The sequence below is a fragment of the Monodelphis domestica genome, chromosome 7 (assembly GCF_027887165.1).
Source record: "Monodelphis domestica isolate mMonDom1 chromosome 7, mMonDom1.pri, whole genome shotgun sequence".
Classification (NCBI taxonomy): Eukaryota; Metazoa; Chordata; class Mammalia; order Didelphimorphia; family Didelphidae; genus Monodelphis; species Monodelphis domestica.
This window is the reverse complement of record NC_077233.1, coordinates 46,469,262-46,613,440: the sequence shown is the minus strand read 5'-3', so window position 1 is coordinate 46,613,440 and position 144,179 is coordinate 46,469,262. Positions and strand designations below refer to the sequence as shown.

General features: G+C 39.2%; 2 protein-coding genes across 2 annotated transcripts; both read right to left on the bottom strand.

Moving 5' to 3' along the window:
- Positions 1-15,370: 15,370 nt before the first annotated feature.
- Positions 15,371-55,090, bottom strand: EDEM1 (ER degradation enhancing alpha-mannosidase like protein 1). Its single transcript, XM_001364758.4, has 12 exons — positions 54,287-55,090; positions 46,617-46,689; positions 41,558-41,661; positions 37,546-37,717; positions 35,789-35,972; positions 33,152-33,326; positions 31,790-31,910; positions 29,470-29,640; positions 26,470-26,543; positions 25,702-25,798; positions 21,584-21,787; positions 15,371-19,492 (listed from the first exon to the last, which is right to left on the bottom strand). The coding sequence occupies exons 1-12, from the start codon at positions 54,811-54,813 to the stop codon at positions 19,403-19,405; spliced, it is 1,992 nt and encodes a 663-aa protein (XP_001364795.1). The 5' UTR covers positions 54,814-55,090; the 3' UTR covers positions 15,371-19,402.
- A 6,146-nt stretch (positions 55,091-61,236) lies between these two features.
- On the bottom strand, positions 61,237-122,793 carry ARL8B (ADP ribosylation factor like GTPase 8B). Its single transcript, XM_056804567.1, has 7 exons — positions 122,407-122,793; positions 86,301-86,381; positions 80,324-80,397; positions 79,167-79,260; positions 74,653-74,720; positions 73,902-73,972; positions 61,237-63,505 (listed from the first exon to the last, which is right to left on the bottom strand). The coding sequence occupies exons 1-7, from the start codon at positions 122,527-122,529 to the stop codon at positions 63,456-63,458; spliced, it is 561 nt and encodes a 186-aa protein (XP_056660545.1). The 5' UTR covers positions 122,530-122,793; the 3' UTR covers positions 61,237-63,455.
- Between the last annotated feature and the right edge of the window lie 21,386 nt (positions 122,794-144,179).

The following is a 144,179-nucleotide window of genomic DNA, read 5'->3' as shown; positions in this document are numbered from 1 at the left end:
ACAATTGTTTTGATATATATTTCTGTAATCAATAATGATCTAGAGCACTTTCCATATAGTTATATAGTTTTTATTTCTTCATTCAAAAACTGTTCATATCTTTTGACCATATATCAGTTGGAGAATGGTTTATTATTTCTCTATATATTTTATAGATAAGACCTCTATCCAACAAATTGTCCATAAAACTTTTCCCAACTTATTGCTTTCCTTCTGATCTTGGCTTTATTAGTTTTATTTGTACAAAAACTCTTCAATTAGTATATTCAAAATTACATTTCACAATACTTTGGTTCTCTTGTTTATTCATAAATTTTTCTGCTATCAATAAATCTAGTAGGTAATGTGTTCATAATATCTCCCTTTATACCTGGGTCACGTTCTTATTTTGATCTTATCTTGGTAAATGGTGTAAAATATTTGTCTATATCTGGTTTCTGCCAAACTCTCTTCCAGTTTTCCCCACTTATTCTTCAAAGATGTTCCAATAGATAGGTCAGGGCTGAGGCAGAATGTGCATACAATCTGAAAAAGGAAAGGATCTAAGAGTTTTCTAAGGGATTAGTTATTTCTCATCTTTCTAAACTTCAGAAAGACCAGGAGCAAAATCACAGCAGGGGAGGCATACATAGAGAGCTAGAATTGGAACTGGAAAGGCATGAGTCCAAATCCTGCCTCAAAAACTTACTAGTTCCATGACCCTGAGCAAATCATTTAAGCCTTTGTACCTCAGCTCCAAAATGAAGAATTTGGACCTGATCATCTCTAAGATGCCTTTCATCTCTAAATCTCTGGGTCTATAAACTCTGGGTACTTAATTAACTTTGCAAAAATTCCTGAAGGCTCTTTCAAAAGTAGACAAAGGAAAAGAGTTGTATGTGATATGTGTGTGTGTGTATATATAAATAACATATATAGAGGTGCATATATGTATGTGCACGCGCGTGTGTGTGTGTGTGAAATTGAGTCACTTGGTTACATTTGAATAGTGAAAGAACCCCACATGAGAGCAAGTCACTTGACCCACTCTAGAATGGGAACGCTAGACTATACTAAGTTCATTTCCAGCTCTACAACTGTGATCCGATACATTCATGGACAAATAATCCATCCGTTTGGGCCAAACTACTAACAATTGCTTCTCTCCATAAAAATTATTTTGGCCAGATGTATGATTTCAATGTTTTGGGGAATTCCTTATACAAACGTCAATCGGCAACAATTCTACACCTCATAATCTGAAAAAGCAGCTTGGAACACAGACAGGTAAAGTAACTCAGCTACTTCAGAGCAGAGGTAAAACCTAAACTCAGGTCTTACTGACTCCAAAGCTAACTCTCTCCTCTGTAATATATACACTTTGTCATTGGGGTACACCAATAAGAAGGTGGAGATAGAAAAAAATGTTGGGAAAATATGGTCACAAATAAGAAATGAATGAATGAATCACAAAGTCTGAAGGTTACTCAGGAATGTCATAGCTTTTCTTCATGAATTTTTTTCTAGAAGAATCAGAAGGGATCAAAGAAGTAGCAGTGCCAAATGCCAAGAAAAAATGAAAATGACTCCTTCTTAACATATGGGAAATGTCTTGGTACCAGCAGGGAAGTCATTTAGAATCATCTCTCTGTGTTTAGTCAGAGCATAGACTTGTACCTAAAAGTCAGTAATACAGATCATCAAATTCAATCACTTTCTTTTACTCAGGCCCAGGGAGAAGAAGCGACTTGCTAATGGTGATGGGTAGTGAATGGCAAAACTAAGATTCGAATCCAGGCCTTTTGAATCCAGAGCCTGTATGCTATTCATTGTACCATATTCTCTCCTCATCTGGTGAATGTAAATGAACAGTTCTGGATAATTCTATTCCTGAGCCTACAATAGCAGGTTTGGTTCTGGTCCTATTTTTTTTTTCTTTTTCTGTTGATCTAAATAATACTTTTCACACTTTTTTTCTCCAACAAAGGACTAGGAAAATAGGAGCTGCTTCTGCCAAAGAGGTATCACTATCACTAATTCTACTTCTGTGGTTTGGTTCAACCCAAGACACACTGTGATTGTGGCCCAGACATTAAATCTCTCTGAATCACTTTCCCTCTGTCCAGTCCATGGAGAGAGACAATATGATGTAGTGGGCATTTTCTCTGTCTGCCCTACCTAAAATACTCTCCCATTTCATCTCTAACTCCTAGATTTCCTAGCTTCCTTTATTGTTATTGTTGTTCATCCTTCATTTTCAAACAGAACAAATGATGGGGTGATGTCTTTGCTTGCAAGTGAATTGGATTGAGATGAGACAGAGTTGCACAGTCCTCAGTCTCACACTCTCTTCCAGAGTCATCAAAGTCCAATGACAAGACAAAAGTCAGAATAAGTGGTGATGGCCTGGAATGCAGTGGATGCCCTTGCCTCTCTAGGAGAAGAGTAAAATGGTCAGCCTCTGCCCTCCACTTCCTGCTTTACTTCTTTATAGAAATTGATGTCTGTTTTAGAGAAAGTTTAGGAGAGAAGCTACCTCCCTCCAAACCACACAATGGCACTCCCATGTTATATGTCAGGGGCAGCCTTCCTACAGATATACAATATAGTCATCACAATGAGAAGGCAAAAAAGAGCCCAGAAGCTCTTTCAGTCAAGAAATAAGTTTGGCAAGAGGCCCAATGGGTAAAATGGAAGAGATATTGTGGAGGTACAACTGAAAGGGCTTGGCAACTAATTAAATAAGGGGAGGATAGTAAGAGGGAGCAGAAAGAGTAGATGGTGACCCCAAGGTTATAAACCAGGCTTGCCTGGGATGATGTTTCCAAGAGAAATAGAGGAAGGATAAGTTTAAGGTAAAGATGATGAATTAAATTGGGGACATGTCAAATCTGAGATATTATGGAACTTCAAGGAGGAAAATCCAAGGCTTTTATCAGTGCATTCTTTTCACTTTCTTCAGTCTTGACACTGTTGATCACCTTCTCCTCTCTGATTCAATCTTCTCTCTGGGTCTTCAGGACACCTATTTCTTCTCCTACATATCAGATCAGTCCTTCTCAGTCTCTTTTGCTGTATCCCTCAGGCTTCTGCCTTCTTCTCCCTCTAAACTACTTCCCTTGGTGATTTCATCAACTCCCTTGGAGAGAATTACCATCTCTATACTGATAATTCTCAAATCTACCTATTCTTCCCTAACTTCCCTGCTGACCTCCAATCTCACATCTCCAACTGCCTTTCAGACATCTTGAACTGGATTCTACTTTCTTTACCAAGTATAAGTATGTGCAATTATAATCAAGAAAAAAGAATAGAAGGGAGGAAATTGAAGAACTTTATTTTAGGGCTTCCATGGATCTGAGATCTCTTTTATTGATCTGGGTTTCAACTGATCCATGCCCTCTGTCCTATGTCCTTTTTGCCTGTATTCTTCCACAAATCCTCCACAGAAAACCATGGTTCAACAAGGGATGAGGCATTTTACATTTGCAGAGCACCAGTAGAGCACTTGAACTATTCCTCCCCTGTCATGTTGATCTTAAATTCAATTATGTCCCCCAAAAATCTCATTATCTTTCCCCCTAAAACCTCTTCCCCTCATAATTTTCCTATTACTGTCAAAGGCAATCACCTTCTGTCCCCATCCTGCTAGTTTCTCAGGCTGGCAACCTGGGTACCGTCCTTGATTCTTCACGATCTCTATCCCATCCCTCATATCCAAGCTGGGGCCAAGGCCTGCTAATTTCACCTTTGCAGTATTTCTCAAATTCATCCTTTTCTCTCCTCTAACACTGCCACCAATCTGTTTCAAACCCTCATCCCCTCTTGCTTGGATTATTATAATAGCCAGCTGGTAAGTCTGCCTGCTTCAAGTCTCTCTCCACTTCAATCCATCCTCAATTCAGCCACCAAAGTGATTTTTCTAAAGGGGAGGTCTGAACATGTCACCTCCCTATTCAATAAACTCCAGTGGCTCCTTATCATCTCTAGGATCAAATACAAAATCCTCTGTTTGGCAATCAAAGCTCTTCATTACCTAGTGCCCTCCTACCTTTTCAGTCTTCTTATGCCTTACTCCCTACCATGTCCTCTTTGATCAGTGACACAGGCCTCCTTGCTGATCCACAAACAAGACAGTCCCATCTCTAGGTTCTGGATATTTTCTCTGGCCATCCCCTATATAGGAAATGTTCTCTTTCCCCATCCTTGCCTAATTGCTTTCCTTGCTTCCTTAAAAATCTCATCTTCTACAAGAAGTCTTTCTCAATTACTCTTAATTCTATAAATTGTTTCCTATGTGTTCTGTGTATAGCTTATTTGCATGTATTTGTTTGCTTATTACCTCCAATAAATTGGGAGCTTCGTGAGAGACAGGACTATATTTTGACCCTTTTGGTATCCCCTTTGATTAGCATAGTGCCTGGCACACAAAAATTATTTAATAAACATTGATCATGTATTGACTTTGTATATGTTAAATCATTTGATCTTCACAACAACCCTTTGAGATAGGTGCTATTATTTTCCCCTTTGTGTAGATGGGAAATTGAGGCAAGCAGAGGTTAAGCGGCTTGCCTAAAGACACATAGTAATTATTTGAGGTAAGTTTTGAACTCAGGTCTTCATGATTGCAAGTCCCACATTCTGACTATTGTACCACTTAGTTGCCTATAGATGTAGAATGTAAGGGAGGCTAATGTGAAATCAATTTGGAAAGAGAGATGAGAATCAGAATATAAACGGATTTTAAAGAGAGAGTTAGTTTATCTTATCCTCAAGACAATATGGATCCACTGAAGCTTCTTGAGTAGGGAAGGATAAAAGTAATCTAATGCTTTAAGATTATAATTTGGTGAGGGGAGGAGGTGATCCATTGGCAAGGGTAGAGACTGGATAGAAAAAGCCCTAACAAGAGGCAATTGTAATATTTGTTATCCTAATTGTGACTGTATTGTTAGAGGTGATGAGGGCTTAGACTAAGGTAGTGAGCCTTTGGATCAACTGAAGGGAATTGGGGTAAAAGGAATGGGAAAGATAGTGGAGTGATAAGACTTTCAAACTAATTGGAAGAATTTTTTCTACATGTAATTAGAAAATAAAATAAAATAATTTTAATCATTCCATAAAACAAAATCCGCTATTTGCTGTAAAAAAATGATTGGATGGAGATGAGGTGCTTAAGAGAGAGTGAAGAGTCAAGGCTGACTTCAAGGTTATAAGTTTGGGTCAATAGGAAAATGGCGGTAGCCTTGAGGGAAATGGGAAAGTTAAGAGAGGAAATTTTGAGGAGAAAGATTATGAGTTCTGTTTGGGATATTTGAGTTTGAGATTCCTATGGCATGTTCAAGTGGGAATGTGGAGCTCAAGCTCAAAAGGAAGATAAGTACTGGATAGATAGATAGATTTGGGAGTTATCTGTACAGAGATGATAATTGAGCCTATGAGAGCTGATGAGATCACTGCAAGAGAATATATTGAGAGAAGGTCCAAAACAGAGCCCTAGGGTATACCCAACAGCTGGGGGACATGACATGGCAACCAGCAAAAGAGACTGAGAAGGAATGGTCCACCAGGTAAGACGAGAACCAGGCCTGGGAGCAATGTCTTGAAAACTTGGGAAGGAGAGAACATCTAGGAGGAGCAGGCAATCAATAGTGTTGCCTTTTATGGAGAAGACAAAACGCTAAGGACTGAGGAAAGGCCATCCTATAAGCAATCAAGGAATTCTTTGTAACTTTGGCAGGAATAATGAAGTCAAAAGTCAGACTGTAAGCTATTTATACAAGTAATTCCCATTTTTTAGTACAATTCTCTTTTTCTATATGGTGGATATATGGAAATACTCATTTTACATATGGTGTTTGCTAAATTCAAAATCTTTTAAATTAAGTCAGATTTTAAAAGGTTAAGAAGAATAGGTGAGGAAGGGAAGGTAATGAATGGAAATACTTTTTTTCCTATTGTTTTTCCTATTATAGTTTTCTCTCAGGAAGGTAGCCCAGCTTTTAAGTGATCCACCACACATTCTAGTCATGGCAAAAGGAGAAAGCCCTGGCTTCTAATTTCCCCACCACATATCACACACTGGCTTGGCAGAGGTAGGCATCAGTCTACCCAAATCACCCAGATAAATGACTTTGCACTACTTTGCTTAGGCAAGGGTAGATGTGCCTAGAGAGGGAGTGTGCCCAATGCAATCTCTATACATAACATACATCATCTCTCTTGTACATTCCAGATAGCACCCTTTATATTGGCTCCTTCCAAGAGCAAGGGTTTGGGGATTAATGGGGAAGTCAGAATAGTATGAACTGTGTCTCACCTGTCTGGCTCAGGGTGAGAGTACTTGGAATCAAGTGTCCCACTAAGCAGTTAGCACAGTCCCTTGAACCTACTAGGTCCGCCATATTTAATATCTCAATTTCCCACTTTCCAATTCATCACAGGTTCTACTTATGTGTGTTTTCTTTGCACAGCATCTTAAAAGAGTTTGTTCATCTATCCTCTCCTAAACAAGCAATGATAACAACCATTAAAACCAAGAACATGCTATCTACCTCCAGGGAAAGAACTGTTGGAGTCGAATGCCAATGAAAGCATACAATTTTTCAATTGTTTATTTGGGTTTATGTTTTGGGGTTTGGGTTTTATAAGATGACTCACAAAAATGAACAATATGGAAATATGTTTCACATGATAATACATGTATAACCCAGATCAAATCACCTGCCAGCACCGGGAGGGGGAAGGGAAGAAAGATAAGCTTGATCATATAACTTAGGAAATTTGTTATTACATGTACTTGGCCAAAAACATATAAATAAGTAAATAGCAAGAACACAAAGTAAGAAATGTTTGTTCTTCCTTCCTTTCCCCTTCCCTCTCTTCTTGCCCATTGATCAAGTAGATGAACCAAAATGCCCATCACTGCCCTATGGCTTTAGGGGTGAGAGAGGATCCCCATTAGGTGCCACAGAACCAAGATTTTTAATGGTGGTTACAATCCCTCTTGAGCTACTGTTGGGAAGTGCATGAGTTGTTTTAGAAAAAGGTCTATATGTAAGTGAGGGTCCAATCTATTTGAGAACTTTGAAAATTCCAACATGGAGAGGTAAGGTTGTCCCGATACACCCTCAGAAGAAATGTTGGACCTGATTGGACAATCACGTCCAAGACAACCACACACTCTAGGAAGAAAGAACCTATTTCCCCTTTCCAGTTTGGCACAGGCTCCCCCTTATGTGTATTTTCTCTGTACACCATTTTAAAAGAGTTTGTTCATCTACATTCTCTGAAACAAACAACCACCACCACCATTAAAACCAAGAACAACACAAGTATTCCAGTAGGCTAAGGGCCCTTCACCTTTTTTTCTGTCATGAATCTCTGGCAGTCTGGTAAAGCCTATGGACCCCTTCTCAGAGAAATGTTGGTTGCCCGCATTCAAAATCAAAGGAAACCCTACATTTCAGTAAGAGGTTAGTGAAAATAAAGCCACAATTTTTCACATTTGGCCCCCTGAAATCTATACATGGACCCTGCAAGGGTCAAGAATTCTTACACTGGATTTTCTCCTCCTCCCTGGTCTTCAAAAGCATCCCATTCTGAGTCTTCCTCCTGCCTTCCCATGTACCTTTGCCAATTGCCTATCCTCTACCCCCTTATATAGGTGTCAGCTCCCCACACTCCTACTACTGCTCCTTGGAAGATAATATGGAGATCTATAGGTACAGAATATTATAGACAATGTCATATTCTTTCAGTGTAATGATCATTTGCAGAATAAATTTCTCTTCTTCCTCTTTCTCCTTAAAAATGTTCTTTATTATAAAATATGGCTCTCTGGAAGGAGGAGGGGAAGAAGGGGCCAGGAATTTAGGTTATTTAAAACCAAAAGACAGCAATAAAACAAATCCTTCACAAAAGATCAGGCTAGCCACAAACCACTTAGCTTTCTTCTCATAAGGAATTTCTTAAAATTCAAATCACATCAGGCATATTTCTTCAGCTCATGTAGAAAAAGTGTGGCAATACTGGATTAAATCTTCGATTTGGCCTACCACCTCTGAAACGTACTAGTAGGGGAGAACACGTCACTTAACCTCTCTAAGCCTCAGGTTCCTCATCCATAGAATGGGTATGATAGTTGTATCCACCTCAGAGGGTTGAGGTGAGTCACAAACAAGCTAATGCAGATGAAGCACTTTACAATGTGCTATATGTGTCCACTCTTATTATTCATCCATGCAAAGAACATTTTCACCAGATTAAAACCAAATTAGCTGCTTGAACATCAAAATCTATAAAAAGATCCTGTTTTCTCATTTCTAACTAACTGTCTGACAAGCTTGCAACCTAGGAAGGTGGTGAGCATCTTTTATCAAATAATGTATGGAAAAGAAATATGATCCTGTCGGAAAGGCCTAGAAGAATGCGGTGTCATTATCATTGTTACTATTATTCATTTTTCAATTAGCATAATGTGTCATCCTTAGCCAAAGTGGTAAAAGACAAAATTCCAGAGGACCATGAAATTGCATTTTTGCACGCTGTGTTTTAAACATTGCCAACACAATTTATTATCACCATACCATTAGGTGGCTAAACCTTTAAAGGATGACAGCATTACCAAGAATGAAGCAATAGTGGTCTCTTGTGGGAGAAAACTGTATTTGCCACTGAAATGCCCCCCAAAAATCATTCTGAGCTATCCAAATCACAAGAATGGGGAACCATAGGACGATCACTAATTTAGACTTGTAAGGGGCTTTGGAGGCCGAGGCCAAGTCCTACATTACCCAGAAAATTAAAATTAGGTCCAGCAAGGTTCACACAAGTGATAAAGATGCAAGGAAAGAACCCATTCTGCCTCCATCGCTAGTCAGGGCTCTCTTTCCATTGTCCAGTGCCTTCTCTTTCCCATTCCCATTACTGATTAGCCTGGGAGCTTTGACCTGCTCTGTTTTCCAACCTAGCATTCACCCTTCTTTATTCGCCATATTAATTCCAGATTTTAGTATGGATTTGAGATTGGTTTCAGCCATAATTGAGCCTGAGCTAACTTGGAACTCCTGAGTTTAAATGATCTACCCGCCTCGGCACCCCAACAGGAGGAATTTCAGAGGTGGACCTTATTCCAGCCAGTCCTATTTCCACATTCTACCCATATGATAAAAGTGGTCAATTTGATCACTAGACCTTTTACTGACTGGCATATTTATCACTCAAGCCAAAATTAAGGGCCATTCAAAGCCATTAGTAGTAGTGAATCTGTCTTCAGGTAAGCAGGATAGATAAACCCGCTAAGGAGTGGTTATTTCAATTCAACAATGGAAAGCCATTAAACAAGATGTGTGTGTGTGTGTGTGTGTGTGTGTGTGTGTGTGTGTGTGTGTGTGTGTGTACAGGGAGTGGAGTGCTGAACCTGGAGACAGGAAGCCCTGAGACTGAATTTGGCCTCAGACACTTTCCTCTGGCCTCACAGTTTGTTTTTCTGTAAAATGGAAATTATGATACTATGCCTACTGCGCAGCATTATTAAGATAAAATGAGATGAGTTGTGTGGCACATTACAAACCTTGAGATTCTGTGTAATTTCTGGCTATTACTGTTAGCTATTATTATCCCCAAGAGTATGTTGAACTAGAAGTCTCTCCTTCTGCCCCCTCATATGCTGGAAGTTTAGGGAGACAACTCTGCCCAGAACAAACGCTGCCTCCCTGGATGCCAGTCCTTAGTTCGCTTCACCAGCATAATTCTGTCTCACTTAACAAATGGCAAATAAAGAATAAACTCATTTATCCGAGAAAAATAGCAAACAGAGAAGGTCATCAGTATTGTATATCAGCTCCGGGATGGCATGCTTGCACAGACACTGGATAATGGATGGTGGTCTCAAGCTTTCCCAGCCACCAATGGAATGATGCAAGGTTGTGTGCTTGTTCCCATGCCTTTTTTTGGCATGATGTTCTCAGCAATGCCACCTTCAATGAGAGACCACAGCAAGGTCAGCTACTGCACCAATGGCAAACTATTTAACTTGAAAAGGCTCCAAGCCAAGACCAAAGTGCAGGGAGAGTCGGTGCATGACTTGCTATTTACAGATGATCATGAGAGACTGAGATGCAGCAGAGAATAGATTGATTCTCCACCACCTATGCTCATTTGGCCTTAGCAATTAACACCAGGAAAATGGAAAATGGAGGTTCTCCACCAGCCAGCACCACACCATTCATACATGGAACCATCAGTTACAGTAAATAGAGATATTTTGAATGCTGTGGATCAGTTTGACTTACCTTGGCAATCCAAGGATGTGCATGTAGATGATGAAATCGATGCAGGAATTGCCAGAACTAGCTCAGTGTTTAGGAGGTTCCAAAGGAAAGTATAGGAGAGAAGAGTTATATTAGGCTGCCTACCAAACTGAAGGTCTACAGAGCCCACCTCATTGTTGTACTCATGTGAAATTTGGAAAATATTGCAGCACCATGCTGGGAAATTGAACCTCTTCTCTTTGAATTGGCTTAAGAAGATCCTGAAGATCACCTGGAAATGTAAGGTACTGGATGCTGAGGTCTTTTCTAGAGCTAAACTGTCAAGCACTCAAACTCTAATGCAGAGAGTACAATTCCAAGAGGCTGGCCACATTGTTGTTCAAATGCCAAGTACACATTTCTAACAGATTCTTTTGCAGAGAACTCACACAAGTCAAGCACTCACATGGAGGTCAGAAATGATACAAGGACACTCTCAAGGTCTCTCTGAAGATCTTTGTTATCAATTGTGAGACATGGGAGACACTGGCACAGGGCTGTCCTACATGGAATGCCCAAATCAAAGAAGGTGCTGTGCTCCATTAGCAAAGCAGAACTGCAGTAGCTTAAAGAAATGGGGGATGCCCAAATTTAGAGACATCTCAATCCCAAATGTTCATTCCAGGTACTTTTGCCTGATCTGTGGTAGAGCCTTCTGAGCTGGTATTGGTCTGATTACCCACGTACAGACACACTATACATTGACCCCCAACATAGTGATGCCATTTTGGTCCTCTTCAAGTCCAAAGCATAATAAGCAAGCAAGCAACCGCACTGCCCCTCCCCAGGAATTCAATAGACAGAAAGGAAACAGAGAGGGAGAGATTTGAAGTCTCTGCCATCACAATCCCAACAAGAGTATTGGGCCAAGCCAAGGTCATGGAACTAGCAGTAGTGAATGTGACATCTTCTGGGCAGGAATGGATCCCATTTTCCTAGACAAGGAAAGCTAAAGGATCTTACTTAGAAAAACAGAAAAAAGAAAAACCTCACTGGAAAGGGACTGAAGAGAATCCCAGCTATTGTAGGTTTAGAAATGCAATTGTACATGTCTGCCCTTTGATCCAGCTATAGCACTGCTGGGTTTGTACCCCAAAGAGATAATAAGAAAAATGACATGTACAAGAATATTCATAGCTGTGGTCTTTGTGGTGGCAAAAAACTGGAAAATGAGGGGATGCCCTTCAATTGGGGAATGGCTGAACAAATTGTGGTATATGTTGGTGATGGAATACTATTGTGCTCAAAGGAATAATGAACTGGAGGAATTCCATGTGAACTGGAACATCCTCCAGGAAGTGATGCCGAGCGAGAGGAGCAGAACCAGGAAAACATTGTACACAGAGACTGATACATTGTGGTGCAATCAAAGGTGATGGACTTCTCCATTAGGGTCAATGCAATGTCCCTGAACAATCTGCAGGGATCTAAAAAACACTATCCACAAGCAGAGGATAAACTGTGGGAGTAAAAACACCGATGAAAAGCAACTGCTTGACTACAGGGGTTGAGGGGATATGACTGAGGAGAGACTCTAAATGAACACTCTGATGCAAATACTAACAACAGGGAAATGGGTTCAAGTCAAGAACACATGTGATAACCAGTGGAATCGTGCGTTGGCTATGGGAGAGGGAAAGGTGGTGGGAGGGGGGGCAGGGAGGAAAAGAAAATGATCTTTGTTTCCAGTGAATAATGTTTGGAAATGGCCAAATAAAATAATGTTTAAAATAATAAAAAAAAAAGAAATGCAATTGTACAGAGTAATCATTTATCTACACTAGATCAAAGAGAAAGTCTGGTACTATTAATAGTGAGGGGAAAGTTAGGTGGCTCAGTGGATTGAGAGTCAGGCCTGGAGATGGGAAATCTTGGGTTCAACTCTAGTCTTAGACACTTCCTAGCTACGTGATCCTGGGCAAGTCGCTTAACCCCCATTGCCTATCCCTTATCATTTTTCTGCCTTGGAACCAATTCACAATATTGATTCTGAGAAGGAAAATAAGAGTTTTTAAAAGAGTACAGGCTCTGGAATCAGAAGGCCTGGGTTCAAATCCCAGTTTTGCCACTCACAATCTGTCACCTTGGGGAAGTCCCTTTTACTCTCCTATAAAATGAAGTGGTTAAATTTGATAATCTATATAATGTTGAATTTTCACTCCAAGTCCATGAGCATTGCTTATGTATTCACTTGGTTTTGTTTCTATAAGCATAAGAAGTTAGTGATGTTCAGCCAATGGAAGTAGGCGGGTTGTTAAGATCCCTTCCAGGTTTAAGCTTCTGAGACCATCCGATCCAAGCCGCAACTGAGAACATCTATCAAGCATTCATCCAGTTTCTGCTTAAAGACCTCCAGGGATAAGGATATTAGCCACCTCCTACTTCAGTAGTTTACTTTTGGACAGCTCTTGCTGATTGCACTTACATGAGGTCTTTTTCAGCTGGAAGGCCTCCTGGTTTCATCTTTGTGAATTTAAATGATTGCCTAGGATTTGGATCTCCCCAAGAGTCAGACAGTTTACTTAAATGAGTCAAAGAGAGTGGAAAAGGAGGAAAACATGACACTTTCAGCCATGATAAAGACAGCACAACCAAATTCTTGACCAAGACAGCCTTCCGAGGACTCTGAACAACTAACTCAAGACTGTTTTTTCTCCTTTTATGATAGATTTTTCTCACAGTCACTTAGCTGGAAGTCATTTCTAGTATCTCGGGGGCTCTTCTCTGCTACTCATTTTTCCCCTCATAGAGCCTTATTAGAATCAGTTAATTTATCAGTTTGACTGAATTCATAAATCTCTGCCACTCTCTTTGAAGACTCGACTTGCTTGATGACTGTTTGGAAAACGTGAAGTTATATCATGCAACCAGATTCATGAGGGAAAAAAATTCTCACTTAAATAAATGCACAAAGAACATTCAACTAAATAGCTCTATTGTTTATTAACTCTTCAGGAAAATTATACAGAGTGTCCCAAAAGTCTTAGGGCCATTTAAGATTGTGAAGGCTATTATCCTATTCCATTAAAAGCTATTAAAGGTACAGCTAGGTAGCATCATGGATAGAGCACCAGGTCTGGAGTCCAGAGGACCTGAGTTCAAAATTTACCTTGGACATTTCCTACCTGTATGACCTTGGACAAGTCACTTAACTAATTACTTAGCCCATGCTGCTCTTCTGCCTTAGAATTGATATAACAGAAGGCGAAATTTTGTTTGTTGTTGAACAGCCATTAAAGCTTTTATAGCTAGAGAAAGCCCTAAAACTTTTGGGATACCCTATATTTGAGTCTCATGTCATGTCACACAATACATCTTTTGAGTCCCAAGCACTTGGAACAGCCCATCCTAGAAGCCACAGGGAGACTGGGACGTGGTAGAGTACAGGTTCTGGAATCGGGGGGCCAGGCTCCAAATCCCTACTTTGTCAGCTCTTTCCTAGATGTTGATTTGGGTTTGGGTAGGATCTGAGGGAAAAGCTATGACCTCATAAACAGTGAAGGAGCAGGCTCATGGGGTCAGCAGAAGGCAAGGGGCAAAGGGTAAAATCTGTCCCTTTCTCCAATGTAACAGTACTGTGCCATCAGCACTCCCATCTTCCTCTGGATGCCCTGATGTCATACAGTAAGAAAAGTCTCCAGCAATATCTCTTGGTGGCTCAGTTAAACTGCCCCGTGAAGAGCTCATAAAAGGAAAACTATCCTTGGAAATGTTTTCGATGGAACCACATGAGGGCAAGTTCATTTCCAGTTTTGTTTCAGTAACATGACTATATTTTACATCCACATGATGGGAATCATCTAATAGCCCAAAGAGCTAGAGTTGGATGATGGGGAAAGAATGATGCATTGATTCAGTGGGAGGCGGGTCTGAATGCTGCCTTTGCCTGCTTCTCAACTAGAAGCACTTTAATGATCCAGGACAATTCTGAGGAACTTATGAGACAGATTACTATCCACATCCAGAGAAAGAGCTGTGGAAGTAAAATCACAGAAGAAAAACAACTGTTTGATCACATGGGTCAATGGGAATATGATTGGGAACGTAGACTATAAATGATCACCCTAATGCAAATATTAATAAGGAAATAGGTCTTGATCAATAATACATGTAAAACCCAATGGAATTGCTCGTTGGCTATGGGAGGGAGGGTGAGAGGAGGGGAAGGAAAGAATATGATTCATGTAAACATGGGAAAATATTCTTGGAAAATTAAATAAACTTAAAAAAAAAAAAACTAGGGCCATTGATGCCAAGAAAAATTATTTCATCATTCGCAGTAAATAGAAACCAGTAGGATTCTTGGTGAGAATCTGAAAGGCAAAATGCTTAATTAGGAAGTTGTTCTATTTCACCCAATTCAGTATTTTTGACCTAAGTTTTCCTGGATAGGGGAAAGATCTTTCATTCTGAGAAGTGGGAGCACAGGATGATTTTGCAAGAAACTAGGTCACAACTATCAAACAGCTGAAAGGAACTGAACTCATCCCAAGTAGGTACTAACCTCACAGAAATGTTTCTTCTCACACAATGAAGGGACCCATCTCCCAGGAGGAAGAAACAGCATCGAAGAGACTTTAGGGATCCAGTGAAAACCCCTTGACAAAGCAGCATTGTGCCAGATTACACACCGCATTTAGAAGCCAGAAGACTCCATTTCAAATCCTGCTTCTGATACTTACTACTCCAAGACAGCTGTTTAACCTCTCAAGTCCTACTTTCACCAGTTAAAATGAGGGGATTAGACTTGGGGAATCTCAGGCCCCTTTCAGCTCTCAGATCCTTTATTTTACAAATTAAGAAGTCAGGGTGCAAAGGTATTAGGTAACTTACCCAGAACCAACAGTGACAGAAACAGGTCTTTTAAGTTCAGTATGTGAATGTAGGTTCCTTGGAGTCAGGAACCACCTCACTTCTATATTTGCCTGGCCCAAAATGAGGCACTAAAGAAATGTGTAATTGTATAGAAGAGTAAGCACTATAATACATGTATACTGATTCTGTCCCTGCTTTAAACACTAATTCTCCCCTTGCTTCAATATCATATATACACACACACACACACACACAAAAGGTGACAAGTAAAAAAAAATCTTTTAATGAAAATTGTAAAAATTCTAATAAATTTCAAAGAGCAAGAAGATATTCTTCATGACATTTATAAAAGAACATTTGGTCCTTTTACAAAACAAAAAAAGCACTCCCCTTTAATTTAAAACCATTTCTTATTTACATAGATTAAACATATCATTTATAGTTGCAAATTATATTGCACATTACAGAGTGAGAAGCACAACAGACCTGTATATTCCAACAAGTCACCCCAGCCGTTTCCAATTCTCAGTTTTGCAAAAACAGATTTGCTTTTCTAGTGCAAAATAAATAAAAATATGCCCTATGTTTTGCTATTTAAAAAACAAAAACCACCTTCCAAAATCCTTCCACCCCACCTCCCTCATCTCTTGGAATCAAGAGCTGAGAAACGGGGCTGAACTGGGAAGTGCCATGGCTACCAGACATTTGCCCAAATTCACATTCATTTCAATGTGGTCCCTCTTCAGGGCCTGCTCAGTGGCCCCAGTGGTGACCAGTGTCTAACCAATTTGTTCTTATCTCAGTTGGCTTATCACTTATGGAATAGATCACAGGGACTGACTAGGGAGGGCCCCCAATTGCAGAGGCACAATGGTGGGAGTCAAGAGGACTGGGGGCAGAGGAGAGATGGTCATAGTAACCATGATGGGAGAGCTCCTTGCACCTAGCAGCGGTCTTTCAAACCTTCAAATTAGAAAAAATACTACGATACCCTGGAACCCTGAAGTGGCAAAGGGACAAGGTTTCAGGGTATGTGTATTCACAGCACAACACAAAGAAAGACTTTTTACAATTACCCAGTAACTGCAGATGGGGTGATAGGCAAGGCTACCCCATACCCTGTCCCATGCCCAGCTCTGATGAAGTAAAAAAAAAAAATCACTGATCAGAACTGATAAAACTATTTGTATTAAGGCATCCAAACCAGACTAAGACTTTCCTTCATTTGGAACTGCATAGATTTTTCTTTAATCATTAGATACTCAAGGAGGTTATCATTTTAAGCTGTTTGGAGGCTACAGGTAGTAGCATCAGGCTCCTGGGCAATATGTACTATTAGGAAAGTTTGATGGCACTGAAGGAAAGTCTGAAAGTGCAGCGGGCTCCATCGTGAGCCTGCAAAGCAGGACGACACAAATCAAAAACTAAACTAAACAAAATAATATCCACCCAAAATTTGGAGGCCTGACTTTGGTGGTGTTTTTGATGTGCAAGAACTGTACCCTACAATGCTTTGGGACTCTGGGTGGAGGCACGTACAAAACACTTAGGAAGGCTGAGACAATACAATGCCAATGTAGAGACCAAGACTGTCACACATTAGTCATCAGTCATACATGCTTTGTAGGGGCCCATAAACATTGTTTGCCAGCACAGTCATTAATAATCCCACATGCAGATGGCGCACAGGTGAGATCAGAGCTCCCAAAAGCCAAATCAGCAAAAATTGTCCTCTCTTTGGCAATTACCTTTCTTCTGCCTTCTGAGGGAGCCACATGGATGACACAGTGAAATAAAAAGGTGTCACAATTACTGGGGGCAGCATCATCTCGAATGGCTAGTGCTGGCACTGGTGTGTTGCTTCCCAAGTAGAAAATGAAAGTGTTTGCTCACGCTCAAATCTCATTAATATAGCCTCCTTTTAAAAAAGCCATCAGACTTGGTTCAGTTCTTCCTAATGATGAATCAATGATCAGAGGCACAACTGATGCCTTCCAGGATCAATACTGGGACCTAAATACCTAGCTAGGATGTTTTGGCTTGGGTAGGAATAGAACATTCGGGGTTTCCATGAAGCCACTCACCAATCCTCAATAACATTCTGCACAAAGGTGCAGTCCCGGGAGCTGATTCTGGATTGGAGCATTAAGTCCCTGAGTTTCATAAATAGCTCAGCAAAGGAGAGGATCATGATTCCAGGCACAGATTCTAACACCAGAAGAAGAAAGGTGGTATTAGACATGCTAGAGGAGTGGGAAAGGAAGACATGCAGAACGGAGGACTAGAAGAGGATGTTAAAGTGGCTCTCTCCCACTTGGTCATGGAAATATGGGATGCAGCAGGGGCAAACCCAGAAGAGAAAGTTGGCAAACCCAGATCCCACCTAGATCACTCACACTGCCTGTTCCTCCTCAGTTCCACCAAGGCTTTTTTCTCAAGTAGGCTGAAGAAAGAAATCGGAAGAGGGCAGGGAGGAAAAAGGAAGGAAGAGTGGATTTACAGGGAGTTATGGAAGACTTTTTTTAAAGTAAAGTATACTGAATGAATGCTGGATCTACACAGCAAGTGCAGGTGGTGACTCAGAATAAGGCTTTTGAAGATTAAACAGTGAAGAGAGCAAAATATTTTATGTTCTTGCTTTTAAAAAATTATCTTACATAGTAGCAAAGGGTTTTTAAATGAGTTTGAGGATTTCTTAACCTTGTTATTAAAAATAATCAAGAGCTGAATTTTCTATCTAACTAAAGAAAACACAAAACCTCTAAAACTTATAAAACTTACCAAAGAAATAAAAAGAATGAAAAATTCCCCAGTAGGTTGATAAATGTGAGGATTTAGGTAGCTATCTGCTTCCCTTTGGAAAAGGGGGAAGAAATTTTAAAGTGGGCAGCATTGACTGACTAGGAAATACCAAGTGAAGCTAGAGCTTCCCATGTTGAATAGTCTAGTCCATAACCCCTGATAGTATCACGGTATTCAGATCAATTCTAGCTGGAGTTCACTAATACTAGTTTAAATCCATTCATGAAGGAAATACACTACCCCTGGAAAGAGTTTTCTGTTTCTTTCTAACAGGAGGAGGCTTTCACTCCAAAATTTGTCTAATTTCCTGGTTACTTACTTCCCTGAAATGAAATATTGAAAGGTCCAAGTCTGGCCAATCCCCTTCTCTCTCTCTCTCTCTCTCTCTCTCTCTCTCTCTCTCTCTCTCTCTCTCACACACACACACACACACACACACACCATTCCTAAGGAATAAGAATCTAGTATTTCACTGTTTTATTCGGGTCCTGGTTCTATGCTAACACCATGAGATCCTAACACAAACTGAGCCTGCTAAGAAGGAGAAGCAGCTTCAATTTTCAGTGACCCACAATGGAGTCATTCTAAGGCACTAACTGCAAACCTGGGCAGGCCAACTGCCCAAGCCATGTAAAGAGTATCATCCTGGTCCTTTCTCTCCCCATCCCCATTCAATGAGCTCTAGCGATGTATGAACCAAAAGAAGGGAGAGGGAAGATTTTTTTTTTAAACCCAAACACAGTTAGAATCAAAAAAGCCTGGTCAATAAGTGTGAAATCAGGACAGACCTACGAGGGCTCTGGGCAGGCTGGCTCCCCCTCAGAGTTCTGCAGAGTCCACGTGACATTAGATTTTAAGACAAGGTCGTTTCTCAGTTCCATGATGTGATCCTTCAGAAGCTACTGGTTAGAATTCAGACCTGGCCATAATGATTAGTTAGGGTTACGTGGTGCACTGGTGGCAAAAGACAGATTTTTCTTTTCTTTAAGAAAAAGGTAATCCAAAATCAGGGCAGATAATGGCTCACCGATGAGCTAGCGGGCAGCCTAACCATCCCACAAGAGAAAGTATCTCAAGAAAAGAAGTGATTCCCATAAACCCTTGTGCAAAGAGATCTTATCCACAATCCTACTGTGAAGAGGTAGCAAGAGCCTCTGACGAGGGCTGGCCGCTCCTCAACGCTTCCCTGCACAGGCAGTCTATTGTAAAAATCAGAGGGGCCCTTTCAGCTCTGCTCAGTAACTACAGTAAAGGGATAGCCAGTCAGCCACTGATGATTTCAAATCTTAATAAAGAAATAAGGGAGACCAGTTTGGGTTGTTTGTGTTTTGAACCAGAGAGAAAATAATGAAGATATCAAAGAACAGAGAGCAAGTATGTTGCGGGCCAGATCTGCCGCCATTATATTCACAGTCAGACTGTTGTAGTCCTTCCACTTCACTTAGAATTCTGCATTTGTTCCTTTGAAGATCCCCGTGCAAAGTGATGACTCAAATCAGGCCGACCATCTGATCAATCTGTCTCATGTAGATGCTCTTGAGGGGCAGAGAGTACCTTCTCTCATCAGGAATACGATTGCACTAGGAGGGAAAGAAAACGTGGGAAAATTAATTCTGAATTTAAATTCCTAGCCTACCAGTCCCTCAGGTAAGTGTCATGACTATATTCCTGCTCTTCAATCTAAAGAAGCTACAGAAAAGAGAGCTAATGTATTGGGCACCATAAGATGACGTCACAAAATGTGAACTGGAAAGGATCTTTGAGAACACGAAAGTCCAATTCCTTCATTTCACAGATAAGGGAAACTGAGGCTCAGAGAGGTCAGCATATCTAGATCATATAATCAGTGAAAGTCGGGAAGAGAAACTGGTTTTTTTTTTGCTGTACTATAAATTAGTCATCCCAGAATCTGGGCTGACAATTTAATTACCTAAAAAACATCCTCACCTTTATAATGGAACTGGATTTCAAGTCTCTCTTCCTTTCACTCCTGACATTCACATAGCTATCCAAATGCTAGAAATTGTATGTTGAGAGCACTTTAAAAAAGCTTTTTTGTGTTCTAAATCCCTCCTGATTAGAGAAATGTAGATCAAAACAGCTCTGAGGCATGACCTTACATCTAGCAGAGTGGCCAATATGACAGGAAAGGGGAATAATAAATGTTGGAGAGAATGTGGCAAAATTGAACACTAAAGCATTACTGGTGGAGCTGTGAATTGATCCAACCATTCTGGAGAGCAATTTGGATCATCCCCAAAGGTCCTTAAAAGAATGCCTGCCCTTTGATTTAGCAATACCACTACTGGGTTTCTGTCTCAGAGATTAAAAAAAAAAACAGACCAAAAAATGGGCAAGGACCTGTTTATACAAAAATTTTCATAGCCCTTTCTTTATGGTAGCAAAAAATTAGAAAATGAGGAGGTGTCCCTCGATTGGGGAATGGCTGAACAAATTGTGGGATCTGTTGGTGATGGAATATTAGTGCGCTCAAAGGAATAACAAACTGGAGGAATTCCCTGGGAACTGGAACGAGTGAGAGGAGCAGAACCAGGAGAACATTGTACACAGAGACTGATGCACTGTGGTACAATCGAACGTAATGGACTTCTCTATTAGTGGCAATGCAGTGATCCAGGACAATTCTGAGGGACTTATGAGAAAGATGCTATCCACATTCTGAGAAAGAACTGTGGGAGCAGAACTGAAGAAGAAAACATGGGACTTATCACTTGTTTATAGGGGTATAGGATTTGGGGTTTTGGTTTTAAAGGATTGCTCTTTTACAAAAATGAATAATATGGAAATATATATGTATGTATATATGTATGTATGTATATTTGTATAACCCATGGAATTGTGTGTCAACTCTCTGAGGAGGGGAGGGATGAGGGAAAAAAAGAAAACATGAATCATGGAGCCATGGAAAAAAATGTAAAATTACAAAAGGGAAAAAACAATATAAAATAAAAAGCTATTTTGGAGAAAGGGAGAAAGCAAAACTCAGGGCACAGCTATATGATTGGGCTAGGACTGCCTCCTCCAAAGCTTTCAATACATGATGTGATACAGATATATTATGGTCCCCTAAATCCAACCTTGCCACTATCCAATTAAATAAGTCTTTTCTTTTAGGAGAAGCAAACACAATATGGCAGGGACACTCAGAACAGAAGGCAATTAAAAGGTTCTATAAAGGATGGCTATGGTGCACAGTGGATAGAGTACCAGGCCTAAAGTCAGGAGGACCTGGGTTCAAATCTGGCCTTAGGCACTTCCTTGTTGTGTGACTCTTGAGCAAGGCACTAGACTTCCTAATTTGTCAAGCCTGTTATTCCTGTATCTTAGAATTGATTCTAAGGCAGAAAGTGAGGGTTTTAAAAAATGGTTTTGTGAAACACTGGTTTGGGTTAATTTTAGGGGCTGTCCTACCAAAATTACTCATTTCACTTTGGTCAAAGATTAATGACAACCATATTAGGTATTAAAAGATCTTAATTTTCTGCCTTGTTCATATCAGAACATCCTGTTATATTTGGTAAAACATAGTTTTAAACTGGTGTTTCTATATCAAACAGTTGAACCTAAAAACAACCACCTTCAACTTAAAATTTCGGTCAACAGGTATGTTTTCCACCTTCCAACCTCACTCTTTTAAAAATGCTTCTTACATTTAGGCCTGAGGTGTTGACTTTTAGCTCCAAAGGTTTCGACCTGGACATTTTTTCTTCTTGGTGTTCTCCCACCTCTTCTTCTGAAAGGGATTTCTTCCAAGGAGAGTTCCGAAGATATTTGTCCACAGATATGATATGTCCTTCAGTAGTAAACATGTATCCATTTCCAGACTGATGCACTGGATTCTCTTCATCAAACAACTAGGAAGGGAGGAAAGGAGAGGAATATGCTAGAATTCCCAAGCAGAAAGCCAAATCTCTAAAACCGACCTAGTTATAGACTTCCTCAACAATTACCATCAAGGATAATAGCAATGAAAATAGACCACTGAATGTGCCTGCTTTTAGTCTATAGTACTGTCGTTTTATACTAGAAAGAGAGGACAATCTGGAGGTGATCACTTATAGGGAGGAGAAGGCTTAGATCATCATGAGAATTTAACTGAAAGTGATCCCAGGGAGAGAGTTCAGGGATGGAAGTGATCTCAAGTTTAACTGAACAGCACATTTTCTAGGTTCCTGTAACAAAGCACTGTAATAATTCCTAGGAGATCTTATGATTCACTTAGTGGAGAAGACCCCCCTCCCCACACGCACACACATTTCTAAACACAAGCTGGAACGTCTAGCCACATACAGAAGTAGCAAGTCAAATGCCATGTAGAAGGAAAAGATGATTACTGCTTAATTTGGAAAGGAGAGGGAAGATGATGGTGACAGCGGAATTAATATTTGTATACAGGATATGCAACAAGGGCCTAGAGAACATTGTAAGCAAAGACACAAAGGTGAAACAATGCCAGAAGTTTATATCAGGACATACAGTCTGGTTAATGTAGAGAGGGAGGAAAGCAGTAAGAAATAAAGCAGGAAAGGTGAAATAGACTGTGGAGAGCCTTGAATGTCAGACCAAAGAAGGTTTTTCGATTGGAAATTAGGAGCCAAGGGAGAGCTTTGTGCAAGAGTAGTGTGACCACATTCATGCATAAGGAAGGTAAATCTTGACAGCCAAGGGGATAAGGGTTTCCCCAGGAGAGACAATAGAGTTAGGACAACTTATTGGGTTGTTATTGCAACAGTCAAAGCAGGTGGTAATGAGAGCCTAAGTTCTGGCGGTAGCAGTGAGAACACAGGAAGGAATGGATGCAAGTGATTTCAAAAATGGAATCTGCATGACCCAGTAACTGATTATAGAAGAAAAGTAAAGGGAAAGAGAAAAGTAAGAAAAATAAAACCAAGGTTTTAAATCTAGGAAACTGGGCACTACACTGATAGAAATGATCACAAAGTAAGGATTAACAGGCTTAGAGGGAAAGATAAGCAAGAGTGTGGCTATGTTGGAGTTGAGGTGCCCACAAGACAACCAGGTGGAGATCTATGTAGCTCGGGAGACAGTTCCAATTTGGAAGTCAGGTATTAAGATTAAGAAGCCACAGGAATGCCAAGATTGCTAAGCGAGAGAAGGGGGGAGGGGGGGGAGGAGAGGACATAAGACACAGAATTTAGAGCTGGGAGGAACCTTAGAGATCATATGGTTCAAGTCCCTCAATTTCACACCGAAGGAGATAGAGGCCCAAAGAGTAAAGAGGTCTCTGCCTGTAAACCTCAAAATTTCTTAGACTTATAAATGTTGGAAATTTCACCATTGGGAAATTTCATACTTGAAAAATTTCCTATTGATAGTGGGTCTTGACTATTGGAATGTGAACCCCATTGGCATGGGAGGTTCCTTCTCTTTCCTTCTTAAGATTACTTTAGGACAGAAACCTTTTGCTGAACAATGGAAAGGACTTTGACCTATGCTTAAGCATAGACAAGGAATTTCTTTGAGTCATGATTGATTTTAGAATTGATACAATGGAGATACTTGGAATCAATCTCCACCCTATTCAGTCCTAACAGGATTGAGTAAGGGCTGCAGCCTAGATCAAAATTTAATTATTCCAATCTCTACCCTACTCAGGTTAACAGGATTTAGAAAGGGCTGTAGCAAAGGAGCAAAGATTTAATTATTTGAAAATATGACCTTCAACAGACATGTGCAAAGCCAGAGACCTCTGGGCAGTCCTGGGTTAAGCTAGAGCCTCCATTGGCACAGGGAAATTGATGGACAGTGATTGGTAGATGTGAGAACTGAGGGGAGGGAACTTGGATGTTTTTCTTAAAGAGAGGGGGGGCTGAAGACTGGAGGTGGTTGAGGAGTTGGCCGGAGTGGTTGCGGTGTGCTCTGAGAAGCTTGCTCTGAAGGAAGCTGAAGGTGGGGGCCTCTGAGACTGTTTCTCCATTTTGGTCACGTGAGTAATAGGGACTGATCTCTTTTCTTTGCCCCAGCTATCTAAGGGCTTGGGCCCTTTGGCCCAGCCTAAACAGAAGGGGTATTTAAGCCCTATTCCCTTCTCTCCCTTTTTTTCTCTCTCTATCTCTAATTCCTTTCTTACTCCTATTGTAATTAAACTCTATAAAAGATTTACTGCTGACTTGAGTTTTCATTTAGGAATTACATAGCTGAATTCCTTGGCGACCTCAAATTAATATATATCAGTCTTTTAAAGTGATTTCCTTGTCACACATGTGAACTGGAAGAACCTCCAGGAATTGATGCAAAGTGAAAGGAGCAGAACCAGGAAAACATTGTACACAGAGACTGATACACTGTGGTACAATCAAATGTAATGGACTTCTCTACTAGCAGCAATGCAATGACCCAGGACAATTCTGAGGGACTTATGAGAAAGAACATTATCCACATCCAGAGAAAGAACTGTGGGAGTAGAAACACAGAAGAAAAAAACATTTCCTTGATCACATGCCTCAAATGCAGTGTTCTCAATACACCACCAAACTGAGCCTTCAAGACTTATTAAAACACATTGGAATGGGAAAACAGCTGCATTATCAATGGCAAAAATTTGGAGAGTGCACACACAGACATAAGAGGGCAAACCACCAGAGAAGGAAGCAAATAAGTATCACTTGAATCTAGTTTCACTGAAGATGAGAGAAAGGAGCATCCAACAGGAGAGAGCAACCAGTGTCAAATGCTGCCAAGAGAATAAAGATGAAGACTCAGGGAGAAAAAAAATCATTTGGGACTAAATAATAACTGGCAACCTTTGCAAGAGGAATAGGAATATAAAGCAAATTTTAAGATTTAGAGGATGACAAAGTATCAGAGAGAACTTTTTCCAAGTTTAGCAGTGAAGAGAAAAGAGATATGCAAGGATTGCTAGAACAAGATTCTATAGAAGAATATCTTCCAACATGAAGACTCTGTCATTATAGCCCATTTACCTCTTGAAATGATAAAAAACTGGAGGCTCAGAGAGGATAAGTCTTTTGTCCATGATAAGTTCATTTGAAGCAGCGCCAGAATTGGCACCCAGTTTTGCAAATTCTTGGTCCAATGAACTTAATTTCACAAGCACATGCATGAGCATGACTGTCAGCATGAGTGTGTACATATGTTTACACACTTTTTTAAGCTAGCATGCCTACATGGTAGCATATCTTCATGCAGCTCTGAGATCCTGCTATCTCTCATTTTATTTCCAAATGCAATATAAAACAACATTTCACAGACCAACTCAAAACAGGGCCAAAAAGCAGCCAACCAGGGGTGTAGGGGAGAGGGAGGGGCTGGAGAAAGAGACCAGGGGAGGAAAGAGAGAGAGGAGAGAGAGGAAGAGAGAGGAGAGAGAGAATGTGTGCATTCAAATCCTCCCTCTAACAATTGCGTGATCCTAGGCAAGTTTCTTAAATTCCATGTTATAGTTTTCCCTTCTGTAAAAGGGGGATAATAATAATACCTTTTCCCACAAGGTTATTATGAGGATAAAATTAGATAGAAATTTAAAAGCATTTTGAAAACCTCAAAATACCAAATAATTGTTAACTGTTATTATGTTGAATATGTTGGGGGAAGGGTGGCAGGGAGATGGGAGGAAGGAAGATTACAGGATAGAAAATATGTCTGGATAAATGGATGGCTGGGGTGTTTGTCCCCAGCAAGTTTACAGATGGGCCAGGAACCAAATACATGTTCACAGTCAGCACTGCTCTAAGCTTTATTGAAAATGTTATCATTGAATGAAATCACTTTTGAATGCAATACATACCAGATACAAGTATTTACAGGTCTCACTCAGGAAGAAACTTTCCATCCGGTCCTCTTTTGATTTCTCTATGACATGATGTAATGTAGCATAACCACATCTGTAAAAGAATTGTGCTTTTAATCATTCTCTACCCAACAGTAAAATAAACGTCCTAAGCATAGTCTTCTGAAACTAATCAAATGCCACATAGACAACCATATGAGTTTAAACGTTCTCTATTCTTATTTTGAAAGGGCCGTAAACAAACTAATGGACCAAACTGATGCCAATGGAATATTCTACAATCGAGACAAGACCTGGTTTCATTTTTTTTAACTGCAGTAACCAAAGACTTTTATGAATTTTTAAAAGCCATCTAGAATTTGATTGAGGAAATGTAATTTGGCTATAATTGATGGCAGGTTACAACTTGAAGGTAACTACCAAGAGCAAGATGATAGTACCAATTACAGCTGAAAGTTTTCAAAATGAAACTGAACTTTATATCATAGGATTTCAGTGTTGCCAAGTACCTTCAAGGTCAACAAGCTCATGTTATGGGGGGGGGAAGGGGGGGGAAGCCCAGACTTACCCAAGGTCACAAAACTAGTCGACTGTGAAACTAATATCAGAACTCAGACCTCTTAACATCTCATGCTGTGATCTTTATAAGATCCTGCCTACCTCTCATTTTATTTCCAAATGCAATATAAAACAACATTTCACATACCAACTCAAAACAGAGCCCAAAAGCGGCCAACAAAGAGAAAAGGAACTTTTAAAACTGACTTGACTTTTGTATGCTTTTCCAGGCTCTGAAGAATATCCATTCCTACATGGAGATAAAAGGGATTCTTGGTTGCCTAAAAAGAACAAAAAAAGGAACATAATCTAGCAAAAGAAATTTTTAAATACCTTAAAAATACATATCAGAAAGCCAAGAGCACTAAGTTAGGAGATACTAATGCTAATCAAAAGAAAGTAGGCACAGAGCAAAATTAATATTTTGGGGGTACTTCAAGAATATGAAAGGAGTGGGGAAAATGCATTTTTTAAAAAATCACCATAACCCACATCGAGTCTGTTTTGTTTAAGCTTTCAATGATCTTAGAACATCTTGCTTCAGGAATATTGACTTCAGCTCTCTGGAGAACACAAGGTCAGGGTTAAAAATAAAAACACAATACTACTCAAACACTTAATAAGGGCTACATCAGGAGCTGGCCCTGCATTACCTTAAAGGTCAAGCCCAGGTTCTACTTGTCGTTAAATAAATGGAAAAATTAAGAAGCAAATAGAAGAACAGTTTTGGCCTTTACCACTGACCCAGGTATCACTCCAAGGCAGTACATAATCAAGTTCTGCTAACAGTAGAAGTGAGGCTTTTCAAGAAAGCTTAAAACCAGGTTCTGCTAGAACTTGGAATCACTGAATTTTACAAGTAGGAGATCTTATATATCATCTGATTCTCAACATTTCCTCTTAATAATTTCCAGAAAAAAAGCTTTCTGGATACACATAACCATATCCCTCCCCCCAATAAATTATCATATTTATCCCCAATAAATTATCATATTTATACACAGGAACAAGCAGTAGTTTTTCTAGTGCTTTAAGCTGTGAATCAAAGGTCCTATTGAATTCAGATACACACATCATTTAGTGTCAAATATGGCACCTCTCCTGTCATTGAATCAAAAGATGGGCAAGTTGTAGGTAAAGAGAATTTGAAAAATGCTAATTTTTGGATGTCATGGAAGCACTAGACAACTTAAAGTTTGAAGAAGTTAAGAACAGAAGTGAGGAATTGAATAACAAGGAAAAAGAATATGGAAAAAAGGGAAAAGATCCAAAAGCTGAAAGGCAATAAATGAAGCAAAAGAGGGGAGAAAAAACAACCAAAATCAAGACTTCAATTTAAAATTTTATACCTTTACTTTTTATTGATTAGAGATATTATTTTTTTCATTACTTCAAAAAATGTTAAGGGAATGATATTGTCATTTTAAAATTAAGGTGACTTTTCTTTCTGCTTATAAGTTGATACCCCAAACCATTAAACCAATCACTACCTTCTCCTCTTCCTTGAAACTGCCAGGATTCCAGGGATGCTACTGGCTGTACTTAAACCAACCCTAAGCTTCCTTTCTCTACTTCTAGAATATATGTATCCTCATGAAGATACATACCAATGTAATACACTGGATTAACATTGTAGCAGGGCATGACATTTCACAATTAAGACTTCATTCTTGGTGACAATGAAATAACTTCAAAATAAACACTTATCTGTCTGTATACAAGGTTCCCTAGTATGCTGCTGAAGTATAAGAGAGGGATTGATTGTACAAAGAGAGGCACACTAATGTGCTGTCAATGGAGCTCTGAATTAGAACAGTCATTCTGGAAAGTAATTTGAAATTATGCATGTGATTAAGATGTCCATGACCTTTGACCCAAAGATTCTGTTAATAGGCATATTTCCCAAGGAGGTCATTGGAAAGAAACAAAGTATTCGCATACACCAAAATATTTACAGCAACACGTTTTGTGGTAGCAAAGAATTGGCGACAAAGTAGATGCTCACCAACAGTATATAATTGAATATCACTGTGCTATAAAAAATGCTAAATGTGATAAACACAGACTCACAAAAAGATTTACCTGAATTGATGAAGGGTGAAATAAACGACACAATGAACATAGTGGCTACAACAATGTAAACTGGAAAGCATAAGAATCATAAAACAATGGGACATGATATATAAAGAATAGGCATAGCACCCAAAAAGAAATAAAAAGCTATCTCCCCTCATTACTTTGCAAATATGGGAGAACCTCAGAGGTGGAGCATAGGTTTCTATATTTTTTTAATGTATTAATTTTTTTCTGTTTCTTTTCTCTCTCTTTTCCCTCAAAAAAATTGTTATGTAAAATGGTTCTCTAGGAGAGAAAGTTTACAAGGGAAATTTTGGTGATGTAAAATATTTCAATCATTTTTAATAAAGAAAAAAAGATTTGAATGAAAACAGTAAACAGGAATCCCATTGGATTTCTTTATAATCAAAGACAAGAAAGTAAAGATTAGTGTTCTCTCTCTGAATACCTATCGCATGCTATACCTAACATGATAATGTGGCCATTTTATTCTGCTTACTATAAGTCAACAAATATTTACTGAGTGCCAAATATCCACCCTAAGTACCTAGTCCTCTGTAAAGATTTATGAGTATTTATATTGTGGTGAAAATGTATAAACACCCAGACACTGACACGCAGACGCACACATGTGTAAATACATGACAAGAATGTAGTTTTGTGAGAATAACTCCTTCCAGCTACCCAGTTAAGTTCCAGTTACCTAGGACACATAACGGTTAATTTGTTCAAGATCAAAAAGTCTGTGTGTGTCAGGAGCTAAATTCAAGCCTAGGTTTTCTGATTCCAAACCCTGCATTTTATCAACGACAATACACTGCTCTCATCTACCTATATATTATATTTATACATTTATATCTCAATCACACCACAAATACTTACAACATGTTCACTCTTCACACACACACACACACACACACACACACACACACACACACGCACGCATTATGAGACCTTGGGTGAGTCACTTTACCTCCAAGACAATAAAGCAGCTGGGGATCTGCATTTGTAGAGGAAATTTCCTCAACCAACGAAAGCCCCATGCTAGATATTTACATGTTTAGTGGATACACATGTAGAAGTGAACAGATATGCACATTTATTTTTTTGTTCTCAAATGAACTTCCATACCTGGTAAAGGAGATAGGTGGATTCCACCAGCTCTGGCCTCAGAGGGTAAAAGGGAGTTTCGGGGACCTGGAGCTGCCAGTTGTATCGTTCTGGAAGGGCACCAAATCGCTTCCAAATGGCATAATAAAAGGCATGAAGGCAGATGGCATTTTCCACATCCCCTATTAATATCTAGAGAAAAGACCAACAGCTCACTGACAGTCACTCCTCCAAGGAGAAAGCTCTTCACCCAAATTCCATGGGAATGATTCACTACACTGTGAACTGTGGCTGGAGACAGGCTGCCAGTGAGGAAGCTAGGCTGCACAATCTGAGCAAACAGAATTATTTGGCCTATGCAGCCTCATTTCATTAAAGCGTTCCAAACAGAGAGTCCAGGACATTTTCAGGTTCTAGTAATAAATGGAGAAGCTTCAATTGCCTGTTAACAGAATTCAAAAATTACTTCAGCCAGTGGAGTGCATTTTTGTGCTCACTTGAATGTGAGAGCGCATTGGCCACGCTTACACATCTGGACTTAGGAGGAACAGAGAAGGACCTGGCTTCTCTGCTCAGTCCCTCCCTGATGACAGACAGCTTTGCTGCAGCTGATTTGCCTGTCTACAAAGCTGCCTCCCCTCGAGCCTCCCTGGAAGCTCAGTAGCTCAGTTCAGGGCACTTTAGCTGCAAAAAGCTTCCAAAAAGAGAGTGCAAGACAGGGCATCCCTGTGTGCTTTACTGACAAACACCAGCAGCCCATCATCAATAAAGACTTGCTTTCCAAGACTAGCAATGGAAGACCTCATCGAGGCTAGCCTTGATCCCAATACTGAACTGGACTGCAGGAAAGAAGCCTGAGAAAGGCTTGTAGCAAGCTAAAGGGATCCTCTGTGTAGGATCCACTTAGGATGATAACCCAGGGGGGCTGGGGTCAGGGTGGGTCCTGGCCAAGGGCATGTCCAACCAGCCCTGTGATCTCACCTACGTACACAGCTTCCGGTGAGAAACTCCTCACCAGCAGACCTCACCAGCTCTGAAACTTGGCGCTTCGAGAGTTCTGAGGTGGGTCTCCAGCCCACGGCTTCCTCACTCTAAGGGCAGCTCTCAATCCACTCCTCCAGGATATTTCAGATCCAGTGCAGACTGGCCAGGACAACAACATACTATCCACCAGTTCTGCCTCACATATGCTGAACATCGAAACTACAGAACTGACTAGAATAAAACTGACTTGAAATAGGAATTCCTCTTTTCAAGAAGAACAGGAACAAATACATGCCTGGCACAGAGTAAGTGCTTAACAAATGCTGGTTTAATTAATTAACACGTAGTGTCAGTCACAGAACCCCAAGAGCTGAAGAAAATCATGGAGGCCAGACTGTCCAACATTCTGTCCAGTACAGGCTTCCATGGCCTCTCCTCATCTCAGCCAGTCACTCCCCAATGACAGGAAACTTAGAGCATCCTTACAGAGCAACTACAGTACTTCAACATATCTGTGCTGGAACTTCCTACCATTGCTAAAGATCCTGCCTAAGTTCTCCAGGGGTCTGAAGAGGGCCAGAAGGAAGCACTACAAACTCCGTCTTCTAAGAGATGCTATTCAAGCTGGTACAATCTCACAGCGGTTACACACCTTTGACCATCTAGCCAACATCTGGTAAGCCTGATCATCCAGATCTCATTACTTCGTTTATTCAAGAAGTTTTCCTGTGTCCTCTCAGCCTCCAAATCCACTGAGGGAGCGCTGGCAAATTAGACCAGCTGTAAATGACGTCCAATTTGTCTCCTCCAAAACAGAACAGCCAGGCAGGCCCAACTCTCATTCTTTAATTCTTTAAACCTTATAAACTCCCAGAAGTAATACAGCTTCTCCCAAAGCCCTGTCTGGCTGCCAGCACTAGAGAGCTAAGGTGGGAAGGAGCCAGGAGAATAGCATGGAAGGGACCAAACCTACCTCAGAGACAAACAGAAATTAATGACTTTGGGACTCCTTTTCTGCTGGTACAACTAAAGACTTGGCTACATCTGAAAGAAAGCAATTCATAAAACCATTTCTGAGTTCTAGCCCTACCTGCTCCAGATGACATCTGCACACTGATAGCTTCCAAACCAATGTGGGTTGGTTCCTCCAGTCCTGACTCAGGCTCAGTCACAGGCTATTGGCTAAAAAGAGTTGCAAAAACCCCTAAACATGACCTAAACAATTTTCCAAGGTCATTTTCCTGCTAGGGTGTCAAAGCAGACAAGAAGGAAGTGCCCAATCAAAACAAGAGGCACTCACTAAAAGGCAGCATTTTACCTTCTTTTCTTGGAGAATATAAATATAATATAAACCCACCTGCAATCCCGGGAAAAAAGCTTGCAGAGAATCAATCCAGGTATTCATCATTTGCCCACTGAACATGTTCACATTCACATATAACGGAGGGTCTCCTTCACCTTCATTACAAGCTCTCCGGCTATAAAAATCAAACACAGCAGAAAGTGCATTGATGGGTCACACAAGTTCTAAAAGGGAGAAAATGTTTCACAGTTAACTTGCCTACTAGCTTCCTTTTCTGAAGGGAACTTTCACCTAATCAGTATAATGCAAATCCAAACTGGGCTTTCCCCAAAGACTCAAAGGTCTTCCCCAAAGGTCACTGAAGTTCATGTAAAGCTGGTTCTCTTCTGCCATTAAGTAGTTCTAGGACCACTGTGGGCCAGTCATGGCTCCTCTGAATCTCAGTCTCTTCATATCTAAAAATTCTAGCACTGAAAGAGGACCTAACATAGATACATAATAAATGTTTCCAATGGAATCATCCAGGGACCTGAGGCATGGCCCCAAAGAACCCACCCTGGGAGCAGTGTGGTGAACTAGACCCGAACTCAGAAAAACCTGGGGTGAGGTTCAAGTTCTTGAACAAATGAACTCTGTGACCTTGAAAAGCTCATTTCACCTCTTTGGGCCTCTTCATTTTTTTCATCTATTGAAAGGAGAAGGTGGACTATATCACCACTAAGCCACCTTCCAACTCTGAAATGCTTTGACTATGCTTACGTAAGTAAAGCTCGAGTTTATTCCCACCTTTTTTCTCCCACAAACAAAAATGACCAATCTTAGTCCACTATGCTATCTACAAATAAGAGTACTTTAACTGGGAGCTCCTCCAATGCTAAAGATAAATACTGTTAGCCCAAGAAGAGCTGGAGTACCACAAAAAAGACTTGTGGAGTCAGAGTCCAGGCAAAATGATGCATGTGGGACAAGGAGAAGCAGGCAAGGAAGAAAGCATTGAGCATTGAGAAGGGAATAAGCATTTATATATCACCTACTCTGTGCAAGGCACTGTGCTAAAGCACTTTATAAATATTACAAGTCTGTTAAGTCCTCCTGGACCTCTATAATAGGTGATAAGTAGATTAAAAAGGAAGAAAATGTAACAGATGGATGACCCATCATTTAGATAAGTAATAAGAATTTGCTGCACCAATCTTCAGCAGCACAAAAACAAGAAGACCAAAAGGACAGTCTGGTATAGAAAAGGAAGGAGGTGATGATGGAAAGGGGGAAGGAAAAAAAGGAAGAAAAGGGGAAGTAGGTAGGCAAGGGAAAGAGAAGGAAGAGGCAAACAGCCTGAGATTAGCAAGGCAATTTCAGAACACTTCTCATTTGTTTTAACAAGGGACAAAAGAACTGGGCATTAGCTACACCTACCCTCTTCTTAAAAAGGTCTGAATACTCCGATAGGCAGCATTGAACATCTCCAGGTCATCATCTTCTCCAAAGAGAATGTAAGATTTCAAGAGGTATTCATAGAAGGAATCTAATCCGGCTCCAAGACCACTCTGCCTTCCAACCCAGGTGCCTGTTTGGATGTTTATGACATTCCCTGAGAAAATACACAAGACAGCATTTCAAGATTCCATTATCAAGGGGTAAGCACAGCTCTTCTACCTCTCAACCACCTAGTATAATCTGACCTAATAGAAGTAATCCCAATTTGTAGGCAGTAAGAAAAAAAAAGGAAAAGGTTTGGTTGTTAAAATTTGTCACAAAGCATGCTACAGGGCTATGCACACTAAATCTGAAGTAAACATTTCTGGGCTTAAAATCTAGCTCTGCTACTTGGGTGACTGGGCAAGCCACAACTTCTTAGGAAATAAATTTCTTCATCTATAAATGAAAGTCAAATTAGATGATATCTGAAGTCCATTCCAATTTTTAATTTAGAACCTAAGACTCCTAGGAGTTACAGCTATAATTCTCAACTTTTTGCAACAACAGAAATGTTCCCAGATCCTCTGTTATGCTATTATTTACCTGTGGAATAACTAAAGCTAGAGGAAAGGGACAGTTATCAAACAAAAGAAGTCAACTAAATTTTTTTTTAATTTTTCAGTGACTAGCTGTGGTTCACAAGAATTCAGATCAAGGATGACAAAGACTATGTACTTGAGAAATATTTTACAATACAAAGCATATTTAGAAACTAAATCCATTTCAAAACTCTGTCTTCAAATAAATTCAAAGCTAAATAATTGGAGAAATTTTAATTGCTCATAGATGGGTAGAGCCAATATAATTAAAATGACAATCATACTTAATCTACTTATTCAATTGCATCCCAATTAAATTACCAAAAAAGTATTTTATTGAGCTAGAAAAAATAGTATCAAAATTCATTTGGAAGAACAAAAGACTATCAAAAGAATTTTTAAAAGATTATAGAAAGGAGGTCTCGCATACCAGATTTTAAACTGTTATTACTTAAATAAATAAAATGAAACTGCAATTACCAAAACTATCTGGCCAAGAAATAGAAAAGCAGATCAATGGAACAGAACAGATATCAGAAAATAGTAGTAAAAGATTATAATAACTTTGTGTTTTTGTCAAAAGCATAAATACAGGTTTGGGGGATCATAAATTACTATTTGGTAAAGATCTTTGGGACAACTAGAAGGTAGTTTGGCAGAAACTAGGTATAGACCAATTTCTTACACTATTCACTAATACATGATCTGGACATAAAAGTAGGTATCTTAAGTAAATTAGAAGAGGAATTTATGGGTCAATGAGAGATGAAGAATATTGTGAGAGGTAAAATAGATAATTCTGAGTATATTAAACTGAAGTTTTTGTATAAATAAAGCAAATGTTGCCAAGATATAAAGGGAAAAAAGTTTGTAGGTAGCCTCTTGGACAGAAGTCTCTTTCCTAAATATATAGAAAATTGTCAAATTTTTAATAAGAAGAGCCATTTCCCCAAATGATAAATGGGCAAAAGATATGAACAATTTACAGATGAAGGAAATCAAACACATATAAAAGTATAAGAAAAAATGCTCTAAATCATTACAGATTAGGGAAATGCAAACCAAAACAATTCTGAGAGTTCATTTCACATTCATCAGACTGGCTAAAATGACAAAAGGGCAAAAATAACATACGTTAGAGAGGATGTGGGGAAGTGGACACTAATATACTACTGATCCAATTATTTTGGAGAACAATTTGGAATTACATCTAGTTATAAAAATAATAATTATTATTATTGTTATTGTTAACAACTAGCAATCCTACAGGGTCTCTGATTGATACTAGCCAGTTAATACTGGACAAGTCCTTAATTTGACTGAAATTCAGTTTCCTCATTTGTAAAGTGGGGACAATAATAGCAACTACCTCAAAGGCTTATGAATAGTGAAATGAGTAGAACCAGGAGAACATTATAAATGGCTACAGATTTAATACTTGAAGAATAATTTGTGAATGTCACTTCCAATGAATGAACTGAAAAATGGAAACATGAAAGACATAATTTACATATACATACCTCCCAGATGATATCTTCTATGATATACAGAGGGAGGAAAGGGCTGAGATACTTGTATATTAAGTCTATTAATTTAAAAAAACTCTCTTGACTTATTAGACTACAGAATACACCCACACACACATATATACACCATTTCAGATTTAATTCAGTTTGGTACTTAAAGAGTTTGGGTTTTTTCTCAGATGGAGACACCCCTGCCACCACCCATATATGTTTAAAACCTCATTTTGGACATGCAAAAAGTTCTATCAGAACTTTTTATAGTGTCTTTTTATAGTGTCCTTATTCATGAATCATTTATTTTTTTAAAAGGAATGTGCTCAGAGATGCCAGTTCAGAAGAGTCCTGCCAGATCTCTCAGCAATGATAAAGGTAAAAGTTCAAGAGGAAAAGAAGCAAAGGGGAATCTGAAAGGATGAGAGTCCATGGTCCAAGGAGAAGGGGCATAAAGAAAAGTAAAAGGCATGGAGAATGGGGAAATCAACAGCAAAAGAGAGAAACGGTCACCACACCTAAGAGCCCAGTGTAATTGCTGCGAAGATTCCAAAGGGCCTTCACAGCTCTCCTCGCCACCCACTCAAATGTTGAATCCCCCAGCAGTCGACTAAGAATCCCAAACTCCACCAGCAAGGAGCCAGCTCCAGCGGTACAAGTCTCATTATTGCTGTCAGGGGGTACACCGCTCTTGAGATTCACCTGGAAATGGAAAAGCACAGGGCCTGTGTGAGCAAGTCCACCGAATAAAAGTGTGAAGAGTTAAGCTTCACTGCAACAGAAAATTACAAGTGCGTGTTCTTAGTGAGCAGGTGCAGATACTTCCGAAAAAGAAAATTCTGCGTACTAAGTTCTTCTCAGCAAGATCAGTACACATGTTGTGAAATTAAGATCTGGACAGATCTTGAACCTTTTGTCTTCTGTGGGATTACGTGTACCTGGCACCCACCTGCATCTTCTCCCCAGTTCTGATAAATCCATCTTATTTTGCATAAAGCTGTGTTTGTATCTACTCCTGAGAGGGGCTAAGCTATTTTTGGCCCTACTGGAAAGCACCCTCTTTGCAGGTGGCTCAGCCACCTCTAGCCAGAATGGGTACAAGACATCCCCAGAGATGGTGACGGTTTGGTACCACATATGACTGCACCCTGTCCCTGTGAGTATGATGTTGTAACTCTGGCTATTTCAGTCTTTGCTATTTATTTCCTTGAGGCTGCCAGCTGTGCCCAGACTACAGCCCTAGGTCCTCTGACCTAACTCTACTAATAAACTGCTAGCACAGCAAGTTTTCATTTCACAGTAATCCTGAAGTCTCCAGTCTTTTCTCAGAACACTTCCCTACAGCCTTGGGTCAAATATGACTACGAGTGTGTACAAAGAACAACCAAAACTGATGTGACCCCAAAAAGAAGTTAATGAGGAATCTAGAACACGTCATTGACAAGAGGCTTTAGAGGAAACATTACAGTGCCACTTGCTAAACTACATCACTGCAGACCTGTTGGATTTCCATAGTTATAGTGACTCTGAGCACATGGATCCAGAACAAAAAGGAGCTATAAGATCACAAAGAATGTGTATGTTGTTACTGTTATGCTGTCAACTCACTCCTGTTTGCATCCAACAACACCTCATTTCTTCATGATCCAGGATCCTGGCTCTCTGACAGTTCTCATTACTGTCTAAGAGACTGGCTCACACCCCCCACACACCCCCACACACCCATTCCTCCACCCCCACTCCTGAGGAAGCAGCTTAGAGCTATAGTGTAGCCAGGACAGTTCCCATATTTAAAACATAAGTGGGATAGTGGTTCTAATGTACCATGTAAACATCATTTCAAAGACACTACCCATAAGGCCTTACTTCCACATCTGTAAAAGGAAGAAATTCATTCAGACAGCCTCTAACTTCCCTTCTAACTCACCGACATTTACCTAGAACCCACTGGGCACAGGAAAATGCTGGGAGGTTGAGGTACAAGAAAGAGATTGAAATTTAGATCCCTGCCCCGGGAGAGCTATTAGTTAGTGAAAGATATAGAACATAATAACATGAAAAGACTAAAAGACATCCATAAGACACCCCAGGAAAACTTAAAACTATAGTATTTGGAAGGAAAATCACCAGATATATTATTCTCTAACTACCCCCTTCCCTTATGCCCTCACCCCACCCCTGCCAAAGTTTTTTTTTTTTTTTTAATTTCAAAGAATAGAAAGAAGGCTTCATTATATGGAAAGTCAGAAGACCCAATGCAAAGGGGTTCACCTACCCGAGGATAGGGAATTCCAGTTTTTGTATTTTCAAAGGCAGGGAGCAATCTCAACGCCAGATCCCGGGCCATATGCAACAGTTCATTATCATAATCCTTAATTGTCATGTCACCAAAGGGCTGTTCAGAGTCAGTTATTATTCTATGGGCAGAAAGGAGACTTCCAAGGACCCTGTTATGAATAAGAATAAAAAGCAAAAATACTCTCATGTTATCTATGTAAATATACTTAGACAACACAAAGGAACTCAGTTTCTCATCTATAAAATAAAGTGGTTAGACTGGATGATGTTTACACTCCCAGGGTGAAATCTCTGATTAGATTCAGAATGGCAGAAAATGGTATATTTTTTTAGTACACTATTCTAGTGTATGACCTGGAGCCAGAGGAATGCACCTGACCATTCCTCTGGACATCCATTCAAGACCTAATGAGACATCCTTGTTGATGTGTCACTCAAATGGAGAAGTGCTGTTTCATGGATAGATCACTTCAAAGGATAAAAGGTGCCTTGATAATCCTAATCATTTAGAAGAGTAACACTGACTCATCTTAAGGGTTCCAGTTATTCCCAGGATTAATCAACAAGCATTTAAGTGCCCACTATGTTCCAGACACTGTGCTAGTTACTCAAATTACAAATAAAAAGAATAAAACAATTTCTGCTCTCAAGGAGCTTACAATCTAATGGAGTCAACAAATACTTACCTACGTATATGTAGACAAAACAGAAAAGAATACAAATAACTACAAAGTATTTAGAGATGAGACATTTATAACAAGAAGGGCTTCACTCAGAAAGCTGCACACAGGCTAGATCTTAGAGGAAGAGAGAAATTCCATGAGGCAGAAGAGAGAAGGGAGGGCATTCCAGGCATGGAAGACAGTTAAGAGCAGAGAAGGGAGGTGCAGTGCTGTGTATAAAGAGCAGAGGGCTGGAGTAGAGAAAAGGAAATAATGTCTAACTGAAGCTGGAAATTCAGGCAAGGATCAGGTTGTAAAGGGTACAACAGCCAAAAAAGGAACCACTAGAGTAGAGAGAACAGGGGAATGCCAAGGCTAGGTCTATGCATAAGGAAAATCACATTGGCAGCCCTGTGAAAGCCAGGAAAAGGTCAAGGAGGAAGTGAGGCAGGAGGCTGCTGTGAGAATCTAGACAAGCCAGGATGGGGGCCTGAGCTAAATTTGCCATTGTGTGAGTAGAGAGAAGGGATCCAATGTGAGAGGCTTATAAAGGCAGGAATAGCAAGCTCTAATTGCTGAGAAATGTAGAAATGTTGGAAGTCAAGGACAACGAGGAGGTTACAAATCTGGAAGATGGGGAGTACGGTTATTGCTTTGACAGAAATAAGGAAGTTTGAAAAAAGAAGATGTTCAGGAAGAAAGTTAATGAGTTTGGTTTTGCACATGTTCAGTTTAAGATGTCTTTGGCATATCCAGTTTGAAATGTCCTCTGGGCAATTACTGATGAAGGCCTGAAGCTCAGGGGACAGACTGAAGCTGGATCCATTTATCTGTGAGTCAGCTATGAAGAGAAGAGAGTCAAATTCATGGAGCTGATGATGTTACCATAAAATAAAGTATGGAGGGAGAAGAGAACATTTAGGATAGATCTTAGGGTATACACAGAAGGGTCAAGATAGAGAAGAACCAGCAAAGGCCATATGGGTAGGACAAGAATCAGGAGCAAGTCATGTGATGAAATCCTGAAGAAGAGATGTCTGTCAGCACAGTCAATGATAACCCAGAGGTCAAAGAAAATGAGGACTTGGGAGAAAAAATCATCAGATTTGGCAATCAACAGATCACAGAAACATAAAGTTATTTGGATGGAAGCCAGGTTGCAAAGAGGTGTTGAGGAGTAGAGACCATAGATGTAGACAGGTTTCTTCCTATGAATTTGGTCAAGAAAAGGAGAAGAGATATGGAACTTAAGGCAGTGATAGGGACCTGTGAAGGTTTTTCAAGGAGGGTGAGAATTTAGGCAGATTTGAAGGCTGCAGGATAGAAAGACAGAAGTTGAGGATTAGAGAAAAGGGATGATCAACTCAAGTGAGGAAGGAGGAGTGGAAGAAAGGAAGAAATGGAGGTAAGGACAGAGAATACACCATGAGAAGAGAAGCTTGGAACAGCTTGAAGGACATGATAGAAAATCAACTATGGAAGAATAAAAGTATTGCCTTACTGCAGTGAGGGCCCAGATGAAGCCCGGTAACAAATTAATAATGTACCCAAGTCAGCACAGTTGTTACATTACATACATTACAACAGAAGAGTTGGGTTGGGAGAGACCCTGGGCTGTGATATGGCAGCAATAGGATGAAGGGTCAATAAGACAAGGGGCAAAGAGGTTTGGGAGCTCATGACAGTATGGAACTGAAAAGGTCAACTATAGGACTGAGAATTAGGAGGAAAGAAGTGAAGTCAGAGCAGGAGAATGACCTGATAAAATAAAAAGAAGAGAGGCTAGAAGTCTTGAGGTTAAAGAGTAGGTTTAGGAGAGTTGAAACATCTGGAAAGAGAAAAATGAAAGTTACAGTCAGAGAGAGGAATGCCACAGGTCTTGAGAAAGGAAGTGGAGCTCACTAGCAAGATAGCTAAAGTGGAATGACATGAGATTAAAGTCATGGAGAAGGATCATGAGATTAAGAAAGTCATGGGGTCTAAGGAAACTGAGGAATTAGGTAGCATCAACATGAATGCCAAAATCTTCCAATAAGCAAGAGGAAACAGTCTAGCAAAGAATAATACTTAAATTTTTTTTCTTCCCTAAAATACTCCCAAGTCTAAGCAATAAAATTCATTTCCCTTGAAGCCCTAATGTATTTCCTCAAAAATTAAATTCTTCCTCTTCAGGGTGATTTAGACATCCAAAAAAATAAATTTTAAAAAATCTAAGTGATCAACTAAAAAAATGGTCTCTATCAACCAAGGCCTATCACCTAGGGAGTCTGGTTCAGCTGATAAGCAGTCAATAAATAGCCTTAAGCAAACAACAATAGCTTCTTGAGCCCTAGAGTAACCATAAAAAGGGGAGGGGAGAAAGGAAAAAAGTTACTTCTGAGCAGCCAGATGCTTTCTAAGTTAACTAGAACACATCCAGGAGCCCAAGAATTTCTCTGAGCAGGTCTTCCTATGCCCTGGAATGTCTCCAGTTATCTTAAAGAGGCTCTAAAAATCTCAAGACAAAATGGAAAGGATGCTTTAATTGAAGAATTAACAACATGTCATATAACACTACATGTAGGGGAAATCTGCAGTACTCTTTCAAGAAGTCAGAGAGGCTCCCCTACTCTGAGCTCTGCCAAGGCCCAGGTCCAGAGGGCCACAGACTGGGGACCAAGCCCAGCTCTGAAGCAACTGATGTCTTGTTTCACTTCTGCCAAACCTTGGTTTCCTTAACCATGGAGTGGAGATTTTAATGCTTGTCTACAGCTCAAGGCTGTCATATGGAAATGTCTCTGTAAGCCTTAAAGCTCTAGAAAAATGTTTTCACAAAGGAAAATAAGGCTAGTGATCATCAAGGGAAGTCATTTAAATCTGGCAATTCTTCAGTGATATAACTGTATTTTTAAAAAAAGCAAACAAAAAGCACTCTTCTTATCCCACATTGAGATAGTTTGAAACTTTTTGCTTACCATTTGTGTAAGTTGTGTAACTTTTTAGTCTCTTCAAAATGATGCAGCTAGGTGATATAGAAGTTACAGTGCTGAGCCTAGAATCATTCAAATGCAGCCTTACATACCATATGACCCTGGACAAGTCACTTAACTGCTATTTGCCTCTGTTTACCCAATTGTAAATCAGGGATGATAATAATACCTACTTCTCAGTATTGCTGTGAGGATCAAATGAGATAATATCACAAAAGCACAATGCTGGGCACTCAGTAGGCACTCTTTAAATGCTTATTTCCTGCCCCTTCCCTTCCCCCTTCCCCATTTCACAACCAGAGGAACCTTTCATTTTACACACAGAAAAATGTCCTCAATCAATCTTTTTTATGATTACCTGATTGTAGCCTCAAAGACTTGGACTGTGGAGTCTTTGTCAAATGAAACTGTGTTGATCACTAATTTCACTGCCTTCTGGAACTCTGATGAATTTCCCATTATCTTGAAAGAGGAACATAAAACATTAAAACCGCTTCAATGGAAATGGAGGCTGCAGATGTTTTAGACAGTTGGGCTACTCCCACATAAGCATCTGGATGTGGTGTTCCAATCTACTAGGCGCAAACAAGAAGCCGAGAATTGCAAAGGGTCCCATTTATGTAATGTGTCTTCTCAAAGAGCAAATTCAGCCTCTTGGGGAAGCTAAGTCCCTTATTTCCAAGAGACAAAAGCACAAAATCACTCTCTTCCTTCCCTCCCACTCAAGATCAGTACCATTAAAAACACCTGGCAAAATGAAGTCTACAAATAAAATAAAGATCTTAGGATCTTGCTACTTTCTCCACAAATAAATTTACAGATTTTATCTAGAGAATGCCAAATATTTTCTGGCTCATGATCTTATCTCATCATCATCATCTATTTGGGGAGATTTTTAAAAACACTTTTTTATCAAGATATTGACATTGTAAGGAATTATCAATTTGATGTTGAATGTTGGTTGAGGATTTTTGATTGTTTTGGTTGAGGTTTTTGCATACCAATCAAAATCCCTTAAAGAATAACATAGCAGCCATTTCATGTTTATATGAAATGAATGAAAACTAATTCAATTTACTAAGAAATTACCCTAGGAATTCCTGGCTATGTCAGGGGTGTTACAAACCCCGCTAAATCACAGATCTGCAGCCATACTCTTTTCAATTCTGGAACCTGGGGGTATGGTGGGAAGAGTAGAGATAGGCTACACAGTCAGAGGGCTTGGACTCAAACCAATAGCTAGATAATGAGGAGCAAGTCTCAGTCTTTTTTCAGTATCCTCATCTATAAAATATGGATCACAATACTTGTGTAAATATGATTATGATGAGACAAGATCTTTGTAAATCCTAAAGCCCACAAGGCTGTAAACCTTAAAATGTTATATGTGGGCTGCTATTATTATTTATTTTGCAATACTGTCTACTTCTAATTCAAAGCAACCATTTGCTCCCCAACAAACTTTTCCACCTCTTCTTTTGACCCAACCCACAAAAACAACTATTCTCAGTTTTGGTACCTACAGCAGTGATGTCATACTCAAATAGAAACATACTAGAGGAAGCATATTGACTACGAAAATCATAAATTAATAATAGCTTTATTGTATTGCATTTTTATTTATTTTGTTAAACATTTCCCAATTGCATTTTAATCCAGATCAGGCTACATTCAGGGAGGGGATTGGGTTTGATACCTTATTAAATCTATTTTAATATTTTTTTTTTTACAGATGAGAAAGCTGTTCCCCAAAGAAGTGAAGTGACTTGTCCAAAGTCATACCACTAGTAAGTGGCAGAGCAGGATTTGAACATAGGTCTCTGCTTCTCAAGCCCATGTACTTTCCATATCAAAATCAAACAGAAACCATCTCTAATTATCCATGTTTTAGTCCATTATCCTAGAAAACCAGGAATCACAGCTGGAATCAGAACCCAGGCCTCCCAACTCCCAGTGCTTCATTATTTCCACTATAACAAACTGCCTCTCTTTTAAGGATTGAGCAGCACACTGAAGGTTATAGCAATGGCAAGAGGAACTCCCAGAACTCCCCCACAACTCATTTGTACCATTCCTAGGATATAATGGTTACAAATTATGACACACCATGGATGAGGATAGCCTCAACTGTAAAACTGGCACCAGCAAAACAAGGACCATGTAAAACATTTTAATAAATCTTTATCTTCTTTCTTAGAATCATTATTAAGCCAAGGTAGAAGACTGGTAAAGGCTAGGCAAATGAGGTTAAATAACTTGCCCAAGGCCACGTAATTAGGACAGGTCTGAAGCCAGTTTGAACCCAAACTTCCATCTCCAGTTCTGGCTAACTCTATCCACTAAGCTACCTAGCTGCCCCTCATTTTAAACATTTAAAACCCCAATGTTCTACAAGGAAACTCGGGTTTTTTTTTCAAGGGATAACTTCCGTAAGCAGATGCAGATGGCTAGAATATGAAGAAATCTTAACACAAAGCTGTCAACATGGAAATCTAGAGATCTCCAGTTTATTTAGTTTGAGGGTAGAAAGCCCAGGTTTGGACCTTATCACAGGAGAGTTTTCCCCCTGAGGGAAGGTCCCTTTTCACCAGACAATGGACATCCTGGTAGTTTGGGTGGGGGGAGCTAATCCCATCCAATATTAAGTATCTCCTTTGTCCCTATGGTTTCTCCCCCTAGGCTAAGGTCCATTACCAAAGCAGCCCAGCTCGGAGCTGAGTCTTTCCCTTTTGTGTCCATTGTAGAGCACCAACAGTCATTCCTGTCTGGAACTCCTCATTTTCCTTTCTTACCATTGTAAAGTCAATCAACTGCCCCTCTAATCCTAAGCCCCCCAGGTCATCTAGAGTGGTATATAGGTTCCCCAAATTCTTTTGTTCCTAGGAGTCCATCCTGAGTCAGTGGCACTCCCAGGGGTCCTGACCAAGGCTTCCAGACTCTGTGCAGTCTTGGGGAGCAGCTCTGTTGTAACCTAGTAGCGCTGGACCCCTTTTTCCCTTGATTAAAGAGTGATTTTGACTACTTAATAGTTCTGCATTTTTTTTCTAGTTGACAAAGCCTAAAACTTAGATTGTTCATCTGGATGAGTGGTCATCCCAGGGGAGGTGTTGGGTGACCACTCCCCTAGAAATCACTCCTCAATTCACATGATAATAATAATACTTACAAAATTCATTACTATTTATGAATATAAATAATAGATCTTAGAAATAACTTCTATTTTTATATATGTAAAAATTATAAAATAATATTTATAAGTTATAAAGCACCTACTATGTATCAAGATGAAGGATTCAAACATAATGAATCATGGGAACGATAAAGATGTATTCAAAAGCTGATTCAAATGAGCAAGAAGTTCATGAATCAAACATGAATATATTTTTAATAATTCACATGATTGATTTATACTGAATCCTATAATCAGAGAAATTGGATTGGGGTAAAAATTATTAGGACAAGACATTAAACTTCTATTAACATTTGAGGAATGCAGGCAAGGGTGAAAAGTTCTTTGGAATCTCAAAAGGCTTAACTTTACCATCTGAATAAGCAGCATGGAAATGCTGATATTCAGGAAAGATTTCAGACAAGTGATTCCTGGAGGAAAAGAAGTTTTTTACAAAGGCCAGGGGACTTTCAAAGAGCTTCTTCCTAGCCACCTGGCTATTTTTTGTAATTAAGACTTATGAGCTGATGTAGTGTCTCCATTAGTTTATCAGAGAACTCGTGGGAGTATTAACATATTAAATAAACCTTCTAGGTCAAGGGTCAAAGAGTTATCTTTGCTTTCTGAGGGACTCCATATTATCTGTCTGTCTAGGTGGCTCTTATTCTCTATAAGTCTTCTATTTCTACCTTAGCCTTCCCACCCTTCTTTTTCCAATCCTCAGCTTCCCTTCTAGGACCAGGCTCTATGCTAAGTACATTATAAATATCTTCTCATTAGATACTCATAATAACCCTAGGAGATAGGTGCTATAATTACCCTATTTTATAGATGCAGAAACTGAGGCCAACAAAGTTTAAATGACTTGTCTGGGAAAAAACAGCTGGTAAGTGTGTGATAGGTTTTGAACTCAGGTCTTTCTGACTCTAGTCCTAGCACTATCCACTCTCGTACCTTGCTACCTCACTAAATCAATTCTTTATGATCATTATTTATTAGTTATACTTATCTCATTTAATTTACCTCACAATAAACCCATGAGATATTCTAAAAGGCATCACCCCTATTTCCTTTTTCAAAGAAGAAACGGGCTAAGAAAGGTTCATGGCCTTGCTTTTTTGTTTGTGGTTACAGAGGCACACTTTGACTCTTGATTCTCAAAGTTCTCCTGGCTCTTTCTTTGAGCAACACTTCACTGTTGTGTTGTCCTTTCCTATCACCACTCTCTTTGGTGTCACCAGGAATTACCCAGTTTTGTAAGTGCCCTTCGTATGTGTTGGAAGAGAGGCAGGAAGCTCAGGGTCCTATTTTTATTTTAAAAGAAATGAAACTGAAACTGTTATGGGTACCCTGGTTCAATGAAGACAGGTAAATGAAAAGACCTACAGAGGGGGGCTCGGTTAAAGGAGCAGACTCTTCAACAAAAGGATTCTGAATTCTCCCAATCTCTCCCACCTGGTTGGATTCTAGACTTTATTCCAAGTTTAATCAGCCCCAAGAGCTTCCAACTCACTGCTGCCACTGCCACTGCCACTGCCACTGCCACTGCCACTGCCACTGCCACTGCCACTGCCACTGCCACCTCCATCCCAATCCTCAAGACCTAAGAGTAAATGAATGTAATCTGTGAAACTAGACCAGAGGAATAACTTTCTGACCATAGATGATAACAGAACAGAAAATGGCACTTTTGGCCTCTAGAGGCAAACTATTCCTGGAAACCATGTCAAAAGGCAAACCAGCTTCAGAAAATAGACGGAACAGGTAGAAAAATCCATTTTTCCCCCTATTCAAACATCACTGCTAATATATCACCATAAAAGGGAAGGCCTGCCAGGATAGAGATACTCATCAGAATCATGAGATTTGTTCAACTTGAGTCAGTTAACAAGGGCTAGTTCTCTATATAATTCTGAAGATTCACATTAGGGCTTTCCGAACAAAGCACTATAGAGGGCAGCAATGAGAGAAAGAGGTGCTCTCAAAACCTAATCTATTTCATTTGTAGCATGTTCCCTTCTCCTCCCCTTTGAAAAACCAGTTACTTATTTTCCCACTTTCTAAGCTTCCAAGGAGAGCAACTATTTGAATATATAATCTAACCAACACTGCTCTCTTACGTAGCTATCGTCTTGGCTGTTTTCTTCTCATGCTTAAGTCATCCTTTGGGAAGAAATAATGAAAGTACTGGAAAAAACTTCTTAATTTAGAAAAAAAATTTTTTTTAAATAGTAAGTTAGCCACTTACTGCAAGTGTATCCAAGGCATCAACCAGAGTTAAAGAATAGTTTCCTAGAACATCATTGATGTTCACATTTGAACTGTAAAAGAAACAAAGTTGAAGGTTATAAGACACAAGAATGATCCCTTTCATTCAAAGAATGACTTACAACTAAAATACAAAACATTTTTACAGATTACTTCATTTGATAAGCACAATAACCCAATAAAGCCAGTGGTGAAAGTAATATTGCCCCATTTTACCAAATAAAGAAACTAAGGCTCAAAAGAATTAACTGACTTGCCTAAGAATACAGAGCTGGAAAGCAGCAGGACTCCAACTCCAGGCTTGGGACTCCCAATAAAATGCTTTTTGCAGTTGGTCTATCCTACATCAAATTAAGTTAGGTACTTCCAAACAAAAACTGAGAGTCTCTTCTTGACAGGTCACACGCTAGTTCACAATACTAAATATGTCTAAGATGACAGTGTCCATGCCAGCAGTACTCACAGTTAATCAACTCTGGAGCCACATTTGAAGGCTGGTGGAAAGAACACTACACAGCGAGTCAGGAGACTAGCAATCTTGTAGTCCCAGGTCTGTCACTATCCCTCTTTGTGAACTGGGCTAATCACTGGGCCTCAGTTTCCTTATCTGTAAAACAAAAATGACTGGACTAGATCTCCTAGGTCCCCTCTACCTCTGAAATCCTATTCTTCATCACCATTCCATGTCTATTATATTCTCTAGTCTAGTATAATATTCAAAATCAGAAAAGTAAGCATCTTTAGCTGGTTACACATGAAAGAGCCATGTGACTACCACCATGATTTGGGTATCACGGTTTATGGCATGAATTAATATAACATAGCCTCATTGATTTCTCATCCAGAGTGGCACCATCATTCTTAAGGAGATTTTTCAAATGATGGCAAAGTAGAGGAAAGGGCAGAAGGTTGTTGTTGAAGTCCCCAGCTAAGTGCGTAAAGTATAAGGCTTAAAAAAACATGTGTTAATGGTGGTAAAGATTATCCAGTATCTCTGGTTCCCACTTTCTCCCTTTTCTACTTAGTTGTTTGTTCCAATACCTCTGGGGAAGAGAAGGTCTGAGCTGCCCGATGTGGATATTCCAACAGCAGTCTACAATCCATTCACACCAGGCTATCCTCTGCTGTTCTTGTCCATGTCCTCCCATAAATCTTCCATAGAAGATTTACCATTCAGCACACAGATCCCTTCCTTTAAAGGCTTTAAGCATTTCATAAGGACCAACAGAGCCTTAAGCTGTTCATCTGTCATCCCTCTATCTCTACATGACCAAGCAACCTTTGTTTCTAATCGTATTATTTCATTGATGATTTGAGGAGTCACAAAAGTCCCTCCTTGGTGCTCCATTATGTGAGGAGTTGATTCTGGTTTCTCAAATGTAATACGAACCAAAAGCATAAAATCTGATTAAGTGACTTGTCCAAAGTCACACAAGCTAGTGACAGCAGGGATTCAAATTTAGGTTTTCTGACAAATTTGGGTTTTCAACACTTTTCGCTATCTCAAAGATCATGTGAAAAAACTCAATAACTTCAGTGTACCACAAACTGAGTACAAGTCAAGAGTGTAAATGTAGCAGCCAAAAGCTAAACTAAACTAATGCAATCTTGGGATGTATTCATAGAAATGTCTTGTGTCACCAAACTATAAAACAAATTCCTCCTTTGGGTTAACTATCAATAAGCTATTTTCTTCACATGTACTTTGTGGAGGGCTCAAGATTTGTGGTAGAGAAACTGGGTATTGGTTGGAAGTGTCGAATATGAGAACAGATCATGTTCAGTATGAGGGAGGCAATCAGCTCCCCTGTCTGTCCTTTACCCTGATCATCCTACATCTGGAATATGATATCCAGGCCATTACATGAAAAAGTCCAAAGGAAAGTGATTGAGAAAATGATAAGAAATCACTTTCTTCTGAAAATAAGTTGAAGAGAACGAGAAATGATTCATGACCAAGGAGACAAATTCAGAGCAGAAATTTGTCTTGAAATATTTAGAGAACTACTATGTAGAAGAGTTACTAGACTTATGAGAAAGTGCAATAGGAAGGAGGTTATGATCTTCCTAGACAAGTAGATAAGCCAGTCTGCCTTAGGTAAGGCTCTTCCCGTCTATTTTTGTGTCTTCACTCGCATGTCTGGTTTGCTTCACAAGATTGTAAACAGTTTAAAGGGTAAGAATTTGATCATCTATTTCTGCTATACATGTGATATATGATATATGACTATCACCAGCATTATTAACTGGCTAAATTGTCAGAACCTGGAATTGGGTTTACAACTTAATTATAGTGTGAATTTTTATCACATCCACATCTCTCTGTCTCAATTTTTATGGTGTTTATTTTTGCCGTTCTATCCGTAGTGTTTAGCACAGTGGCTGTACACAATAGGTATTTAATAAATGGTTGTCAAATTGAAAAACAGAGAAAAAACCCTTGTCTTTGACTGAAAAAATAATTTTGAATAATTTGTCCTCTTAATGAGCACTGATTAACAAATAGAATCTCAGCCACAAGAGTAATGCAAAGGTAGGTTCAAGACCCACCTTTGGCATATGCTATATTTGTATCCCTTGGCAAGTCATTTAACCTCTAGGTGCCCAAGGCAACCTTCTAAAATAAGAAACTGTAGACAACATGCCAATCTGTTAGAAGAGCTTCCTAGGTTCAGGAGCTCCAAAGATTGATGAAATCAGTTTCAGGGCACAAAGTATTGAGGGCAAGGGCTAGGACAAATATGGACAAATAGTCTCCTGGTCTCAAGTGGCTGAAAGCAAAGAGACAAAACAATAATGAACACATTAGAGAATATAAGAAAATACACAATTAGATGTTAAAATACATGGTCCTTAAATAAGTTTTATGAACTCAGAGGAAATGGGGCTCATTAAGAGCAATCTGAGAGTGGCATCAAGGAAAAACTGGATAAGCCAAGTTTTTAAGGATGGATAACATTTAGTAGGTTCAGTGTGATGGGGATGGCATCCCAGCAAGGAAACAATCATAAGTAAAACAGGATTTCAAGTGTGAAGGGACCTTCATCTAGCCTGATACCTGAATAAGAATCTGTCTTCTTCAACTACCTGAAGACTTCATGAGGGAGGAACCCAACGTCCACTGAGGCAACACTTTCTATTTCTGGTCAGCTCATTACTAGGAAATACTTCATTAAATTAAGCAGAAACTTGCTTTTAATATGAATTTTTCACTTCTTGTTCCTACTTCTGCCTGTTGGAGACAAGCAGAACAAATCTAATTCCTCTTCAACCTAAAAGCTTTCAAATACTTTGAAGACAATTATCATGTCCCTTAAAAAAAAAATAGCACTATGTAGGAAGAGGAAGGGACCATAATTCATAGAATATGATGCTCAGTAATGAAATTACCAATAAATATTTACATAATTTACACTAGACTACTCCAAAATATTACTTTTGTATCCAGTATAAACAGGAGTATGTAAAGAAACTGTGATAAGGGGTTAGTCTAATTTCATTCTTGCAACTCCCAGACCTGGCATAGCCCTTGAATGAATGCTTTGAGGATCCAGGATTTATGAGTTGTGATTACTCTCCACTTACCAATCATCACTCCTGGAAAAAGCACTGGCTCTGGCTTCAAATCCTGCCTCTGACACTTAAAATCTCAGTAACCTTGGGTCCCTGGTCTCCACTGGGTCTCTGAATCCCCAACTGCAAAATGAGAAAGCTGGACTAAGTGCTGCTGAGGTCCATTCTAGCTCTAGACACATGATCCAATAATCCTATAACTTAAAGACTTCATGAGCCAATGGAGGCTGAAAACTCTCCATGGCCAACCTGCCGAGGAGCCTACAACTAGCTGACATGAATTACCAGCAAACCTTTCCAGTGTAGTAGATCCTGCCTATCTTGTGCTTCAGAAATCCAAGGCAGCCAAAAAGTCTTCTCACAGTTAAAGGCAGTTCATATTTATGCAATTGAATCTGTGTTAAGAGTCAGGTAAAGTGGGAAAGAAAAATCTTTGTAAAATGGTCGGGAATTATTTTATTAATATCGATCCTCCCAGCTTTAGCAAATATGCCACAGAAAATGATAAACCACAAATGTATACTGTTACTGATTCTTAACAGGGGGAGTGTTTCACTTTTTACTTCACTCTGTTGTAGTCTGTTACTGTTTGCTTGTGGTTCATTCTTTGTGACCCCGTGGACCATTAACCATGAGGTTTTCTTGGCAAAGATACTGGTGTGAGAATTTATTTTCACATACTCTATTAATTCTTATATCACGGCCCTAGAGTAGAAAGGCTTTGTTTCCTATATGGTAGAGAGAATTACTGAGTTGAGGTCTTAGACCTCAGGCACCATCCAGTCTATAGATGTCTGCCATTTCTTTGTCCTTAGATATGTGTTCCTTTCAGAAAGTCTGGCTGACTGGAGGATTTTACAATGATTCTTTTCCTACCTAGGTGACAATGTTACCCATCATTACCTATCTGACCATTTGAGGAAAGGCAGAGACTAAGGACCCAGCTCTTAATTACAGAGGTCTGGGGATGTTCAAGAGATGAACTCCTAAAACTCAATAGATGTGCCTAAAGAATGTTCTGGGTCTTTGGTCATCAAGAGGGTCTCCGACTTGCCACGTTATTGGCTATAATGCTAGCTCAATCAATAAATTTATATTCTTACACATAAATCAGCCTCCTAAAAGAATTTTATTTGTAACACTGGAGTGGTTTGCCATTTCCTGCTCCAGTAGATTAAGGCAAACAGCCATTAAATGACTTGCCCAGGGACACACAGCTAGTAGTATCTGCGGCTAGATTTGAACTCAGATCTTCCTAATTCCAGGCCAGGGCTCTATCCACTGAGCCATATAGCTGTTTCAGTGTTGCTGTCCTTTTAAATTACTTTTTAGTTAAACAGAACACATTCTGCTGTGTGCATCTCAAAAAAAATAAGCAGGCCTTATTATTGGAATACAAACATGTCCTACTCAGGGAGTTGGCAGGGGAGAACTTGGGATGGCTCTATATTGAACCTCTCTCTAGCTACAAAAGTCTTAATGCACATCTCTGAGGCAAGTTTTTTAAAGGATTAGGAATAAGAAGAAGGAAGAAGTTTCCATTCTGATCATATGCCTACATGCAAAGACTGGCATTCTTTTAAATGAGAGAATGGAAAAAAACAACAAAAAACAGTTTTGGTCAATTTGAAGACAGTGTTTGATCATGTAATGTCAACACTACTAAAAATGACACCACTAGCTAAGCAGCTATCCCTTAAAAAAAAAAAAAATATATATATATATAACTACTATATGAGTAAGCAGATTATTCCCAAAAGAATATAATGAGTTAATAATACTGGTCCATACTCCATGTAATCTTAGAGACCACAGTATGTTTAAGCTCTTAAAAACCGTGGAGGTGATAGAATGTTTGAACTGATGGATGGGACTTCAGAAACCTAAGCTCAATACCCCTCATTTTGCAGATGAAGAAACTGAGTCCCAAGGAGTTTAAATGACAATTGGCTTGCTCAAATATCTCTCTACATAACTGGCAAAACCTGGAATAGAATTCAAGAATTCTAAATTTATGTAACATTGATTTATAATTTCCCACTCCCTCTTTACCCACTTTACTCCCATAAAAATTCTATCTGATCTTAACTGCAAAGTTAAGGGGTGGGGGGTGGGGAGGGTACCAAGGCATTCTGCTCCTAAGAACAGGGACATTTAGTTTTTGTGTTTCTAAACGCTCCCTTATGCCCGAGTCTAGCACCATTCTGGGAATGTGTAAGGGACTTAAGAAATGCCTGTTGATGTAATGAATGATATCCTACTGAGATAAAGGTCCAGATCAGAAAGTTAATTAAAGAATACATATTTACTCTGGGATCACAAAATTCATCTATTAGCCAAAACCCCACCATAACTTGAAAAAAGTTATGTCTCCTGTTTTTTGTTTGTTTGTTTTTAAACCTTTACTTTTTGTCTTAGAGTTGATATGCATTCCAAGGTAGAAGGGCAGTAAGGATGAGGCAATTGGTGTTAAGTGACTTGCCCATGGTCACACAGCTAGGACATGTCTAAGACCAGAGTTGAACCCCACATGGCCTCCAGTTTCCAGACCTGGTTCTCTACCCAGGGCCACTTAATTGTCCCAGTCTCCAGAGTTTTTAGCAAACTACGTTAAAAATTCTTTCAAGTCCCTCTTCATAATCCTATCCTATCTGGAATTGAAAATGTTTGAGCATTTCAATACTAGTCCCTCTCTTTTTATGGAGATCAGAAGGGTATAGGAATATTTGATATTAAAAAATCAAACATTCATTTTGGCCACCTAAAAAAACCAGTTCTTCCTCTCCCTTCTACTACCCCCCAAAAAAAAGATAAAAGTTTAAACTAAGTATGATGCATTTGACTAAGACAATATAATTTCATTCTAACTACCATTTTCCTCTCTGACAGCTAGTCAAAAATACTTGGGTTTGAGTTAAAAAATAACTCAATAACAATTCAAAGTTTAATTTTTAGATATCAAAAAAAAAAAAGCTGAAAGCCAGCTTTTCTGGAACAACTCTATATAGTGAATCTAGCTGGTTCCACTTTATTTTTCCAACTTGGGGGGTTTGAAAACGTATTAGTCCTAAACCTACAAAGCCTACAACTATAACACTGGGCACAGGCTCCTCAGAGGGCTCAAAGGCAGGGCAGCTGATCAGTTTATCCCTCTCAGTTCTCCCTATACAATACAGGTCAAAAGGAACATCCTTAACAGTTTAAAAAAAAAAAAATTGTTCCTTCCCATCACCATCCAGGCTAGCTTACTTTTATAGAAGTTCTTCTAAAAGAGACCTAGGAGGGCCTTTGCATTCTTGGACTTAATAGTAATGGACCATGAACCTCTCAACTCTGACTCGGGAGTTAGCCTTCCTCCTCTCTCTGTGTCCCTACCATATGGCACTTGGGGATGTGATCTAAGAGGGCAGTTTTTAAGCAAGCCAAGGACAACAATTCTAACACTCTGACCCTCCAAGGAAGTCACGATTTTCTTCTAACTAGTGGTGTCCGAGTCCAGAGTGCTAATTAGACACTTTGCTCTTGAGAAGCCCTAACTCACATCATCCCCAGGGTTGACTCATTGCAACTCCCCCTGCCATCGTAGGCTTCTCAGAAGGAAAACCCGGTCCTTGCCCTACCGGAAGGTTGGACACAGATAGAATCAGTTTTCCTAGCAGGGGGATTCAGTCCAATGTGGAGGCAAGTGGTCTTCCCAACTCCCCAGTGTTCCAAAAATGACTAAAAATTGGGTAGGAAGTGAAGGTGGTGTTGGCTGTTGTTTTAAAATAAGGATGCCCTTTTCCTAGGTCGAGTGGGAAGCCCCCGAGGATCGCCAAGGAGTCTCTTAGTATCTCAACTTTACCGGGGGCTGGAATGGGAGTTGCCCACAAAAGGGAAGAAATCTGGGCAGTCCGAGCTGGGACCGGATAGCCGGACAAATGGTCTTTCCACTGCGAGGTTTCTCCAATACTCCCAGGCCCCCTCAATGTGGCCCCTGGCCCTCCGAGGTCACCTCTAGCCCCAAGTCCTAGCCGTCCCGGGTCCCCAGCCGTCCGGCCCCGACCCGTCGGGTCCTCCCAGGCCCGGCACACTCACGGGTTCCCGCGGTCCGGCCCCCGGCCCCGGCAGTGGATGGGGTTGAGCTCGTCCTCCGGGAAGGCATGGGCCATGTAGTTGTCATAGCCGAAAGCGAACATGCCCCGGGCCAAATCGCGCATCTGAGCCCGTAGCTGGGGCGGAAAGGCGCTGCTGTAGCGCCGCTCGTACTCGTCGACCCCTCCGCCCGGGGCCCAGCCTCCCAGCAGCGACGCCCAATACGATTTAGGGCACATGCCCGGCCCCGGCGGTTCCGGGGTCCCTGGGCCCTTCTCGGGCCGAGACGACTGCTCCGCCGGTGTTCTCCGGGATGGCTGGGGGCCCCTGACTCCCGGCGCCCCCAGCCAGTAGGGCGGCGCGGAGGAGGCGGCGCGGCCCTCAATGCCCTTCAGGTTCTGCAAGCCGAAGCTGATGGGGAAGCGCTGATAGAAACCCATACTAGGGCCCAGGCCGAAGGCGAGCCAGAGGGCGCCGTGGAGACCGAGCCGCAGCAGCAACAGCCCCAGGACCAGCGACTTCCATTGCATGGTGACCTGGGCTCCGCGGGCATTCTCTCCGAGTGCGGGGCCTCCCCGCTGGTTCAGCAAACGAGCAAGCAGCGGATGGACGGATGGACGAAGCGAACGACAGAAGCTGCCGGCCACCAACTCACTGAGCCTCGAGCCGCGCCGACCGCCCGCCCGACGGCGACACAGCTACTTCCCCTTTAAGGGACTCCCCCGTGACGCACCAGGAACTCGCGCGCAGTAGGGTGCCCGGACCCGCCTCCACCCCCAACGCCCGCCCCAGGGGCCTGGCCCAGCTGGGACGGAGGCGGGGCCTGACCAGTGATCCCCTCCGGTCTCATAGGCCCGGCCGAACGTCAGTAGCCCCGAAAAGATTCCGCCCCCTTAAAGGGCAGCGCTACTGAGAGGGGCGGGATGGAATGTGCGGACCGGGCTGTCGTGGCAAGTTGTGGCCACTCGAGAACTTCCAACCAATGGCAACCCGGCAGGTGGAGGCACGCCCCAGCCTGTCGGCTTCGAGACGCCCTAGACGCTTGGTTAGGGAGGTGCCGGCTCCTGGGCAGTGTCGCTTTAGGATCCTAGGTCTAGAGCTGGAACCTCCACAGGTTGGCAGAGGAGGAAAATGAGGCCCGAAGAGCTCGGGACTCAGCCGAGGCCACCCAGGCAAGTAAAGCGACGGAGATTGGTTTTGAGCCCGCATGTGCTGGGACCCTCCTCCCAGACCTCTCTGCCTTCTCCATCGTCCTTCAGTGAGCCGGTGTCGGATCCTCCCCCAGCTGACCCTATGTTGCCACCGTCCATCCCTTCGCTGCTTGCCAAAGACTTGAGCCCACCGAGATTAAACAAGACCAAGGGAGGGGCTGTGGCGGGCACATGTGGAAGGGGCGTGCTTGGGCCAGGGGCAAGACGAAAAATGCCACAACTAGTCATCCCGCTTTTTGAAGCAGGGCAGTGAACATGTCACCCTGTTCCCAGCAGCCTTCCATTCCATTGGGGAAAATAATCATCCCAACCCCTGCCAACTCGTTCCTTCTGCTAATTAACATTTCAATAATAACACATAGCACTTATATACTCCCTTAAGGTTTGCAAAGTACTTTACAAGTTTTATCTCATTTGATTCTCACAACCCCCCTGCTAAATAAGTGTTATTATTCCTGGTTTGAAATTACTAGAGACGACAAATGCTTTACCTAGATTCACAGCTAGCCTTGAGCAGAATCTGAGCCCAGGTCTTCCTGACTCCAAGTCCAACAAAGTAACCATTTATCTCCATTATCTTTATTTTATCCATTTATCTCACCTGAAAACCTCTGTACGAGCTCCTGCCAGGCTTCTTCGATAGCCTTCTGGAGGATTACCTCCCCTAAAGTCTTTCCTCCTAAGCCCCTCCAATTCATGTCAAAGTGATCATCCCAGGTCCCACTGCCCTACTCAGTAAACTCCAGTGACTCCAACATCAAGTGGAAAATTCTCTACTTGGCGTTCAAAGCCCTTCAAAACCTCCACTCGTTTGTCTGTCCCTGCCCTACCCCCTCTCCACCTGGCAAGGAGTGTTCTGGCTTCTGATCACCGTCCTACATCATCTCACTGCCACTCTCCTGAAGAGCAGAGACTTTTTACCTTGAAGTAGACACCTTTATAACTTATCATATTAAGCTATTAGGGCTTTGAAAAGCTTAGTGACTTGCCCAGGGTCACAGAGCCAGGACATTAGAGGCAAGACATGAAGATCTGAGCACATCTTCTCAGTTACAAAGCAGGAGGGTGGCACAGCTTATAGATAAAAAAGGGAAAGGAAAAAGTAATTCTATACAATTCATCAAGTGCCAGGCACTGTGCTAAACTCCACAATTATCTCATTTGATCCTCACAACCCTGAAGGGAGGTACTATTATCTCTATTTACAATTGAGGAAAGTGAGGCAAAGGTAAGGGACTTGCCCAAGATTACAGCCCTAGGAGACTGAGGCTAGATTTGAACTCGGGTCTTCCTGATTCCAGGTTCTGATGTGCTGTGAGGTTCTTTGCAAGCCTATAGTGCTTTGCAAATGTTATATATTAATATTTTGTTGTCCTGGGCCAACTCTATTATGCTGTGGCTACCCCTATAACATATTAAACTGAAAAAATCTTGGATTCAACTTTGCTGCACTATCATCCCTAGACTTCATCCAAATATGGCTACTTAACACCTACTAGAAAAATGGGCATTCTGTTTGGAACCAGAAGGCCTAGATTCAATTCCCAACTCTCCATCAGTTTGGCCAAGTCAAATGCCTTTATGCCTGCTTCCTTACCCATAAGGATGAAGTTCGACTAGATGATTGGTTCTATATCGAGGATCAAATATGTGAAGTTACTTTAAAAAAATATGGCTAGAGCCATGAAGATACAAATGATACTGAAGTCATGCTCAGGGACAGTCATTTCACACCTCCTCGTGATGCTTTGTGGCAGGCAGAAGGGAGCTAGATAAGGTGGACAAATGCATGCTGGACTCGGCGTCACTCTTCCATTCCAGCCCTTTTGCCATTAGTTGCATAAGCTTGGGGAAGCCACCATGATTCTCAAGTTTCTTCTTCAGTAGAATCAGGCTACTGAACTAGTTTGTCTTTCTGGTTCTTCAAGTTGGGTAGCCACCACCCAGGAGGCCAGAAAGGCTGCAAAGGTTGGAGCCCAAAGGGAGCTCAGGACACTGGCCAGTAAACTGAAGGAATGAAAGGATGTGACCCAGTGCACGCCCAGGCTCAAGGACCTATTTGCTACACAGAACTGGTGGTAGGACAAGGCCACACTCTTCTGCTGATTCTGTTGTAGCCATTACATTCCCACAGCAAAGCATGCCTTACTAAACACCACAGTGCACAACTCCCTCTAGAAACCTGGTTTTCCATTTAAAGCCCTTAAACTCTGCATTTGCAGGCTCTATCTCTGCTAGAATTACGGTCAGGGATTTTAAGGAGCACCACCATTCCTTCCTGATGGATGCTTTATAGGGTGACTTAACTGGAACTTAAAATGTATAGAGCACCCAAGTGGAATAGCAGCTATATAGATTAATGACACCGGGCCTGCCCTCCCTAGAGGACTCTATATTAAAACTGTTCAGTTCTTCTTCCTTTCCCCCTTTATCTAAACTGTATCATTTTGAAATGAACATTGCAATGAGAAGCCCCTTACATTCTTTGACTACCGTTGTGACCTTGGTGGACATCCCTTTAGTCTCTCAGGGCCTCAGTATTCTTTTCTGTATAATATGAGGGTTGGACTAAATGACTTTTAGGTTTCCTCCCAGCTCTAAATCTTATGCTCATTCAGAACTGAATGGCTGAAATACTTTTTCATATCTAATTCATAAAGGTTGGTTATTTCCCTTTAAAAAAAAAGAAATAATGCTCTTTACAACCCCAACGACACATTACCTCAGAATTTAGGTTCCAAGTCACAAAATATTAGATTCTGAAATTAAAGCCAAGAATTATTTTCTAAAATGAATTATGTTAGTTATATGCTATTTAACCAGCAAAGTATTATTTGAAAAAAAAAAGAACAGAAAAAAAAGAAACTAAATTGAGTCTTAGGCTAAGTAATTTGACCAAATCATCAAAAGAGGTAGAACCAGGGCGAAAACTCGGGTAATAATAGTATTTATAGAGTGCCTATATCAGGCACTATGCTTCATAAATATGATCTCATTTAACCCCTGTAACAACTCTGAGGCAGGGGCTATTATCATAAACAGAGATGCATCTTGCCCAATGTCACATAGCTAGTAAATGCCTGAGGCTGGACTTGAACTCCGGTCTTCCTGAATCCAAGCCAATCCAAGATCTATCCACTTCGACACCTTGCTGCCTTTAAGAAGTCCAGTAAAGTTTTGTGGGAGAACAGAAGGATAAAAGATAAACCCTTTAGCATCATAGGACCCAGGTGTTCTGTCTAGCCCCAAACTCTTCTAAAGTAAGCTATGATTTAATTGCATCATGTTCATCACAAGTTAAGCAAGAGACAAGAAGCTAATTAGAATTTCAAAATTATCTAGCATTCCTTCAACAAATTACCAAGTAGTATTAATAGAGATGGGCTTAAGTAAAGGATTACTGGCCTTCATTTGAATGGTGAGAAAGAAGAGCTCACTATGGAACAGCAATGCATCTTCCTCACCAAAAAAAAAAAAATCACCACCACCACAACAAAAGAATGATGGCTAAATACTTTAAAAAGAAATTAGGAATAAAATTTTGTTGAAGGGCATAGGTTTAAGTTCTAGTCACTTTAGATATTGAAACAGGAATGCTATACAATCATGACTTGCTGTAAATGTAAAATGTTTAGGAAAGGGTCAGGCAGGTAGCACAGTGGATAGAGTGCTAGGCCTAGAGTCAGGACCTGGTTCCAAATCTGGTAATTTGACAGATCCTCACTGTATGATCCTGGGCAAGTCACTTAACTGTCATTGTCTAGCCCTTACTACTCTGTTTGTTACAAAAAGACTAACCTGAACCAGTTATGGGAGGCAACACCCTGAATTATATAGTCCATTGTTTACTGACAGTATCACAAACTTTGGTTCATGCCCTTTGATATTCTGAAAAGCATTTTCTTACCCGTTTTTCTAGCAGTCTTAAAAGTAATGTGAGGGTTTGGGTTAAAATTATTCTTTGAAGGCTGCAGTCTCCCTTCCACACTCCCTGCCTTTTGTATTACAAGTTAGAGAGAGGGCTCAAGCCATTTGGGGACTAACTATAGGATTTACTGAACTCTGTTAAAGATCTCCACTATGGTTTAATAAACTACATAGAAAAAAACAATGGCAATTTCAAAAACAGGCATTTGCATCCATTAATTGTTCACAAATCCAGTTAAAGTATTTTATAATGAATAAATATTTATGATTGTCCCCATTCCTTTCAACTATGTTAAGGTGTAAATCTAGATACATTTAAATAATGCAGCCTCAGTGACTACTTAGGTTTTTCTTTTTAAAACCCCTACAAAATGACAAGAAAATTTAGCTTCCTAAAATAAGTGATTTACTTTTTTGCCTTGAGATAAAGTCTAAATTTTTCTATAGCTTATTTGAAAAATAAATCTTAAAAATTTAGAATTTTGGAGTTGGACCTCTTGAGGGTTACCTTGTTTAACTCGATTGTGTTATAGTAAGGAAATTAAGATCTATAACTGGTTAAGAGCATGGAAGAGTTGTAAGGAATGCTGGCTTGGGAGTCAGGGAGCCCAGCCTCAGCCAGCAGTAGGTGTGTAAACCTGAGCAAGTCACAACTTCTCCAGGCTTTGCTTTCCTCATCTGTAAAGTGAGGATAATAGCATCTATCTCAAAATAAATCTTCTGTGTAGAGGACTTGGCAAACTAGAAAGCTCTACACTTCCATAAGCTGTTAATCCTAGAAATAATTGCAGTCAGAACAAAAATCCAGTTTCCCTACTGCTAGTCCAAAAGCTCTTCCTCTCTAGACCACCCTGGAACCTTGAGATTTTAAGAATCTGCCTGTCTTACTCAGCCTGTTACCAGATATGTCTTCTTCTTAAACTCATTGCCATTTAATTTCTCTAGTCATTTTCCCATTCCTGTTCCCCAGAGTCAGTTGTGGATCAGAAACAAGTCAGTGCATGCCTGCACACTCAAAAGAGGCATTTTACACAATGGCTTGTTTTATGAGTGAAACCTGGTTTGGTTTCTAAATGAAGATTTGACTCAGCAAATACATACCTAACTATGTACTATTAAGGCTGAGATGAAGAAACCTGCTGCTACTTAAAAGTATTAGCTGCTTCTTTGTTTCCCTTAAAAGTGTCAGGTGGAGATCTTCATTTCTTTAAATAGCTGTTGATAAGTGGTAACAAGTACTAAAAACATCCACTTTTAAATAGATGCACATCTCTAAATAATAAACAGGGGACACATATTAGTTATTAAGAAATGCTTGCATCAATTGGACCTTGTGAGGCTCGGTTCATCAGATAGATAAGCTCCTGAAATGGAGCTGGAAGGGCCTTCAAGATGAGCTGATCTAGGGGATCCTTAATCTTTTCGTGTCACAGTGTTGTTGTGAGGAAAAGATATTATCTGTAAAATTCTTTGCAAATCTCAAAGCACTACATAAATAAAGTGATTATTATTACAGACCTCTGTGGTAGTCTAAAGAAACCTTTCTTTATCAAAATGGCTTAAAATGATTGAGAAAAATACTAGATTTCAGTTAGATTTGTGGGGAAAAAAAAGATTTCTCATCCAAGTCCAGATTTATACTCCTCCAAATTTATACATGGACCCCCTGGGGAATCCATGAACCCCAGATTAAGAATCTCTTAACTAGTCTAAACGAAACTGAGTTTACAGAGGAAAGCATTTTCCAATTTAAAGTCACAATTATAATACATACATGGTGGCAGCAATAGCCTGAAAAAGAATCACAGTTATCAGTTTGTTGGGTTATATATTTTAAAAGGTTTATTTCCATTTTTATTGGCCTACAACCCATTTTCTTGGAGGGCTAACAATCTTTCCAACCCTGGATCTCTGGACCTTGTGTTAACCGTGTCTTTACATCCTTTCTTCAATAAAGTCAGCATCTTCCATCATGATTCACATTTTGAGCAATTCAGCAAGTTAAAATTGCTAATGCAACCCTTGAAACTCAAGTTTATTGAATAAAGCTGAGAAAAGCAGTAAACAGACAAATGCATCCACCTAAATTAAAAAATTCACTTATTTACAAAGTTCAGTAACTATGTAAGTTTTCACATGCAAAGGTTAATGCACAAGGAAATAGTTGGTAGTAGTAGTGTCTGGATGCTTTAAAATGCTGAAAAGCAATGATTTCGACACAAACACTTCAGGTTCGGCTATAGGTCAGTTAATAAAATGTGACCTGGTCCCCACATAGAGATTCACACATTTTAGTTCAGTTTCCTCCTTTTAGGCACAAGCAAGTTGCTAAATTAACTGTCGCAACTCATAGTTAACATTAAAGATGTTCAACTATAGCAGCAAGTTAATATTCCCATATCTAACAGAACTCCCCCCAAATCATCCAAGAAATATGCAACATGCTTTAAAGGAAGAAAAAAAAGGATAATTTCATAAAGCCCCAATATTTCTCTTTTTTAAAAATGTAAATGGAGAGAAACCAAGTAGTGTCTGTGCAACATGGTGCAGTAGTTTGTACAGAATATTAAGGCCATGGCAGTCTATAAATTAAAAGGGTACTCATTAAAAGAAGTCATTGTTGTCCACATTTTGAGTGTTCAACGATTTTGGAAATGCACTGTCTACATTTAAGTGCTGCAGAAAAAAAAAAATCACACACAGTGTGAGGCAACACATAAGCAGGTGTACCAGAGAGTTTTATCTCCTACAGTGGTCTACACATCAATATTTTACGAATGAACCAGGATTAACACGTGTCCCTTTAAATATACAGAGATCACTAAGCTACAAAAACACGTCCATTTTTAGTTTAACCCACCCATCTCTACCATAGAAGTGAATCAATTATCAGGATCAATTAATCAGCTCTCTTGTGCTTAGACACCTCTGTCTCAGATGTCCTACAACCTGTACACATGGTGCATGATTACATTACAAAAGCAAGCAGGTCTGGAGTTGTCACAATAACCAAGACATTGGGGGAACCAGGCAGAATGGTGCCAGGCTTGACATCAGTAACAGAGACAAAACACAACAGTTTTTATAGGTATCTTTTGTGCTGAGAGTTCTATTATGACTGGATATAAAAATTCAATAGACTGAGAGTCATGCAGCAGCACAGTCTTCATGACATGGAGATAGAAAAACATAGAGGGGTTTGAACAAAATAACATTCTTTGTAAGTTTTATTATTTGACTGGAATGCTCTAAACCCTTGAAAGTGTTTGAGAAAGTCAATTCCCATCCCCTTAAAAAAGTATTAAACCAAAAAAAAAAATACAAGTAATGATCTGGACAGATACAAAACAGCATGCCTTAGTTTCTCCCACATTACAACCACTATGTACGTGGCTATTAAGCATCACCAGAAAGTGGTTCAATTCTAAAAATCCCTGGGTAAGATCTCACCAGTGGAGAAGAGAAATGGTGACATTGACCTCATTGAGCCTTTGGTGCCCCCTTTTCAGACAATTTCCATTTCTATGGCTTAAAAATATACATTTCACATGCATGTGTGAGATAAGACCAAGAAACTAATAAGTTTCTATCCCACAGGAGTTAGGCTTAAAGGGTTTCTAAATACTGTAGGTGGTGCTAGAATCCTCATGCTGTCTCACTCAGAATCAAGCTACTGAAATCTAATTAAATATCATAAACACTTGCTGAAAATCAATATAAAAATCTGGCCAGAAAGACCCAAACTGAAATATGCAATTTTCCTTGATTTAAGATGGTCTAGACTGCTTCAACAGCTCTGTGGGCTGTCGGGGCCAAGCCTTTTGGTGCTGACTTTATCATGACAACTCTAAGTGATGCTTTGTGACAGGTGAAGGATACACGTCTCCAGCAGTGCACAGGAGAAATTAACTCAGACAAAAGGCCGTTTCTTGGATGTAGGAAGGACCATATTTTGGGTAGCACGTCAGAGGAACGGACGACAAGTCTGGGATCACAGCCAGCGGGATAGGGAGGGGTTCCAAGGGTTGAAGACCTCAGCTTCTTCTAGATTTCGAATGCTGAATAAGCCACTGAAGCGTGATGTCTAAGGAGACAAAAGGAATAATGGTGGTAAAACTGCCCAGAGCTAAATAAAACTCTTAAAAAACTCAATTCATAGTAGAAAGAGAGCAATGGAATCTCAGTTTAAAAAAAAAATCAAACCTATGAATTAGCCAGATCATCTGAACTCAACTTTTAGAATCATAAAGCCGGAGAGAAAACAACATATGAAATCTTAACTAGAGGCTATTCATAACAGTTGGCCCAAAATCATCCTCCAAAGCCTCAGTGAGGAAGCCTAGCAGCTCGGTGTAATCACTGCTCAATTTTCTAGATGTTTTCCAACTATCCCCTTAATAATATGTTACGGAATTTTGCTAGGAATAAAAGTCAATTTCTCTAGCCCACAGTGTGAAAGATCTATTTTTTCCCCTTTCTGGTAAGTTGGGAAATTTAGTCTTTTCAAATCCTGTAGCACATTTTTCAGTCTTTCAAATATTAATGGCAGTATCTCAATAATCACAACTCCAACTTTCTTTGATACCCTACTAGGCAATTAGTTATGGTCCACTGGCCAGAGTTATGTTCTGAGATAAATTCAAAACATATATAAAATATATTGAAAAGGGAGGGAAGAGGGCAGGGAAAACATGAAACCAACTCATCAGACACGTTTATGTTCTCAATATGGCAGAAGAGCCTAACGTCAGGCCTTCTGTTATTCCAGAGTTCAAATGCAGAATATATATATATATATATATATATATATATATATATAAAAGTAAATCTAAGCAATGAAGACGTGGCTAACAAATTAAGAAGAAGACTCAAATATTTCATTTTACAAAACTAAGCACAATCCTCCTTCCCTAAAAAGGCTGTGCTATCTGTGACACCACGATCCTAAAACAGGAATCTCTCTCTCTCTCTGGCCCCATGTATATATATAAAAATATATATGCTTGGATTCTTTGATGGTATATATAGGCCAAATGTTATGAGTAATACGAGTGGATTCAAAAATATTTCTCAAGAACTAGGGGGCAGCTGGGTGTTTCAGTGGATTGAGAGGCAGGTCTAGAGAGAAGTCCCAAATTCAAATCTGGCCTCAGACATTTCCTAACTACGTGACCCTGGGCAAGTCACTTAACCCCCACTGCTTCTCCCTTACCGCTCTTCTGCCTTGGAACCAATATACAATATTGATTCTAAGATGGAAGGTAAGGTTTAAAAAAAAAAGAAAAAACCCATCAGATGCAGAAATCTGCATTCCCATTTATAGGACATAATGGGTAACCTAGGATTTACTGAGCACCTGCTATGGCTACATTCTAGATACTAGGCGCTAACTCTATGTCAGCCCATAGGCAAAGAACCTAGGTTCAAATCCCACCTATGTCAGTCAGTCAATAAGCATTTTATTAAAGTGCCTACTATGCACCAGGCACTGGGCTAAGTGTTTACTTAAGTCATTCACCTTTCATGGGGCTCAGTTTCTTCATCAAAAAAATGAAAGGGATTGAACAAAATGGACTCTGTGATTCCTTCCAGCTAGAGACTTGATCCTAAGATCTACAAAATGAAGGGCCAGAACTCGATGCTCACTAAGGTACCTTTCCAATTCCAGATCCATAAAAATTTGTATTCAATCAAGCAGAATATTGAATTGAACAGAATAGTTCAAGCTCTAACCATGCAGGAGAAACATAAAAAATCTTTGTGATCAATAACTGATACATATAAGACAAAGTGAAAGTTGTGGGTTTAGGTCGATGAATGTTTTTAAAGGTCTTAAACATTCAACTAGTAATTATGCAAAGCTATCTAGCCTATTCAACAGCCCAATAGGTCACTAAGATGGAGAAATAGAATTTGATTAAGTGAGGGATGGGGCAACACTACATTAGTAAAATGTGTGAATTTATCTATTTTTAAACTGTTTTTTCTCCACATTTATTATCAGAGGACAAGCCTGCAAGGAAAATGGGCCTCTATCTAGCCTAAGAGAATAAGAAAGGTCATAAAGATGTGTACACACCCCCTTGGGTTATAAAAGCTAGTAAGAAAAAATATTCCAAGAATGATTTAGTTATTCTAGAAATAAGCGATTATGGATGAGGATCTGGATAATTGCTCCTGCAGACATTCTCACAGAAAAGAGTCAACCTAAATCAGAGAAAAATATCTGCAACTATAAAATTAAAGCATGCCAAAATGAAGAATAAGGGTGATAATATGGTGACAAATGCAAAGAGGCCAGCCATTATTCTGATATAGAAAAGAAATGGGAATTAAGAGTGTGTCTAAGAATGATTGATGTTTCTCTGACACTTGCTAGTGGCCCAAGGAAAAGAAATGTCCTAACCAAAGTCAACATGAGAACTTCAGGCAATGCATTAGGTATTTTTCAAGGTAAATAAAATGACATTGATAAAGAAGTCTTAAATTTAGTCACTATCAATGCACCAAGGCAGTAAGTGAACTTAAAAAAAGTTTCTGGAAAACATGGCTGCAATCTAGACGCCACACGCTTCCTCTCCCCAGCACCTAACGAAATAGACTACATCAAAGGAGCATAAAAATCACCTTTGGAGGAACAGAAGGACTCCCCAGTACTCCCCAGTACCCCACAGAGGCAAAGGTACATGGGGTTTGAACATTTCCACACTATAATAAGGAGGAAAAGCTTGCACAGAAATGTGAACTGAGCCACCCTTCCCCCCCCCACAGCTCCCCCACCAAACCAGAGTGAGCTACTGAAGCGCTCACTGGGACAGCGTCTCCGCCTTGGGATCTGGGGACTGCCAGGAAACAACATCTCAGGGCGGTTTCTCGGGAGAATCCTGTGCTGAGCACAGGGGCCGCGGAGTTGTACTCAGGGCGGCTGAGCCGAGTATCTGGGTGGAGCTGAACACCTGGGCAGTTTGGCTGTGATCAGGGCCCCAGCGCTCTAAGAAACCTCGGAGGCTGGGAAGAACTAGTCTGAGGCAACCTAAATTCACAGAAAACCCGCCCACATCACCCAGACCCCAGACCAAAAAAGAAAGTGGAATAAAACCACCAAAGGGATGGCTCACATGACCCAAAATCAAGCCTCCAGGAAGAAAGGGAAAAAGGTGACTATTGAAACTTTTATGGTGGGAGTACCCAAGGAAAAGAAGAGAATGGGGAAGAAATCCAAAATAAATCAGAACATGCCTCCCAAAAAAGGAAACTATCAACAAGCTCTGGAAGATCTCAAACTGGAACTTATCCAAAAGATGGAAACCTGGAAAGAAAAATGGGAGAAAGAGATCAGCAGTCTGATAGATAAGACTGCACAATTGGAGAAAGAGCGGGAAGCATCCAATAGAAGGGCAGACAAAGCTGAAAAGCAAAACCAGTCCCTAATGACCAGAATTAAGCAACTCGAAGAAAGTGAGATCATAAAACAGCAAGAATCAATAAAGCAAAGCCAAAAAAATTAATGAATTAGAAGAAATCATAAAATATCTCACTGAAAAGGTCACAGACTTGGAAAACAGAGGAAGAAGAGACAACCTCCGAATTATCGGTCTCCCAGAAAAACCAGACATAAACAATAATATCGATGTTATTCTACAGGAAATTATAAAAGAAAATTACCCCACGTTCTGGAGCAAGGGGGCAAATAGAAAGGGTTCACAGAACACCCTCTATACTAAATACCCAAAAGACAACCCCAAGGAATGTAATTGCCAAATTCAAGAGCTTCCAAGAAAAGGAGAAAATCCTACAAGAAGCCAAGAAGAGGAGCTTCAGATATAAGGGGGCTCCCATAAGGATCACACATGACTTAGCGGCTAACACACTAAGAGACTGCAAAGCATGGAACACGATATTTAGAAAGGCAAGAGAGATGGGTCTCCAACCAAGAATCAACTAACCAGCAAAACTGACTATATACTTCCAGGGGAAAGTATGGGCATTCAACAAAATAGAAGATTTCCAAGCATTTGCCAAGAAAAGACCAGAACTTAGTGGAAAATTTGACATCCAAGCACAGAAAGCAAGAGAACATGAAAAGGTAAATATGAAAGAAAGGGAAAAGGAGAAAAATCTTATCTTTTTCTTTAAGTCAAACTCTCTTCTATAAGGACTACATTTACATCAAATTATATATATTAATATGTGGGGAAAATGTTTTGTGTAACTATCAAATATTGCATGCATCATAAGAGTAATTATAAGAAACATGCATAGGGAAAGATTGGAGCATTAAGAAGATTTGGCGAAAGTCGGGGCAAATAAAAGGGAGGGGGGGAACCATCGATAATACTAAGATTTACTTCAAGAAATGGGGGGGACTTGATAGAATAATCTTTCCCATATAAAGATACACATGGAAAGGGGAGGGGAAGAACTCTCATATGAGAAGGAGAGGAAGAGAGGGTGAAGTGGAATTACTTAAACCTTAATCTCAGTGAAATCAAATCTGAGAGGGAAGAACATCTAGATCCAGTGGGATCCTGAATTCTATCTTATCCAACAGGGCAAGAAAGAAAGGAAAATTAAGGAGGGGGAGGGGGCAGGGAGTATAAAAAGGGAGGGAAGGAGAGGGGGGAGGGGAATGGAGCAAAAAAAGGGAGGGGTTAGAAAGGGAAGCATATCAAGGGAGGGGACTAGGGGGACTGACCCAAAGTAAATCACTGGTTCAAAAGGATATAGCTAAAGAAGAAAGGTCAGAACTAGGGGAAGGTATCAAAATGCCAGCGAATCCACAAATGACAATCATAACTTTGAATGTGAATGGGATGAACTCACCCATAAAACGTAGACAAATAGCAGAATGGATTAGAACCCAAAACCCTACCATTTGTTGTCTTCAAGAAACACATATGAGGCGGGTCGATAATCACAAGGTTAGAATTAAAGGTTGGAGTAAGACCTTTTGGGCCTTAACTGATAGAAAGAAGGCAGGAGTAGCAATCATGATATCTGACAAAGCCAAAGCAAAAATAGACCTGATTCAAAAGGGATAGGGAAGGTAAATATATTCTGTTAAAAGAGAATATAGGCAATGAGGAAATATCACTAATCAACATGTATGCACCAAATGGTATAGCATCCAAATTTTTAATGGAGAAACTAGGAGAATTGAAGGAGGAAATAGACAGTAAAACCATATTAGTGGGAGACCTGAACCAAGCACTATCAAATTTAGATAAATTAAACCAAAAAATAAACAAGAAAGAGGTAAAAGAGGTGAATGAAATCTTAGAAAAATTAGAGTTAATAGACATATGGAGAAAAATAAATAGGGACAAAAGGGAATACACCTTCTTTTCAGCACCACATGGCACATTCACAAAAATAGATCATACACTAGGTCACAGAAACATGGCACTCAACTGCAGAAAAGCAGAAATAATAAATGCAGCCTTTTCAGATCACAAGGCAATAAAAATATTGATCGGTAAAGGGTACATGGAGAGCCAAATCAAAAATTAATTGGAAATTAAATAATATGATACTCCAAAATCGGTTAGAGAAGAAATCATAGAAACAATTAATAATTTCATTGAGGAAAATGACAATGGTGAGACATCCTTTCAAACCTTACGGGATGCAGCCAAGGCAGTACTTAGAGGAAAATTCATATCCCTGAGTGCATATATTAACAAATTAGGGAGGACAGAGATCAAGGAATTGGAAATGCAAATCAAAAAACTTGAGAAAGAACAAATTAAAAACCCCCAGAAGAAAACCAAACTAGAGATCCTAAGAATTAAGGGAGAAATTAATAAAATCGAAAGTGATAGAACTATTGAGCTAATAAACAAGACTAGAAGCTGGTACTTTGAAAAAACAGACAAAATAGACATAGTACTGGTTAATCTAATTAAAAAAAGGAAAGAAGAAAGGCAAATTAACAGCATCAAGGATGAAAAGGGGGACATCACCTCCAATGAAGAGGAAATTAAGGCAATCATTAAAAACTACTTTGCCCAACTATATGGCAATAAATATACCAACCTAGGTGATATGGATGAATATTTACAAAAATATAAATTGCCTAGACTAACAGAAGAAGAAATAGATTTCTTAAATAATCCCATATCAGAAAAAGAAATCCAACAGGCCATCAAAGAACTCCCTAAGAAAAATTCCCCAGGGCCTGATGGATTCACCAGTGAATTCTATCAAACATTCAAAGAACAGCTAACTCCAATACTATACAAACTATTTAACATAATAAGCAGAGGGAGTTCTACCAAATTCCTTTTATGACACAAACATGGTACTAATTCCAAAGCCAGGCAGGCCAAAAACGGAGAAAGAAAATTATAGACCAATCTCCCTAATGAATATAGATGCAAAAATCTTAAATAGGATACTAGCAAAAAGACTCCAGCAAGTGATCAGAAGAATCATTCACCATCATCAAGTAGGATTCATACCAGGGATGCAGGGCTGGTTCAATATTAGGAAAACCATCCACATAATTGACCACACAACAACAAGCAAACCAACAAAAATCACATGATTATTTCAATAGATGCAGAAAAAGCCTTTGATAAAATATAACACCCATTCCTATTAAAAACACTGGAAAGCATAGGAATAGAAGGGCCGTTCCTAAAAATAATAAACAGTATATATCTAAAACCATCAACTAATATCATCTGCAATGGGGACAAACTAAATCCATTCCCATTAAGATCAGGAGTGAAACAAGGATGCTGATTATCACCTTTATTATTTGACATTGTATTAGAAACACTAGCAGTAGCAATTAGAGAAGAAAAAGAAATTGAAGGCATTAAAATAGGCAAGGAGGAGACCAAATTATTGCTCTTTGCAGATGACATGATGGTTTACTTAAAGAATCCTAGAGATTCAACCAAAAAGCTAATCGAAATAATCAACAACTTTAGCAAAGTTGCAGGATACAAAATAAACCCACATAAGTCATCAGCATTTCTACATAATTCCAACACAGCTCAGCAGCAAGAACTAGAAAGAGAAATCCCATTCAAAATTACCTTAGACAAAATAAAATACTTAGGAATCTATCTCCCAAGACAAACACAGGAACTATACGAACACAACTACAAAACACTCTCCACACAACTAAAACTAGACTACAAAACACTCTCCACACAACTAAAACTAGACTTGGAAAAACATTAACTGCTCATGGGTAGGACGAGCCAATATAATAAAAATGACCATCCTACCCAAACTCATCTATCTATTTAGTGCCATACCCATGGAACTTCCAAAATTTTTTTTTTACTTATTTAGAAAAAACCATAACAAAGTTCATTTGGAAGAACAAAAGATCAAGGATATCCAGGGAAATAATGAAAAAAAATACAAAGGGGGCCTTGCAGTCCCAGATCTCAGACTATATTATAAAGCAGCAGTCACCAAAACAATCTGGTACTGGCTAAGAGACAGAAAGGAGGATCAGTGGAATAGACTTGGGATAAGTGACCTCAACAAGACAGTATATGACAAACCCAAAGATCCCAGCTTTTGGGACAAAAATCCACTATTTCATAAAAACTGCTGGGAAAATTGGAGGACAGTGTGGGAAAGATTAGGTTTAGATCAACACCTCACACCCTACACCAAGATAAATTCAAAATGGGTGAATGACTTGAACATAAAGAAGGAAACTATAAGAAAATTAGGTGAACACAGAATAGTACACATGTCAGACCTTTGGGAAGGGAAAGACTTCAAAACCAAGCAAGACTTAGAAAGAGTTACAAAATGCAAAATAAATAATCTGGAATACATCAAATTTAAAAGTTTTTGTACAAACAAAACCAATGTAACTAAAATCAGAAGGGAAGCAACAAATTGGGAAACAATCTTCATAACAAAAACCTCTGACAAAGGTCTAATTACTCAAATATACAAAGAGTTAAATCAATTGTACAAAAAAATCAAGCCATTCTCCAATTGATAAATGGGCAAGGGACATGAACAGGCAGTTCTCAGCCAAAGAAATCAAATCTATTAATAAGCACATGAAAAAGTGCTCTACATCTCTTATAATCAGAGAGATGCAAATCAAAACAGCTCTGAGGTATTACCTCACACCTAGGAGATTGGCTAACATGACAGCTATGGAAAGTAATGAATGCTGGAGGGGATGTGGCAAAGTGGGGACACTAATTCATTGCTGGTGGAGTTGTGAATTGATCCAACCATTCTGGAGGGCAATTTGGAACTATGCCCAAAGGGTGATAAAAGACTGTCTTGCCCTTTGATCCAGCCATAGCACTGCTAGGTTTGTACCCCAAAGAGACAATAAGTAAAAAGACTTGTACAAGAATATTCATAGCTGCGCTCTTTGTGGTGGCCAAAAATTGGAAAATGAGGGGATGCCCTTCAATTGGGGAATGGCTGAACAAATTGTGATATATGTTGGTGATGGAATACTATTGTGCTCAAAGGAATAATAAAGTAGAGGAATTCCATGGAGATTGGAACAACCTCCAAGAAGTGATGCAGAGCGAAAGGAGCAGAACCAAGAAAACATTGTACACAGAGACTGATACACTGTGGTACAATTGAAGCTAGTGGACTACTCCATTGTTGTCAATGCAATGTCCCTGAACAATCTGCAGGGATCTAAAAAATACTATCCACAAGCAGAGGATAAACTGTGGGAGTAAAAACAACGAGGAAAAGCAACTGCTTGACTACAGGGGTTGAGGTGATAGGACTGAGGAGATACTCTAAATGAACACTCTAATGCAAATACCAACAACATGGAAATGGGTTAGAAACAGGAACACATGTGATAACCAGTGGAATTGTGCATCGGCTATGGGAGAGGGAAGGGGGGGCGGGGGAGGAAAAGAAAATGATCTTTGTTTCCAGTGAATAATGTTTGGAAATGACCAAATAAAATAATGTTAAAAAAAAAGAACTACATAAATAAATGTTAACTGCTATCACAAAAAAAAAAAGTTTCTGAAATGTCAAAGCTAGGGATCAGACAAACCTTACTAATGCTAATTTTGATTAAAAAAAAATAATGCAGTGTGGGCTTAGCTGGCTATCTACTAGCCATCAAATCTACTTCCAATGAGTATATCATATGCAAATGTTGTGTCAAATGAAAATTATTCCTACTGCCACATTATACATGCTCCTAGTTTGAAGGGGCCCTAAGCCCTGAGAGACTCCATCTCCCAGGACTCTCTTCTGCAATTTCCTCTCACACCTCCCACTTCCTTTGTGGGAGGTATGTCAGAGGGAGAATAAAAGAAGAGAGAAGCTCAGGCTTTGTCACCTTTTTTGCCTCCCCCCCCCCCCCAGTCCCCCGGGTGGAGAGATTTGGACCCTGCATAGCTGCTGAAGATCAGACTTTCCCTGTCTTTCTCAAACTTTCTTTTCCTAAACCTTAAATAAACCTACCTAACTTTCTCTGGAGTCTAGCTTGATTTAATTTAACTCCCTAGCCTATCTACAAAAAAATCTGGTCAATTTCCCTACCTGGGGGGAGGGGGGAGACCCTGGCTACCTTCCTTCCCTTCCTTTCCTTATCTTTCCCTCATTTTTTTCCCAACCACACTAAAATAAATTACATCCCAGCTTATTTCCATCTCCACAAATTAATGGAATTATATGCTTGTATTTTAATTTAATTACTGCTATGAGACCACACAAATAATTATTATTGGTGATTGAAAATGAGAGAAATATTAAAAGTTGAAAAAAAAAACAAAGACTGGTACTATCTAGACTAAAATAATCCTAATAGCAAAAACAACACAAATAGCACAGTATACTGTAATTTACAAAGGATTATCACATAGATTATCAGGATTGATACCCAGAACAATTAATGATAAGGAGGGATGGAGAAAGTGGAAAAGGGGAGAATTAGAGAAAAAAACTCAAACTTCCCTGAAGTCTACAAGCAAGAATAACACATTATCTCGGGATAATTTCTGAAACACTATATACAATGATCCTTTTTGTTTATTAAATAATCCCTCAACAGACTTAAATGTAAATGACAATGTCAAACACAAGTAATTATTAAAGTACTTAATGGGTATTTTTGGCTTTTTTGCTCCAAGAGTATTAGAATATTACAGCAATATATTCAGTTTTAGCAAGTGAAAAAATTTTATAGTGCCTCTAAACCGGTCTTTATAAAATCCTATTTCAAAAGTACCATTTTAATATATAGCACAGCTGGATACCAACACCAAAAAGATGACTACAATAAATATCCTGCAACATCTAACTGCACAGCTTTATTGAGTCTCTTTAAACAGTTGGGGGGAAACCCTAGTGATATTATATTTAATGTCAAAGGGCTTAAAGTCTACTCTTCAATATGGGGGTAAAAATGGTATACTGGGAGTCACTTAATGTATAATGAGGAAGGAAAAAAGTACAAGAACAAATAGCAAATAATTCTGCAAGAAACGCTAGGTTTTACTTACCTATATTATCCTTTTCTTTGCAAGAAATTGAATAGCAGCAAATTTCTCTGTCCTGAATAGCAGAGAGATTCCTAGAAGAGGCAAATTTTAAAAATAAATTTGTTTTTAAGAACAGAGCCATGTTAAATCACCTTGACTGGCCAATTTTGTGAAGTACTTCTCTTAATAAGCATAATGAAGATACAGACTACTCTTTAACCACCATTCAAACATAAGTATCTATGGTACATCTAATTGGCTAAGAATTTTCCTCTGCAAGGAGAGAAACACTACAGGTACAAATGCTGAAAAAACATCAAAGTCTAAACAATTAAAACAGTATGCAAGAGAACAAATCATGAAATATGCATAGAATAATATGGTGCTAAAAGAAATAAAGAATCTGGAGAACTGAGAAAAACCAAGAAAGATTTTTATATGACTTTATACAGAGAATTGAAAGCAGAAATAAAAGGATATACAAAATTTCTAAAATAAATAAGACAGCCAAAGTTAACTTGATGGGATTTAAGTTTTGTTGTCAGTTAAGAAATGATAAATCTCAATAGTCTCTTTTCAAAAGAGAGGTAGGGAACATTACTAGATATGGTCAATTTTGTCTAATTCATTTGCTGTTTCAAGGGGATAATTCTCTGATGAGGAAAGAAAAATACTGAGGAATGACTAATAAAAAATAGCTCTCTATAAAAGTATACAGCATAAGTGAATTTGGTAGAAAAGAACATCTCATTCATATTCTCATGAAACATACATTTTTTCAATTAGCTGTTTCTCATCCAAGGCATTAGGCAGGTCTCTCTTGTTTCCAAGCACTAGCACCTTTAAAAAGAAAAAGGGGAAAATTTAAATGTTAATATTAATTAATATACCTTAAGTACAGAGTCAATAAAAACTACCAACTTCCACAGAACTTGCTACTTAGAAATGTGAAACTAGTACCTATTTTAACCCTCATGATACACTCTAAGGTATCCATGACCCTTGTACTCGAGGGGAGCAATCCTTCCACATTGAGGACCAGTACTGATTCCTACCAAATGGCTCTATAGTTCTATTCTCTTCTCTGCTTTCTGCTTAGGAAATAAAAATCAGCCTAGAAACAGAATTGTCAATAATTTTCAACCTACATGTCTATGTAAATGTGTATATTTGTAGCTATACATATATATGCCTATGTGTATGTGTGGCAGTTAAGCTTCAGTGGCAGGTAACAAATGACAAAATAGCCTCTTTTCAAAGAGAGCTAGGGAATATTATCAAATTTATTCAATTGTAAGTCATTTGCTGTTTTCAAGGAATAGTTCAATGGTGGGGAGATACATACACAAATATTACACATAACGAGCATACATATATATACATACACATACACACACACACACACACACACACACACACACATATAAAATCCTCCTAATGACTAATGTAGGAATAATCAGACAAATAAGGTGGCCAGCCAGAGCTGGAATTTTCAGTGAGAATACTCAGAACAATACCTTTAAGGGTATCTTGACAGCTCTTACTTTTCCCGAACTCCGCTCATTGCTGCTTCCAGACTCTCCCTATTCCACCATCACTCAGCAAATGCAAATCCTCTGAAGTTCACTCTATGCAAATACACCACCCAATTCCACCCTGACATTCTAGCCATGATATTTCCTCCCTCCATTCTCAGGAAGGTCAGTGCCCAGCTCAGTCTCTCTACCACAACTCCAACCTTGAACATACAAGCTGACGTTCCCTCAAATATTCTTAACTTTCCAGTTCCTCAACTTTCCCACCTCCACGATGTCCTCCCACTGCATCTTGGCTACATTTAGACAGTCATACCTCTGATATTGCCATCACTCATCCATAAGTGTTCCTCTGTCATGATGAATAGCTCCAAAATGTCTTTATCGAATCATTTTTTAACTTTTTATCTCTCCTAAAACTATTCTTAAATCTATTGTTTTCCTCACAGTCACCTCTAATCCTTTCACCCCTCAGCAGTTTTCCAGACCATCACCCCAGCTCTGGCTATACTATCCTCCTTTTCCTTCCCAGTCATGAACTATAAGTAATTCAAATCAACTCTATACTATCCTCTACTTTCAAATCTCTTATATTATTACATTACACCCTCTCTGATACCAAGCCTGGATTACTCAGTCCTACCATTTGCCTCATTTGCTGCTAGTCACATGATATAGAACAGAGCTGGACAAAGTCATAAAAGTGCTAACAGTCCACTACAAAAACACATATTCTTAGGGGCAGCAGAGTGGCTCAGTGGATTGAGAGTCAGGCCTAGAGACAGGAGGTCCTAGGTTCAAATCTGACCTCAGACACTGACTAGCTATGTGACCCTGGGCAAGTCACCCTCATTGCCTAGCCCTTACTGTGCTTCTGCCTTGGAATCAATACACAATATTGATTCTGACAGTGGGTTAGGGTTTTTAAAAAAGAACATATTCTCTAATCTCAACTGGGCTCCCATTACAGCAAAGTAATTCTTATAATGTACAATTCAGAGCTGGAAGTGACCTTGGAAGCTTTGTAGGCCAATCCTCTCATTTTACAGCTAAGGAAATTAAGTCACTGAGAGGTCAGACAATGCCCAAATGCCAGAGACCTAATAAGTATTGGAGGCAGGACTTCAAGCCAGGTGTTCCTGACTCCAGGTCCAGAACTCTATTATATCATACTCATCCTTAAACAATTTTCTACTCCACTCACCATAGCCACAGTTCCAAACCTTCTCTTCTCCCTTTAAGCTTCCTACAACCTCCCCTCAGCAACCTCCTCAGTGGAAGGCTTTACCCTCATACTTTTCCAAAAACTGAGGCAATTTACTGAGTCTCTTTTATCTCTTTTTATTTCACATCTAGCTGACATCACTCTCCATCATCTCTTTCACTTGTCTCTGATAGACTCTTTCCTTTGCCACATGTACTCCAAACCCCATCAACTCCCACCCATCTTCTCCAGCAGATTGCTCCTACTAACACCTCCTCTGTAATCTCTAATTTCTCCCCATCTCTTGTATTTTTCCTGCAGTCTACAAACACACATTTTTCTCATCCTTCAGAAAAGTTCATTCCATACTACTAATCCTGTTAGCTAACAACTTCTCTCTTCCATTTCCCAGCTTGAAAAAAGGAATTTTCACTCAGTGCTTCTATTTGCTTTCATCTCCTTCTCTTCGAACCCTTCCACAATCTTGATTCTGATCTCAATACTCAACTGAAACTTTTCTCTCCAATGTTACCAAGTTGCCAAGGCAAATATCCTTTCCCTCCAACTTGACCCCCATTTAACTGTCTGTCACACTTGATACTGTTGCCACCCAATCTTCTCTGGGTTTGGAGAAAGTGCTCTCTCAATTTCCTTTGCTAGATCTTCCTCAATATCACACTTACTAATTGTGGTTCTCCTTTGTCTCTACACTCTCTGGGTTCTTGTCCATACCCATTGATTCAGAGGTTCAATCCCCTCAGCACAAACTGCTAAATTCCAATCCTATATCATCAGTTGCCTACTGTACAACTGGATATCCAACAGGCATCTCAAACTTACCATGTCAAAAATAGAACTCATTTTTTCCCCAAAACTCCTTTTCTTCAACACTTCCCCATTTCTCCAAAGGACATTACTTCCCTTCAATTCACCCAGGTTCACAGTCTTGGATGTCATCTTCAACTCTGCTCCCTCACCCTATATTATCCAATCTCTAGCCTAATCTCCTTTTCCCCTCCACATCTCTCCTAGCTGACCCTTTCTTTCCACTTAGTTACAACCCTAAGAAAGCTCATCAGCTCTTCACTGAATAATTACAATTGACTACTAATAGGGCTCCTGCCTCAACTTTCCTCACTCCAAATCTCCAGAGCTGCCCAAACGACTGACCTAAAGTACAGGACTACACAAACCACCCTCCTACTCAATCACCTGCAGGTGCTCCCTATTACCCCCAGAACCAAATAAAAAGTTCTCTGACATTGAAACTTGTTCCAACTTGATCCCTTCCAACACTTCTAGTCTTTTTCTATGTTATTCACCTCCCTGCACTTGCTATTTAGGCCTATTTGCTGCTCCTCCCGGAGAATAACCTAGCTATTGTTTCTAGGCTTTTGTATGGATGTTCCCCATCCCTCCTCACCTCTGCCTCTTCAGTTTCCCTGGATCCTTCAAGAACCACCTCAAATCCTACTTTATGCTTGAAGGCCTTTCGCAGTCCTCTCCCCAGCTGCTAGTGTCGTCCCCACTCTGGTTGCTACTACACTATCTACTCCACAGGTATATTATACACACACACACACACACACACACACACACACACACACACACACACACACACACACACACACAGAGGTTGCCTTCCCCATAGGACTGGGAGTTGGGGCTGTTTTCACCTTAATTTGTATCCCAATCTTAGTACAGTGCCATAAATATTATTTGGTTGCTTAATGACAAATTGTCATTTGCAACAGTATTAGTTATTTTTCATCCAAAATCTGTCCTAAACTACAGCAACTTATCCAACTGACTCCTTTCTCTTTTCCCTTCCAGGCTAATGGCCTTCTAAGCTACAGGTAAATAAGACATAACAAAGATGACAAGATGAGAGGTGAGAGAAGACACTTGATACTCAAATCCAACATATCTAACTAAATGACTTACTTGCTCCCTTAAGTTTTCATCTCCTCCTACTCAAATATACTTACTCTCTCGTGTCATAGAACTTCATGCCTTCAAAAGCGAAGTCTCAGCACAGAAACTCCTCAAACCCAATCTTTTGCTATGAAAGCTAAGTCCCATCTACACTGGAAGCTCTGAGGGCAGGGACAGTATTTCATTTGTTTTTACTGTCTTCTTCAGCACCCAAAGTGGGCATGCAAGAAATGTCGCTGAAGTAAGCTAACAAAATTCTACCTGCGAGATCATCTGCTTTGAAGTCCACAGCAGTTAGAAGGAGCAAATTTGATAGTAAAGTAGTCATGGGTTGATAGCAGTCAGTCGTTGAGGACCCTCTGGTGCTGCCCATCACGTTTCTCCTACTATCTTACAGGCCCCTTATTAGCTACCTTTGTCATTTCAATATATAACACCAGACATGAGTATGGATCCTTAAGACAAATACAAACCAGTCTCATTGCATTATGTTCACACATTATATTGTAAGGAACAGTTTTTCCCCTTCCTAAAGCTCTATTCTCCATTGCAAATGCTAGTGAACTAGATTTCCTACTGATGAGAATCAAAAAGCAAACTTCTCAAACTTACTGGAATGCCTTGTAACTGTGGTTTGTCCAGAAGATTGTGTAGCTCATTCCGAGAAGCTTCAATCTTTTCCCGATCGGCAGCATCCACCATGTAACTTTTAAAAAGTTGAGGGCAAAATTCCTTAATAATGACATCTAAGAGTCTAAATTTCTTTAAAAATGGTCATAGTTCACCCTCAGATCAAAGTACTCAGAAGAAGAGGGGGTGAAGAGGGGGAACAGACAAAAGCCAGGACTGCCCAGAGAAGATGCCCAAAGCAAAGGCAAAAATTTCATTATGAAAAAAGATGTCATTTAATAACACTTAACAACATCCCTCATTTATATAGTACCTACCATGTGCCAGGTATTGTGCTAAACCCTTTACAAATTTATCTCATTTGTTTTTTCACAATTACTTTGTTAGGTAGAAACTATTATTATTTCCATTTTATAGTTGAAAAAATTGAGATAGACAGGTTAAGTGACTTGTCTAAGGACTCACAGCTAGGAAGTGTTGGAAGAGGGAATGAAACTCAGATCTTCCTGATTCCAGGCCCAGCATTTTTTCTGTTGCAACACATAGATGCCTCTCATATTCAGTACCCTCTAAGATACTTATATAAGCCCAATTAGTAGCAGTTAAGATCATAGTTGTCATTTGAGTTTTTAATCCAGTTTTCTTAAGTAAAAGGAAAGAGTAAATATTATTTTAAGCCATACTTTTACTTTAAGTTTTCAAAATTCTATTAAAATGAATTCTTAAAGACTTAACTTGGAAGCTTCCGCCTTGGATAAAAAAAAATAAAATCTCAATTTCTATTGTACTTGTAAGCTCCTTAGAAGTAGGGATTGTTGAGGTACCTAGGTGCCACAGTGGAGTAAGAGGACCTAGGTTAAAATCCGCTCACAGCCACTTCCTAGCTGTGTGACCTTGAACAAGTCCCATAATCCTGTTTGCCTAATCCTTGCCCTTCTGGCTTAAGAGCTATTAGTAGGACAGAAAGAATGGGTTTAATAAAAGAACATGTAGGGATTGGTTCATTCTGTATGTCTCCAGGGCCCAGCTTTTAGGCACATAGTAAGTACTTACTAAATGCTCATTGATGGAATCCAATGATACAATGAATTTTTCCATAAAAACAAACTGAAAATACCACCCCACATTTACACACTTACACAATAGCATTGACTCCTCTGCAGTATCGTTCCCACATGCTTCGGAATCGTGGCTGCCCTCCTATATCCCAGATCTTTAAACCAAAACAAGATAATTTTTATGAGGAATATTTCTCTTTTTATATTTTTTCTCAATTACATTTAAAAAAAATTTTAACTTTGAGCCAAATTCTCACCCTCTCTCCTTCCCTCCTTTTTCACCTCCCTGAGACAGAGAGTAATCTGATACAGATTTTACATATGTAACAGTGTAAATCATCTTTCCGTATTAGTCATTTTGTGAAAGAAAATTTGAACAAGAAAAAGTAAAGTGAAATACAGTATGTCTTAGTCTGCATTCAAACTCCATCAGTTCTTTATTTGGAGACAGATGGCATTTTTCCTTATAAGTCCGTTTAACAATTTTCTTAAATCACTGTGTTGCTAAAAATAGCTAAATCATTCATAACATTCATCATATAATATTACTATTTCCATGCACAATGTTCTCCTGGTTCTGCTCACTTCACTTTGCATTAGCTTATGTAGGTCTTTCCAGGTTTTTCTAAAATCATCCTTCTATGAGGAATATTTCAGGTAATAGAGGGAGAAAAGATGGTAAACATTTCAGAAATATTTCCCAGTTTCCCATCTCACCTCTCAAAAAAAAAAACTTATTGCAAGTTATATGAATAGAGCAGAACACCAGATATAGTAGCTTTATCATCTGTGATTTTTAGAATTTCTCCAATTTGCTTAGTCTAGCACCCAGGAATGTACACATCCACACTACACTGGCATGTGCTAACAAGTGACAAATCAAAAAAAAACTGACTGTCCCCTGGGCTGTCCTAGGCCAAGCTTGAGCCACCATTGGCACATATAAGACACAGAAGTAATGTAGAGAACTGCCTTGGGAGTTCTTGTGACATCCTGTGGAGAAGCTGGGCGCCAGTTCAATCCTGAAACTCAAGCCTAGAGGAGCTCCCTCAGACAGCTTCCTTGAGACAGTCACGTGGTGAGTGATAAGACTGACCCCCTTTTCCCTTGGCTCTCAGGGGAGGTCCCCTTGGCCAAGGCCTTTGAACTTCTGCCTGGCTCAGCCTGAGCCAGAGCCGGGGTAGTTTAAATTTAAATTAACTCACACTCACACTTGATGTTCTAAACCCAAAATGAGTTTTACTTTGTTTAGAAATATATTCACAAGGTTGAAAGATTTGCTACGTCTATAACAACTTGTGACAAGTATCCATTTTTTTAAAAATGCCATACAGCAACATATGTGAAATATGATAGTGTGCTTATTTGCTATTATAATTAATTGGGCTATTGAGAATTTTGGGGATATTGATAACTACATATTTGTACTACTGTTTTTTAAAAATGAAAAATGTTACCTTGTTCAATTCATTTGCTCATACTCACAGTGGATCATGGCCAGATATGAAGAGGAAATGGATCTCATTTTTGGTGAGAAAGCCTTGTATTCTATATTTTCTTAGCTGACACAGTGTGTCAATGATTATAAGCTATATTTTTGAATTTTTAAAACTCTTTTATTACATTTTTCTTGCATGTGTAATATACTATTTCAGTTTTTTTATTTTATTTTTTCTCTCCTTTTTTATATTTGAAGCATATGTCGCCAGTATTAAGATTTCTTTAACTTTTTGATTTTGCAGTAATATAAATTTAAAATATATTTGCTATAATGTCAATGCATGCCCCAAAAAGCTTGAGATTATAAAAATGATGCCACTAATTATTTTTTAAAAATTATGGGACTTTACTTAATGATTCTGTCTGATTCCAGGACAAGATACACACAAAAGAGCCATTGCACAGGGCCAAAGAAAACCCAATCCAGGATTGATTGATGCACTTCTAGGCCAATGCAAACGTTTTGAACCTAGTGTGAAGACTCAAGGTTACTGTGTTTAACATTTGTTATGACATAGGCTTTCCTTGTGTCCACACTCACTCTGAAAATACTCACAGACGAGTATCCCCAAACTTGGCTCCTACTTGGCTTCTATAATCTGGTCCCTTTTCTGCCTTTCATAGTGTGATACCTTTCTGTAGTCCTGGCTACTGACTAGGTAAATGCATTATTGCTTAGATCATTTTAATTGGGCCCTGATTCAAGGCCCTGTTATAGATTTATTTTTCCTTTACTTAGAATTTTTACACATAAGGCTTTGATAGTCTATATTTTCATCCAGAAATTTTTCTTTTTTATTTGGATTTTTGTGATGTCTTTTTAATATCTCTTGCCAATTGATTCATATACCTCATAACTCAGCCATGCATCCCTACGTGATCCTGTGTTTTTCAATCATCCACAACACAGGGAAATGTAAAAAAATATTATTATTTAAATTGCAAAGTTTAAATCCCCTTTGAGAAGAATTCTAGGTAAAGAAAGATGCTACCTCTCTGAAACCAGAAACTGAACTGTTTGGAGAAGACACCATGAAGAAATCTCTAGACCACAAGCTGCACAAGAATGAATTTTGGGTGTGGTTGATTGAACATTTATTTGTATGTATACTTTCATGCCAAAGGGGACTGCCCCCTAACTGGCTTTTTGTCATTGCGTTCAGCAATTACTGGTTTTGTTCTTTTTTTTTCTCTTATCCTCAAATTATTGTAATCTTTAAATTGATTGTTTTCATGATCCTTTGGGGGAGGGGGTTATTTTTTCCCAAACAATCACAAGGCAAAATGTAAAAATGGAGATTTGAACTCCGGACTCCAATCCCCAGGAGTCCTTGCTAGCTCCCAGAATGCCCTCTAATCTCACTGAGATTTCCATCTGGGAGAGGTCAAGAATTTCTATTTAACCTGGCTGTAAAGACTACTGGGTCTCTTCCCTACTTCCGCTTCGGAGCACACACGGCTCTCCACCTAGCAGGCAAAATGTGAGTGGTCGTGAATGGCTCTCTGAGCCTAGCACGTGCCTTTCTTACTTGTATTTTCCTAAATTCCTTATCTTAAATAAACCTATAAAAATAAAATACTCCTTGCAGAGAGAAACTAATTTCTATCTGCCTCAGTTTCCCCTCAAATTTTAACTATTACAAAACTCAAGCAAAAACAAGTATTTATCTACTAGAAACTGTATTTCTACCAGCTGCCCCACCATTCTGACAGCACATTTAACTGAGTTTCACAGTTTCCTAGTAGTTTCTTTCTCATCAATGCTTGTATGTAACACATCTGTCCTTCAAAGTATTTTGCTTCTCCATAAATGTTAAAACTCCTAAGACTTCTAGACTGACTTCCACCTTATGTATTTCACTTCAACCCCATATTGTCCCAAAAGGTGAGCAGCAACAAGTGACATCTGAATCTCACAAATAAAGCAGCTACGCATACAAATAAACTAAATGGATGGCCATGGTCAACTCCCCAATCTGTACTCCTAAATTTTAGGAGACCTAACACAAAAAGAAGAGGCAAACAAACTGTAACAGAGCTCAGATGAGAGCATCAAGTGCCCTAAACAGAGTGAACTCAAACACACCTGAAGCATCTACTAGGTAAAAGGAAATGGGGGCAGAAAGATGGCCAAGGAAAGTGAAAAGAAAGAGGAGAGGGAAGAGAATAAAGCCATGTTCCAAAGCTCTGTGCTAAGCACTTTACAAAATTATCCCTTTGGTTCCCACAATTTTGGGAAGCAAGTATCATCTTACAGATGAGATGTTTGCAAACCTTTCCATCCTTTATCACAAGCTTGACCCCAAGACTATGGACCAAGATGACTAGGACAATGTTAGGAAAGTGAGCTGAAAGAGGAAATGTAGCAGAGTTATGGGCTTTGAGAGAGAAGGAGGAATTCAATACTGAAGGCAAGGAATTGTGCAAGGCCTAAAGAATATAAAGACAAAAAATGTCAATGTGATTAAGCACAAAGGAGAAAGACCAAGCAAGCCAAGACAGTTCAAGAAAATCTAAAGCGAGAGCAATCTCTAAGGACTAAGAAATCAGGCTATTTTCCTGGAAGAGGCAACATCTGAACTGATTACAAGCAGCAGATATCTGGAGGGTAAAAGAGGGCAGAGTCAAGTTTCTACCAGGCACAGAGATCATAGGATCATTGATTCTGTGAATTTCAAAACTACTCAACCCTATTCAAACCATTCTTTAGAGGATGGGATTTGGCTATTTCCTGATCAATAACAATACAGATACTTGGAATGACAGAATCAGGTCTTGGAAACTACAATCTCCACCCTACTCAAGGTAACAGGATTTAGAAATGGCTACAGCAAAAGCTCAAGATGTAATTATTTGAGAATATGGCCTTCAACAGACACGTGCAAAGGGGACAGACCTCTGGGCAGTCCTGGGTTAAGCTAGAGCCACCACTGGCACAGGTGAGACACAGGAAGTGAGGTAGAGGAGAGCTGAGGAGTCTGGGGACTTCCTGTGTGAATGAGAGGAGTGTGGTTGGAGCCTGGTCCTTGGAGTGGAGACCCTCAGACTGTCTCTGTCTCTGTCTCTGTCTCTGTCTCTGTCTCTGTCTCTCTCTCTCTCTCTCTCTCTCTCTCTCTCTCTCTCTCTCTCTCTCTCGGAAACCTTAAATTTATATATATCAGTCTTTTAAACTGATTTCCATATCACAATTCAGAGCTTAAAAGACTTCAGGAGAAGTCAGGAAAGCAACAGGAAACAGCCAGGATAACACAGACTAATTGAATAAAGAGTAGTTTGAAGTAAGGAAGGAAAGGTAGACTGAAGCCAAAGTGCAGAAGATTTTAGTTGATTACGATGATTAACTGAAGCAACAAGGCATCAAAAAAGGGAGAGTTTGGGGTGGGGGCTATTTTTAAACCCTTACCTTCCATCTCAGAATTAATAGTGTATATTGGCACCAAAACAGAAGACCAAGAAGTTTGGGCAATGTAGGGTAAGTGACTTGCCCAGGGTGACATAGTTAGGAAGTGTCTGCAGTCAAATTTGAACCCAGGACCTCCTGGTTCTCAATCCAATGAGTCACCTAGTTGCCCCCTTTTTTTAGGTTTTAATGAGGAGGAGGTATGGAAAATGGATTGGGGAAAATATAGCCTAGAGGGAGGAAGCCCAGTAAAGAAGCTGTATCCTAGTATATATCCTAGTATACTAGTATCCTAGTATAGTATGTATATCCTAGTATACTAGTATCCTAGTATAGTATGTATATCCTAGTAAAAAATGATATGAAAATCTCAACTAGGATGATTCAATAGAATGGAAAAAAGGGAACAGAATATTGCACAAAAGCAGAATAGAAAGAACTTGGCAACTGGTTAGAATTAAAAAGGTTAGAATAAAACAGGATAAAAGGGAAACAGTTTTTATCTTTTATTTTTTAAAAGGGAGGTTTTGAGCACAAGTTTTAGAACTGGGAAGATGGTGACAACAATAAAAGAAAAAAAATAGTACAAGAAGAATGAGATTTTAAGAGCTAAAGACACTGACCCATTCAGTTTTGCACTTGAAATTTAAGATGTCAATGAGACATCCAAGCAGAATTATTCAACAGTGAACTCTAAAGTGGAAGTGATTTGGTTTTGTGAGTCAACTCTATAGAAGGCAATCTCAATCTCACAAAGGGATAAAGAAGATGAGGAGCAAATGAAGTTATCTGAGATTAATGCAGAGCAAAAACCTCCAGAACCACCACAGGCCTTCTTGAGATTCACTTTCCCATTCTACCCCAGCTGTTTTCACTGTTGCCTTGACTTATAAGAGAGGTATGTCCTGCTCTTCTAAATTATTGCATTTATGCATGGAAACGTTTTAGGAGTAAAAAAGTGGCAGTTAGGTTTTAGAAACCTACTAGTACAACAGGCAGTTGTGGTCTGGCAATTTAGATATCATTTATAAGATTGAAACTTGAAATATATTTTCCAATAAACAACTGATTTAAATATTAAGTTTTTGAGGTATAACCCTAGGCTTGAAAAAAAAACCACAGGGAATCTAAGTAGAGCACAGTATGATTTTTACATACCTTTATTGTGACGTTACCTTTAGTTACTTTCCTCATGTTAAAGCCCACTGTCGGTATCATATCTTCACTGAACTGACCTGACTGAATAAAAGGAAAACCATGTATTACACAAATTTGAATTTATATAGGTTACTTAAGCATTAAAAACCTACCCCCCAGTAATTCTGCATCTGAAATTGTTCTTGGTAATATGCATCAACGCATAAGACATCAGTCTGGTTTCAAAAACACTTTGCATACTCACTAGTTCAAGAGTACATGTCATTAAAACCCCACTTAGAAAAGGAAGGGAAATATTCTACAGATCAACTCTTGTCTTCCCCAAGACTGATCTGGGACCAGATATGAAATCCTGCCATAGTACTAACATGCCACAAGGGAAACAAAATAGCTGGTAGATAAATGAATGAACAGGCTCTCATTGGATTGGCATTAATATGACTGACATCAGCCAAAGCCAATAATATTCATTATGTAGCTGTGACAAACTCTGACAAACTGCAAAAAGTCTGTATTTGGGAGTCAAGAGACCTGAGATCAAGTTCTGACACTTTTTAGTCAGGCAGGTCTCTGTAGCTACAAAATGGGGGAAATACCTGTATTACAGACCTCATGGGCATGTCTTGTAAATTGTAAAATGCTAAAAATCCCAACAGGGTCCTAGGGCACAATCAATTTCTTGTTTCTAGTAAAATCTATTAAAACAAACTCTCAAAGATTATTCTAGTTCTTTGGTTGTATCACCCTCTGGCCAGTTCTGGGGAATCTTTCTCATACTCCCATATTCTAAAAAAAAATTTTTTTCATTTTCAAAGCACTTCTACATACATCTTATTTGAGCCACACAACATGCCTACAAAGTAGGAGAAGAGGCAACTCCCATGCTATAGATGAGAAAGATCCATAGTAGCAAGGCATCCAAGGCCACTGGGCTGATGAACAGCAGAGCTAAGACAGGAATCCAAATCTTCTGCAGGAATCAGTGTTCATACAGCCTTGATTGGCATCCCTATCTCAAGTCTCTGTTCTGAGTTACTGTCCATCATGCCAAAGTGATTTTCCAAAAATAAATATATGTTCACATTAATTCCCACACATAAACTCCATGGGCTTCTTATTGTCTCTGGATCAACTAAATATTCATCTGGTATTCATCTGCCCTTCTCAACCTTGCCCACTTGCCTTTCCAGAATTATTATACAACAATTCTCTTCATTCGTGTTATGATCTAGTTAACTGATCTTCCCACATGCTACTCCATCTTCTGACCCCACCCCCACATGTCTCTATATAGATATCCCATTCCTGGAATGCATTCTCTTCTCATGTCCACATCTTAGTTTCTTTCAAACATAATTCCCAACAAGATGTTTTTCCAGATTCCCAATTGCTAATGCTTCACACACACACACACACACAATCCTCTGTTTATACAATATGGATAACATATACATACTTGTATATTTATGGATGCAGGAATTTATGTATGTCTCCCCTGATAGAATGTAAGCTCCTAGAGGGCAGAGTTTATGGGCATGGTTATCTCTGTATTCCTCAAACCTAGCAGGTACATAATAACTGCCAGTTGATTGATTGGATCTGTAACTGAGGAAAAGGATAAAGAAAAAGGCCTACATAGTTTTCACTTATCCAGCCTTATCAGAGAATGTTTCAGATTTAATAATATCTCAAGGAAAAGTATAACTAAATATGTGGTGATTAAACATAAAGGATAAAAACTGGACAGTCCAAGTATCAGTGATACAAATGAAATACAAAAAAAAGCCTAGAAAAAGGTCTTTAACGCTCTATATTAAAAAACACAAAAAAACCATTTATACCGCAATAGCAACTTTTATAGTAGCAAAATCTGGAAATAAAATACATGACTTCTAACTGGGAAACTGCTAAACAAATTTATGGCACACAAATTGAATGGAATATAATATTCCACAGATAGTAAAACTATGAAATTTTCCATGAAAATGGGAGGACTCATTAATTAATATAAAGTGAAGTAAGCAAACCCCAGAAAATGTATGCAATGATTACAATAATATGAATGGGAAAATGAACATCAACATCAGCAAAATCAAAACCGAACACAATGTAATTATAATTATAAAGTTTAGTCCCATAGAATGGAGGATATATTCAGGAGGAACATACAATATATTGATATGTTGGTTAGCTTTACTGATGCTTTCTTCTTTCTTTCATTTTTATTCTTTTCTTTATTGAAGATGACTACCTTGGTAAGTAAAGGGAGGGATATACTGGGAAATACAGTAAAATAAAAACAAATGATGAATTAATTTTTTCTAATAAAAATAAAGAACATTGTCAAAAATCACTAGGTTTGGTAAGATATATAATTGATAGATTGAGATCCATAGCAATGGTGAAAATTCAGATGTAGTAAGATCATAGGTCTATTAAAATACTATTCAAAGTCATTATACTTTTGCTGTCAGTATGCCTGCCTCTAGTGGCTACCCTCTACTGTTGTAAAATGTTGTATTTATCTGTATTTTGTCTAAAATAAACTATGACTAAGGATCTGGGGACTTAACATGCTTCCTCAGTTGCCAGAGCTCTTTTTTACTTTCTATTAAATTGGACATATACGGAAACAAATCTGTTACTGAACAATGTCATATTTATCAGTCAAATGACCTTCCTGTTTCTCATTCCTGTTGCAGCCAATTTGTCATTGGGGGGGGAGGGGGGGGGGAATTGTATCAAACCCTTTCTCTGTGTAAATTCTGAAGCTATAAATAGATGACATGTCAATAATTTTATTACTGAGAAATAAAAAATTAATATCAAACTGTGATATTTTTGTAAAATGCTTTTTTTTTCCATTTGCTCTCTCTCAGGGTCAGGAAGAAACAATCTAATTCTAAGCAACAGTTTCTACCCCCAGGATATGAATATGATATGTTTGCTTCTCCTCTCTATACTTAAATCTTGGTTGGGGATGACAGGATTAAGGGCAGGACCAACCAGCCAATGAAGCCCTAATAAAGAGTGCTCTGGGCAACCATTTTGGACAGTAGTGGCTGTATATGTTGACATTTTCTGGGTCCTGCAATGGGGAGGAGTCTCTAAGTGAACTTCCTTTTCCTTAATGACTGTTTTCCAATCAGAAATGTCCTGGAAAGGGACTGAATGATATCACAAGGGGTATATCAGACATGTACCAGAGAAAGCTGTGCTCTCTTCTCATACCTCCCTTCTGACTGTGCTCTCCTACCTAGTTACTCCAGTGTCTCTGTCTCTCTGTTTTTCTCTCTTTCTCTCTGTCTGTCTCTTCTTCTCTCTCCGTCTCTCTTCTTCCCTCTCCCTCTCCCTCTCCCTCCCCCCCCCACACACTTGTGTTCTTGGGTATCTGTTTGAACTATGAAAGGAGTCCGCTAGATTTCCTTGTGTTATCTTTTAATACATTAATTTTTTAATTTAATATATTCAGTCTCTGAAGTTGCCTAATCATGTGGAGAAATAGTGATCTTAAATTCCCTTTTGTTTGTATCCAGAACCCCCTCTCACAGAACCACCCTCTCCTCACCTTATGCAGTCAAAATTACTCTCTAGTCTTCAAAATCTATATGTAAAACTAATTTATTGTTGGTGGATCTGGATATGGTCCAGTAGCTTGACAAAGTAATTTGGAATTATATGAGAAAAATTATAAACTTGATCATACCCTTTCACGGTCACCCCACTCCTAAGTTCATACCCTGAAAATCAACTCATTTTTATAAAGATACACATAGTAGAACTCTGAAACACTAAAAAGCTGGAAGAATTATATGTCCAACAATTTGGCAGTAACTTAATTGTACCATAAGAAATTATGAAAATGAAGAATTTTTTAAATGCGGAAAGACTTGCATAAAGTAATGCACAGTGAATTACAGTCAAAATAATATACAAATCTGCACATGAAATTAATATCAATCAAGAAAAAAATGTGCCAAACACAACACACAATGGTACTAATTGAATTAAAGCACACACTTTTAAGAACTTACAAAAAGGAAAGGCTACATGTACTACCATCCACAACTGTTTTTACTGTTGTTTTTTTTTTAATTTTCAAGACATATAGCTTATTTCAGGTTTGTGAATTTTAGGGTTGATTACAGATGCCAACATAATGATATTATTAATATAGAAAATTTACCCTTACCAACTCCCCTTGTAAGCATTTGGAAAATAAGTGAAGGAAGAAATGGAAGATGGGAAATTTGTAAGTTCTGATCCCCAGATGCTTCCTTCATATTATTATACTGCAATGAGATCATTAAATTTCCTTCCCTGATCAAATATTATATGAAAAATAAAGGTGATTTTGAATTATCTGCATTAACAATAGCATGTACAAATATAAAAGTTCAAAAGTAACATTTGTTTTTGCAAAGCATCATGAATTTATTAAATTGTTTCATAAGACGCTTGTGGTGTAATGGAAAGGACCGGGGCTGACCTTGTAATCAAGAGAGCTGGGTTCAAATCTAAATTCTCGACAGGGATGAGCCTGGGAGCCCCTGCCAGGTCACCTACTCGTTTTATATTTGTTTCCATGGGCTATTTTTTTAAAGATCTTTAGGGTACTCTTATCACTATATCTAACAATACCAATAAATCAGCTATATAAATTAAAAATAATTTTTATGACAAAATTTAAGCCAAGTGAGATTGTTCAATTATTAAATTTATTCCTCTGATATTAAGCTGTCAAATTACATTAAGTAGATTAAAATTCTCATGATAAAAAACTTAAAAAAGCAGAATGGTCAGTAGAAATTCCTCCAACTACTTATTAAATGTCTTTTCTCAGTCATATTTGACCCTTTGCAACCCCATTTTGAGTTTTCTTGGCAAAGATCTTGGACTGGTTTGCCATTTCTTTCTCCGGCTCATTTCACAGATAAGGGAACTGAGGCAAATTGGGTTAAGTGATTTACCTGGGGTCACATAGCTAGTAAGCATCCAAGGCCAGATTTAAAGCCAAAAAGATCAATCTTTCTAACTCCAGGCCTGGCACTTTATCCTCTGTGCCACACTTAAGCTGTCCCAATTAATGCATGACTGCCATTCAAATTACATTATTCTTGGCTGAGCTAGTTAATACCTATAGCTAACTAACAGCAATCTATCTGCTTTAGCAGAAAATTCCTTAACAAAGAATTTCTCCTTATAGCATCAAATTTCCCCAATTTAAAGCTCCAACTTTAACTCAACCTGTTAAGAGTGCTCAAGAAAGTTAATTTTAAAAGAATTCAATGCCCTAATCATTAGGGCCTAATGCATGCTTCATACTGTACTACAATTCGAGGACACTTCTCACCTGAAGAACTAACATAAAAAAATGCAACTAAGGTCTGAAGAGCCCTAATGATGGCACAAGAGTCACTTTTAGTATTAAGACATTTAAATATTGCTTTGTTTTACTAAGTATTTTACATTCATGTTGAGATTCAAAGATTAAATTACTTGCCCAAGGTAAAAAAAAAATTATTAACTTGCAGAACTGTGACTAACCCAGATTTTTGGACTACAAATTGAACACTTTTCTTACCCTGTTAAAGTAATACATTCAGATGTACTAGGATGTTTCTGGTACTTGACTTTGAATATATCTCATTAACATCCCTCCTAAGAAGGGTTAAAGACAATTTAAAGGTAGTATACCTTTCATGATGTTTCATTTCAAGCAGCAGAGTTGTTCTTTCTAGTGTAGAAAGTGTTGTGTTAAACAGATTACTAAATTAAAGTGCCTCAATAGAATTTAAGCTCCAGTTTTTTTAATACCCCAGAGCACCAGAAATAAATGAATGCTCCACAAATTTGTGGAATGAATACCTAAACCCTATGGTTGATAACAGGTCATTTACATTTTTTCTTTCTGATCAGATCATCAATTTCACCTAGTAGTAAGTTCCTGCAGAGCGATTACCTCAACTAATCAGATCAACTCTTACTCTGCAATTTATAGTTTTAGAGAGCTGCCTAAGGGCACTAAGAAATTAAGTAACTTACCCAAGGTTCCATAGATAATATATCAGAGATTAGAACCCAAGTCTTCCTGCTGCAGAGGGGGATGGCTTTGGTTTACCATCCACTACCCCATACTGCCTTCTCATTTATTCCTTAATAGAGAACAAGCCTCTTTAGTTATTAGCATTTTTATTTTCTAGGCTGGTCATCCCAAGTCTTAAAACAACTCTTGAAATGGATTGCCAATGTTTATCAAATTAGCATAAATCAGTTGTCCCAGAACTCTGCATTCCATCCCTCTTCATTTCTGTGACTGCAAAATCAGTGCCACATTCCTGGAATACACTCCCTCTTCTCTACCTTAAGAGTCCTTGGCTTCCAGCAAAACTCAACCAAAGTGTCACAGCCTCCAATTGTTCTGAACTTTTCTGTCTGGATGGGTGGTGAACCCTTACTTGGTAGAGGCTTACTGAACTAAAAAGAAAGGAACAATGATTTGGAATTGGAAAACCCAGGCAATTTCCAATTCTGTTACTTCCTACCTGTCCAGTCTGCAGTCATTTCATCTATCAGGGAAATCAGTCTTCTCATGTATAAAATATAGGAGTTGGTGGGAAGATTTCTAAGGTCCCTTATAGTTCTAAAACCTATGTTTACCTAAGAATTTAATGTCAGATTCAATGAAATTAAGTGTATTTTAACATGTTAAAAAAACAATGTTTTCAATTATGATCAAGTGTTCTGAAAATTTGTCAACTGTCTCTTGACAGTAATCACACATTAATAACTGCTGCTAGTGTGTGTAAGCTGTCTAAATGTTGTTTTTAGCATGGTCAGTCTTTTCCTGCTATTTCAATACCATTTCTGTAGAAAGGCTTTTCCTAGGACAGAGGAACATTTAGCATATGACTGGTTCCAAGATTATGAGGCCATAAAAAAACTATTACATGATGGGTTAAACTTCTGGGGATGAGCTTCTACACACAATTCAATTAAATAAGCATTACATTCTCCTAATTCTGAGCCAAAAATTAAACTTTTGTATTTTTACTGAAAATCCAAAAGATTTGCATAAAGGAGGACATATAGGTATCTGACTGACTAGAATAACAAATGACTTGTACTACCCAAGGACCTCCCATTTACTAATATTCCTCAATCCTGAATCCTTAGCACAGTAAAATATATATTTTGTGAAATCATGGTTTTACCCCAAGAGATAGCTACAACTTTAAGTTTTATTACAATGAATAGATTACTTTTGATGCATTACTTATGGCACACAAGTATATATAACATATGTAAAACTTAAATACCTTATTTTTTCAATAAAAGCAAAGCTATCTTGGTCATACATCTGGTTAGTGAAATAAATAGTTCACTAATAAAGTCCTAAAGCTACAAACTGCCAAAATTTAAAATGTTTATATTCAAAATCTATGGATTTTTAACTGTAATATCCAATTCAAATATGCAATTATCAGCAGGTTAGAGGATAGAGAACAGAAAAAATATGCAATATAGAATCATGTCATCATAATGTAAAACAACCCTCATATTGTAAGGTTAGAACAATTCACTGATCGCTGAACAATAATTACTACAAAAGTGGTTTTTCCCCTTCTATCATGAGTGCTATTTTATATTATAACATGTAGGAAAGTACAAATTCCAATTAAAATTGCAATCTGTACCATGGCTATGGATTTCAAGCCAAAGCTAAAATAAAATAGAAGAAAAGCAACCTTGGATTGAGTTCTTGTCATATAAGTGTGTATGTGCAGAATCCTTCAATTTTTATAGCTTTCACTATCCTCAATCATAAAAATCTGACAAGACTCTAACCATTTGAGAAGTATTTACCCTCTTCTCAGGAGGGGCACAAATTTCCCTAAGCTCTGCCATTCTTTATTTATTTCCATTTCTGTCCAACAACCTTTCAAGGTATTACTTAATTTATATGCATTGGAGTAAGGACATCTAACTTTTTTTTTTAATCTTAAATGCTCAGTTCTATGAGTATGTTTAGCCTATTTCAAGGGGACACATGATTTTAAGTAAAAATTCATGTGTTTAACTGATTGATTTTAGTAATATTTTATACAATTTTTCTTTCAATGACCTCAGATAGCAGGATACTTTCCTCGTAAAACTATTCCATTTGAATCAAAACAATTTATGCAATGACAATAAGGTAAAGAACAACAACTTTTAAAGATTTAAGAACTCTAGGGGCAGCTAAGCAGCATAGTGCATTGAGTGCCAGGCCTGGAATCAGGAGGACCTGGGTTCAAATATGGTCTGACACTTCCTAGCTGTGTGGCTCTGGGCAAGTCACTTAATCCCAGCTGCCTAGCCCCTACTGCTTTCTACTCTTCTGCCTTGGATTCTAAAACAGAAGTTATGGATTGGAAAAAAAAAGATTTAAGAATGAAGCAATGTGTGAATTTGTTTTCTTTAATTATACTCATTGCAAACAAATATGGGTTGGCTTTTTGCTTTGTTTTGTTTTTTGAAGGAGGTAGAGTCATAGGAAGGAATAGGGGTACAGATATTGATACAAAAAATAGCATCAACAACATTTTAAAAATATAAAGGTAAGAGAAGTTCAGAAGGCAAATAAATAGGGCTCTTTTGGTAATGCCATATTCAACCAAAAAGATATACTTAAAAAAAAAACTGTTCATAATAAGACTCACAGATTCATATACAATTCCCAAATTCTGTTCCTTATATATGGAAATTGAAAGGGGCAGCTGGGTAGCTCAGTGGATTGAGAGCCAGTCCTAGAGATGGGAGGTGCTAGGTTCAAATTTGACCTCAGACACTTCCCAGCTGTGTGACCCTGGGCAAGTCACTTAACCCCCATTGCCAATACACAGTATTGATTCCAAGACAGAAGGTAAAGGTTTTTTTAAGTGAAAAAGAAAAAAAAGAAATTGAATGTTTGCTGGTTTGTCAAATCTAAAAATTAATTTTAAATGGTTATTTTTTAAAGAAAAAATTTCAAAACCTCAACTCTATGGAGCAGAAGAACCAGGAAAACATTGAGCACAGAGACTGATACACTGGTACAAACTGGTACAATCGAATGTAATGGACTTCTACATATAGTGGCAATGCAATGATCCCGTACAACTTGGAGGAATCTATGAGAAAAACCACTATCCACATTCAGAGGAAACACTGTAGGAGTAAAAACACCAAAGAAAAACAACTGCTTAAATACATGGGTCGAAGGGATATGGTTGGGGATGTAGATTCTAAATGAACATCCTAGTGCAAACAACAACATGGAAATAGGTTCTTATCAAGGACACAAGTAATACCCAATGAAATTGCATTGGCTGCAGGAAGGTGGGTGGAGGGAAGGAAATAAAGTGAGTACTATAACAAAAAAAAAAATAAAAATAAATAAATAAGTGGATGAATAAATAAATAAATAAATGAGAACCTCAACTCTATGAATAAGCTGAAATATATATACCTAATACACAAACTAATTCGTGATCTTTTCTAACTGTGTACTAATCAAAGAAGGAGTTGAAAGTAAAATAATATAGCTTATAAATAAGGTCTTCTTAGCCATATAAGGGAAATATGGTACCTGACCATGGGTTTCATATAGTCTCATTTAAAGCTCCCTTAAAAAACTTTTGTGAATTTTCAATTACTACTCCCATATATCTAATCTTGTGCCTCTCTTTTCCAGTGATTTTCAAAGCTTTTAAAGGTAAGCCATGTTTAAATTTAATCCTCTTCTTAAAATCATACAAAATGTTTCCCTGACTCCACTGCAAAATGTTTCAGAAAAACTGTTCTATTTGACTATCTATGCTTCAATTATTAAATTCCAAAAGCCACTATTTTCATGAACTGCATTATGATTAGAAATGTCTGCCTTTATGTCAATCCTACTTCCCAGAGTTAAAAGGTGGTATTCAAAGCTGTCTCTAAACACTTATGATTCTCTTAATCTGACCCAGAAGACAAAGACAGTAAAAAGAAAGATACACTATAGAACAGACTCATCAAACTCACGGCCCCAAAACACTGAAGAATGTAGCCTGAAGGATTGCTAGGTCCCACAGTGATAGAGAAAGCCAAATCTAAAATTGGGAGAACCTGGGTTCAAACCTGGCCTTAAATACTCCCTAGATGTGACCTGTATCAAGTTCACTTAAACCCCAATTGCCTACCCCTTACTGCAATTCTGTCTTAGAATTGATATCAACTCTCAGCAGCAAGAATTAGAAAGAGAAATTCCATTTAAAATCACCATAGACAATATAAAATACTTAGGAATCTATCTGCCAAGACAAACACAGGAACTAAATGAACACAACTACAAAACACTCTCCACACAATTAAAACTAGATCTAAATAATTGGAAAAACATTAATTGCTCATTGGTAGGACAAGCTAACATAATAAAAATGACAATGCTACCCAAATTAATTTACTTATTTAGTGCCATACCCATTGAATTACAAAAAAAACTTTTTTACTGAATTAGAAAAAAACAGAGTAAAGTTCTTTTGGAAGAACAAAAGATCAAGGATATCCAGGGAAATAGTGAAAAAAAAATGTGAAGGAAGGTAGAGTAGCAGTACCAGATCTCAAACTATACTATAAAGCAGTGGTCATCAAAACAATCCGGTACTGGCTAAGAGATAGAAAGGAGGATTAGTCAAATAGACTTGGGTTAAGTGACCTCAGCAAGACAGTCTATGAAAAGCCCAAAGATCCCAGCTTTTGGGACAAAAATTCACTATTTGATAAAAACTGCTGGGAAAATAGGAAGACAGTGTAGGAGAGATTAGGTTTGGATCAACATCTCTTACCCTACTCCAAGATAAACTCAAAATGGGTGAATGACTTGAATATAAAGAAGGAAACTATAAGTAAATTAGGTGAACACAGAATAGTATGCGTCAGATCTTTGGGAAAGGAAAGATTATAAGACCAAGCAAGAGTTAGGAAAAATTACAAAATGTAAAATAAATTATTTTGATTACATTAAATTAAAAAGGTTTTATACAAACAAAACCAATGAAACCAAAATTAGAAGGGAAGCAACAAATTGGGAACCAATCTTCATACCAAAAACCTCTGACAAAGGTCTAATAACTCAAATTTATAAAGAGCTAAATCAATTCTACAAAACAATCAAGCCACTCCCCAATTGATAAGTGGGCAAGGGGCATGAATAGGCAATTTTCAGATAAAGAAATAAAAACTATTAATAAGCACATAAAAAATGTTCTAAATCTCTTATAATCAGAGAGATGCAAATCAAAACAACTCTGAGGTATCACCTCACACCTAGGAGATTGGCTAACATGACAGCAAAGGAAAGTAATGAATATTGGAGGGGATGTGGCAAAGTTGGAAGATTAATGCGTTCCTAGTGGAGTTGTGAATTGATTCGATCATTCTGGAGGGCAATTTGGAACTATGCCCAAAGAGCACTAAAAGACTGTCTGCCCTTTGATCCAGTCACAGCACTGCTGGGTTTGTACCCCAAAGAGATAATAAGGAAAAAGACATGTACAAGAATATTCATAGCTGTGCTCTTTGTATTGGCAAAAAATTGGAAAATGAGGGGATGCCCTCCAGTTGGGGAATGACTAAACAAATTGTGGTATCTATTGGTGATGGAATCCTATTGTGTTCAAAGGAATAATAAAGTGGAGGAATTCCATGGGGACTGGAACAACCTCCAGGATTTGGTGCAGAGGGACAACAGCAGAACCAGGACAGAGACTGATACACTGGTATAATCGAATGGGATAGACTTCTCTACTAGCAGCAATGCAATGATCCAAGAAAATTCTGAGGGACTTACAAGAATGCTATCCACATTCAGAGGTAAAACTGTGGGAGTAGAAACACAGAAGAAAAACAACTTTGATTACATGGGTCAATGGGAATATGATTGGGGATGTAGACTCTAAATGAGCATCCTAGTGCAAACATCAACAACATGGAAATAGGTTTTGATCAAGGATACATGTAAACTCCAGTGGAATTGCGCCTCAGCTATGGGAAGGGATAGGGGGAGGGGAGGGAAAGAATATGATTCTTGTAACCAAGGAAAAATGTTCTAAATTGACTAATTAAATAAAATTAAAAAAAAAAAAAAGAATTGATATCAACCATAAAACAGAAAGATTTCTTTACCTGCAGCCTGAACCAGACTAAAATGTAATTTGAAAAAGTTTAATAAAACTAAAATATAATAAAATACAGATGTGGCATTTTAAAACTAAAAAATCACATGAATCATGTAACCATGGAAAATTTTTCTTAAAGTTTTAAAAAAAAATTTTTAAAAACTAAAAATCACACTTTTCTTTGAACATATTTTATGATTCTAAAAATGAATAATTTACTATCATGTTTTCTAGTTCTCATTTGACATTATTAGTATGATGACCACTGATCTTAAAAGAATAAATATTCTACTCTCAAATATCTAATTTTATTGATAATTTTGGAAGTGGCAAGGAGGTGATTAGTGGGGGGAGTGGGGAATCTGCCTGATAATTTAATGACTGGCTGTGAGGAAACTCTGAGCAGGGTAATGGTGGAGGAGGGAGGACAAGGAGGTTCCTCCACTTGGTACATATGGAGGGTACTGGAGATAATTTTAGGCACCTGGAAAGCAATAGTCAGAACCTTACATGTTAAGTACATGAGCAAAGTAAGAAAGCAATCCCAAATTTGCAGTTCACAACCAAGTTACTATTTTTCTAAACCACAATCTGTTTTGGGTGGAAAATGCAGAAAAATGCTTATTATGAGAAGAACTTTGTGACATTTGTAATATTTGAAATGTACAAATGTCCATTTTCCTTTGCATAGTAACTTTATTGTAACACTGTAAATTATATGTTTTCATTTGACTAAGTACCTTGTAGCACATGGTGCATAGGTATGGATCCTCCTGTGTGTAGTACTGAAGCACCAAGGTGGGGGAGGGTATGGGCAACCTTCATTTTTAGCTCAAAGTTTCATTCATAAACAAAACAATGTCCTGGAATTGGTATGGAAACTGGGCAGATAAGAGGCTGTTATTTCTAAGGAGAAGCCAAAATCAATAAGCATGGGGGTAGCCCTTCCTCTTTTCCCATCACTGCTCTCTCCATAGTAGGTGCTCCTGAGCACCAATCTCAGAGAAGTGTCAGTCTTCCCCATTCAGAAATTCACTCCCTCTCAGCAGCCTAGAAGAAAGCTTTTTGCTACCTATTCATGTAAATTCTGACCTCGAGCCTTATTATGGACAGTTCATGCAGCTGATCTTTAATTTCGAACAGTGAAATCCAATCTGTGTTAAAGCAATGTGTATGCAGGAAACTGTGTTATTTTTATGTCTAACAGGTCTTCACTACAAGTAAAAAGGGTTAGGGTTAAGAGAAATAAAAGTCTTTATTACAATTTATACGTTAAGAAAATTATATATTTGTTTATAATTAGAATATAAAATTACACATTATCTGTTTTAAAACTTATTTTAATTTTTACTTTATAGGAAGGGTATTAATCATATCACATCCAGAGGGCAGCAAGAAAAGATATGTACAAGAACAATACAGAATTTTTTAGAAAGTTGGTAGATAGATATGCTTTTTCTAAAATGGGAGACATAGTTGTGGTGTCAAGGAACTACAATTTAAAATGCCACCATGAAAAATACTGTTCTAAGTATGATCAATACTTAGATAAAATGAAAGAAGAAAAATTAAGAAATTTAAAATCTGCACTTCAAAACCAAAAGAATTTCTAAAAATCTAGGAAGTCTGCAAGAATGGGACACATTAGTGTCAAAGCCATGCATTCAAAGTGATTTAGTGAACATTAATTTGCTTATGGCAAGTCACTAAACTTCTTCATATCAAAAATTTTTAAACTTTTCCAAATATTTCATTATCATGAAAAATGGTTACAGGAAGAATTAATGAAATTGCAACTAAATGGCTGGCTACTTGTGCCAGTTCTCTAATACCTGGCCTGCAGTAAAAAAAATTCAGTGGAAAACTTAAATCAAAATTGGAAAATTGTCTGACTTTTTGGCTGCAGGTCAGGTATTCGAGAACTAGCACAAGTAGCCAAATTTATTTGAGAATGTAGAAAAATTTTTATTGTGAATAAAGAATTGTTTGATACTCTTTCTCAATGCTATTTCATCAGGTGAAGATATTTTAACAATGTATGTGAATTTTTAGAAAAATATAATCTTCCATCATCAAAACTAATGTGTGTAGCATAGCAATGGTGCAACAGAAATCACAAGGAAGACAATGGGATTTGTAGCTCAATTACTGACTAAACGGAATTGTAATGGAGGAGATGAAAGGAAGGCGAAGGGAGAGAGAGTGAAGGGAGTATTTCTCTCCTGTTACTTATGCTGAGAGGTAAGCCAGGTACTATCTCCTTGGAGAGGATGTGACTCCAATGAAATGTCTTGAGAAATGGAAGACAGGAGACTGGAGAGGAATTGATACAATGAGGTAGCACTATGCCTCCCTCAGAGGAGTTCAGGGCCTCTGAGGTAAAATTTGACTCTGTGAGGCAAGATGACTCCCAGCGATTTCCACCTCCCAAGGGGACATCAACTATCAGCCCCCAGAGGTTTGGCCAACTGTCAAGAAAAGAAAGGCAGTTTCCTTGGTCAGAAACACCGAGTCACAGAAGTTTGGAATCAATGCCCTCCTTGTGAGAACTTAATCTCCTTGTTTGATAACTAAGACAGGCCCAAACCCAAAAACTGGTCCTGGCAATAAATTTCATCATGTCCATTACATTATATATACACCAGCAAAAGTGTGCTTAAAAGGAGTGAAAATGGCCTCCATTTTTCTTGTCACTACTGATAGTAAAAGGTTTAATTTCATTAGTTGACCATAGATGGAATAACTAAATCATTGAACACTAATCAAATGCCAAATTACAGCATCTTCAAAATACTATATAGATAGCATTTACTCATTAGCCATCTACAATCACACCTGCTTCCACTACAATAAGTCTAGTGTGAGATAAAGAACCTGAGGGATAAGGAGGTTTTCCAGGAATTGTTCATTTTATAGGATCAAAGAATTTTGGAGTTGGAAGGGTCTCTCTGAGGGCCATCTGATCCGATTTGTAAATCCAACTATAAGATACATGACAAGTTTTAGTTATTTGACTTCTAAATAAAGACTTTCAATGAATCCTATACCACGTTTTGACCACTATCATTGTTGGGAATTTTTTCATGAAGTCAAGTATAAACTTATCATTTTGCAAATTTTAACTATTTATCTAGTTCTGTCCTCTAGGACCAAAGAGAAAAAGCCTGAGAGGACCAAAGAGAACAAGTCTGATTAATCCCTCTTCCATAGTGTTTCTTCAAATACCTGAAGACAGTTAACACTTCTACCACTCCCCTCCCCCAATATCGCACAACTTTATCTTTTCCAGGCTAAATATGACCCAGTTTCTTCAACCAATTCTCAAAAGACATAGATAGACTCAAGGTCGTTGACCATCCCAGTTGCCCTCTTCTGGACACACTCCAGCTTGTCAGGGTCCTTTTTAAACTATGGCATCCTGAAACAAACTCAGGGCAGGGAACAGTACAACTATCAACTCCCTAACTCCTGGAACCTCTGCCTCTCAAATTATTATTAGTTTTTTAGTTTCAACATTATACTATTGACTTATATTAAGCTTGTAACAGTCTACTAAAGCTTTCAGATCTTTTTCAAAACTGTTGCTAATCATGCAGTTGTAGAACTGATTTATTTAAACAAAATAATCCAATGAAGTAGGTGATCAACAAAACAGAAAGGGTAAAGATGGGGCATATCCCACCTCTAAAATCAATTATGAGCTCCATTCTGTACCTTCCCCCTCACGTCCAGAATATTTAGGGAGTCACTACGTGTTGAATCTTTGAGACAAGAAGTGTGTAAGTTAATTTGATCTAGCTACATCCAGTGGTCCCCACATCTGTCAGTGATCACAACAGTGGCAGGATCTGCACTGAGATGGCTGCTAATCACATTCTCTTTCTTTTCTCAATAAGGGTGAGCAGTGCAAGATGAATAAATATAGGTGGGCTGCACATTAATTATTACCTTTTGGGATTTCCTGTTTCCTCCAGGGGAAATCACCATCCTATAAATATCCAAGGTACACTCCTTTATCCTTGATTTTTAACTGACTGAGACTGATTTATTCAAAAGCTACCGATCTCTCAACTGCCAAATCTGATCAGCTTTTCTCAGTCTCGGAATTCTTGATCTATCAGCAGCATTTGGTCACTCTCTGCTCTTGGATACTTACTGTCCCTTTTTTGGTTTGTCCTGATACTGCTCTTTTGGTCCTCCTACCTTGTCTGACCATTCTGCCTCAGGCCCCCTTTGCTATATGGTAACCTCCACTGTTCCCCCTAACTATGAATGAATGAACACTCTCTCACTCTCTCTCTCTCTCTCTCTCTCTCTCTCTCTCTCTCTCTCTCTCTCTCTCTCTCTCTCTCTCTCCTCTCTCTCCTCTCTCTCTCTCTCTCTCTCTCTCTCTCTCTCTCTCTCTCTCTCTCTCTCTCTCTCTCTCTCTCTCTCTCTCTCTCTCTCTCTCTCTCTCTCTCTCTCTCTCTCTCTCTCCCCCTCTCTCCCCCTCCTCATCAGCACCCATGGGTTTCATTATCATCTCATTATCATCTCAAAATAGATGACTGAATAAAACTATATAAGGAAAGGGAAGACTAGATAAGGGAAAAAGAAAGCTTGTTTACTACAATACCTCAGGCATCCTGCTAAATGCTGTAATATTGAAAAAATAATATTATGCCAAATGTAATATTTAGAAATTGGTTCGGAAATATAATATTAGTTTAAAAAATTGTTGTGGTTGCTGTTTATAAAATAATTAACTCTTTAAGTCACGAGGATGATAGTAGCTTTTAACAATTTAATTTTAATATATAGTTTAAGAAAGAAATAAGGGGGGAAGGAAATAAAAAATATTTCCTCCTAGCATACCACCCTAATCTTACCAGCATACAAGAGTGTTTTCTGTCTGAGTCACTAATGCCAAATCAGAAAGACCCCCTCTATGGTCTCATTTTTTTATAGTCCTCTTTCTCTAGGTCACTTCCTTTCCCTGTGAGCTAGTCGATCACATCTCAAGAACTGATCAAAGTCTCTCTAATCTGGACCTTAGTTCTGGGTCATGCTCCTAGGGCTGGCTCAGAAAGTTTACAGCCCTGGGAAGGAGCTCTTTATCCCCATTTTACAGATAAGGAAATTGAGGTAGCTGTGAGTCAAGTGACTTCCTCAACATTATCCAGCTAGCTTGTGTCTGAGTCAGGATTTAAATTCAGATCTTCCTGACTCTAGGTCCAATGCCCTATCCACTGAGTCAAGTAATAAATGAGCCATAGTTATCTCAAATTCAACAAGCTCAAAATAGAACTCATTACTCTTCTCTCTCCACTCTCTCTTCTCTTCCAAACTTCCCTTTTATTGCTGAGTATAACAACCTTCTAGTCCCCTACTCACTTTTTTTCAATTCACATATCAGTTGCCAAAACTTATTTCTACTTCTACATCTTTCATAGACATCCTCTCTTCTCACAAAGATGCAATCCTGATTCAGAGTCTCATGTCCTCTCACCTGGATTATTGCAAAAGCCCCCTAATTGGTATTCCTTCTCCATTCCAATCTCTCCCTCCACAGAGCTGCCAGTGATTTTCCTAAAGCACAGATCTAAACATGTCATTTCCTGACACAACACACTTCAAAAATTATTTCATCTTTCCTAATTTCAGTTTTCTTTGAGTAGTATAATATAGAGCAGCACATGCAAATAATTACAAATAAGTCAATACTTATATTGGTAATGTTTGCAAAAACTTTTTGCTAATAGATATGCATGTAATTTTAAAAGTTCAAAAACCACTGACCTCATCCAATCTCTTTTCTCCACAAGTACAATATGAGCTACTTTATCAATGTTTTGCTTTGCTAAAATTTAGGTCAATATTTGTACAAAAATATTTATAGCTGCACTTTTTGTAGTGGCAAAAAAAAATTGGAAAATGAGGGGATGTTCCTTGATTGGGGAATGGCTGAACAAATTGTGGTATATGCTGGTGATGGAATACTATTGTGCTATAAGGAATGATGAATTGATGGATTTCTATAAGAACTGGAAAGACCTACATGAAATGATGTGCAATGAAATAAGCAGAACCAGGAGATCATTATACATAGAAACTGTAACATTTTGGTACAATCAAATGTGATTGACTTTGCTACTAAAAGCAATGTCAATCAATTCAGGACAGTTCTGTGGGGCTTATGAGAAAGAATGCTATCCACTTAAGAGAAAGAACTGTGGGAGTAGAAATCCAGAAGAAAACATGGGATTTATCACTTGCTTATATAGGTATGTGATTTGGGGTTTTGATCTTCAAGGATCACTCTTTTACAAGTTTGAGTTTTACAGTTTGAGTTTATATATATACATATACAAAAATAAATATAACCCAGTGGAATTGCTTGTCAACTCCAGGAGGGGGAAAGGATGAGGGGAGGAAGAAAACATGAATGGAAAAAAATGTTTAAATTTTAAAAAAAATTAAAAATTAAATAAAATAAAATTTAGGTCAACTATTTCTACAGGACTTTCCTCATCTACTAATTTAATAATCTTGTTTAAAAAGAAAATGAAATTTATCTAGCTTGACCAGTTCTTGACAAAACCTAAATGGCTCTTCATAATAATTATTGCTTCCTTTTCCAAATGTTTGCCAACCATCTTTTTAATGATATGTTATAGAATTTTCCCTGGAATCAAAGCCTAACTGGCCTATAGTTTGCAGATTCTGTTCCTTTTTTTTTTTGTCATTAGGACATATGTCCTACTCTCTCTCAATAGTTCGCCCATTTTCAGTGATCTTTCAACTACCTCTATCAGCAGCTCTGACCTTTCAGTCCCTAAGGCTATGGTTCTCTAGGGCCAGGAGAGAGCAAGCTAGGGAAGTTAGGTGCTCTTACTATCTATTCTTTATCTTTTGCCTACTTTCAATATCACTCCCAGTTAGTAATCTTTGTTCAAGTATTTACACAGATAAAAGTCATTCTCCTTGACAAACACACTCAAACATACAAACACACACAGGAGGACAGGACAGTTCTACTTTCTCTTTATTGTTCACAATCATCAGCTCACAGGTCCTCAAAAGCTTCTCTCCAGTCTGATCCTCCTTCTCATTAATCCAGCTTAAAAAATCCTTTTATGTCATCTTTAGCATCTTCACCAGCCTCTACTACTGCTGAATGGCAGCACTAACAGCATTTGCCAGTCACATTCTTAAATTCATTCTCTTTTACTTGCTTTGGCTCCATTCTCCATGTTTTTGTTCTAAATTCAAAATTGAAGATCAGTTCCCATGGTTCCTTCTCAAAAAAATTCAGTACATGACAAACCCAAAGACCCCAGCTTTGGGGGGAAAAAAAAACCCACTATTTGACAAAAACTGCTGGGAAAACTGGAAGACAGTGTGGGAGAGATTAGGTTTGGATCAACATCTCTCACCCTACACCAAGATAAACTCAGAATGGGTGAATGACTTGAACATAAAAAAGGAAACTATAAGTAAACTAGGTGAACACAGAATAGTATACATGTCAGACCTGTGGTAAGGGAAAGACTTTAAAACCAAGCAAGACATAGTCACAAAATGTAAAATAAATAATTTTGATTACATCAAATTTAAGTTTTTGTACAAACAAAACCAATATAACCAAAATTAGAAGGGAAGCAACAAATTGGGAAACAATCTTCATAACAAAAACCTCTGACAAACGTCTAATTACTCAAATCTATAAAGAGCTAAATCAATTGTACAAAAAAACAAGCCATTCTCCAATTGATAAATGGGCAAGGGACATGAATAGGCAGTTTTCAGTTAAAGAAATCAAAACTATTAATAAGCACATGAAAAAGTGCTCTAAATCTCTGATAATCAGAGAGATGCAAATCAAAACAACTCTGAGGTATCACCTTACACCTAGGAGATTGGCTAACATGACAGCTATGGAAAGTAATGAATGCTGGAGGGGATGTGGCAAAGTGGGGACACTAATTCATTGCTGGTGGAGTTGTGAATTGATCCAACCATTCTGGAGGGCAATTTGGAACTATGCCCAAAGGGCGATAAAAGAATGTCTGCCCTTTGATCCAGCCATAGCACTGCTGGGTTTGTACCCCAAAGAGACAATAAGTAAAAAGACTTGTACAAGAATATTCATAGCTGCGCTCTTTGTGGTGGCCAAAAATTGGAAAATGAGGGGATGCCCTTCAATTGAGGAATGAATGGCTGAACAAATTGTGATATATGTTGGTGATGGAATACTATTGTGCTCAAAGGAATAATAAAGTGGAGGAATTCCATGGAGACTGGAACAACCTCCAGGAAGTGATGCAGAGTGAAAGGAGCAGAACCAGGAAAACATTGTACACAGAGACTGATACACTGTGGTTCAATCGAATGTAATGGACTTCTCCATTAGTGTCCCTGAACAATCTGCAGGGATCTTGGAGAAAAAACACTATCCACAAGCAGAGGACAAAGTATGGGAGTAAGAACACTGAGGAAAACCAACTGCTTGACTACAGGGGTTGAGGGGACATGATTGAGGAGAGACTCTAAATGAACACCCTAATGCAAATACCAACAACATGGAAATGGGCTCAAATCAAGGACATATGTGATACCCAGTGGAAACGCGCATCGGCTATGGGGGGGGGGGGGGGGGAGATCTATTTTTTTTCCAATGAATAATGTTTGAAAATGACCAAATAAAATAAGGTTTAAAAGGGGGGGGGGGGAGAATTCAGTACAATTTATGAAACATCTAGAATGCCTCTTTCATCCTTAGCTAGGTTCTACAGCATTATGTCTAAAGAATGAGGGTCAGGCATAGTAGGTAGAGAGCAGGTCACAGAACCAGGAAGGTCTGGGTTCAAATTCCACCTTTAACACATACTGGCTACGTAACTGTGGGCAAATCACTTAACTCTGGGAGTTCAGAGGATCTTGCAAAGAAGCAAATTCTCTTCTAAGGCTCAAAGTTACAGAGGAGATAGTGATCTAAATTGGTAACAGAAGTTTCCTGATCTGAAGGGTTCACTATAATCAATGAAATGAAAAGTCCTAGAGGTTCCTATTCCTATCTACATAATGAAGAGACACCATACCATGTTATTAAATAAAGAGTCACAGTTCTGTGAGGATCAAGAGTTCGCAATAGCTCAATACTGCATTCCAATGTGAATCCCTGAAAAAATCTCAGAACAAATCAGCAGCTGTCCTACCCAGTTATAAACTGCTTAGCAATATTTGGCTATGAATATAAACAAACACATCCACATTTCCCAAACCCATCCCCACCCCCTACATATACACTGCAATAAATGTGAGAATTTACTAGTGAGAAAACTTTGAAAGTTAAAGTAGGAAGGTGGATTTTTAACAATTGGTACAACTTTTAAAAGACTTGTATATAGATGCCACTAAAAGCAAAATGAAATTCTAGACAGGCAAGTTAAAGATATATAAAGGATATATAGTCCACAGACAGTTACATCCAATTTATTTCTTTTTTTTAAATCCTTTAACAGTCTGTCTTAGAATTGATAGTATCAGTTCCATGGCAGAAAAGCAGTAAGGGCTAGGTAATTGGGGTTAAGTGAACTGCCTGGGGTCACATAGCTAGAAAGTGTCTGAGGCCAGACCTGAACCTGTGTCCTCTCATATCCAGGACCTGCTCTCTGTCCACTTAAATAAACCACCTAGCTACCCCATTACATCCAATTTGTGAACTAGGTAATTATCATATTTATGAATTCAATGTATCAAATGGTAAAAACTAAAATGTGCAAATACATCTCCTGCACTGCTCCTTTGGAGGTGGCTACTTAAAATCAAGGTCCCTGTTCTCAGTGGTTATGTGACCTCTAAGACCCCAAGCAAATCAAACTGTCACCTCCACGATCCTACAATAAAATCAGGCCACCAAAACTAAGGCAATCAGGCCACCAAAACTAAGGCAGTCATTTTAACTCAGCCCTAATGTCACATGTGAACAGTTTAGGAAACAAGAAATGTTGTCAACACTGCCACAGTCAATAAGGGTATAGTTAAAAGGGGGTTAAACTGAAAGTAACTGTTACTGCACAAACTAGCTCTTTTTGAGCAACAAGGATTAGGATGCACAAAGGATTGAAAGAGAGCATCAGCCTCTACAAGAGCCAGAGCAATTAAGCTGCCCACCATAAACAAACCAGGTGTGAAAAGGTCTGTGGATCATGCAACAATCTTTCCAGTTAACTAAACTCAAATGGTAAAACGATGTTATAATCTAAGTAGAAGGAAAATAAGGAGTCTAGGATATCAAAATATAAAGACCTAAAAAGCTCAAGCATCATAAGCATTAAAAAGTTTTCAGTTTAAAATATACAAGTGTCAAAATAGTCTTCTGTGGAAAGATGGCATTCAAACCAAGTTAGTCATGTTTCATAACAGATGTAATTATTTCTAATAAAAATCTAGCTAGCCTGCAAACAAATGAACCATTTGAAGTATTTAGGTAGTGGAGGCTGCTAGGTGGCACAATGGATAGGGCACTAGTCAGAAAGACCTGAGTTCAAATTTGACCCCAGACATACTAGCTTGGGGACAATAATAACACCTAGTTGCCATAATTGTTGAGGATAAAATGAAATAATTTTAAACTTCTTTGCAAACCTTAAAACCAACCAACCAACCAACCACACACACACACACACACACACACACACACACACACACACACAAACAAAAGCAGAGCTAGGTGGCTTGGTGGATTGAGAACCAGTCTTAGTGACATGAGGTCCAGGGTTCGAATCTAACCTCAGATATTTCCTAGCTATGCTATTCCTAGAATGCTAGATATAGCTAATAATAATAATAAAAAAAAGTAACCAGAATTTATATAGTGTTTTTTTAAATCCTTTACATTCCGTCTTAGAATCAATACCGTGATTTGGTTCTAAGACAGAAGAGTGGTAAGGGCTAGGCAATAAGGGTCAAGTGACTTGCCCAGGGTCACACAGCTAGGAAGTCTCTGAAACTATATTTGAACCCAGGACCTCCCATCTCTGGGTCTGGATCTCAATCCACTGAGCTACCCAGATTCCTGTTCGAGAAAAGATCTTCAAGAAAGAAGCTTGAAACTTTTATATCCAGAGAATGAACTGTTGCAGAAAGATGCCGAAAACCTACACTTCATCAAGAAGATCAAGAATGAACTTTGGATATGATTGATTGGACTGAACTTTTGATTGAACATTTATTGTAATTGTACACATTTATGCCAAAAGGGACTGCCCCTAATTTGGCTTTCTGTCAATGCGCCTAGCAAAACATTGGTTTTGCTTTCTTTTCTTTTCTATTTCCTCTCTCACTATTCTAATTCTCTTTTAAAAATTGAATATTGTGTATATCTATAGTTAGAATTGAATTCAGAATTACAAAATTGATTATGTTGTTTGATCAATGGGGAGACTGGTCTCCCATGATCATCAGGGGGGATTGTAAAACTTAAAATTTCTTAGATTTATGAATGTTATAAATTTCCCCATTGGGAAATTTCATACTTGAAAAATTTCCTACTGATAATAAGAACTCTATTGGAATGTGAAACTCCTTGGCATGGGAGAATCCTTCTCCTCCCTACTTAAGACTACTTTAGGACAGAAACCTTTTGTTAAACAATGGAAAGGGCTTTGACCTATGCTTAAGCATAGAACAGGAAGTTCTTTGAGTCATGATTGATTTTAGAATTGATACAATGGAGATACTTGGAATGACAGAACCAGGTCTTGGAAAATACAATCTTCACCCTACTTAGAGTAACAGGGTTTAGGAAGGGCTGTAGCAAAGATCAAGATTTAATTATTTGAGAATATGACCTTCAACAGACATGTGCAAAGCCACAGACCTCTGGGCAGTCCTGGGTTAAACTAGAGCCACCATTGGCACAGGGGAGACATCGACAGTGATTGGTAGATGTGAGAACTGAGGGGAGGGAACTTAGATGGTTTCCTTAAAGATAGCGGGGTCTGAGGTCCTAGGGGGGAAAGCTCCTGGAGAGGTCTCGAAGGAGGCTGTGGAAGGAGAACTCAGGAGTCAGGAGGAGAATTCTCTGGAACATTTCTTGAAAGGAGGCTCTCTTGAAGGTGGAGCCTGAGGTTGGCATGAGAAGCCTTACCTAGAGAGATCTTGGGTGAGTGATAAAACCAACTGACTGATTTATTCATTCTCATTCCTTTCTTACTTTCTCTCTTTTTCTATTGATTAATCAGTGTATTATAAATTAAATTTTCATCCTTGAGGAATATAATTTAAATGAATGATCTCTTCAGTCAGTCTTCATTTTTGGCCACAGACAAATGTGGCTCAGTCATTAATTATCAAACAATCTGATCAGACAAGAATATATTCCCTCCACTGAGAAAGGGAGTAGAGTACCTAGAACTCAATGTCCAGAGATTACTCACGTCCCTCAAATGACAAGTTTCTCCTAGGTTCTGCCTCTTTGAAGGAAGGGTCTTATACAAAAGATGTCTCAAAAACTGTTCTATTTTTCCAACCAGGTCTCCCATGGGAAATTTTAAAACTCCCCATAGGAAGACACCGAGTCACTCAACATTTAGAGTAGTAGTTCCAGTAGCCTAGTTTGTCATCAGGAGCCCACCATGTGCCTAATAATGAGGAGTCTCAGCACAGGATGATACACAAGAGGGCTATCAGTTTCAGAGCCTGCTGTGGCCGAAACCTACTAACACAGGTTGGCTGACTAACACCTATTCCTCTGCAGACTTCCAAAACATTTTATTTTACTCTGGAACTCTAAACAGCTAAAGTAAATCATTTCCTCTACTCGGACACAAAACTTGTGACCATTAGGCCCATCAGGTTAACACATCTTAAGTCAATAACTCACATACCATGAACTTTTTTTTTAAGCCACTGGATGAAGAACAAAACCCACTGACCTACTTTTGAGGATCAGTATGTCATGCTATTAAATTATGAGGAAGAACTACAGATAGAAATTGGTCTCACAGGGACAAACAGGTAAGACTGGGGAGAGACAGGACGACAGAGAATTCAAATATGACTACAGACAAGCATTTATAAGCCATGCAACCCTGGCCAAGATACTTCACCCATCTACTTTGGTTTTCCCACCTATAAAATGGAGATAACACTGACCTCCTAGGGTTGTATGTGAGAATCAGGTAAAATTATATTTGAAAAGCTCTCTGCAAACCCTAACGGGTTATGTAGGGTTATATAGAAATGCTAGGTGTCTCATTCATTTCTCCTGATTTCTTTCCTAATGTATATCCATTTTAAGAGGCTCTGAATGCTATCAATTTGTGCAGGCACACCTCAAAATTTGCTTTAACTGAAAAAAAGGGCTCAGTAATCACAAGTCTTAATTCAAAACTTAAAAATTCCAAGGAAGAATAGGCCAGATAGGGGGATAGATAACAAGCACTCATGCTGTCCTGTATGTATCCAATTTACATACATTTTAATTTTTTTTTCCCCTACTAACTAGGGAGTTTTAGGCAAGGGGTAGAATCTTTGAATGTTTAAAAATATAAAATATTTGTTGTCTCCTAAAGTGTCTCACAACTTTCAGCCTGACAATTTTCATATGGTTGGTTGGAAATGGCCTTGATCAGTAGTTTAAAAACATTTATACCGTGATTTAAGATTTGCAAAGCAATTTATATATGTGTATGTATCTTAATTGAGTCATAAATTATCCTTTGACATTTGTATCACAGGTATTATTTTACAGATGAAGAACTGAGTGCTTAGGTGACTTTCCTATGATCACATAGCTATTAAGTAGCTTCAAAGCTTTAAGAATATATGACTTCATTTCTGTAGTTAATGCCTTCCATTAATGAAAATCTCATCATCTTCATACAATTAGTAAACTGTCTTCATGAATTGTTCTTGCTGAAAATACCCCATCACCCTGGTCAGGCTGGACAACAAACTCTGGGTCTCAATGCAGCCGGATCATCTGCTCTAACAGGAACCCTTCAATTAATCAAGCTCACCTATATGGGATGCTGGGACAGAATAAGGCCTTAGCACAAAGATTATGAGGGATACTACAAGAATTATTGAGATCTATTCAATATTCAGTGAAATAGCTGTTTTGAGGAGAAGTTTTCCACTAAAAGCTCAACATTATTTTCTTATCAAAAGTTATACTGGTTTTTTTTTGGTTTTGCTTTTCTTTTGTTTTAGTCCTTACCTTCCATCTTGGAATCAATACTGTATTGGTTCCAAGGCAAAAAAGTGGTAAGGGCTAGGCAATGGGGTTTAAGTGATTTGCCCAGGGTCACACAGCTGGGAAGTATCTGAGTCCAGATTTAAACCCCGGACCTCCCATCTCTAGGCCTGGCTCTCAATCCATTGAGCTACCCAGCTGCCCCTCAAAAGTTATATTGTAAACAAACAAAAAAAGACAGTTCTCTGAAGAATCTGAATTCTACAGGTTCAGCTGAGCACTTCCAAATTCTTTCCTCTTCCTTCAGAGTATCCTCTAAAATACTTGAACTTGAGCATTATACTCTTGGCACAAAAATGTTTGTTAAGTATGAAACATCTAAATTCTACTTCATCTTAGCTTTCCCTTTGAAAGAAATACTGATTTTGTGGCCCAGAGACTTGGACTCACACACAGTATTAATAGTGTGATGGTGCGATGATTTTACTGGTAAATAAAGATTTTGCTACTTCTTCCCAATCACGCTAAAATAGTATAAGTACCCCAATTGGAGTTATTAACAAAGTCTTAATTAACTTGCATTATCAGTTATTTACAAATGACATTGGAGCAGTTAGGTGTTACAGTAGATAGAGAACCAAGCCTGGAGTCAGAAGGACCTGGATGCAGATTTGGCCTCAGAGATTGCCTAGATGTGTGACCCTGGCAAGTCATCTGAACCTCATTTGCTTAGCCCTTGCCCTTCAATCTTAGATATTACTAAAACAGAGGGAGGGGTTTAAAAAAATAACTGAAGCTTAAAAGTTGGAGTTTACATTATTTTCCCCAAATTCTTATAACCAGTTAACGATAAGAATGAGAACTTTTTGTTTCACTACTTCAATTCAGAGAAAATATTCACTAAAACAAGTTCTTACTGGAATAACCAATCTTCCAATAATAGCTATAGCAATTCTTATTTGATTCTCTAAGGTAATCAAATTCAACATATAATTATGTGCCTCACACAAATTACTACCACACCTTGGCATGTAATTTGTCTATCTTTTACAAATTACCCAGTGTTATGTATACATATTCAGAAATTTCCTAATTAAAAATAAACCAAAATAATCCAATTCATAGACCTAAAAGGTAGATGCATTTAAAAATACCTAAACTTTCAAGACTAATCAGCTTGAACAAATCTCATTATTGTTTGACATTTTCCAAATATAGCCATTCAAGAATCTTTACATTCTAAAACAGTGAGGCCCAAGATAAAAATTCTTACACATCCTTAAAGCACTTCTATTTTAGCTGGGAAAAAAAGACTCCAGTTAGAGCTAGCTAGTACCATCTTTGCCAATCATCTCATAATGCTACAGAAATGAGGTTATGGCAATGCAGGCTCCTCAGTATTAAAGGACATTTTTCATCCCTTCATTGTAGAGAAGATTTTTCAAATGCAAAGAGATCTAGCATCTGAGCCTCTTTCACCAGAAGTTTTTTAAGAAAGGAAGGATGACAGGAAAACAGGATTACTGTAAAAGGAATACAAAAACTGATTTTTAAATCAAAAACAAAACAAAAAGAACTATTCATTGCAGGACATCAAAGGGAATATCATCTTGTTGAAAAAGGCAGGTCAAATGCTGAAATCAGATCCAAAACACAAGAGCCAATATCTAATTTAAGAAACAGTGTAAGCTTAAGAGCATAACAAAATGAAGTGCTTGTGTTATCACTTTAAAAAACTAACACTTAAACCAAAAAAATTTAACCCAAAACAAGATTTTAGTGCAGGTTCAAATACACATTGGAAAGCAGAATCTAATCTAAGTCTAAGTGTCTAGTTTAAATCTAAATGGTTTTGTATACAAATGCATATTTTTCCTCTTAACCCAGAATAGAAACATTTTACTTACTATATTTCCAGTTTCAATATATTAATTTATTTGTAGAGTTCAAATGCAAGTAATAATCTAGCACAAATTAAACATAACTAATGCTTTAATATTCCATTATCATACTGATGGGGATAACTTTCTCCATCAGTACAGACTGCAACCCATCCATGGCTTCTCATCCTGTTCATGCTCTTTGTTAAATCCTCCCTGGCTGATCTGCCCAACATGCTGGGTGAACTTTCTCTAGATCTCTATATTTTGTGGGGATACTAATGGAACACACAGGTTGTTCATCTGTTAAATTTCACTCTCCATACATGATGACTCCCTCCTTTTCAGGTTGTACAGCTCTCAAATATCTTTTGACAATCTTTTTTATGGGCAATTCTTCAATGGTAATATTATACAGCTTGTTTACTATCCACCAGGACTCTCTCCAATGCCCCTTATGGATCCATATTTTAATCCTTCAGAAATTATTATATTGTAGGATTCCCAATTATATGGTCATCACTCAAAGAAAGTAAATAAAAGCATTAGCAATTCCAAATATTTTCAGAAATAATGTTTTTTATGAAATTACTTGGAATTCATCAAAAACTATAGATGCTCTTATTGTAGATCCCCAAACCTGTCAGTGTGATGCTCCAGACTCCACCAAACTATATGACTATCAGGTAGGGGCTGCATTTCAGTTCTGAAGGATGTCTATTCCACTAATAACTTTAAAACCAACTAATGCTAATATAGTACAACAACCAGAAAGAGTAAGTTATATTTATACAAATTGCCTGCCAGCTTAACAAAGAAATTTGAAAAGAAAAATGTTCCATTTTATAATCCTAGTCTTATTAGTCATAAAATTTAGAAGAACCAATGTAACACAAAAGTGATATTCTCAATAAATTCAAAAATAGTCACTGCTCTGCTATTGGGCTTTCTGCCAGAAAAGTAAACAAGTTTTACCCAAAATTTGCACAATGGCAAATTTAGTCTAACTTTATAACAGCAAAATCTGCTCAGACAATTGCCTAAATAGCCAAATTTCCCAAATATCAATTTTATTATCTATAGAAGCCATGCATTTTTTATTGATTTTCAGTGGATCATCCACTTAATGTGACTTTGGACAACTTACAAGGAATAACAGTGAAATCCCCTATATTAGAAATATAGTGATTTTAAGTGCTATAAAAGCAATTTTTTTTAAATTCAGACTTTGATTTCACTGATAGGCTAGAAAACATGCCAATCCAAAAGATATGCCAGTAGATGAATAAAAGTGAGGGGAGAGGGGGTATTTCATTCTAGCTACTGTATTCCTAGCACATTCAGCAATTAGGACATAGAGATAAACCCCAATACAAAACTAGTATGTTCTCTGTGGACTGAGAGGCAGGTTCAGAGATAGGAAAGTCCTGGGTTCAAATATGGTTTTAGAGACTTCCTAGCTGTGTGATCCTGGGCAAGTCACTTAACCTCCACTGCCTAGCCCTTCTGGCTCTTCTGCCTTAGAACCAATACACAGTATTAATTCTAAGACAGAAGATATGGTTTGGTTTTGTTAGTTCTTTTATTTTTAAAGACCAGTGCACTATTTCCTATAATGCTGAAGGAAGGTCAAAAATAAATGACATGGTCCTTGTCTGTAAGGAGCTTCAACTCTACAATGAAAATGGTCATATGAATAAAAATGACTATAATGTGAAATAAAAGGGTATATAAGTGTTGAGAGGCAGTATGATAGAGGCTAGATTAGAACCCAGAGTCAAAAGCCTGGCACTGCAGCTCAGGATGCGTCAATCATTTCCCCTGTCCAGACCTAAAGGTGCCCAACAGTATAATAATCAAGGAAGTTGTACTAGGCCAAGCCTTCTTAACCTTTCTTGTGTCACATTCCCCTTTACAAATCTGGTGAAGCCTTCTCAAAAATGTCTTTAAAAACAATAAATAAAAAATACAAGGGAATTGTAATGAGGGACTATTCTGATTGGTAATTGATAACTACCAGATCAGGCTGATCTACTTTCTTCCTCCCTTATTCTCTCCCTTCAGCCTCCCTTCTTCACCCCTCCCCCTTCCTTCTTCCCTCTTCTTGTTGATTCTTCTTCTAGTTTCTCTAAATCAACTCAGGGTGAGTTTGTGATGTCTCAAATGAAATACTTTTTCTCTTCTTTATCTTAAGTAAGGGGTTTATTTGGAGAAGACAGGAAAGGATAAGAAATGAAGGTAAGAGGGTTGGGGGTTTCCCTAATACTACAATGAGTCTTAGGTTGGAGGATGGTGAAATATAGTTCAATTGAGCGAAATGGCTGATAGGTCTGGAAATTCAGTTACTATCACAACAGAGCAAATCAGAGAGATCAAGAGCTGGACTATGTCATTCTTCCTTCTGTCTTCCCAGCCAAAAGACAACCTTCCCTTTCTGTCTTCAAGGGTAAAGACATAACCCTTCCGTTGGTCTGTTCCTTTCTTCAACTGCTTCTCCCAGAAACATCCAAAAAGAACACTCTCGTTTGAATGGCAGGTCATCAGTTTCAGCTACTCCTGTCTTGTTGCATGCTTTCCCACTTTCTCTCTTCCACAGAATTCAGAGGAAATCAATTACTTTGAAACAGTTATCAAAATACTGAAAAACCAATGGTTAAGAATCCCTGTACTAGATAATCTCTAAGGTCTCTTCCAGCACTGCATAGATTCTCCTAATTGCTATGACATTTCCAAGGAAGAAGAGAACATATAGCTAGATATTTCCAGTTACTAACTAAACCATCTAATCCTAAAGCCGAATAGCAGACCCCAGGACACCCAGAAGTAAAATATCCTGAACTTCTATGAAAAGTCAACTGTATTATAAGTAGTACACTCCTGTCAACAGACCACTCTCTGGTAATCTCTAGATTTGTGCATGTCATTTAAAACTAATTTTACTTTTTAAAATTGCTTTTATCACTTTTTTTGATGAAAAAATAGAGCAAGCTATTAAATCTATAGTTAATTGCTGCTTTAAGAATATAAATATAACAGAGAAACCCAATTATATTCAGCAAGTTTCTATCCATAGTATTCTCTATTTTCTTCAGACATCCAACTACCTATATACTTCCATAATCTTTCTTTTAAAATGACCTCTCTAAATTCTCATTAGTTTTACCAAAAGATATGAAATGTCTAGATTTGACATGCTAGAGATTCTAATAAGCAGTACTTAAGGGTTTAGAGGGCAGGTAGGTGATGCAGTGGATAAAGCACCTGGGCCTGGAGTCAGGAAGATCAAAATTCAAATATGATCTCAGACACTTACTAGCTGTGTGGCCCTGGGCAAGTCACTTTGCTTTTTTTCTCTTTCTTCATCTGTAAAATAAGTTGGAGAAGGAAATGGCAAACCACTCCAGTATCTTTGCCAAGGAAACCCCAAATGAAACCACTGAAGAACCAGCCACAACTGAACAGCAAATGGGTATTTAGAAAACAATCTAGGGGTCACCTATATGGCTCAGTGGATTAAGAGTCACACCTAGAAAGAGGAGGTCCTGGGTTCAAATGTGGCCTCAGACACTTTCAGTGATCCTAGGCAAGTAACCCTCTTAGCCCCCATTGCCCAGCCCTTATTGCTCTTCTACCTTGTGTCAAGGTGGAATCTATAAGTCCCCAAACTTGTGGCCTAGAAAGATTTAGTGATTCCCCAGTTTTATTTAGCTCTGAGGTGAAAGACTCAGGTTTGAGCCTGTTTCTGTGAGAATCCACAATCCATTTCAGATGGGGGCTAAGCCCAAGCTTAGTGACTCTTCTAGTCTCCAAAAGCCTCTCCCAGTATATCATACCCTCCTTCTGAGGATAGAACTTGGCACCTTCAATTTGGGAGACTGACTACAGTGCCAAAGAGTCACTCGATTTAGGCTTAGGTTGACACTTGGAACCAATATACTGTATTGTTCTAAGATGGGAGGTAAGAGTTTATAAAAAAAACCACTCCAACTAAGTTCTTATATTTACCTAATATTTCTCACAGTATGTTTCTTTACAAGAAAGCAAAACAGAAATGTCATGTCACCTGAGTCAAAGTCAATTGGTAGAGAACATTTGAAGACCAACTCAAAAAGAGTTCCAAGGTCAGCTAGAATCAGAAATACTAAATCTCTCCTCAGATCTCAGTAGGAAACTTTCCCAAAGATTACCTTTTAATATCAATACTATCAAAGTGCTAAGGAAGATACAAAGGTAATGAAAGATTAAAGAATTTCTAGGGCACAGAAGGCTCTCACATTAAACAATATACCTCATATGGAATTTGTAAAGTCCAGTAAGCTTCCTAATACATTCAAGGATTCCAATTAAAAGGTGATTACTCAACATATATCATATACATCACGTTGCAAAGAACACATGATTTATTGTGCAATATCTGTGTTTAAACAGAAAACTTTGCACTGTCTTTGAATTTAGGAGTCTTTCATTCCTTAATATCTTCATTAGAAAATTAAGAAATCAGTAAAAATTTTATTCTGTTTAGAAGGAAGATGAAAAAAAAATTTTAAAGAAAGGTAGGAAAATGACTAGGCAACATTTGTTAAAATTTAAGTTTTTAAATTCCTAATTTAGAAACTCCCTCTAATTCAGAGGTTTTTAGGCTAGGGTCTGTTAACTTTTTTTTAATAAATGTATTTCAATGTAATTAGTTTTCTTCTGCAAGCCTTCATATTCTATTTTATGCATTTAAAAATATAATTCTGAGGAGGGATCCCAAGACTATACCATATTACCAAAGGGGTTCATAACAAAAAAAAAAAAGTTAAGAAGCCCTGCTCTAACTTTATTATTGCCTTGCTTTAAAGTTAGTAACAAGTTATATTTCATCTTTACCAATAAATTATTTAATCTTATTTAAAAGTTTGCCAATTAAAACATTATTTTGATTTTTAAAAAGCTGATTCAGACATTTAATGACTTCAAAATGACAATTAGCTTCAACTTAAATCATTTAAGTCTTATGAGAAGTGAGCATTTAACATAGAACTGATGAATTAAACATTCATTTTTTACTAATAATAATTATGGTCCAAATATCTGGGTTTAAGTCTGATGTCTAAAATGTAAAACTTTTTAAAAATCACATAACAAACTAAAAGGAACTCCTAAAGTTAATTTTAAGTGTCTGAAAGGCTACATAACTTTTTTAATAAGAAACTGCCCTTTGAAATAAAATTTCTAAAATTCTTCATGTTAAATTTCACATTTAACATTAGATTTTAAAGTCTCCTTTCTTGAGCAGAACCAGGAGAACATTGTACACAGAGACTGATACACTGTGGTACAATGGAATGTAATGGACTTCTCTACTAGCAGCAATGCAATGATCCAGGACAATTCTGAAAGATCTATGAGAAAAAACACTTTCCACATCCAGAAGAACAACTGTGGGAATAGAAACACAAAGGAAAAACAACTCCTTGATCACATGAGTCAATGAGGATATGATTGGGGATGTAGACTAAATGATCAACCTAGTGTAAATATCAATAAAATGGAGATAGGTCTTGATCAATGACACAGTAGAATTGCAGGTTAGCTAAAGGAGGGGATTGTGGGAGGGGAGTGAAAGAACATGAATCTTGTAACCATGGAAAAATATTCTAAATTAACTAAATGAAATTTTCCAAAACTTACAAAATAAAAGGTCTCCTTTCTTAAAGGAAAAGGAAATATATAGTATGAACTAAAGTTACAGTCCAGATTTTATTTCATAACATGGCACATCATCAGTATCCAAATACTATCTGGTATAATACTGACAGCATTCAAATGATTAATTTTTCTTGCAGAATTCCAACTTCATTCAAGAGGTTCAGAAATATCGTAAAAAGACACTTCTGCAAAAGTAAAGGATACCATTAAATGACAACCAATCAGCTAAAAAAAGTCAACTGAGAACTGAAAAGGGTGATTCCCTGGGTATTTTTCAAAAGCTGTCCTGCTTTTACATAAAATATCTATACAGAACATCAACAGCATTTGAAGAAAGTTTTCAGAGACGTGAAACAAGCTGTCATAGATTTCCAAAAGTTAGCTATTTCTTTGCTACAAGACTATCATAAGGAATATGCCTTTTTGCAAAGGTTTAATAAATCTTTTCAAAAGGAGAATTAAAAATAAACTCCAATTTCCAACAGTCAAAAAAAAAGTTTTAGGATGATCAGAAAGGTCAAAAAAGGATTCATCTATTTTCGACTGACAGAAAGCTTCATCTTTTTTTAACAGCACATTTAAACTCTGTGGAACTATTATTTTTCTAAGTAACCTAAATGTTTACTCAACTTTACTAGTTTGAATGGCATTAAAATACATATGTGTACAATAAAAATGATAATTTGAAATGAACTTTTAGCACTATAAAATGAGCTTTTTTAAAAGTGCTTTACTTTGGCAACAGTAACTAATTTCCTCAAAGGAATTCCTATTGTTGGGTTTTAAGGAAATTTCCTTCATATACTGAAAGACTGTACTTTATTTTCAGCTAGATACTGAATTTCAATTTCCTAAGTGTTATTCCTCCCAGTAATATGCTAAAGAGAATGATTAAGAGTCACAGGTTACCTAGCTTTTTCGACATAGGAGAGGAACTATTGAATCATTCTTGTTGCCAAACCAGTTGAGCAGCTGGTATTCTGTCAAATGGAGATTTCTAAAGCCAGCTGAAAAGTGGCAGGGCTACTACAGTTTCTTTCAAGTTCTTTCCAAAGCTCAAATACCTGATCATAGTAAGGATCCAATGGCCCTAACTTCTAACCCTACAAGGATAACAAACAACATTCATTCCCACATCTTTTTCCCTCATCTAGGACCACTCTCGCTTTCCCCCACCAAGCATAAACTTCACCAGTAAGTATTCTCCTTCCATACATCGAATCATTTATGAACACACATCACGGCTCCTCATAAACACTCCCAAGGACTACTCCTGGAGACACCCACCCGCACCCTGCGGGATGACACCAAGGATATAAATGGGCAGGCTCCACCTCCATTCCCCCCTCTCCTCCCCCAGAGGAGCAAAATCCCAGACCCACACCCTCTTCCATTGCAACAAACATTTTTGTAGATAAGAATTTCACAGAATTTGTGCTATCTCCCTCATCTTAACCAATAATTTCCAAGAGTCAAGACCTTTAAACCCATGAGGTTCCATCAATTCGTGCACAGACGGATCCAATGCTTTCACTGGCATTCTCTCTACCTCCTCATCGCTGACTCCTGGTCTCCCCAGTTCCCTTCAAGTTCCAGCCAAAATACCTTTTTACTGGAAGGCTTTCCCTAACTCTCCCTTAATGCTAGTGCCTACTTCCCTGGGTTGACTACCTCGATTCATCCTCGTCTTTATCTTCTGGTTTCACAGTTGTTAGCTCAAACAACCAGGTTCGCCTTAGTCCCCACCCCAACCCCCACCTCCCCCCGAAAGGAGGGCAGGGCAGGGCAGGTCTTTAGTCTAGTTTGGTAGCTCTTACTTAGCACACCGGCTAGAGGCTAGACAGCACATATTGGGTGCTTAATTGCTGTTTAACTCGGCTGCCAGCATCTCTCCCCGAACTCCCACAGGCCCTAGGAGAACAACAGCCTCCGGCATTAAAGAAAGGCCGAGTATTCCAGGGACGTGGGGGCTGGCCCGTGGAGATGTAATGAGAAGATTTCACCGTTTCCATCCCCATTTAGGAAGCACCTACTACGGGAGGGGAGACGGACCCCGCAGTTTCTACTGGTCCGGTGGGATGGGGCTCCAGGAAAGGGCCTCTAAGAAGAGCTGGAGAGGAAGGGGAGCTGGTGTCCACCCCACCCCCCGGGGGACCTTACGGGGCGCTCACCGCTATGACATTGACGAAGGTGGTCTTGCCGGAATACTGCAGCCCCACCAGCGTCAGCTCCATCTCCTCCTTCCAGAAGAGTGAGCGGAACCAGTCCAGGAGCCGGGAGATGAGCGCCAGCATGATGGCGGGGTCAGGCGGCTTCCACGCGAGCGACACGGACCCCTCACACCAACGGCTCGGCGGGCTCCGGGAAGCGACGCGGACGGGGACTGGGACAGGGACAGGAATACGCGCAGAGGCGGCGGCAGCGGCCGGAGCCAGGAAGCCAAGAGAGCGGTCATATGACTCGGCCTCCCCCTCCACGCCCCGCCGGCCTCTGCGCACGCAAGAGCGGCGCGCTTGCGCTGACGCGTCTGCCTCGGCGCCCACAGCGCCCCCTGCCGGACACCCTGTGGAAAGAGGCCAGAGAGTCTTCCTGAGAGTCCCGCCCCGCCCCGCCCCGCAGTGAACGACTGGGTAGGAGCTACTGTCAATCATACCTCCCTAGCTCTAGTGGGGCGTATTATCGCTCTCCTAAAGCCTACACCCCTTCTTTTTATGAAGCAAAAGGAGGAGGAAGCGGAGGAAGCTGAGATTGGGACTCACCAGCAAGCAAAACTGCCCAGCTGCAGTACTCTTACTTAAGAGTAGTAGCGCAAATTGAGAGGCTATGCCCATTTTAATTTGGGGCCATAATTCCTATTTGCATTCCAGAACTGCAGCAGCAATGGACGAGCCTGTGTGGCGATTTGTTCTCTTTGCCTATGAACATTTGTTACAGGGTTTCTCTTTTTTCCTTTTTTTTCCTGGATTGGAAGAATAAGAAGTGGGAAAGATAAAAATAAGTGCTCGTTAACTGAGAAACAATTAAATCCCCCCCCCCCCCAAAGTAATTCCTCTTGACAAAAGGTATTGTGGAGAAATGGAATAAAAGAGTCCATCAAAGAAAGGGGGGAGGTGGAATGAATACAATGCTCTTTCCTATCTTTATTAGTATTTTTTTTAAGTTAGCATTTGGGGGGGGGGTGTTTTTTGTTTGTTTGTTTCTTTGTTTGTTTGGTTGGGTTTTTTTAGCCCTTACCTGCTGTCTTAGAATCAATACTGAGTATTGGTACTAAGAAAGAAGAGCAGTTAAGGGATAGGAAATTGGGGTTAAGTGACTTGCCTAGGGAGTCTCGCAACTAGGAAGCATCTGAGGTCACATTTGAATCTAGGACTTGCTGACTCTAGACCTGGAGCTCTATCTACTTAGCTACCTAGCTGCACACCCAGACCCCTCCCTCCTTACTTTCTGTGGGACCTTAGGAAAGTTATTAAACTTCTCTAGACCCAAGTTTCTACACCTGTAAAATGAAGATATTGGAGTAAACAACTTGTAAAGTCCATTCCTTCTCTAAATCTAGCCTATGATCCATTCAGTTCAACAACTCCATTCACTACATAGATATAAACAGGTGCTGCCCTCCAGGAGATTATATTCTACTGAGAAAAAAGTAATTTTTTTTTAATCCTTACCTTCGCAACTTGGAATCAATACTGTGTACTGGTTCCTAGGCAAAAGAGTGGTAAGGGCTAGGCAATGGGGGTTAAGTGACTTGCCCAGGATCACACAGCTGGGAAGTGTGTGAGGCCATATTTGAACCCAGGACCTACTGTCTAGGCCTGGCTCTCAATCCACTGAGCTACCCAGTTGCCCCCAAAAGAGAAATTCTTAATTAATGCTAGAACTCTGTTTATATTCTTTTTTTCTTAAAGGAAATGACTAATTATGAATTACTGGTTAATCAGTAAAAATTAATAAAAATATCCATTGCTGAATTAACTAACTAGAAATAGATTTTAATGCTGGATTGGACATTAGATTTTACCTAATTGAATCCCATCATTTCATAGATAAAACTTTTTTTAATATATAGATTTTATAGATAAAAAGTTAATTCCCAGAATGGTAAAAGGATTTGTTCAAAGGCACACAGGCAATGAGTACTAGAACTGAGATTGGAAATTAAATTCTCTAACTCAAAGTCCAGGGCTCTTTCCATTAACATCTGCTGCAAATTTAACAAATGCAGATAATAGAATCACAGTAATTTAGAGATGGAAGCATTGAGTGTGCTGCTAAATACTTAACAACCAGATCTTCAAGAAATAAAATGTAACCTGGACACTTTTTAAACTTAATCGGAATTAACATTTTCTTCATCACTTTCTTAAGTGTGGACAATAAACCAAAAAAAAAAAGAAGAAGCCTCAATTGTTTGCCATTTCAGAAGTGTAAATGTTCACTGAACATTTAACAATAGTCTTTTAAGAGCCCCATCCAGCAAACTCTTGTTTGTAAGGAATCCTGACAGCCCAGCTAGTCCACAACCCATCCTGATAAAGGAATCTCTACTATAACATACATAACAGGTCTCTGCTTGATATCCTATATAAGAGGAGCCCTATGACCTCCCAAGGTGACCCATTCCATTTGGTGGAATACTCATTGTCAGGACATTTTTCTTGACATTAAACCCAAATTTGCCTGCATGTAGCATCCAGCCTTGCTCTTGTTATTTCCCTATGGGACCAAACAGAACAAATGCAATCCTTCAGCTATATGAACTCTTCAGTGTGTTCCATACTTCCCTAGGCACTGGGGAATGACCCAACATCCACCGTTAAATCTGTTTCCTTTTAACCCTTCTTAAAAGAAATAGGAAGGGATGGGGAAATAGCTGGTGGCTCAATAGATTGAAAGCCAGGTGGAGAGATGATTGGTCCTGGGTTCAAATTTGACCTCAGACACTTCCTACCTGGGTGACCTTGGGCAAGTCACTTAACCCCCATTGCCTAGCCCTTATGACTCTTCTGCCTTGGAACCAATGCACAGTATTAATTCTAAGATGGAAAGTACGGGTTTAAAAAAAAAGAAATAGAAGGGGTAAGGGGTAGGAGAGAAAAACAACAAAAATTCTGTATATATGATTAAATATGTATGTGTGTTATATATTAATAGGTCATAAATAAAAGTGCCTTTATAAAAATCGTACTTAGATGTCTTATTGAGATTGGGAAGTGTTCTGGGTTCTTGGAGACTGTATTGGAGGAGCCCATGTTCTGGGTTATCCTATTGGAAAGGCTACTGACCAACCTGTTTAGGATGCTATTATCCTACCTAGCATAATGAGAAAAGTGGTGAATTTGGAGCCAAAGGACTTGAGTACAAACCCAGCATCTGCTACTTATTAAATCTGTTATGGGGTATTTGGTGCATGCACAGGTCTTGGGAGAATGTCTAACAAATGGCAAAGGAGCTTTCTCCAAGAGAAAGTGACAGTGATGATCTATAAAGGAAGTCCCTTGTGGAGAATGTGTAAATATTCTGTAACTGGTTGTGGTCTGCTAACCACTGGGTGGAGAGGAAGCTCTTTAATGGGCTTCAGAAGCATTCAAAAAGACCTGTTTGCTTCAGTCATTGCCTTTTGGTCTTCCTTTGTTTTAGAGTGATCCCAGTGACTCCCCTCACGATATCCAAAGAAAGACTCTGCTATCCGGGGAGAGGTGTTCAATAAATGTTGATTACCTGATTGGAGGCCTCAAGGATCTTGCCCCCTCTTAGGCCATTTGACCCAAGAAATAAGCCTTGGAACTTTAGCCTCTGTCTTTGTTTACATTTTGGGTGAAATTTGTGTAGGTTCCACAATCTAGAGGTTATGAAGACTAGAAGATGCCTGATTTCTGGCGAATAAAAATCCCTAATGCCCCAGAGAACAAGTAACAGCTTTCAGGAGTGACCCCAGACAGCAACAGCTAAGACAAAGACTCATCAGGCAGAGATGCCACCTATAGGAATGACTTTGGTGCTAGATAGGAACTGAGCTAAGTTGAGTCGACTTCCCCAGAGGTCATTGTGGTATAGGAGAGTGTATTGCCACTAGATCTTGGAAGGAGGATGCTTATACCTTTGTTCTTGCCATACCTTTGAAGTAAACTTTTGTAAATTGACTTTTGTAAATTGTAAAATTTGTAAATTTGTGAGAATAAATTTGTAAAAATAAAAAAATTGGCTTTTGTAGTTAGTCACTATTAAACATTTAAACATATCTGAAGTACTAAGCATCCATCCCTAATAATGTAGGAGCATAGCTTGTAGGGGCAAGCCATTAGTGATAGAGAATGAAGAACCCTTGACTACTTAGGCGTCCCAGAACCTTGAGGGGTTGAATTTAGGAGGCCTGATTCAGAGAGAGGAGCACTGACCCCTATGTACCTTTGTGACCTTGGAGAAGCCACCAAGCATCTGAGAATCTCAGTTTACTAGTCTATAAAATGGGGGGAAAAAAAGATTGGACTAGATGGTCTCTTGGTGTCCTTCAAGCTATGAATCCTATAATGCTGTGTCTCTGATGGTGAGTACAAAAATTAACCAACAGGAAAGCATTACTATTCAAAATGACCAACCTAGATAAATACAAAGAGGTTCAGGAAATTAATTGTTTTGGCCACAGAGACCCAGGTTTATAGACTACTTAGAACATCCCCATGTATCCATCATGAATGCCTTCTTCAAAAATAGAATCAAATGGTGATGGAGCTGGTGGAAGTCTAAGGATAGCATGAAAAATGAAGTTGAAATGGACTGTGTCTTAACAGACAGCAAGTGACACGTTAAAGACACAGCTGTCTTTTCAGAATCATCTGTCTCTGGGCAATCAGATCCTTGGCTGATTTGTCCAAATATCAGCGTAAATACAATATTAAAAGAAGGAATCAAGATAAGAAAAAATTGCTTGCAATTATAGGAGTTCTAACTTGATCTGTTTAAATAAGCCCTCAGTATTTGCAATGGCAAAAAGTTGGAAATCAGTTATGTATCTAACAACTGGGGAATCATAGAATAAATCATGGTTTCTGAATGTCATAAAATACTATTATTATTACTCTAAGGAAAAATAAATGTGAAAAAATTCCAAGTGGGAAAATGTATATAGAGCAAATTGGAGGGAAGACAGCAGATCCAAAAGTACAATATATAAACTGGATAAAATTAGAATAAATATTATGGTACAGACATGTTTCTTTTAACAAACAGTAAATGACAAAAGAGAGGGAGCTCCATGTGTGGATTAGGCCCAGAACTTGAGTCAACATGACCCAGCTTCCTGTCTAGCCTCTGACACACATTAACTACTGTTAGGCCATGAACAAGTGGAGGAAACACTCATTGCACCAGGTGAAGACTGCAACTTACAAATGCAATGATTGATGAATAATTTCATATGCAGGCAAAATAACAATTTCAGACCCTCCTAAAAATGACAAAAGGGAACTGTTGTATGTGCTACCAATCACAATCATTTTTATGTTTTGTTTGTTTTTGAAGCCCTTACCTTTCATCTTAGAATCAATACTATGTATTGGTTCTAAGGCAGAAGGTTGGTAAGGGTTAGCAATGGGGGTTAAGTGACTTGCCCAGGGTCACACAACCAGGAAATATCAGAGGCTAAATTTGAACCCAGAACTTCCCATATATGGGCCTGGTTCTCAATCCACTGAGCCACCCAGCTGCCCCCTTTTCACGTTCTTTTGATTAACTTCAGGATTCTCCGTTTTATTTTTGCCTCTGTGTTTATTAACATTTCATGTTTTGAAACAAAAAAATTTAAATGTGTTTTCCACTCTGAAAAAAAGGGGAAATGGATAGAAGGGAAGACATTAATTCACTTTCTATCTCTTAAAGAAATTTAACTGATATTAAATAGTTGCTCCAACAAGGAGACCAAAAAAGCCTAGAAGGTGTCTTTGCTAGAGAGACCTGACAATACCAGTTTAGTGTCCAAGTTCATTTGCAGAAATTCCTTGGCAAAAAACGAAAAACAATACTGCCTCATAAAACATCAAAAAGAAACTTGGAGGCGGGGGGGGGGGGGGGGGGGGGGGGGGGGGGGGGGGGGGACACAAATGCCCAAAGCAAATTAACCAGATCGTGTCAAAGGTGTGTGTGAGCACCAATACACATGTGAATATAGTTTTGTATTTATACATGTATACACATATACATGTACATGCAATATTTCTACATTTTTAAACATTTGTGCATATACATGTTTTACATATATATACATGAAACTGGAAAGACTAAAGAGGAAAAATGAAATCTATCTAAACATATTAAGGTAATCTTTTTTCATCTGTAATAGGCTCTACCACTTCCACTTCCAATGGACCATGTGTGAAAGCAGCAATGGCACTGAAGATGAGATTGAGAAGACAACTGGACTTAACCAAACACATAGAAAAGCTACCCGTTCCAAAGGGAACATTATAAAGGCATTCAGGGAAAACATTCTGTTAATATCCTGAAGAGATGATGGCAAAAGAATAAAGGTCACAGATGGTACTTTCCCAGAAACTACTGTCTGCTTTTTCATTTGTATAAAATCTTTGTGAAAATGGTCTATGCACATATTAAGAGTATCCTTGATGACAATATGAAAAGGGAACTGGTTGGCTTACACATACAATTTTCTCTGGTAGAAATCATCTTTATGGTCATAAAATAGAATGAAGTATTCTGCTATGGCTATTATGAGGATCACTTGAGATAACATACATAAGGTACTTTACTCCTTTATAGTTATTGTTATTGTTACTCTGCAATGATCCACTATTATTGTTACTATTTGGTGATTTACTGCTATTGTTACTATTCAGTGATCCACTGTTTATTGTTACTATTCAATGATCCTCTAAGTGTTGGCATAAAGCAAGCATAAAATGCAAATATGTTCATCTCAGGTGTTCACTAGTGTCATGAACATCCTCTGTTAAGAGCTGAAAAAAGAATGATTTCCTACTGATGGTGAAGTTCTTCAAGTGTTCCTATTTGCAAATAACACTGCCCTAATTTTACACCAATGGAATGCAAAGCATCTAAAGAAATTCACAGCAATGTGAAAGAGATGAGTCTTTCCATGCTAGAAAAGTAAAATTTGTATAAATCTCACATTGCCCAGAGTACAATTGTTTGGATGGTCTATTTCTCTGACTCATTGTCCCAGGACTTTTATTTGACAGTTTCCCAGGGGTAGTTCCCAGGGAACACCAGTTCCCCTTATAATCACTTAGTCTCACAAGGTTCACAACATCAACTGGTTTTATTAAAATATAAAATAAGACACAAAAGGATTCTCATCTAAGTTGAATTGGATCAAGAGGCACCTTGCTTTCCTATCTCTCCCAACCCCTATGCTCCTTTCACTTATACACATCCTCTTCCTAGAAAGCTATATTGACTTCATGTCTCAACTAATGTCCCACCTTCTTCAGGAAGTCTTTCCCAGTCCCCCTTTAGCAACTTCTGAGACTGCCATTTTATCCTATCTGTATTTTATTTGTATTTAGTTATTTGAAAGTTTTCTCCCCTATTAGACTCTGAGCTCCATGAGACTAGGAACTATTGCCTTTTTTTTTAATCCCCAGGCTTAGCACAGAGTGTGCCACATAGTAGGCATTTCATAAGTGCTGGCTAACAGATTCTATAGTTTACAGAATTATACTAGTTAATCCTCCAGTAGGAGATAAAGGTATAATTTCTTCCTTTCAATTCAACATTGATAATCCCTTGTGAAATCCCTTTGTCTATTCCACATTTCTCTTTCCCAGACAATTCTCACTAGGCTTTTTTCACTTGTTCCCCACACTCTGCCTACCAGAATGCCTCTCAGCTATCATGAGGTGATCTCTGTTCCCCACCAAGACAATTTCCTCTCCTCCATGGTTTTACCTGCTATAGCTCAACTCATTCATTAAATTCCAGGGTTCCACTTGGGTCCAACATATAGCTCTGTAGGCATTCATGAAATGTAGGCTAAAATATAAAACTGTCTGCTGTAGGGCAATGATGGCTAACCTATGGCACAGGTGCCAAAGATGGAGCTGCCCCCACACCAGTTCTTTAATAGAAAGGCAGAGGGACTCTGGCAGAGCTGTTCCTCTCCTCCTCTCCATTACATCACTCACCCCTCTGCCTTAGCAAACCAATGGGAAAGCACAGGGGGTAAGGTGGGCAGCTCACAGGTAGAGCTAGAGGGTAGCATAGTGCTAAGGCCACTCGCCTCCTCCTCTATACTTGAAGACATTCCTCACTTCACCTGCTCCCCCCCTCCCAGCAGTCCAATGGGGGGGGGTGCTTTCTCTCTCTCCTATGTAGGGTAAAAGGGAGGCAGGGTGCACCCAGAACTCAGTGGGGGGTAGAAGCATGGCACAAAGTGGGGGGCTGGGGTGGGGCCCAGCACTTCATCTCTAAAAGGTTCACCATCACTGGTATAGGGGATAAGGTTCAGTACTGGGAATCAACCCAACTTGAGTTCAGATTCCAGTTTGGACACATTAGCTATGATATTGTAGACAAGTCATTTCAACTCTTTGTAACTTAGTTGCTTTATTTGCAAATCACAGCAAGGTCCTTTCTGGTTTTAAATCTATTGTCTTATAAATTAAATTGTCTCTACAATTCAGCATATGACATAATTTCACTTTCCCCATGAGAACAGCACTCTAGCAGCTGCTACATGCAGAATAATTACTTTGGAACATGTGTATAGTTCTCAAACACCTCCAGAATATTTCCATTCCATTGATTTTGTCACATATCCCAAAGCACTTGCCCTTCATTTCTGAGCATTTCTACGGAATCTCTGGGAATGCTCTTCTTGAGCTGCTCAGATGAGAATCTCCTATCAAAGTAATAAGAAATCAATACTGTCTACTTCCTCTATCCCCTACTTCTTGGGTAGTATATCCTGCCTTTGTATCAATCAGTAACTCAGCCCCTTTGGGTCTCACAGTTCAGGAGAAACACCCTCAGGCTCTCTCCATTTCTCCCTCCATCCCTAAATGTCTCGTGGGACAACTAGGCTGAATTATTGGAATTACTGCTGAACTGCTTCTCCAAAAGGAAGAAGTTGGGGAGCAGAGACAGTTGTCTCTAAGAAAAGCTATGTTTGAGAGAGGACAATTTTGTATTCCCTGATATAGAGGCAACATGAAGAATGCAATCAGACAGAAGTATGACCAGAAAAGATGAGTAAGTCATTACAATCTCCCAAGAATCAAGATTACCAGCAACCCAATGGTCAATGGAATAATTTATGGAGGGCATAAGTAGGCTGGATCATACTACGAGGCATGACTCATGTCTGAGAAGACCAAAAAATGTATCTGTTATTCAGGAATCAAGAATGAGAGCTTACAGATGCTCAGTCTTAGGATCGCATCACTATTACACTGAGGTCATAAAGGAAACAAAGGAAGACCTCCAGCATCTTGTATGTATCCTCCATGGCAGATTTTTGGAAAAGCAATGACCTTTAGCAAAGTGTTGGCTGACCACAGAGATCCTGGGAGTTGTAATTCTTCCCAGCTACCAGAAGATGAGGAATGGTGTGGTGGGGAAACAGTGTCATGTACGAGGAGAGAAAGGAAGGGAGAAGGGAGAGGACAGGACAGAACAGGACAGAAGAGGAGAGGAGAGGAGAGAAGAGGAGAGGAGAGGAGAGGAGAGGAGAGGAGAGGAGAGGAGAGGAGAGGAGAGGAGAGGAGAGGAGAGGAGAGGACAAGACAGGAAAGGAGAGGAGAGGAGAGGAGAGAAGAGGAAAGGAGAGGACAGGACAGGACAGGAGAGAAGACGAGAGGAGAGAACAGGAGAGAAGAGGAGAGGAGAGGAGAGGACAGGAAAGGAGAGGAGAGGAGAAGAGAGGAGAGGAGAGGACAAGAGAGGAGAGGAGAGGACAAGAGAGGAGAGGAAAGAGAGGGCAGGGGAGGAGGAGAGAAGAGAGGACAGGAGAGGAGAGAAGAGAGCAGAGGAGAGGACAGGAAAGGAGAGGAGAGGAGAAGAGAGAGAGGACAGGAGAGGAGAGAAGAGAGCAGAGGAGAGGACAGGAGAGGAGAGGAGAGGAGAAGAGAGGAGAGGAGAGGACAAGAGAGGAGAGGAAAGAGAGGGCAGGGGAGGAGGAGAGAAAAGAGAACAGGAGAGGAGAGGAGAGAAGAGAGCAGAGGAGAGGACAGGAAAGGAGAGGACAGGAGAGGACAGGAGAGGAGAGGAAAGAGAGGGCAGGGGAGGAGGAGAGAAGAGAGGACAGGAGAGGAGAGGAGAGAAGAGAGCAGAGGAGAGGACAGGAAAGGAGAGGAGAGGAGAGGAGAGGACAGGAAAGGAGAGGAGAGGAGAAGAGAGGACAGGAGAGGAGAGAAGAGAGCAGAGGAGAGGACAGGAAAAGAGAGGAGAGGAGAAGAGAGGAGAGGACAGGAGAGGAGAGGAAAGAGAGGGCAGTGGAGGAGGAGAGAAGAGAGGACAGGAGAGGAGAGGAGAGGAGAAGAGAGGAGAGGAGAGGACAGGAGAAGAGAGGACAGGACAGGAGAGGAGAGGAAAGAGAGGGCAGGGGAGGAGAGAAGAGAGGACAGGAGAGGAGAGAAGAGAGCAGAGGAGAGGACAGGAAAGGAGAGGAGAGGAGAAGAGAGGAGAGGACAGGAGAGGAGAGAAGAGAGCAGAGGAGAGGACAGGAAAGGAGAGGAGAAGAGAAGAGAGGAGAGGACAGGACAGGACAGGACAGGATAGGAGAGGGGAGGGGAGGGAAGGGCCGGGGAGAAAGGCTAAGTAGTAGAAAGTCCCATACTAGTAACACAAATTTGGCAGTCAGTAGTATATCTATAGTTCTCTCCTGAAGACCATGGAGAATCTAAAAGGACAAGCAGAGAAGTGTATGCCTGCTTCAAAATCACAAACTCAATCGTTGGAAGAAAAACAGACAGAAGGAATGAGGAACTGCTAGTTCCTACTTCCTCTCTATCTTACTTCTATTTAATTGCATTATATGATTCTACTACAGAAATATTAATGGATTTAATATTATTCCTCATAAACAACTATGACTTACCCTTTGTTGCAGAGTCTCTCTTTCTGCAAGACATGAGGGTGCAGTGGGAGCCACACAGGAGAGCAAGACCTCTCAGCCCACTGTTAGGGAGCTTTTGCTTTTTCTGTTTAGGTTTGTTTTTTTAAACTTACCTTCAGTCTTAGAATCAATATTCTAAGATGGAAGAGCAGTAAAGCTAGGCAATGAGGGTTAAGTGACTTGCTCAGGGCCATACAGATAGGAAGTGTCTGAGGCCAGATTTGAATCCTCTGAGTTTCCAGGCCACCCAGACTAGCTGCCCTGAGACAAGAACCTAATAGTATCTGAGGAAGAATAAAAAAGGCAGAGAGAGGTCACAGTCTATATAACTGGAAGGAATATCCACATATTTGAAATCAAAGATTCATTAACATACCTAAATTCATTAGTAGATCTAATGGGAGAAGCTCGGTGCTTCAGTAGAGAGAGCGCCAGGCATGGAGTCAGAAAGATCTGAGTTCAAATCCAGGTTTATCCTGGATTTGATACAGGATAATACCTGTATTATCCTGTGCACATCACAACCCAAATTTGCCTCAGTTCATTGTAAAATGTGGACACACTGCAGAAGGAAATGGCAAACCACTCTAGTGTCTTTGCCAAGAAGACTCTGGAGAGTCCATGGGATCATAGAGTTGGGCATGACTGAACAACAAAAAATGAAACACAGAATTAAAATATCAAGATCAAAGACCCAGTTGTTGTGGGACTCAAAAATCTGCCACTGAGGATGCATGCAACATTTACTGTGGTGTACAAACACCCTAATGAAATGTTTTAAATGTTCCAGAACAGCAATAAAACCAAAATGAAAAAAAAATCTATTCTTAATTCTTCTATCCTAAATACTAAATTAAATACTAAAAGGGGAGGGGTTAAATGAATGAAATAATCCTAGATAGAGGTTCATTTCTCTTATTTTAAACCTCTCCTGGTCTACTGACTCCTCTATAGCTTACACAAACACACATGTTTCCAATATCCTCAAAAATACCTTCACTTGATCTTTCTATCTTTACATTTATCCTGAATCCCTCCTGCTCTTTTTTAGTTAAATGCTTTGAAAAGGCCCTCTAGGAACAGCTGGGCCTCAAGTCAGGAAGACATATGTTCAAATTTGGCCTCAAATTCTTCCTAGCTGAGTGACCCTGGACAATACACTTAACCCTGATTGCCTAGCCCTTGCTGTTCTTCTGAATAAGAATTGATTCTAAGGTAGAAGGAAAATGGGGGGTGGGGAGAGACAGAGAAAGAGACAGAGACAGAGACAGAAAGAGAAAGAGAGAGAGATGGAGGGAGGAAAGGAGGGATGGAGAGAGAGATGGAAAGAGGTAGGAAGGAAGGAGAGAGGGAGGAAAGGAATAAAGAAAAGAGGGAAGGAAGGAAGGAAGGAAGGAAGGAAGGAAGGAAGGAAGGAAGGAAGGAAGGAAGGAAGGAAGGAAGGAAGGAAGGAAGGAAGGAAGGAAGGAAGGAAGGAAGGTTGAAAGGGAGGTAGAGAGGGAGAGAAAGAAGACGGGAAGGAAGGAAGGGAAGGAGGGAGGGAAGGTGGAATGTGGTAAGAAAGGAAGGGGAAAAGGAAGGATGGAGGGAAGGAAAGAAGGAGAGAAGAAAGGTAGGAAGGAAGGAGGAAATGTGGGAAGGAAGGAAGCTAAGGAAGAAGGAAGGAAAGTGAGATTGAGGGAAGGAAGAAGGGAAGGAAGGATGGAAGAAGGGAAGAAAGGAAGGGAGGATCAAGGAAAGGAAAGAAGGAAGCTGGGAAAGAAGGAAGCAAGGAAGCAGGGAAGGCGGAGAGGAATGAAAACAGCAGGGAAGAAGGGAAGGAACAAAGGAGGGAAGTGGGGAAGGAAGGAAGGAGGGGGAATCAGGGAAGGAGGAAATGAATAAAGGAGGGAATGATGGAGGAAAGCAGGGAAAGAAAGAAGGAAGGATTGTAGAAAGGGAAGAAGAAGGGAAGGGACTAAGGAGGAAAGAATGGAATAAAGGACAGAAGGAAGCTATTATGGAAGGAAGGAGAGATGGAGAGAATGAAGGAGGGAAGGAGAGAAGGAAGGAGGGAAGGTGAGAATGAGGGAAGAGAGGAAGCAGAGAGGGAAAGAAGGAAGCAGGGAAAGAGAGAAGGTAGGAAGAAGGGACAGAAGGAAGGATGGAATGGGGAAGAAAGGAAGGTGGACAGGAAGGAAGGAATGAAGGAAGGGAAGGGAGGCAGAGAGAAAGGAAGGAATGAGGGACCAAACAAAGGAAGCAAGCAAATAAGGAAGGAGGGAGGGAGGGAAGGGGTAAGGAAGGAAGGAAGGGAGGAAGGAAGGAAGGAAGGAAGGAAGGAAGGAAGGAAGGAAGGAAGGAAGGAAGGAAGGAGGAAGAAAGCAGGGATGAGAAGGAAAGAGGGAAGGAGATAAGGAAGGGAGGAAAAAAGGGGAAAGGAGGAAGCAGGGAAAGAAAGAAGGAAACAGGGGAGGGAAGGAAGAATGGAGGGAAGGGGGAAAGGAAGGAAGGAGGGAGGGAAGGGAGCAAGGAAGGAAGGAGCTTAGGAAGGAAGAAGGAAGGAGGAAGAAAGCAGAGATGGGGAAGGAAGGAGGGAAGGAAAGAAGAAGAAAGGGAAAGGAGGAAGCAGGGAAAGAAAGAAGGAAGCAGGGGAGGGAAGAAAGGGTGGAATGGAAGGAAGGAAGGAAGGAAACAAGGAAGCAAGGAAGTACAGAAGGAAGAAGGGAATCACGGAAGAAGAAAATTAAGGAAGAATAGATGGTAGGAGGGAAGGAAGGAATAGAGGAAGAAGGAAATGAAGGAAGGAAGCAGGGGAGGAATAATGAAAGGAGGGAAGAAAGGAAGGGAGTAAGGGAGAAAAGAGGGAAGGAACAGAGGAAGGAGGGAAGCAGGAAAGGACAGAATGAAGGAAAGAAGAAAGGATGGAGGAAGGAACGAACGAATGAATGAATGAACAAACAAATGAAGAAACAAAGGAAGGATGGAATGAAGGAAGGAAAGAATGAAGCAGTGAAAGAGGGAAGGAAGGAAATAAAGAAGGAAATGGAAAGAAGGAAGAAAGGAGGGAAGGAAGGAAGGAAGTGTGCAGGTGGAAAATTTGTCCCACCAGAGCTTCATTCCAGGCATCCTTTTAAGTTATGTCCTCATTTTACATATGGAGGCTTTGGAGATAAATTTGGCTGAGACCCACACTGCGGGGCTCTTTTTTGGGAGCTCGTGCTTTTGATAAAGTTCTGCATGTGTGAGTCTGGCTCTCTTTGCTCTGCTCACTTGACTGAAAGAACCTTTTTTTTCTTTCCTTCTCTTTTGATTATTATTAAAATCCTACAATTTTTCACAACCACAAAGGGATTTCAGAACTAGAGGAACAAGATTTCTTCTCTTGCTGTGGTTTTGCCTCTCCCTTCTCCCCTCTTCCTTCTCCCTTTAATAAACCCTTCAAAGCTTTCTCAGATTTATTGCCTACACTTACCCACCAGGAGAGTTGAGTAGCCAGGTCTCTCCCTCACAGAGGCTATTTCTGATAACTCCTTCTGCTGTCACTGCTACTTGCCATTGCTGTTACTGTTAAGTTTTAAACTCCCTTCCCTAAACCCCAGCCCAGAGGAGGGGGGTCACTTTTGCCTTTTCAGGGGAGTATTGGTCATCTCTCCTAATTAAGTCCTTTTCCAAAACACCCACCCAGCTTCCTATACTCCCTCTAAGCTAAAATCACCTCTTCCCACTCCAGCTAAGAGGAGTCCTCACCCCTATAACCAGTCCATAATCCTTGACTTAAACTTCCTCACTCCTGCCACTAGAGGCTAGTATTGAGCACGCAGTTTTGTCTTTTTAATTGAACTGCTAATAATGAATGCTACTCTATAAGCAACCTTTTTGCCTTTCCTTCAATTGGGAACTTTTAAGTTTTCAGAATGCCTCCTTCTCCTTTTGTTGTTTGGAAATTTTCTTTATCAATTCTTAAATATTAAGGCACAAAAGATTATGATGCACAAAATGCAAACTAAAATGCAAGCTGACATTCAATTTCAACTGGACAATTTTAAACATTCCTTAAATGATCCAATGGAAAAAGAAGATTCCACCCAAAATATATCTGATTTTTCCAAACCTGTTCTTGAATTACCGAGAGAGGAAAACCCTATTTCTCCTGAAACAGAGGCAAAAGACCCCTCTCCTATGCTTTAGATGGAAAAGTTCCTCTATCATATTGAGCAACTCCTGGCTCAAATTCCCTCCCCTACTCCTCCTGATACCCTGTCTTGCTCTGCCCATTCTCCCACCCCATGACCAACCCCAGCTCCAAGAAAACCTCATCCTTCTACCATATAGGCTCCTACCTGTACTATCTCAGTATTCACGCAAAAACACCTCCTAGAAAACCACAACCACTGACCAATTGCTCTGAATTTCTTTTCCCCTTATGGGAAGTGCCCACATTAGCACCAAATGGGAATGTCTTAACGTTAAGACAACATAGGGGCAGCTGAGTGGCTCAGTGGATTGAGAGTCAGGCTCAGAGATAGGAGGTCCTGGGTTCAAATCTAGCCTCAGACACTTCCTAGCTGTGTGACCCTGGGCAAGTCACTTAACCCCCATTCCCCAGCTCTTTACTGTCATTCTCGGTCACCAAGAGACTACCACTAAACATTAAGACAACATAAACCTTTCACACCCCACAGATATAAAGGAATTTAAATGAGATCTTCCTAGTTATGAAGATGAACCTATCCTGGTAACAAAAAAGATGGCCAATAAAGTCCTTCATTTTGATCCTTCTTATAAGGATGTTGAAAAATTGCTCCAGGCCTGTCTGACAGAACATGAGTGGGATAAGATAATTTCTCATGTTAATAAGGCCCAACGGCACAATGCACCACTCTAGCCAACTGTAGATACTCATTGGGACTATAACAATCACAATGAACATATGAAACTACATTGTGATATGGACTCATGGATTCATTGTAGCCATGTAAAATGAGAAACTTCTACTGATAATGAATAATTGACTTTATTGGGTTTATCTGACTATTGATCATGACAAAACTTCCCTATTGCTGGGTCTGTATTATTTTGTTGCACTGTATTTGATCCTTCTATTTGAACAAATTGCCCTTATAGAACAATACATATATTACCTCAAAAAAACAAAACCAACCAATATATTAGCGACCTATATTGACCTGATGTGCCTTTTACAACATTTTGTTCCTTCGGTAAATTTTTTTCTCTTGAATATATTATTGCTGCTATACTTACATTGCTTTATCTACCTCATTTGCACTCACACTGCAGAACATGGCAAACTAAAGAAGAAATTAATATTATTTTTCAGCAAGTACCCTCGATATTTTACCTCTGTAATGGTGAAATATGTACTTTTTAAATATTTTTCATTACTTCCTGCATGTGTGATACAGTATTTGAGTTTTTCTCTTTTTTTATATTTAAAGAACATGTCACCAATATTGAAAAGATTTTTTTTTAACTGTTTTACTTTTTGCAACTTAATAAGCTAAGATGTCCATTTGCATAGCACATAAATGCATACCCAAAAAGCTTTGGACAATTGCAACCTGTCACTAACTTACATCATGAAACTTTTGCTCAATGAATATATCTGAATCAAGGGAAAAACAGATCACAAAGGAGCATAGAAATTGACCTACAAAGTGACATACAAGCACAAAAGGTAAAAAACGAAACCAATCCTATGGGGATTGAGGATATTCTGCCCAAAGAGTGCAAGGACTTGATCATGTGTGAGACTTGAGGTTGCAGCTGTTTAATATGTGTTAAATTCATCACTTCCTCATACCACATTCTTTATCATGTATATAACACCCATTGTTCAGGCTCCATTATCCTTAAAAGCAACCAAAAAAGGTCAAACCATGGAATGCTATTTCCCTTTTGTTTCAAGACTTTTTTTTCTATTTTCATTCATGATGTGACAACTTACTGTAGTCTAGACTGCTAAATTGGGTTGGTGAGTGGTTGTTGTTGCAGGCTTATGGGACATGGATTGCTACAAGAACCTGTTATGATTTGTGATTTTTTTCCTTTTTCCTAAAATTTTTTCATGTTTTTGATATTCTGTATTTAACTCGGAGGTTATTTTTTAATTTCTTTGGATTCTTTGTTGTTTTTGATAATTGATTCATATGCTTTATGACTTGACCATGTATCCCTGTGTGATTCCTATATGTGACCCTGTATCCTCTTCAGGGGTGGGAATGTATTGATAGCCTCCTCAGGGTGGGGGGCGGGTTATTTTGTAATGAAATACTTTAAGTTTCTTTTGAGAAAAAAAAATTTTTCAGGGTAAGAAATTTACTGCCTCCCAGAATCCAGAGACTGGACTCCTTGTGGAAGATATCATGGAGATGAGAGTGAAGACCACAAGCTGCTCCAGGAGTTCCTGAGCAAAACTGAATGGGCAGAATTAAAATTTGGGAGGTTGAATACATTTCTTTATATGTAGTTTGTTGTACCAAAGTGGATTGTCCCTGATTAGTTTTGTTCTTGAATCCCTTTTGTTTTCTTATCCCCAAGTTGTATTTTCCCTGTATAAAATTGTATGTACCTTAATTATGTTAAAAAAAAAAAAGATCCATTGGGGAGATTCCCAAAGGATTACAGGGAGAAATGTGCAGATGGAAAATTTGCCACACTTGAGCTATATTCCCAGAATCCTTTTAAGTTACATCCTCATTTTAAGTACAGAAGCTTGAGAGATAAATTGGGCTGAGACCAATGTTGTGGTGCTTCTTTTTGGAATATTGTGCTTTTGCTAAAGTTCAGCAGGTGTGAGTCTCTGGCTCCCTTGGCTCTGCTTACTAGCCTGAAAGAAACCTTTTCCTTTGCCTTCTCTTTTGATTATTATTAAATCCTACAGAAGGAAGGAAGGAAGGAAGGAAGGAAGGAAGGAAGGAAGGAAGGAAGGAAGGAAGGAAGGAAGGAAGGAAGGAAGGAAGGAAGGGAGGGAGGGAGGGAGGGAGGGAGGGAAGGAGGGAGGGAGGGGGAAGGGAGGAAGGGAGGGAAGGAGGGAGGAAGGGAGGAAGAGAGGGAGGGAGAGGGGAGGGAGGGAGGGAAGGAGGGAGGGAGGGGGAGGGAGGAAGGGAGGGAAGGAGGGAGGAAGGGAGGGAAGGAGGGAGGAAGGGAGGAAGAGAGGGAGGGAGGAAGGGAGGGAGGCAGGCAGGCAGGAAGGAGGGAGGGAAGGAAGGAAGGAGGGAAGGAAGGAAGGAGGGAAGGAAGGAAGGGAGGGAGGGAGGGGGGAGGGAGGAAGGGAAGGAGGGAGGGAGGGGGAGGGAGGAAGGGAAGGAGGGAGGGAGGGGGGAGGGAGGAAGGGAGGGAAGGAGGGAGGAAGGGAGGAAGAGAGGGAGGGAGGGAGGCAGGAAGGAAGAGAGGGAGGGAGGAAGGGAGGGAGGCAGGCAGGCAGGAAGGAGGGAGGGAAGGAAGGAAGGAGGGAAGGAAGGAAGGAGGGAAGGAAGGAAGGAAGGAAGGAAGGAAGGAAGGAAGGAAGGAAGGAAGGAAGGAAGGAAGGAAGGAAGGAAGGAAGGAAGGAAGGAAGGAAGGAAGGAAGGAAGGAAGGAAGGAAGGAAGGAGGGAAGGAAGGAAGGAAGGAAGGAAGGAAGGAAAGGAGGGAAGGAAGGAAGGAGGGAAGGAGGGAAGGAAGGAGGGAAGGAAGGGGGAAGGAAAGAAGTTGTTATGGAATGAAGGAAGGAAGCAAGATGGAGGGAAGGAAAGAGGGAAGGAAAGAAGGGTGAAATGAGAGAAGAAAGGATGGAGGGAAGGAAAAAGGAAAGAAAGAATAAGGGAAGGAGGGAAGTAAGGAAGGGAGGAGTAAGGAAGAAAGGAACCAACAAAAGAAAGAATGAAGAAGCAAAGTAACAAAGGAAGGATGGAAGGAGGGAGGGATCAAAGGAAGGAAGGAAAGAACAGAGAAGTGAAGAAAGGAAGGAAAGAGGGAAAGAAGGAATATGGGAAGGAGGGGAGGGAGGGAAAAAGGAAGGATGGATGGAAGGTGGAAAGGAAGGAAGAATGGAGGGATGGGGGAAGAAAGGAGGGAAGGAAGAAAGGAATATGTAAAGGAAAGAAGGAAAAAACAAATGAAGGGCAGAAGGAATGAAAGAACAAATGAAAGAACAACGGACTAAACAAGGATAGGGAGGGAGTGAAGGAGGGAGGGAAGAAGGAAGGAGGGAGGAAAAGGAAAGAAGGAAGGAAGGAATGGAGGGAGGGGAAAGGAAGGATGGAGGGAAGGAGAAAAGGGAGAAGGAATGAGGAAGGGGAAGGAAGGGAGGAAGGAATTAAGGAAGGAATGAGGGGAGGAAGTAGTGATGGAGGGAAGGGAGGGAAGGAAGGATGGATGGATAGAAGGAAGGAAGGAAGGAAGGAAGGGAGGAACAAGGAAGGGAAAAGGAAGCAGGAAAAGAAAGAAGGAATGAAAGAAATAGGGAAGGAGTGGAGGGAGGAGGGAATCAGGGAAGGAGGGAATGAATGAAGGATGAAAGGAAGGATGAAAGCATGGAAGGAACAAATAAAAGGATGGAAGGAGGAAGATAGGAACAAAGGAAAGAAGGAACAAAGGAAAAAAGAAACAAAGGAATGAAGGAAGGAGGGAGGGAGGGAAGGAAGGAATGAAGCAAAGAATGCAGGAGTGAATAAGGAATGGAAGGAAGAAGGGAGGGAAGGATGGAGGGAAAAAGAAAGGATGGAGGGAAGGTGTAAAGGAAGGAAGAATGGAGGGAAGGTAAGAAAGGAAGGAGGGAGAAAGGAGGGAAAGGAAAGAAGAAGGGAAGGAAATAAGAAAAGAAGGAAGGGAGGAAGAAGGAAGGGAAAGAAGCAAGCAGAGAAAGAGGGAAGGAAGGAGGGAAGGAAGGAAGGAAGGAAGCAGGGAAGGAGGGAATGAAGGAATGATGGAAGGAGAGATAGAAGGGAGGGAGGAATTAAGAAGGAAGGATTTAAGAAAGGAATGTGGGAGAAAGGTATGAGGATGAAGGAGGGAACAAAGAAGGGAAGGAAGGAAAGGAGGGAGGGAGGAATAAAGGAAGGAAGTAGGGAAGGAAGGATGAAGGAAGGAGCTAAGAAAGGAAGGAGGGAGAAAGGAGGTATGGTGATTCAGGAGGGAAGGAAGGAAGAAAGAAGGGAAAGAAGCAGACAGGGAAAGAAGGAAGGAGGGAAGGAATGAAGGAAGGAGGTGCTGGGGGCCTTGACAGAGTCACGTGTGGTAGCTGGGGAGACTACAGAGTGGTCCTTGGCGAGATGTGACTGCCCCACTGCTCCACCTCGCTGCCTCTCAACAACTTGTTCTTCAGCTTTTCCTAAATTCCAGATACCATACTAATATTTTCCACCCTTATCTACAATCTCATCAATCATATACAAATTGAAGAAAAATGTAAGAAAAAACCAATTGATTTTTAAAATAAATTAATGTTATATATCAAAATAAAGAGCAAACACTCTCCTATAGACCCCTTCCCCTCTACTCTTTCCTAGGTTGTCTTCTCAGTCTTCCCTTCCCCACTCCCCTGGTTTGCTTATTTGTTTGTTTTTCAGCACCCCTGGAGAGACACCCAGTCACTTTTGCTACTTCCCAAGAAAACCATGGGTCTCCCAAGGTTCCACACTGGAACTGGAGTCAAATAGACTATATTCAAATTTGGCCTCAGATACTTCCTAGCTGAGTGACTCTGGGCAAGTCATTTAACCTCTGCCTATCTCAGTTTTCACAACTATAAAATGGCGATAATAATATCAACATCCCTTTCAGGGTTATTAAGAGGATCAAATGAGATTATATAAGGCACTTAGCACAAAGTCAGGCCCATAGTTGGTGCTTAATAAATGCTTCTTCCTCATTCAACAAGCAAGAAAAGAAGATGCTTCTCTGAGAAAAGGTATCTCAGTCATTCACAGGAAAATGAGGGAACCAAACCGCTGCTCTGGGGTTCAACAGATGATGATGGCAATCTCAACTGCTCTTTATTCCTGGGCCTACCTGACTGTCATTTCTGCTCCAATTTCCTGCCATTTTGCTTTTATACCACTCCTATTCCTAGGGCTGGCATTGCAATGCACTAACTCTTGCTGCAAGTAAATGCCTTGTTGTCCAAAACCCCTGGAGACCCAGTCTAGGGGAAGTTCCTGTCTCCAAGGCCATCTTTTCTCCTCCTTTTGTTGCTTAAAGCAGCTAGATAGCACAGGCAGTGATGAACCAGACTAGGAGTCAGAAGACCTGAGTTCAAATTCTTTCTCATTTATTTATTGGCTGTCAGACCCTTGGGCAATTCACATCTGCCCCTCCTCAATTTATTTATTTATTTTTAAACTCTTACTTTCCATCTTGGAATCAATACTGGGCATGAGTTCCAAGGCAGAAGAGTGGTAAGGGCTAGGCAATGGGGGTTAAGTGACTTGCCCAGGGTCACATAGCTAGGAAGTGTTTGAGGGCAAATCTGAACCCAGGACCTATGCCTGGCTCTCAATCTACTGAATGGCCCTCCTCCTCAGTTTATTTATACAAAAAATAAGAGCAACCACAGCAGCTCTCCCACAGTATTGTTCTGAGGGATCAAAGGAGATAATAGGAGTAAAGGGTTTTACAGACCTTAAAACTTTCTCTATGTGTTCCCCATTGTACAGGATTTCCTAGCTGGAGAGCCATAAGCTTTGGCTTTGAACCATCTCGTTCAATTTCCGAGGAAGATGTCTTGCTGTTGAATTGGAGTAGCATGAACAAAATAATGGTAAACTCGGGGACTTCAAGAGATTCACACACACACACACACACACACACACACACACACACACACACACACACACACACACACACACGAGTCCTGGGCACTTTACAGTTTAGCT

What these genes read in the sequence shown, in the direction of transcription:
- ARL8B (XM_056804567.1), bottom strand. Translation starts at nt 122,529, where the DNA reads ATGCTGGCGCTCATCTCCCGGCTCCTGGACTGGTTCCGCTCACTCTTC. An exon ending in AGAGGAGTCAATGCTATTGT is followed by an intron (nt 79,261 to 80,323) that starts GTAAGTGTGTAA and finishes ACTTTTTAAAAG; the next exon opens with TTACATGGTGGATGCTGCCG. An exon ending in CACAGTTACAAGGCATTCCA is followed by an intron (nt 74,721 to 79,166) that starts GTAAGTTTGAGA and finishes TTCTTTTTAAAG; the next exon opens with GTGCTAGTGCTTGGAAACAA.
- EDEM1 (XM_001364758.4), bottom strand. Translation starts at nt 54,813, where the DNA reads ATGCAATGGAAGTCGCTGGTCCTGGGGCTGTTGCTGCTGCGGCTCGGT. An exon ending in CTGGAATTCCCTATCCTCGG is followed by an intron (nt 35,973 to 37,545) that starts GTAGGTGAACCC and finishes TTCCATTTCCAG; the next exon opens with GTGAATCTCAAGAGCGGTGT. An exon ending in CAATTACACTGGGCTCTTAG is followed by an intron (nt 33,327 to 35,788) that starts GTGTGGTGACCG and finishes GTATTTTCTCAG; the next exon opens with GGAATGTCATAAACATCCAA.